The sequence below is a fragment of the Miniopterus schreibersii genome (assembly GCF_964146895.1).
Source record: "Miniopterus schreibersii genome assembly, chromosome: 16".
Taxonomy (NCBI): domain Eukaryota; kingdom Metazoa; phylum Chordata; class Mammalia; order Chiroptera; family Miniopteridae; genus Miniopterus; species Miniopterus schreibersii.
Genome location: NC_138116.1, coordinates 39,937,090 through 40,058,985, shown reverse-complemented (window position 1 = coordinate 40,058,985; position 121,896 = coordinate 39,937,090). Strand labels below are relative to the sequence as shown.

The 121,896-nt window shown below is 47.2% G+C and overlaps 1 protein-coding gene across 3 annotated transcripts; it reads right to left on the bottom strand.

The window, feature by feature from the left end:
• Nucleotides 1-1,086: 1,086 nt before the first annotated feature.
• Nucleotides 1,087-84,979, bottom strand: MYOCD (myocardin). Of its 3 annotated transcripts, XM_081161461.1 has the most exons (14): nucleotides 84,663-84,979; nucleotides 52,592-52,657; nucleotides 43,395-43,450; nucleotides 41,913-41,988; nucleotides 40,176-40,337; nucleotides 26,368-26,543; nucleotides 23,733-23,858; nucleotides 18,742-18,983; nucleotides 16,712-16,865; nucleotides 11,103-12,056; nucleotides 8,721-8,864; nucleotides 7,916-8,044; nucleotides 5,975-6,032; nucleotides 1,087-3,809 (listed from the first exon to the last, which is right to left on the bottom strand). In XM_081161461.1, the coding sequence occupies exons 1-14, from the start codon at nucleotides 84,715-84,717 to the stop codon at nucleotides 3,241-3,243; spliced, it is 2,967 nt and encodes a 988-aa protein (XP_081017587.1). In that variant the 5' UTR covers nucleotides 84,718-84,979; the 3' UTR covers nucleotides 1,087-3,240. The 3 variants fall into 3 exon arrangements, with proteins under 3 accessions (XP_081017587.1, XP_081017589.1, XP_081017588.1); XM_081161463.1 differs by lacking the exon at nucleotides 8,721-8,864; XM_081161462.1 differs by lacking the exons at nucleotides 52,592-52,657; nucleotides 84,663-84,979.
• Between the last annotated feature and the right edge of the window lie 36,917 nt (nucleotides 84,980-121,896).

The following is a 121,896-nucleotide window of genomic DNA, read 5'->3' as shown; positions in this document are numbered from 1 at the left end:
AATGAGCCTGGCTTAATGAAAGCATTTGCACAAATGAATTTTCTATGAACCTAAGGAACCACATCAGCATTCAAATGGCTGCAAATGTCCCCAGGTCTGTTTCCCCATGGGGTACCAAGAGTATTAAGAAAACCACAAGCTTTTCAGGCTCTAAGAGCATTAAGAAACATGAATGGGGCCATCTTTATAAGTCCCTGTACATGTTTTCATCAGGCCAAATTTGTCACCAAAACAGAAGACTCAACTAAGAGTTTAAAAGAACTTAATAAACACCCCAATAGGCGACAGGTGAATTAACATGAATTATCTGATCCTTGGGGAGAAGCCAACTTTCATCAATTTTCTCCCAATTATCCCTTGTTTTATCCCACAAATACCCCACCTGAGCTCTGAAGAGACAGAGTAAATAAATATGCTGTGTGGGGACTGCGGAAAGGTGTTGAAACCAATAACCAGGGGTCCGATCTGTGTTAAGTGCATTGGTTTTCAGTAGCAAATAGGGCCCAACTTTCATCAACTGTGGGAAGTGGTTATTAGTACAAGGTAATGTCCTAAAAGGATCCCTAAAGATGCAGAAACTTACGAAGTACAGAGGCCTCCCAACCAAGTCTATTCCTTTGGACAGAAATATGCAAAGGAAAAAAGAATTAACACTCAGACCACAGTCTCCAAGTAGGGATGCTATGAGTTTGTTTTCCAAAGGAAGTAAAAGGTGGGGAGGGGATAGCACACCCATCACACAACGTAACGTGAAAAATGCACTGACCAGCAAGCTTTGCTAAGATCCAAACAGAATTTCACCATCTGAGGGATAAACAAATGTGAGGAAAGTGTCAGTAAAGGGTCTCTTCCCCATGCTTCATCTTCAGAGAAAAGACTGGTCATTTTTCCTCTAAGGTTTTGGTTTTGACGATCGACATAAAAGCAAAATGAAAAATTTACCATGTGGATCTTTTAAAGCACAGTGCAGATCAAGGAATGTAAGACGGTTTTCATGTTCTTTTAATGCTCTCCTAGCAGGCCCGGTGTTGCCGTTCCCAGCTACTGATGGTGAAGCTATTCTGTCTTCTCACATCCGCAGTCATTGTCAAGATGAGCTCGTTCACGGTAAGCAAGTGGCTGTGAGTCATCGGGCTGGAGCCATTAGTCATACACAGAGAGGCAACGTGTAGTCTGGTTGGTTAATTAGAAACTCGTAGTGAGAAAGGCCAAGTACCATTTCACAGCAGATTGAGGCTTAAAGGTTTTTGGCATAGAGCTCTGTAACACTGCTTTTCAAGATACATACACATACACATATGTGCATGGATATATACTTATGTGTGTGTATATGTGTACATATACACACATGCACATACCTACACATATATATCCATACACATATGCACGTGTGTGTATGTATATGTATATACATAATCTCCATCCCTAATAAGATCCGGCAGCTGTCAGAGTAGCCGTCACCAAAAACACTCTGTTCACACAAGTTTACAAGTTAACAATTGGAATGACTTCTAAATCTTTGATTTATCAAAAAGAGAACTTCTAAAATCACAACATTTTTGGTTATTTTCTCCATAAGTGCACAGTGAACATTTTTTACAAAATAAGAAAACAGTGCCTTAGTGATTTAAATTAAAACAACAACAACAACAACAACAGCATTAGCTACTTTCTACAGCATGCAACACTATGAAAATGGTGAGCTGAAGGCACAGTGAGCCTCGGGAGGCTGTCCTGACAGCTGAGTTTTTCAACTCCCAGCACAAGCACGAGAGGTAATGAGGAATGCACACGAAACCATCGTCTTTTCTTCCCTCCATCGTTTTCAATGCACAATTGTGTTTTCTTTCAGAAATCCATACCTAAAATACTCTCTCCTTGAAGGTGTATCTCCTATTTATCTTTACAATATAATGCTTTCCAATTTCCCCGAGCAACCCAAATCAATGATTGCTGTAAATCAAATGAGGGTAGAATGAACTTGGTGACCGATGGGCTAAGCCATCAGCTTTTTCCTAAGGACATTCTTTCAGCTTCCTTTTGCAGAAAATTATGCATGTGGGGAATGAGTTTTCCAGGAAAACCTGGAGTTCTAGCTTTTGAAATATGGCTTTATTAGGTGTCTGGCAGATTGTTAGATCTAAGAAGTCCTCTTCTTCCAATGTTGGGGCAGAAAAATGAAGATATTCAAGAGAGAAGCAAGAAAGGATTGGTACCATGAAGGAAAAGTGGAATGGGAAAAAAACAAACTGAGGACCACGCCCATTCCAGAAAAAGAAGCTAGACCCCACACATGGTCCTGCTGCAGGAACCCATGGCACCTCTCCCGTGACACGTGGAACAGTGTTCGCTACTGCTGTCTTAATTATCCCTGATACGGCTTCCTGAGGCTCAAGGTCCTTTCATCTGCTTAGGTGGCCATCACTAGTCTTTGGAACTAAAGAGGGTTGCCTTGGAGAACCTTCCCTGACAGGAGTGTCTTGCCTGTTTCACAAAGCTTCTCGCCACAGAGAGAGCGGGAGGGACTGGCTAACTGGCTGGGGACAGGGGAGTTCTGAGTGGGGTTCTCTGCAGTAAATGCTGGTCGACTTTTACCAGCGACCACAGAGTCCTGGGTGGAAGACCAGAAGCCACTCCAGTGGGGCAGCTTTGTGGCCAATGGACACTGGGTGGATTTTTCTTCCCTGGGAATGAATTGGCTCTGTCCCTCTCCTCTGCCTCAAGGACTCCGTAACTGAAACTGGGCCTGATTTGTATTTTGAAAGACAGGCAATGGAGAGATGAACATCAGCTTCCATCACAGGTATGCCTCCCAGAACCTTTGATGGACTGGCTTCCTTGTACTCCCAAAAGAGTACATTTTCTTTCCACAGTATGTCTAATAAATTCACAAGAAAAGCTTATAAGGTGAGATTATGCCCCAAGAAAGCCTTAATTAAATTATGGGCTAGAGGAAATATTGGTGTTTGAAAAGGTAGTGAAAGGATTTCTTTTTGTTTTGGCATTCTTGATCTGAGAAAGCACATTTTTAAGTGCACTGCTTAAATCAATAACAGTCATTGGATGTTGGTAAATGCTACTATATATATATACGTAAAGGCTCCTATTGTTCTGTTGATTGTCACAGAAGTCTCCATTGCCTCTTTTTAATCTCCTCCTTCCCTCCTCCTTTTGGATAATACAAGGGTTTATGGTTGTAGAATTCCTGCTGGTCTTCCCTAGCACTTCTGCATCAGGCATCTACCAGTGCTGTAAGTGAAGGTCCATGGGGGAATTCAAATTAAGATCCGTGACATCTAGAAAATCAATGTTGAAGATGCTGGGGCCGCTGGTGGTGAGCGAGCTGAAGCTTGGTGTGGAGCTTGGTGGAGTGAGGTCCAGCCACTCCATGGTTTCCCAGGGAGATTCCGTGAAGCTTAACTGCAGCCCACCGCTGTCCGCGGAAGGTGAAAACTGAGGGTGCATCGGGGAGAGGGGACCCGGCAAGATCTCATGCACATTGAAGAGGTCTTCCGCAGCCTTCCCAGAGAATCCATCCATCATGCCATCGAAAGAAGGTTCCTCGCTCCCAATTTTTAGAAGGGAAACGTCGCTCACCTTCCCTAAGGGGCTCTGGGAATTTAATAAGACTTCCAGGTGCTCATCACTGTCTGTGCCGTAGTGGTCGAAGGAGAGCTGGCCTCCTGAAGACGTTTGTTCGAAGGAAGATGAAGGCTTGGGGAGGACGGCAGTAGGGCTTCGGGAAGACCTGGGCATCTTTGGGACTTTTTGAAGACATGAATGATCCTCTCTGGCATCAGCTGGCATTTCTGTTGTTAAAACACATGGGAATTGTCAAATTACTTCAAACAGAGCATACCATGCAACATGAGTCCTGAATGAATGAGTCACACTCATCCCGTCTCATCCCTGGACTGCTCTTTTCATCCCCAATCCTTTTTTTTTTTTTTTTAAATATATTTTATTGATTTCAGAGAGAGAAAAGGAGAGGAAGAGAGAGATAGAAACATCAATGATGAGAGAGAGTCACTGATCAGCTGCCCCCTGCACCCCCCCCGCTGGGGATCGAGCCCACAACCCGGGCCTGTGCCCTGACTGGGAATCGAACCGCCATCTCCTGGATCCTAGGTCCATGCTCAACCACTGAGCCATGCTGGCGGGCTTGTTCCCAATTCTTCTCCCCACCCCCAGGTCTCTCCCCAAATCCTTTCTTTCTGGAGATTTCATTCTGTGTTTTTCAAACTCTCAAAGCAGTTTCCTTTACCCACTCCTTCACTGACACCTGGCTGTCCCCTGTGGACACTGCATCGTCTGTTACACTCTCGGCGTGGGCTCATTTACTTCAGAGCCAGAAGGTGGTCTTCTTGGGGGCGACCCTGCTGCACTCTCTGACTGTCACTCCCCCACCACCTTATAGCTCCCGGTTGCTGTTCCCACCACCCCACCCCGCCCCAGGCTCTTGGCCACTCCTCCGCACCCGCTGAAAACTCTATTCCCCAGTTCATCGCCTTTCCCCCACATCAACTCTTGTCATTCTACGTAATTTCATCATGCTCAGAAGTGACCCAGCATCCAGCTGGTCTCTTCAGTGATTCCTTCATTCCCACTCTGTGGGACACACCTTGGACCTTGTCATTTCCAAATACTGCATCCCTCTGAAAGCTCAATTTCAAGCAAAATCTCCCGCTCTCAACCCAGCCCCTCCTTTCCCTCTAGCTTACCCAACAACAACAACTTCTCAGCCACGTGGAGTCACGCCGACCTACTGACTCCACCATTTCATCACCATCCATCGGCCCCTTCTGGGTTTCCTTTCTTTCCTTGTCTAGTCTATATTCTCAGGTCCATCACTGTAATTATTTTCTTATAAATACCCTCAAGGTCTTTGCTCTTTTCTCCTCCTACTGTTCTCCCTTGGAAAAACTCTGCACTTGGGTAACTCTTAGCATCTGTATTTTCTGAGCCTACCCTGGAACATCCGGACATTGCAAGAGAAAAATTACACAACGAAGCCAACCGGTTCCCTTTAAACTCACGATGTCGAGCCTACAATGGGCACTTAACATCGCCTAGCAAGCCTACTGTGTTTCTCCAGAAAACTCCATTTCTTCATGATTGTTTCATAACTTCTCTTCTGTCCTTGACTCTCCAGTGCTCCCCTCCTGGACGCTTGCTGTTTGCCGACCTTACCACATACTTTGTTTAAAATCTCAAGGTGTCTGATATGAATCTTCCCATCTGTCCATGATAAAACGTATAGAGATACACACACCCATGCCCATCCTTTCCTTCCCTCTTGTGACCGTGGAGGAGCTGCCGGTTCCCTTGCTTGCTGGTATCTCCCTCACCAGGCTGCAGGCCATAGGCTGTGCAAAGGCGGGGACTTGGTCCCGCGCAGCCTTGGGCCTACTGCCTGGACGCTTGCTCTAAAACGTTAAGCGTTGTTACTTAACGGCTCAGAGCTGAGGCTTTTCCCCCCCCCCTTTCTATCTACGCCTTTGGTTTCAAATTCTAAGCACATAATATGTCATTGAAAACCAGACAAATAAATAAATAAATGACTTAAAAGGGGGCAAAAAGAATATGTGGATCACTTTTATTGCTAGCTTGAATGACATTTAAGCATGAATGGGCCATCCAGTGGGAGATGACTAATTAAATTTCATTTCGAGTAGGTAGCACAAAACTTGTTTTATCTGCTCCATTCTTCTTACGGTTAAGACGATGGGGACATTGGGATTAGAACAGCAGAGAGAAATCGTGAAAATGTTCCTAGGACAAAGGGACAAGGGCAGACAGGACTCACCCACCGATGCCTTCCTTTACCTGCTCCAAAGTGGGCAGGAAGCTCAGGTGGAGAGACCGCTGCACCCATGGTGACCACTGGCCCCACCGACAGTGAGCATCTGGGTTTACTCCCCGGAGCACAAGCAGGCACAGAGGACACTGACGGGCAGGACACAAGCAGTCTTACCTCCGCTCTCAATGAGGACATCCAGGAGTTCGTCCATCTGCTGGCTGCGCGTCATTTGCTGTTACGAATTGGCCAAAGCAGGACAGAGGTCAGGAGGTGGCTCTCTTAGGAAATCGTTAGAAGCAGCACCACAGGCTTTTGAACTAGGCCTGGTTAGTTGTATTGTTAATCGTGGTAGAATACACAAAACATAAAATTTACCGTCTTAGCCCTTTCTAAGTGTACAGTTCGGTGGCATTAAGCACACTCACAGGGTTGTGCGGCAATCACCACCATCCGTCCACAGAACTTCTCACCTTGCAAAAGTGAAACTGCCCCCATTGATCAACAACTCCCCATTCCCTTCTCCTTCCAGCCCCTGGCAACCACCATTCTACTTTCTGTCCCTGTGAATTTGACTACCGTAGATAGCTTATATATGTGAATTCACATATAGCATTTTTCTTTTGGTGACTGGCTTATTTCACTTGGCATAATGCCTTCAAGGGCCATCCATGTCAGAACTTCCTTCCTCTTTAGGGCTGAATAACATTCATTGTACGTATACACCACATTTCGGTCATCCACTCATCCACCGATGGACATTGGCTTGCTTCCACCTTTTTGCTTTTGTGAATCACGCTGCTATAAACATGAGTGTACCTGGTTTCTGACCCTTTGTCTCGCTTTGAAGTGAACATGGCCCAGGAGTGTGGCTCATATCTCCCTAGTCCCTCATTGCAATAGTCTGCGGAACCTGTCAACACTTGCAGGGAATGGACCCCTCGCCTCCGGCTCATCAGCGTGAAGTAGGGTCTTATTTACAGGCGTCCACTTTGCTCGGCCCTTTCCTTTTCTTTTGAAACTGTGACGGATCAGTTGATGTTTGCGGACGCCAGGGGAAGGAAATGGGGAGAACTAAGATATGTATCGACCTCACTCCTCTTGGGGCCCAGCCCCAAAAACACAGGCGTCAATAATCAATATAGGTGGGAGCACTGCTCCCAGGATGAGTCCTTTGCCAGTGCAGAAGGCATTAGGGGCCTACAGGGTCCGGCAGGGAGTGCAAATTGTCCAAATGTAGAACAAGAGAGAAGGGTGGAGCGTAGAGCCTATCCTGTGGTTCAGGAGGCAGTGGATACCGTGTTTCAGGAGACTGTTTTCTGGCAGAAATGTGGCCTCAGTGTAGCTGGATCCCTTAATTTTTCAAAAACGAGTATGCCTACTTTTTGCATAACATATCCTAATATTTAAAGTGCTCTCTAAGCCAAGTGAAGCCTCGCTGCAGGCTGGTGTGAGCTGTGGGATTCCAGTATGCGGGAAGGGATGCAGGCCTTTTCTGGACTGAGCACATAAGAAGGGCTAGCTGATACTTTATCCAAACTGAAGCCATTTGGAACACAAGAGCATTAATTCATGTTTTTGTTTTTTTTTTTACCTTTTACTTTGAAAATTTTCAAACATAAATGAACCTCCTTTATCATCCAGCTCAATAACCATCAATATATTGCCAGGAACAGTGAATTCTGAAACTAGGAAGAACCTTGGAAAGTGTTCCCCTAACAATTTCTCTCATATATTTGAGTACCTATCCTGTGCCCGGACAAGGGGGTAAGTGCTACATTACCTAGAATCATTACAAAGGAGATAACGGCCCTATTTCATAGAAGAGAAGTTGAGTATTTGCCCAGCCTCAGTGGCAGCGGGAGCTGTCTGGTGGCCGAGGTGGCACTAAGGCCAGTCATCCGGGTGCCCAGACAAACCTCTTCTCTCCCTTGGCCTCACAGAGCCCATATGCCCATCAGCACCTTTCTACAGTTAGCATCTAGACACTGCGCCCATGCTGCTGGGAGGCACCAGGTGCACTCAGAACCACAATCCACACGCATGAAGCTGAATCCTGTCCAACACAGTCCAACTCAGCCAGTCTATTCGTCTATAAAGAGCATATCGCGCCGTTACCTGCTTTACTGCATCTTCATAGGACGGAGGCTGTGTTATCTCTGCCACTGTTGAAGTTGACTTAGAAAAGGTTGGGGATGGAACCGAAAACTTTGGCCCTGCCTTATCGGAAGAGTGCAAACCAGCCATCTGTGTGAGGAAAACGCAGAAGCAGGTGATCAATTCATGTGTCAGATACGGTACTACTTTTGGATTAGAAACTACAGGCCAAGTTTTGGAAAAATTGATTGAAGGGGAAAAAAGGAGCTAGGGCTTAGAAAACAAATCCCGTGGATTAACAATAGTATGCATCACTATGGACTTATTGCTGGAGGCATCTTAGGATGGGAACCTGACAGATTCATCTCTCTCCAAGGTGCACCCTCTCCTGTTAGGAGAAAGCAAGGCGAGAAAGGAAATCAAGTAAGAGAGTTCAGTCCAACATCTCTTCCTTCTGCAGAGACACTGCACTGTGACCCCAGCTTTCCGGATCCCTCCTGTCCTTTCCACGGATCCAGTACTTCCCTCTTTCTCCAGCATTATTTTTCCATTTCGATCTTCAACTTCACTGAAACGGATTTGTTTCACAAACATACCGAGGTCATTTGAGTCACCATGACTTCTGGAATGACTCCAGGAAATGACTCCTTGGAGTCCCTCCTAACTAATATCTGCTCATCCGTGTCAGGCCTTTCCAAGGGTACTTGTTTCTATCTAAAAGGTCATTTATGTCTGCCTTCAAACCTCATCAAATAGGGGACAAGGGCCACAGGAGAGAGAAGAAAAAAAGTCAACCCCAAATTTAAATCTTTTTCCGGGCGCCTACCTTTTGCTGTGCGCCTGGGCTTTTGGGACAAGGGTTGCCCCCAGCACCGTGACTGCTGTCTGCCTGGGTCCCAGAGAAAGGCGGGCGGAGGCTGGCAGGCGGGGGGGAGAAGCTTGCAGGACGGCCCTCGTGTGCCCCTGAGCTCTGTAGAAAGCAGGAGGCACCAAGTTAATGGCCACCAGCGGCGCACTGGAGAGTAGCCTTTGCTGAGCCGCTGGCCCGCGTGTCTTCCCACGAACGTCATTCCCGAAGTCTTCATTCTGGCTTTTATGTGTCACCTACTGCTCGGAAACGTTCCGTGGCTCCCACATATCCACAGCACAGGGTCTCCATTTCTCCCCAAGATCGGTGTTCAAGACTTTACACCCTCAAGTACTGGTTCCTTCTGCAAGTTCAAACTCTACCAGCCCCTCTGGAGCGTCCCTCAGCAGGCCCTGTGCATTCTACCTCCCTATCTTTTTGTCTCATTGAAGGGCTTTCCCAACTCTCCTGTTTTTAACTCTACACTTCTTTTTAATTCCAACTCCTTCCCTACGCTTTCCTGGACTTTCCCAGCCTTTCATGGTCAATCTGCCATCCTTACCCACCCCACGATGTCGAAGGCACAGGTCAGTGACGTTATCCTGCATTGCTCGATGTATTTTTATCAGTGCTTTTCGAGAGTGTCGATATCATTAGAATTGAATGTCCAGAGCTATGCAGAAGGAGCTATGTTTACCTTTGTGGCCTAGGACACTATGCATTCAATAAATGTTGTCAGTGATGCTGATAATGCATTAAAGCCCGAGCTCCTCCCAGGGTGCCAACTCAGGGGTGGGCACCATTCATCTGAATGCGTTGTTCCACTAGGTTTGTAAAAATGTGCTCTCACTATCTCTGGCCACATCGCACACTCCCAGGATAGAGAACGGTCAGTGTGAAAAGAGCATGTACTTTAGAAGCAGATAATCCCAGGTTCATATGATTCTGGCAACTGGCTTAACCTCCCTGAGTCATATTTTCCTCAGCGGCAAAAAAAAGAATAATGAATTGGACCTCCAAAGGTTGTTGTGGCAATTAACAAGATTACGCACATACATGCCTCACCTACACACACACGGTACGTGGCAGGAATGCATTAATTCGAGTTTTCTTCCCATTCCTTTTCTAATGATATAGAGCTCAGAATCTTTTCATGATGTAATTTTTTCTCAGATAGACTTAAATAGATGTTCCTAATAACTCATTGGCTTCATAGACAAAGTAAAGTCTTTGATGGTCACCTTGATCTGTCTTTGAAACAGTTACTCTTCTGAGCCATCTCCCACAATTCTGCTCTCATTCCACTCCAGCCACACTGGCTTTCTGCCTGATGCTTGAGCCTTCCATGCATGCTCCCACCTCGGGGCCTTTGCACTTGCTGTTCCACCTTTGCCTGAAATGCTTTCACCCCAAATATTCACAAGCCTTTCTCCTTTACTTCTTTCAAAGCTTTGGTCAAATATCCCTGGCCCTTTAGCTTAAGGTTGCAAACTTCCAAATTCCTCACTTCCCTTCTCTGCTTTCTCTCAAGATGGTTCATCTTCTAATACATTAGATAATTTACTTATTTTTAAAATATGTTTTTATTGATTTGAGAGAGAGAGAAACATTGATCAGCTGCCTCCTGCATGCCTCGTACTGGGGATCCGGCCCGCCACCCAGGCGTGAACCTTGACCAGGAATTGAACCAGCGACCTCTTGGTGCACGGGGTGATCCTCAACCTACTGAGCCACACCAGCCAGAGCTATTTTACTTATTTTTTTAAATTTACTGTCTGTCTTCCCATGAGAACAGGGATTTTTTTCTTTTGGCTAGTTCAGCACTAGTCCCCGAGACTAGAAGAGGGCCTGGCCTGGCACGCGGTAGGTGCTCAGTGTTTGCCCTCTGCAGACCACCACACAGAGAGACCAGTGCAGTCTGGTAACTTCCCCTTTGGCTCTTGTGATGAGTTGGTTTGGCCTATGGCGAGGCCTGATGCCAAGGAATCCTGAAAACAGGGGTTGGCAAACCTGTCTTTGTAAATAAAGCTGTACTGGAACACAGCCACGTGCATTTGTTTATAAATTGTCTGCGGCTGTTTTCATGATACAGGGTAGAGCTGAGTCGTCGTGACAGAGACCATAATGCTCACAAAGCCAAAAATATTTACTGCCTAGCTTTTGACAGAACAAGAGTGCCAATCCCTGCCTCAGAGGAGCGAGTTGGTCCACTCGGAAGGCCCGAGGGCCTCGGGGCCTGGGGTTGCAGCGGGGCTCTGGGCAAACCTGCCCACTGGAAGCTCCAGCAGCAGCTCTTCAGACTGCAAACCCGACCCGCTCCCGGGAGAGGGGTGCGCTGGGCTCGGCCGGGCCGGCGCTTACCTGTGCGGTGCACACCGGGGTGCTGGCGGGCGAGGGGAGCCCCTGCCCTTCTCTCTGGGCGCCGGAGGAGGAAGGTAGGAAGTAATGGTTGTTGGGCGATGGGGGCAAACTGATGTGCTGCGGGCTTTTCACCGCCCCAAGGGGCGAGTGCTGAGGGGAGCACTGCGGGCTGAGGAACGTGGAGGGGAGTGCGTGGCTCTGACCCGGGGGCTCCGCGCAGGGACCCCCCCGCGCCGGGAGGAGGTGCGCGGCCCCGCAAGCCTGCGCCCGGCCGTCGGGGCCGCCCGGCCCGCCCGCGGCCACCTGCTGGGCCGCGAACGGACAGCTGGACACGGCGTCCTCCTGCTTGACGGGGGCGCCCAGGAAGGGCGGCGGCTTCTGCTCGGCGCCCCTGCCCCTCTTCTGCCTCTGCAGCTGCAGGCGCAGCTCCTCCACGTGCCTCTGCTCCTGCTGCAGCTTCCAGGTGAGCTCGTTGATCACCTTCTGCTTCTCCACCAGCATCTTGTCCTTCTCGGCGTCCGGCCCGTCCGGCTCGCAGGGGACGGGGACGGGGACGGGGAGGGTGCCGCCGTGCAGGCCGCTCACCAGGCCCTCCTCGGCGCAGAGCGGGACGGGGGACGGGCGCAGGCCGAAGGGCGGGGACGCGTCGGCGAAGGCGTCGGGCAGGGACCCGGCCATGGACAGGTCGGACGAGGCGGGCGAGATCGGGGGGCTGGAGCTGGTGCTGCCGAAGTGGTAGAAGCCGTTGGACAGGGCGCTGGCCGACGGGGAGGACTGGTAGCTGGGCAGCGCGCCCGCGGGCGTCACGGGGAAGGTGACGGTCGTTATGTCACCAAAGTTGGGCACGGGGGTCCCGGGACAGTCCTGGAAGGGCCGCAGCCTGTCCATGAGGGCCGTCTTGGTGCCGGACACGGGCAGGCCTCGGAGGCGCAGCTGCTGCCTCAACTCGGAGACCTGGAGAAACCGGGGCACGGGACTGTGCTGTTGAATGGCGCCGGTTAAAAGTGCATTTATTATTACATTAACTTTCAAATCTCAGGAGCGAGCCCGGCCGGGCGTGGCTCAGCGGCTGAGCATCGACCTGGGATCCAGGCGATCGGGTTCGATTCCCGGTCGGGGCACATGCCCGGGTTGCGGGCTCGATCAGTGACTCTCTCCTCATTGATGTTTCTGTCTCTCTCTCTCTCCCCCTCCTTTCCTCTCTCTGAAATCAATAAAGATATATTAAAAATAAGTAAATAAAATAAAATCTCAGAAGCGGGATTTCACGGTGCCCGCTTCTCTTTTTGACGTCCTCCCCTTCACCTAGCGTAAATCAGTTTTGCACAATTTTAATAATATTCTTAAAATCTGCCCTATAGCATGTTGTCATGGTTCCCGAGTGAGTCACAGGCTTATATATCCTAGAGACGCGGAGCTGAATGAACCGAGAGGCACCTTGCGTGTTGCCCGCCAGCCCCATCCGGGGTCCTCGTCCCCATTTCACTCACGAGAAAACTGGCACCTGCTTGAGTTCAGACATCAGCTGGCACCCTGTCACCTGCAGCATGCTGGCACTCGCGGTGCTGCCTCCGACCCTCCGACAGGTCCTTTCTGTGGGCGGTTCTCAACCCGAGCAGGCACCAGGACCCCTGGCCTGGGGCTTGTTGCACAAGCAGCTGGGCCCTGCCCGAGTTTCTGATTCGGTGGGTCAGCCATGGGGGCCGAGAACGTGCGTTTCTGACCAGCGCCCAGGGGGCTTGATGCTGCTGGCCCCGGACCAGTGTTTGAGAACCACAGTTGTACACTAACGTCCTGTCCTAAGGTTAACAACTGGCCGGATAGCAGTGCTACATCAGAGAGAGGACGTGTGGCGACAAGGCCATCAGTCCCAGTGCTGGCCTGACATACTGGCTCGGCGATCACCCCGCGCCTCAGCTCCACTTCTGTGAAATGGGGATAATCAGACCCACCCTATCTATTTCTGTGAGGGTTAAAGTAGCTTAAAATGTGTAAAGCACTTGGAATAGCACCTTGCAGACGGTCAGTGCAGTGTAAGGGTTTGTTATGATTATTATGTTGACATACGTAGAATTACTTCATCCCTGCACTTTTTTATAATGTTCATAAATTTTAACCGTCAGCTATCTAAAAATATGGAAACTAAGTGATATAGTATATAGAAAGGTTGGATACTTTAGATCTATTAAAATCAATGCTATAGATATTTGTTCATATAAAATAATAAATGATTGTTTATGGTATATTATTGCATTAAAAAGTTTGAATTGCTAGATTCTGTTTTTCTAAGAATTAGATAAGTGTGTGTGTGTGTGTGTGTATTTTAAACCTGTGCTTGAAGATGAAAATCTCTGGATAAAAATGTGCCAAAATGTTAATGATGGTTCTCTTTATCTGTATTTCCTAAGTATTTCCCATAAGCATATTACTTTTATAATTAAAACAGGAACCATATTAAATACCTGAACGTCAATAACTCCATAAAACAGTTGGAATAATCTATAAGGAAATATTCTCCTAATATTCTGTAGGGAAAGATCTTTTGAGCAGAAAAACAAAGAAACTAATCATAAAAAGTTGACAACAAAATTTGAAAACCCCTATCAGTCACCAAAAAGAAGATGTAAATGCAAATAGAATTTTAAGAAAAAATAATGGCAGGGAAATAAAATATTTTTCTCAATGTGTAAAGTGTGTTTAACGACCCAAAAGAAAAAGATGAACACCCAGTACGAACACGGGTAACAGACAGCATCCAACTCTTCGCAAGACATAAGACGTTTAAATGGTAAAAATGTATGTGCGCCGTCATCAGTAGTCCAAGATATGCAAATTAACAATGTACATCTTTTTGCGTTCATCTAATTGACAGCGAAATTTGTAATAGCACTTTGTGTTACTTAAATAGCAGTAAAAATAAGTGAATAAAAAAATATTTTTAATTTGTTTGAGAGAGCGAGAGAAACATCGATCGCTTGCCTCCTGCACTCGCCCTGACTGGGGATCAATCTGGCAGCCGGGGTATGTGCCCTGATCAGAATCGAACCTGCCACCTTCTGGTGCACGGAAAGGCACGCCAACCAACTGACCCACACTGGCCAGGGCTAAATTTTTTTTTTTTTTTTAAAGCTCTTTAATACTTCATACCTGGCTATTCCAAGAATGGTCCTTGGACCAGCAGCACTGACAACATCAGGATCAGGGAGCATGTTAGAAATGCAGAATCTCAGGCCCCTCCCCCGAACACTGAATCCGAAGCTGCATTTTATTAAGCGCCCCCAGGTGACTGGTGTGCACAACCAGGTCTGAGAAATGCCGCTTTAACACACTGCTTCTGGGGACAGCTGGGCACAGATGTTTGGGACAGAAATTTGGCAATATATACCCAGAACTTCTAAAATTACTAATATGTTTTCATTCAGGGATTCCATTCCTATGTATTTAGCCTGGGGAGATAATTAGAGAAATTAATAAATGTACGTACAAATTATATTTTTAACAGCAAGTATTTGGAAGCCAGTTAAATGTCCAACTGAGGAATGTTAACTGGCAGTGAATTGATGATCTGCTGCTATTAAAAATTAAAATGTTACTGACTACTAAGAGTTACAAAAAATGTTTATATGTTAAATAAAAAAGTATGCCAGAAATTTATGCTCACATAATTATTTTAAAACGATTATTTTAAAACAAATATGTCCATATGCATTTCAAGTCTAGAAGGAAATGTAATCTGTAATGCTATTTGTAAGCCAACTGTCTTTTAAAATACTCTTTACTTCTCTGTACACTATTATATTACAATAGTGAATATATATTACTTTACACTCAGCTAAAAGTTATTTTAAAAGGATTACAACACCTTACACTGCCACAAGCAATAAATATGCTACTTATTGTGACTAACCAGCCAAGGATCCTGAGAATACGACCTCTGGGCCTCTGATAGCTGGTGGTCATATCCGGACTATGCTTTCTCTGAGGCCAAGGCATCCCCAGCCCTACCTGACCTAGGCTCCCATCCAGAGTTAGACTACTTTAAAAAGAAATTTTTTTATCGAGGTAAAAGACATCTAACATAAAACTTACCATTTAATCATTTTTCAGTGTACAGTTCAGTGGCATTAGTACCTCAACAATGTTGTGCAAATACCACCATCATCTCCAGAACCTTTTCATGATCTCAAACTGCACCTCTGCCCCCATTAAACACTAACTGCCCCCTCTCCTCCCCCCAGCCCCTGGGAACCACTAGTCTACTTTCTGTCCCTAAAAATTTTACTCTAGGTACCTCATGTAAGAGGGCTCATGCAATATTTGTCTCTTTGTGTCTGGCTTATTTCACTTAGCGTAATGTTTTCCAGGAGAGCGAGCTGCTTTTATCTCTGTGGCTTTATGATCTGGGTGTGGAACGCGGTAACCTACCGCTCTGGGAGCATTATCACACGCTTGGCTCCTCTCCTGGGTTTATGGGTGCCAAATTAAAACCTAAGCACTGTACTCCAAGGGGAAGGAATAGAGGAACCTTTGCTGTTAGGACCCAAGATACATTTTATTTACTGGTGTTGGCACTTGACAGCCATAGAACTTCCTTTAATTGGAAATAACCCCAAATCCTATCCCCCCCCCCCAAGAAAATAATGACCACGGACTGAGAATGGGAACGAGGGTGACACGTGAGGACTGAGAAAGGGCCATGACCTTGGCCCAGTGAAGACTATGGGGACTTTTGTGAATTTAGGTTTTTGGGGAAAATGCCAAGGCCCTTGGCTGGGGGAGAATAGTAGGTGAGATGGAAACACACCGGGCTCGAGCCAAAGCTCAGGAGCACTTCAGTGAACCGAGGCCATGTGGCCTGTGCCCGGGAGGGAACCGCTGGCACTTACCTGCCGTGTAACAAGTTGCTGCTACATTTCAGAAGGCCTCGGGTTGGGGGAGTTCACAGAATAGTCTATTGCTTTACATTATATAATGGACACAGAGTTACCAACATTTTATCTTGTTAAATAGGACTAATATCCCTATTTAATAAGATTCCTTTTAATAAAAAGAAACAAAACTTTCCCAGAAACATTCAGCCTTCATTACTATCATCATTTCCTACTGGAAAGTATCCTTCATCATTCAAAACATCCACAGAAAAGAAGTACTTTGAATAAAGACTAGTCAGATCTGTTGAACATACTTAGATTTATGAAAAGCCCTTTACATGGTTTTTATTTGTGTCATTTCACCAGAGGTTGGCAAATGGTCATCATGGAATTGAGCACTGGCTTAAAGCTCATGTCAGTCCCACACTACTCTCTGTGCTAAGCTTTACCATGCATCTCTGATTCCATTTGATTTTCATGATAAATCATTTATGCAAATGAGGGGCCTGAGACACAGGAAAATTAAGGAACTAGCCCAGGGTTGCACAGCTAGCAAAAGCGCTGAGCTGGGTAGTCAGCCACAGCAGTTAACGTCTGTCACCTCCTCGAGTCTCTCTCAGAGTCTTCTCCATCCCACCGTTCTATACAGGAAATCAGCTGATGAAAATGCTATTTAAAATGTACTGATGTATTCGTTTAAAAAAGAAAAAGAAAAGAAAATCATGCCAAATCTTATACCTTCAGGTCATCTAGGTTTGATGGGAGGGGGCCTGGTTTGAGAGGAGAGACACCAGTTGGTCCAGAAAAGCTGCTTTTGACAGGCGACAAAGGGGTGCTGCTCAGCGGTGTTGAAGAAGAGTTCTGATTTCTGACCATCTGCTCGTTTGGTTCCCTGAAAAACCAACCAAAATAGGGCACATAAAATACGGCCAAATCTATATATGTGGGTGTGATACTGTGATTTATAATAAATACATATTTGGTCTTCATATGGTTTCTGGCTCACAGCTCCTAAAACCCTTGGAATTTCCTAAGTGACAAAGGTGTCTTTTGTTATGTTAATGAGGCAACTTTTGGACTCTAAGGAAGGATGCTGGTTGCCAGGAGAATCTATCATGTGATTAGAGGGTTCAAACTTTAGGTCCCACCGCCTTCCCACCCCCTGACCTCTAGGTGGGGGTGAGGGACTGAAGATTGAATTCAGCGATGGCCAACGATCTGGTCAGTTGGGCCTTTGTAATGAAGCTCCCAGAAAAACCCAAAAGGTTGGGGATCAGAAAGTTTCTGGGTTGGTGAACACGTGGAGGTGCTGGGAGAGTGGTCAACTGGGAGAGGGCATGGAGCTCCACGCCCTTTCTCCACACCTTGCCCTGTGCATCTCTTCCGTCTGGCTGTTCCTCAGTTATATTCTTTCATAATAAACCAGTGATCTAGTGAGTAAAATGTTTCTCTGAGTTCTGTGAACTGATCTAACAAGTTAATCAAACCCAAGGGGAGGCTGTAGGAACCCCTGACCTATAGTTGGTTGACCAGAAGACCAGGCGATGACTTCTGGACTTGCAACTGGCATCTTAAGGGGGTGAGGGAGGCAGTTTTGTGAGACTGAGCCCTTAACCTGTGGAATCTGATGCTATTTCCAGGTAGCTAGTGTTAGAATTAAGTTGAATTGTTGGACACCCAGCTGGTGTTAGAGAATCACTTGGTGAGGTAGGGAATACCTCCCCTGAATAACGGAATTGGGTGATCAGAACCTTAGGGGGTGACTTCTATTTAAACCAGATCACAAGTTAATTGTCTACAAGGATCAGGGAAGTAATAAGTCAGCAGAAGGGCAGGGTGAGGAAAACCACAGCAAGTGGCCAGTGACACTCAGGCTGAGTTTGAGGGAGACAGGAGGGAGTGGTGGAGACTTTGACATATGGGTGGGGCATATCCACACATGATTTAGCAGATGCCACCCTGGGGAGGCTGAAGCATGTTGGGAACCTGGCTGTACTCAGCATAATGGCCAGCGTCACCCAAGGCTGAGCAGGGAGAGCACTGAAGCCACATCCCAACTTCACAGTTGAGGAGACTGGCCACTGAAGAGGTGACCTGGCAATGAGGTCACACTCCGGGGCTCACGGTCAATCTTTTCTTTCTCATTATAAAAGCAATACATGTTTATTTCAGAAAATTTGTGGAAGGAAGGAAAAGATTTTAAGTAGTAAAAAAAATTCATAATTTCACTGGCCAGAGATAACTAGTGTTAGTATTTTATGGCTATTCTTTGAGTTTGTATATTTTTAAATTAAATTGATTGGGGTAACATTGGTTAACAACATTATATAAATGCCAGGTGTACCACATTATAATACAAAAATAAGGGAGTCAGTCTTTGAGGTTGTCAATCGGTTAAGCAACCCTGCAGCTCCCTAAGATACAAGTGCTGAGCCAGCTGAAGGAAGGCAGCCTGTGTGAGGATCGCTCGCGATTCCAGCATGCACCCTTGCATGGTTTCCTCTCTGTCCCACAGTCCAGTCTCAAAGTGGTCACACTTCGCCTTTTCCCAGGAGGCCTCTTACCAGGGGCGTCGATTTCCTTGCTCCCTCCCGGCCTTGTGTTCCTGAAAAGGTGTGCGTGGCTCTAAACATACCAGGCGAGGACAGGATGCAACAGGGGACTCGCGGGCCTCGGGGTGCTGGGCCCCAGGGTGCAGGCCCAGGCGCCCAGACGGGAGAGGACCCATCCCGCCCCCTCCCCGCGCGCAGCCCGGCTCGGGGACTCACTTGAGCTGCGCGTGGCGCGCCCCGGGGTAGCTGAAGCGCTGCTGCTGCTGGCTGAGGATCTGCAGCTGCAGGAAGAGCTGCTGCTGCTGGAGCAGCCGCGCGTAGGCCGAGTCCATGGGCGGCGGCGACTTCTCCGCCTTCTGGTCCGGGGGTATGTACTGGTGGTATTTGAGCTTCTTCACCTTTGGCTTGGGGTCCTTGGGCTTTTTGTGGCGGTTCTTGCTGTCGCTCAGGGACTTGGACTGCAAGGCGATTAGGACATGCAAGCGCTTTAGGTGACGGACGGGAGCGGCCCGGGGCCGTGGGCACCTACGGGCAGGCTCTGTCTCATAGAGGCTCTCGAACCTCGGACACACGGACTGTGCATGCCCGGGGTGCGAGGAGGTCCCGGGGCACTGAGACAGTAAGGAGTAAACCCACTGCACTGTGTCGCACTGAAAGGACACCCGTAGGTGGGGAATCCTGAATCTCAGGAGTGGCTCCCGGGGTGTTTTTTTCCCAGAGTAGAGTGAGATGGAGTCTGTGTTTCAGCAAGAACGCCTTCCTCACCTCACACCAACCGGCGGCCTAAGGAAGGTACATTCTGATCTCTGATCTCGGGGCTGATTCACGGGAAAGCTAAAGCTCTTTCATGTGTAGACATGGAGTCACAGCTAGGGAAGCACTTAGTAAAACGACTTAGTAATGACATAAGCTTAGATGACATTAAGCTTGTCTTTGAGAATCCAGAATGTGAAGTCGTGTTGCTTCAGGCTGAAAGTAGGATAGGCTGTCTCTCCCCCCACCCCCAGTCCTGGTCCGGAATCAGGAAGGGGCGCCCTGGGAACTGATGACACTGTACTCACTGTGGGGAGGCTTAGCACGCCCTGGGGCCCTTCTGGAGGCGACCCTTTATGGAGCATGACTTGGACACACGGAAAGAAGTTAAGGGTACAGGCTAGGGAGTTAAGAGAAATTTCTGAGCGTGGTATAATTAAGTTACTACATTGTAGTTACCTCACCTGCAGGCTGGGGAAAGTATTATCTACTTCCTATCTCAGGATCAATATAAGGGCGATAAAAGACAGCACTGAAATAACAGCTGGTTTCAGAGGACAGAGTGACTGTATCTATAACCTGCTCCTAGAATCAAAAGCCCTCCATATGGTAGGAATTAACAGGCCCATACTGGGATCAGTTGAAAAATACAAATTTTCAAACCTTGACTTTATTCCAGCAGGTGGAAAAGAAGACCATGGATGTCATGACAGAAGAGTCTTGAGAATTTGAGGAACCGGTTTAGGGAGAGTGTGGTTCCAGCAGCGCCCAGAAGAGGGGGCTGCAGAATCGCTGGCCGGCATGTTCGGACCCGGCAGCTGCCCCATTTTAGCCACAACACACCCGTCTGAAGGTGACCTACTGGACCGAGCTGACCGCTTGCTTTCCCTGACTCAGCACATCCCACCACCGAAGCCTCTTCTGGGCTTTCTCGAGGCTTCTTCTCGGACACTAATGCACAAGGAGCCCAAGCCTTTGTCCCTGCCGGCGAATCGAATCGGTCAGCACTGTCCCCCTCCCTCGGGAGGCTTTCTTCAGGGCCCTGCAGCCGCCCTGCCCTGCTTCGCTCCAGCCCAGCTCCTGCTCCCACCTCATCCCAGGACTCGCCCTGTCTGGGGAGCTGCGGCCTGGGTCCAGCTAAGGAGCTTTCTCTCCACGTTGCCTCAGCGCAGGGACCGAGCCATCCAGAGGTCCCGAAATCAGACCATTTTCTCTGCACCGGGAGGGAGGGCAAAGGCTACTGAACACACGGGGCTCTGAATTCATGGAACCTGTGGCTCCACGCTCTCTCTGAGACCAGGCGCCACTAACATTGTGGATCTGTTTTCCTGTTTCCTACCCAGGACTCCATGGCCAACCATGAAGAACATTCATCTTTCCAAAGCAGAGGCGCCACAGTCCTGGGCCTCAGACCCAGGTGTGCATACGTAAAGCAGGTGAGGGGCATGTGACAGGGAGCAGGGTGGCCTGTGGCCTAAAGGCTTTCTCATCCTACCCTGCCTGCCCATAGTCGGTGCCCAGTGAGGTGATGTCCAAGCTCTAGTCTGCCCGCCCATAGTCGGTGCCCAGTGAGGTGATGTCCAAGCTCTAGTCTGCCGGCACATAGTCAGTGCCGCCCTGTGAATGAAGGCCAAGCTCTAGTCTGCCCGCCCATAGTCAGTGCCGCCCTGTGAGATGAATCCTAGTTCTAGTCTGCCCGCCCATAGCCGGTGCCCTGTGAGATGAATCCTAGCTCTAGTCTGCCCGCCCATAGTCGGTGCCCAGTGAGGTGATGTCCAAGCTCTAGTCTGCCCGCCCATAGTCGGTGCCCAGTGAGGTGATGTCCAAGCTCTAGTCTGCCGGCACATAGTCAGTGCCGCCCTGTGAATGAAGGCCAAGCTCCAGTCTGCCCGCCCATAGCCGGTGCCGCCCTGTGAGATGAAGCCCAAGCTCTAGTCTGCCAAAGGAGACCGTTCACCACACAGCCTAGACCTCCTCTCTCCAACAGCTCACCCCTCCTTCTCTTTTCCTGGCAACTTTCTGCTGTTTGCAACTCCCCCCCCCCCCCTTGCTATCTGACTCCGGCTCATCCTCTGAGTCCAGCTGAAGCCTCAGCTCACCTGGGAAGCTCTTGCTAACTCACAGTTATGTCTCTTATCTGCAGGTCTCATGTGGCATTTTGAGGCAGCCTGAAGGCGGTGGTCACACCCCTGCTGAGGGGAGAGGGGGACTGAAATCCAGACCTCATTGTGCTCCCAAGGCTGTTGGCCCTGAAAGGGCACGGTGGCTGCCTGGGGAAGGGGAACTTCTTTTTATATTGTGGTAAAATACAGGTAACACAGGATCACCATAGTAGTCATTTTAAAGAACACGATTCAGTGGCATTTAGTGCGATGCTGTGAGTGTCCTCACTATCTAGTTCCAGAACATTCTCATCGCTCCCGGAGGAAGCCCCCTGCCCCTGAGCAGCCCCTCCCCTCCCTCCTCCTGCAGTCCCGGAGCCGCCAGGTTCATTCTCGGTGTATCATGAATCAGCGCTTGGGCCTCTTTCTGGCTGAGTAATATTCCACTGTAGGGATAAGCCACGTGTTCCTCCATCCTTCAGCCGATGGGCATTTGGGTTAGTTTCAACTTTGGACTATTGTGCATAGTGTTGCTATGAATATTCATGTACGAGTTTTTGTTTGAACATCTGTTTTCAGCTCTCTTGGGCACGTACCTAGGAGTGGGATTACTGGGCCATGCGATCATGTTCCCTTAATTATTTCCGTAGTGGATGCACCATTTTCCATTTCCACAGGTGATGTACTAGAGGCCGCGTGAGTGTCCCAGGCTCCATGTCATCACCAGCACTTGCTATCTCCCTTTCTTTTCTTTTCTTTTTAAACTATAGCCATTCTGGTGGGTGTGATGTGGGATGTTGTTGTGGTTTTGGTTTGCGTTTTCCTGCTGACTAGTGACAGTGAGCGCCTTTTAATGTGACGACTGGCCGTTTCTTTGGAGAAATGTCTAGTCAAGTTCTTTGGGGCACATTTTCCTTCCTTGCTCAAAACACTCTAAGGGTCAGTGGTGGCTGCGATACCCACGTGGACTACAGGCTCCTGGAGGGCAGGCGCTGTGTCCTGTTCAGCTTTGACACACCCCTGGAGCCTGCGTGGAGAACACCTGTCCCTGTGTAAGTGACTTTACAGCCTCCGGGGCACTGCTGTGCATTCTCGCAGTGGCTCACATGAACCTCACGGAGCCCCCAGCTCAGTGGCCTCCATTTCTGAGAAGCCCTCTAGCACCCTCCGAATTTAGAGATGAGGAATATTTAAGGGCTGAGGAGTCACAGGCACTGGCCTATCGGAAGGAACGTCAGCTGCCGCAGAAAGCGCGGGTCCTGCGGGATCCGCGGCCTCAGCCCTGCTCTCTATTAAAACGGACCCGTCCTTCCTGAGGGCAACTCTCATTCTCTTAGTGCACTGAGGCCAAGGCTTTGCTAATTTCAATCAAGAAATTTAAAGTGCTTAGGTAGAAGTGTTAATAAGATGCCCTTGCACACAGCACCGGGAATATGTGAGTCATCTCCTTCCACTTGTGGTGGACAAACTTCAGGAGTCACACAGTCTCCAAGCTGCTGAGCTGAGTGGATTGTAAGGGAGGGTTAAGCTGTTGAGGTTTGGTGGGGCTGCTTTAGCGGGCGGCTGACATGCCTGCCACCCAGCTTTGCATATGCAGGGGAGGGGCTGTGGGACTGTTGCTTTAACATCTATTCTGACTCAATTTACAACCGCTAAAGAAATATTTCCTAAGAGGCATCTCAGCATTCATCACCTGGTGGTCCCAGAGGTGATAAGATATACTCCCAAGCCGGTGGGCAGCTATGAAGGGGGCTAACCGACAGGCTATCAGGCAGCTGGCTGGGGAGAGAGCACTCTGTGAACGATTAGATATAATTCTGAGACGCTGAAACCCAAAATGTGCTCTACTGCTAATAGTTACTTGCCCACTTCGAATAAAATCCCTCCCTTGGTCTCCATTCGGAGACCGCCTTGAGTGATGGTGGTCTTACTTGTGCAGGTCCTTCAGGTCTGCTTCCCTTGCATAAAATTCCCCTCCCCCTACTCATTTGATGGCACTTACAAATCTGTGTGTGTTACAACCAGCTGTGTCTTCCTCTAGGACGAGCTTAGGCAGCCTTTTGAGTCAGGAACACACCAGCTGAGCTGTGAGTCCAAAGCAATGCAAACACACAGGCCTCTCCTCTGCAGGGGAGACCTGTGCTGTGCTGCGTGGATAATAGGACCTTGGTCCGTATACCCTGGTGGCCCATTGCTCAACTCGCCACGCGATGTTCCCGGGGGACTGAACCTATACAGGAGTCTCAGTGACTCTCCTGTGCTGCCAGGCCCCACTGGAGCTCAGAAAGCGGTGCCCAGAGCCGGCTCTGTGAGCCAGAGCTCAGGCAGGCATGGGGAGGGGGCCCATCCTACCTTTACAGCAGCGTGCACAGGGTTGGGGGTGCTGAGGGGGCTGAGCCCCTGCTTCCCTGTGTCCGACTGGTTGCTGGGCTGTGAGGCCGGGTCATTCCTGTCATTTTCTGAGCCAGACGTTAGATCCTGAAATCCAAATTGTAGCATTATTAGGATATAAGAGTAAAAACTGTGAGACAAAGAGGTGTTAAAGTAGAGCCCCACCCCCCCACACACACACATAGCTCTGCTGTGTGTTTTTTCAGTCTTCACATGAGAATATGTTTTTATTGGTTTTGTGAGAGAGAGAGACACAAAGAGAGAGAGAAACATCTATGTGAGAGAAACATCAATTGACCAGGAATCAAACCCACAACCTAGGTATGTGCCCTGACCAGGAATCAAACCTGCAACCTTTTGGTATACAGATGACACCCCAACCAACTGAGCCACCGGCCAGGGCCAGCTCTGCTGTTTTAATCCTAGCTTCATATCCAAGTACACTTAGACTACTTCCTCCAGGAGAAGTTATATATATAATTTGTCAACCAATTGAGGACACTTTGAGGAGAGAAAGGGGTCAATATTAATAATTTCTCCACAAGACAGGTGTAGAGCTAGCCTAATCTTGGCAAACCGGGACATCTGGTCACTCTGAGTGAGGGTTCCTCATGTCTGTGACAAGGTCCACCTGTTGGACCTGACAATGGAATTGAAAAAGGGAGAGGGAGGAGTGGGTGTAGGAACTGTGGGAAAAGTGCACAACATGATAGATGATAGGGTGTTAGCAGATGGAAGAAAAGTGTGTGTATGGGTGTGTATGTGTATGTGTGTATACGTATTTCTTTGTATATGTGTGCATATATGTATGGGTTCTGTGCATAGCTGTGTGTCTCTCTGTGTGTGTGTGCACATATATATGTATGTGCATGTGTATATGTAGGTATAAGTGTGTGTTTGTATGTGTATCTATGGGCGGCTGTGTGTATGTGTCCTGTGTATGCATATGTGCATTTAATGTATATGTGTGTATGTGTCTGTGTGTATATGTATGTGTATCTGGTATGTGCATCTGTATATATGTATGTGTTTATGTGTATTTATGTACATGTGTGTATATGTACGTGTATTGCATGTATAAATGTAGGGGTGTGTGTGCGGGAGTGGACTTGGAAGGAAATGTAATGATGTCCTCTCCCTTTCCTTCACTCCCCTTCTGTGACCTTCACAAACAGGGCAGGGGCTGCTCAGGATCACCGCCTGGGGCTTCCCGGTCCTGCCCTGAGCCGGACACCCGTCCAGGTCTGTGGGGCCCATCCCCTCAGAGCCCGTGTCCTCAGCGGCTACATGGGGCTGCTGGGTGAGGTGACAGATGACCCTTGCACCCTGCCTGGGCTGCTCAGTGCCGGTCCCTCCTCCTCTCTCCTAGGGCGAAGCAGGAAAGTGCTGGTCCTGTCCTCAGACCGTTCTTGAAGCGGAAGCCGAGGAGCCTGCTGTGGGAATAACGGTGCGAGCGGCCTGGTGCCGTCGGAGGCGCCGCAGCAGTCTGGCTGCGGGACGCGGGGGGTTGCGCTATGAACGTGTGCCCAATATGAGTGTCTCGGCTCTGCTTCTTATGTCTCCCCTTTCTCCCCAAGTCCACATTGCTCCCCGGCAGCCTCAGCTTTGCTTCGATGGAGGGGAGGAGGGCCGACGGCTAGGAAGCAGCCCAATTTTGGGAAATAGGGCCCCAGATGATAATTACCAAACGATCCCTGATACACGTATGGTTCTTTACAGTGTAAAAAATATTTTCAAATGTAATGTCTAACTTCAGTCCATCGAATAACTCCTGTGAGGCCAAGAGGAGTGAACTCTGGCTAAAGGGCAGGGACGGAGGGTCTGGAGAGTTCTCCCCAAGTCTCCCATCTCACGGCCACACCAGTGGATCTCCTTCCCCTCCTGCGTGGGCGCCCCACACCCTGCTCTTAGGGCTCCGTGAGTACCCTGTGCTGGTGGAGGACGATCCCATTAGGCCTGGTGGCTCCACGGGCGGGGGGCGATCTGCCGCGTCCTGGAGACCTCACGGCTCCCAGCCTCAGAGCCTCAGCTCCTCCCCGTGGGAATCAGCATTGGTGGCCCCTGCGGGATTGGGGGGGGGGCTGAGCTCCCCAACAGACAGCGCTCAGGAAGTGGCTGGAGCGGCCCCAGCACAGTGAGCGCTCAGTGCCCCGCAGGGGCTATTGTTTATCATCATCGTTGTTCTTTATAAACGTGCTTTGAGCAACATTTGCAATATACACTCTTCACATTTTAAGAGTTGGTGGGTTTGTCCAGGAGGTGAGCGCTGCGCTGGGTTTGGGGCTGGAAAGGGGCCTTGCGGGGTTTGGTTTCCGCAGGTAGAATCCTGCCACCTTGGAACCAACGGGGCCTCCCTGTTTTGTAACCGCAGCGCCCTCTAGTGACTGCCGCGCGCGTGGAAGGACGGGGCTTTGAGAGCGGGCAGGGAGCTGGCAGGGAGCTGGCAGGTGCTCCGGAGGCTTCGCCACCACACAGAGAACCCTGGGCCCAAGGGGCGAGAAAAGGCACCAAGGTGAGATGCCGTCCAGAGCCGCCTCTGGATAGCGGAGCGAAACCGACTGTGAAAAGGTGACAGGCTGAGATGTGGTTTGTTTACCTGCATTGTCCCCGGAGGACCTGCCAAAGGGGTCTCCGTAGCTTTGGTGTCTGGGGGAGACCTCGCTGGGCCCTGGGGGTCTTCGCTTCGAGTGTGATCTGGAGAAAGCCCGTCGCTGCTGCTGTCCTCCTCGAAGGCAAAGGCATCTCCCGATTTGGAGAAACTGACCTGGTTCCCTGAGGGAGGGAAATCCACAGCTGGGTCAGTGGCGTGGGCACACCGAAGGCGTTCTGGACACGCTTCAGGGCGTCACCCCGTTAGGATCAGCTCCTTCATCTGTTTCCCGTTCACGGTCACAGTGAAGATACGTTTTAAATTATTTCGTTTCCCACCTACTTACTCATATGGGAACTTGCGTTTATAAAGGTGGCATGTTTAGCAGGAATGAGTTGCCTATGAGAACCCACAGAAAATGCTGACACCAAATCAGGGAAGATGAAGGAAAGAAAAGGGGCCACTGGACGCAGAAGGAAGCCACCGGAGGGAGCACTGGGGAAGGCCACCTCCCTCGGTTTCCCAGTGAGAGACGGAACTGAGACGACAGCATGTCATCTGTATCGACTTCGAATGTAAAACAGAACACATAACAGGACGAGCCGGGACAGCTCCTCAGTTTAAATTCCTAATGTCAGAATTAGCTAATGTCAGTCACCAGGGTGTCCCAGGGCTCCATTCAACTACTGCGTATCTGTTTATAGAAGCCAAAAATGTGTCTCGGAAACGTCAGGGTGAGCCTTGTTTGTTTATTGTTTGAATTTTCTTTTTACTCCTCCTATCCCTGTGCCTATTTTGGAAATTCTCACCAGCTTGCACCTGCAGAGATCCTTCCTCAGCAGCCTGCGTGTCTTTGGGGGACACAGGTACATTAATTAGTTTGGGGGGAGGGTTTAGCAGACCAGATGGGACTACAATGACATCCTTCCATGTCCCTTATGTTTCTTAATTGCTCGATTTCATCTGGTTTATTGTCCAACTGCACAGGACAAGATGTGCTGAGGCCACATCGCCCATCTGACCCGACTCCAGGCACAGCTCTTGGAAAGGAATTTGCGTTTTATCAGGAAGTTTCCAGCCGGTATTCTGCAATCACACTGACGAGAACTTTTGACTCCTGCTCCGAGCAGATAAGAGAGAGGAGCTCTCACCCTGCAGACTGTAAAGGGAACCAGGAGCTGGAAGTAATGGAACAAATGTGGTTTGGGGCTTGTCATCGCCACCACTGCTGGCATCTGTCACGGCCCCTCACTCAGACATCCAAGGGTCAAGTCAGGAAAGAGGCCAGACAAGGACAGAGCAGGTGGAAACTCCAACCACTGGCCATGAGCTGCCTGCTGACCTGGCGAGCCTTGGGCACCATATAGCTGCTCCAGGGAGTCAAGGATCCTTTATAAAAGTCATTATTGTTTTTCTATGATTATAAAAGTAATATGCACTTATAAAAATTCATACCATAGGAAATGCCCATAATGATCCCACTTCCCATGAATACTTTGTTTCCGCTTCTAGATTTATTAATTCTATACATATAGCAAAATATATACACACAAATTTAAAAAGCATGTCACCAAGAGAGGCCTGGGTGAAATATACTGGGACTTGCTCATCTACAACGTTTCCTGCAGATCTTGCCGTCAGCACCTAGAGATCTTCCTCAATTAAAAATTATTAATTTTTTGGTGGCAGCTGCACAGCATTCCATTGTATTAATGGGAACTTTTATTTTTCAACTTCTATTTTCTAAAGTGCACTTTATTTATTATTAAAAATTTGAAATAATAGGCAAGTGCAGAGAATAATATAAAACATCTGTTTATGTATCACCTGGAATAAATGCATACTATCGTTTTCCTATGTTTGCGCCAGAAACCTAGTCATTTTCTAATAGGGGCATTTCATCGGGAATTTGATAAATGTGATCTTTTTCTTTGAGCTCAGGGGTCACTCCCCCCACTTTAGTGCTCTGGTCTCAAATACCTCCTCTCTCTTTTAAGAGTCTATAATTAGCTTACAACCTTCCCTTCCCTTCTCTCATAGCAAACCCTAGGCTCCGCAAATAAAGCTGCATTTGTTATTTTCCCCCAATGTGGAAAAATGTTCACATATCCCTTTCTCAGGGGATCATTTGCCTGAGATGTCCCAGGAAGGCCCTTTCTCCCGCCTCCATGAATAGGCTCCCATGGCAGACTCAATCTACACACTTCTTCACTTTAGAAGTCATGTTTTCTTTGAAATTCCAAACCCTTACTTAGATTTGTGGAATTAAAAGACTTTGTCCCTGTTAAAAAGATTACATGTATCACTGAGGGCCAGGCGGGCATAGGAGCTGGAGGGGCAGGTGGGGGGGTCAAGCCCTCCCCCCTCAGAAATCACCGCATTTCCTTGGGATGTGCTTGGCACGTGGCCTGAGAAGCCTCAGGTGGCTGTGCTTGCCCCTTGAGGAGCTGGTCTTTTCTGCCCACCAGGCCCCCCAATTGAGAGCATGACTGTCTTCTGTCCCCTCTCCACTTCTTCAGTCTCAATGAGTATGGACCTCAGGTGACAGGCTCCTCCCACCGGGCCCCTGCCAGCTCCACCCACGCCCAGAGTATCACATCTCAAATGTGTACAAATTAGAGGGAATTAGTCAAATGGCAAACTTGTCCAAGCAGCGTAACGTGTGGCTAGAAACCTTTCAAGAAGGGTGGGGAGGGAGAGAGAGAGAACACGGTTTCTCTTAGCCCCAGCAACCCCACTTTTCCAGTAGGGGGAGAGCAAATGACAAGAGCAGAAGTTTGTACCAGGACCTCACTTACTAGTGCAGCAGTAACAAAAATGATCAGCACTGGTTAGGCCTCGTAACGGACCAGAGAGTCAGAGGAGGGGGCGCATTTTCTGTTTTGAGGACCGTCCAGTTGTTCAGAGCCTGGGCTGACTGGGCGTCCAGCCTCCGGACTCAGAGCCACCAGCAGAGGGGGTGGAAAATCACTTCCCTTCCTGGGGGCTGCAGGGGGCCTGTTTAGTGTTTAGGCAACACTGTAAAACCTGCTGCTTGGCTGCGGGGAGGGGGCACAGAAAACAGCCAGCACCTCTCCTTGCTCCGCACACACCTACTGAGGACACCCCATAGTCCACAGCATATATTACTTGAGTTTCTGTGATTTGAGGGCTGAATGTGACATCTTGAGTGTGAGAACAAAAAGGTGTGAGATTCTGGGAGGGCGATCGCGATGATTTCTCTGGGACTAGTCTCAGAAAAGGGTTGACGGGCTTGAGGGAACCCCGCTGTTGCTACCAGTGAATCTCCATGCCCTTCGCACGTTAACATTTGCCGTTTGGTGACCTCAGATTGAGACACTGGAATGACATAGAAAAGTCTAGAAGTCAAGTGCCTGGAATAAAGGAGTAAGTAACCTGTCCCATTCCCAAATCCCTCAATTATTTTACTCACGCCCAGCCTTCCCGCTTTCAGAGGAGCAGAGAGAGCAGAAGCGCACCCAGGTGCCGGCGGTGAGAGGTGGAGGGCCTCAGGGGGGGTTACTCCCGAGGGGGGGTTACTCCCGTGTTGCCACGGGGCACAGTGGGGCATTGTCAGGGACTAGCCTGGGGGGCGCTGCTGGTGCACAGAGGAGGGAGGGGGCCTGTGGGGTCGCCCAAAGACTCTGGAGGAGGCGGGGTTGAGCTGAGTCTGAAATGACTGTCAGCTCCCCACAGGCCCCAGAAGGGGGGTGTGCAGCAATCACGGGGAGATGGAAGGGAAGTGACAGAGTTGGGGTGGGAAGGGTGAGGGAGAATCTCCCCCAGCCAGGAGAGACATCTATTTTGGGAGCCAATCCCTACAGAGACACAGCTTCTGAGAGCCTACCTTACCAGGCGACATCCATCATTTAAAGAGGTTCCTCTGCTTAAATCAACGAAGAAACCATCAGTACAGGCAACCTTCAGGGTAGTTGTTTACACCTGAGTGAAAAAAACAGGGCAAAGGCCAAGGCCCCGAACATGACTTCTGTCTGGTGTCTAAAAGCATGGCGTGCCCGGTCAGAATGTGCCGACAGACACCGGAGGACCACTGTCCAGGCCCAAGACCCCACCGCGGGCCCCTGCCCCTCAGCGCTCCCTCAGCCTGGCAGGCGTCTGAGGCTGTGATGCCAGGGCAGAAGACGAGAGACAGGGCAGGGGGCCCCGCACAGCTACCCCCAGCTCGGGCTCTGCGGATGGACGGAGGCACCCCCACAGCGGAGGGCCCTGATGCTAAGGCCCTGGCTGCCTCTGGGCTGACGCACGCGGCGCTCGAGCGGGTAGTAAGGAGTCGGGGGCCGGAGCCCAACAGACTTGGTTTGTTCCTTGGTCCTACCACTTCAGTGGCAAAGTGACGGCTGGCAAGTTATTTGACCTCCTGGAGCCTCCGTTTCCCCATCTATAAAAGGGGAGTAAGGACAATAGCTACCTTCCAAGGTGTGGAGGGTGAAAATAACCTGACGTGTGCAACGCAGGCTGTGTTATTTACATAGTCCCTGGGGTGCAGTGTTCAATAGCTTCTAGCTGCTGTTATTGTCAGGGTTGTTTTTGTTAGGATCTCTGCTTGCCTCAAGTTTACTTATCAAAACAAAAAAGACCACCCAGGAGGCAGTTATCCTGTGGTCAGCTGGGCAAAGGTCAGTGTAGCTTCAGAGACAGAGCTGCTTGGTCCCGAGTGGAGTGGTTTGTTCTGGGAGAGCAGAGACGGACCTTTCCAGGAAGAGTGTGGAAGGAAAGGAGTGTCACTGTCACTGCTCCCTCTCCCCCCTGGTCCAGGCCAGACTCCGTGGTGCAGGACAAAGGTCCCTTATCTGGCTGCCTCTGGATCAACCTCGTCTATCAGCTTCGTGCTGTGAAGCCGGCCTCTGCTCCAATCTCCCCGCTGCCGGGCTCCCTGAGAGTGCTGGGCACTGGCTATTGTCCCTGTAGACACTTCGGGCCTGTGATGACAAGGACCTGCTCCGGGAGGCCCTGATATCATCCCCCAGCTATGCCCTCGGGCTGGCTCTGGGCGCTGGCCCCTGGGGATCTTGGCCTGGTGACGCTTAGTTTTCCCTCGCCCTCTTGGAAGTGATTAGATGAATGAGTCAGTTGTACTTTCCTCTGAATAAACATTTAAAATTCCAAGATTAGAGTGAGATCGTTGGAGTCCCAGCTACCTCTCTGCTAGGCCCGCACCGAGGGCCGGACCCACGCAGTGGGGTGGGAAAATGGACCTTGCCTCTTATCTCCTCGCAAGCTCCAGCCCTGCACGAGAGAGCTATTTTAATTCACCAACAGACCATCTCCTGACATCCTCCTGGAAGGAAGGGCCTGAAGCAAAATCCATTTCCGCAGGGAGAGGCCATTAAGTGAGGGTAGATAGTTTAAATGTGGCTCTTGCCTGAAGATATGTCAATACACTGAAGATACCATCTCTGCAGAAGATGCACTGCTTTGTCCAGCAAAGACAGAATCCTCTTGAAGGGGATGGGGTGCCTTTATTATGGAAATAGATGTCAGTGGGTGTTTGAAAGAATAAGGATTCCTTTTCCTCAGATCCCTGGCTAGAAATTTACCTTAAATCTCTAGATGTATCCTGATCCCAGGACTACATGAATTGGGACAGTTAACTTGCTTTTAAGCACTTGATTTAGCTCTCGGGACTAATTCTCTAGGGACCCAGATCGCCAGGAGTGTGAAGATAGCTGAGCACTGTCTCTTCTTCCCCTCCACAGGACCCCACCCTTTCACAGCTCCGCCTTGGGTTCCTATCATCCTTTCTCCATCTGCAAGCCCCACCTGGGCAAGTCCTGCACACTCTCAAGTGTGCCTGTGGTCATTTCAGTGGGCAGCAAAGGCCAACACCAGGACAACTCTTCCCTCAGCACCAGCTAACTGTCCTTCTTGCCACTCCCATCCCTCCCCGCAAAGCGACTGGCTCCCTAATTTTCTTTCCCACCCCTTTTTCCCAGAACTTTCGTCAGAAAAGTATTTTTCATGTGTGCCTCCTTGTGTTTCTTTGCCTCCAAATCATTTGCCCTTTGAAAATTATTTCTCATTATGGAATAAGATTTTGTTCAGGAGAAAGTTGTACTAAAGCAGCAAACCTTTTTATCCCAATGCAAACGACTCTACCATCTGGCTTACTGTCTATTTGCCTTAATAGTGAATGATAAGAGAGTGTCAAGACTCCCAGAGTCTCAAAGGACTGGATTCTTAGGAAAGAAGATTTTTTCGTTTTGGTTTATTATGAAGTCTGAGCCTCGGGGATACAGGTGAGCAAAGACTAGTGTGGGGTCTTTTAGAAATGTCCAGGACAATGCAAATGGGTGACTTCTGGACCAGCCCCTGTGGACTAGAAATGCTGCATCCTGTGTTAAAGGGTAATGGTGCTAAAAAGAACTCATCAATCTTTGATCCTGAGGGTGTATATTTTGAATCACAGGTTTGGTTTTTTAAGAAGTAGCTGAAAAGCTAATCAGGCATTCAGGTGGGAAGCCTGGCTCAACCCAAGGAAAAGGTGAGAACCCTTTGCACCCAGGTGCTTGTCTGTGGGAGCAGAACACCAAGACCCTTCCACTGTTAGAAGAGTTGGGGAAGCCAGCTGGGTGGGGTTCTGTTTTACTCAAGCAGAAACCAGGACTCTGGACAATAAACAGCTTCCTTGGTAGCTAAGGGATGCTTCTGTCACATGAAGAAAATACTCAGATGGCTGCAGAGAGAATTAACAAGCTCGGAGTAAGCCCCCAGGGCACTCAAGACTGAGGGATCACTGAGGAACAACGACCCACGCAAACGCTGAACAAGGCCACGCTAAACTCCAGCATATAGTCTCTGTTCTTGTAAACCATCACTCCTATGAGCATCGTATTTGTAGCATCAGTATTCAGTATTCTGGCCTGAGAGAGGGCGGCTGTTGGTGGTTTTCTATGACAGAAAAACAGAGACCAGGTGCATGCTCTGAGATGCAGCCCCCGCTCCTGTGGAAGTGAAATCGGAAAGCCCCCGGTGCCCCCACATCACACCACTCTCGTCATACAAGCCCAGTTTCCTCCAGCTGGAACCTGAACAATTCTAGCTGACTCAGAAAATACGCTTGCAGGCTGGAAGTGGGACTGATAGCTGGCTCCGGAGAGGAAAGTTTTTGGAAAAGACTCGCTGCCGTCATTCAGCTGCCGGCAAGAGGGGTTGACATCTGGACATGAGGAGAAAAACCCCAGAGGGAGACCTGGTTCACTCTCAAAAAGATCCTCCCCGGTGTTGGGAGAGGTTCTAGATGATTTTCTCTTAGGCTTGGAGGATAGCTGGCCTTTAATAAAGCCTGGAGGGAGCAAGACAGTGACCGAGCGTTCTGCTCAGAGCTTGGCAGGAGCCCAGCGACACAGCAGCGGAGGGAGCTGGAAAATGTAAGCACATCTGGACAGGCGCGTGGATGGAGGGCGGGGGAGCACACGCAGGCCGGGAGCTCACGCACAGTGCGCCCCAGCCCCGAGCCCCGCTTCATCAGGGGAGGCGCTCCGATCGGGAGAGACGGCCGCGGGCTGGGCCACCCTCGCCGCTGGAAGGCTGCTCAGAGGCCGCCCCACAGCTGGTCTCGGAGCAGCGCCTCTGCCCCGGCGACGTTTCTCCTGACGACAGCGCCTGGCCCGCAAGGACGCGTGCACGCCCGAAGATTGCACTGAAGAGGCTCTGCCTGGCCCATAGCAGGAGCTCAGCTCCCCGCTCCTGGCGCCCACTTCTGGGCTTTCCTCGGCTCAGGTCAACCCACGCCCCCCACCCCTTTCTTAGCCACCCCCTCTTTACTCTTCACAGAAGCCCTGCCTCATCCTAAATACCACGTGGGAACCGCATTTTAGCCGCCTTCTTTCTCATATCCACCACCCCCCCCCCCCCGGCCCCCCAACCACCCTCTAGTGGGCACGCCTGATTCTTTGTGCCTGAGCTTCTTCTCTTTTTCACAGCATTCATCACTTTTGTTATGATATATAATTATTTATTGTTTTTACATGTTGTCTAGGTCTCCCCTACTAGACTGTAAGCTGTTAGAGCAGAAACCTTTCCATGCTTTGCTCGCTGAGATACCCCGGAGTGCCTGACACATAGAAGATGCTCCATAAATATTAAGAAATAAATGAGTAAAAGGGCAGTCTTATCTCGTCCACCCGTTTAAATTGCCATATACACTAAGCTTCCCAAGTCCTTAGCTCTAGACCGGCACTTTCTTCTGAATCCTAGTGTGATAGCCCCCACTGCTTACTTAACCCCTGCCCCCTGGGTTCTCGGGAGCCTTTCAAATCCAAAACTTAAAACAAAAATTCATCATCCCTCCCCAAATCTGCTCTTCCACTCAGGGTCCCTGTCTCGATAAGTGGCTGTCATTTACCCCAATGCCCAAGAGAGAAACCTAGGTGTCAACTTTGACCCTTCCCTTTGTCCAAGCTGACGTACTCCGCTGACCATCTGACCGTGCAAAATCAGTGACCTCGCAGGCCTCCTTCCAGACCTGCAGCCGTGCGTGGTCCTTGCTCAGGCTCTCACCAGCTCTCATCAAACAAGCCCAACAGCCTCCTAACAGAGCTCTTCAGCTCCACGTCACTTCTCCCGAGTCCACTTCACGCTGCAGCCAGCGGGACCCTCCTCCGAGCAAATCCCCCTCGTTCACGCTCAGAGCACAGCTCCGATGCCCACCAGAGGCTCTCCAATGGCTCTCCGCTGCTTATCAGTATTAGTATTTTAAATTACGTTCCCCCTTGTTGGGGAATTAGGGATGCTTATATTTGTTCCCTTAAGTGATGAGAGAAGTTTGAACCTCTCTTCTGCTTTTAAGAAACAATTTAAAATGCCTTTGCAACCTGACCGGCGCTGCCTTCTGGTTCTTGTGGCTCATTTCTGCCCTCTCCTTTCTCGCTCGCCTAAGAAGTCACGTCTCCCAGGATGCCTGGGCCAGGCGCATGCACATGCATTCCCGCCGTGACTCTTAGCCATCCCCTTCAGAGCAGTGATCACAAGGATCGATAACTTTCTCCTTTGTGCCTCTTTTCTTGCCGAGTGGCAAGTCTTGGAGGCCTAGCTAATTCTTTACATGCATTGTAAACTGAATCCGCCTTGAAATAAAGCCCCATGAGGTAGCCATTATTATTGCTGGGGTTTCAGAGAGGAGAAACTGAGGCACAGTGAGATTAACTCAGCGGCTATGTGGCCAAAGTCACAGAGTCCGGCTTTGAACCCCGGCTCCTGCGTCCCTGCCTTCAGGCAGCTTCGGGCCCTGTTGGTGATGATGATGTTTTACACTAGTCCTCATGTTTGCTGCCTTCTGGCTGTTTCCATTGACCTTGACCGTGCTCCTGCTCCTGCTCCTGCTCTCCTGACTCCTGGCCTGAATGGTGCAGTTTTTAACAATCCTTCTGCCTCCATTCTCTCCCCCTGCACGCGAAGCCAGTGAATATTCCAGACGCCCAGCTCTCCTCGGGGAGATCCTCCTGCCCCACAACCTTGGCCTAAAGCAAAACTAAATGAATTCAAGGGAAGACAAGAAACCAACAATTTATGAACAAACCAACCAAATTTATGAACAAATTCATGAACCACATGCAACTGCTTCTATGTAATACTCATCGGTGAAGGGAAAGGCTTTCAGCAAGCGTAACGAGGAGGGAAGGGGGAAGGCGGGGCACCCAAATCAGCGTCTGCAATGGAAGACGAAACCTGGCCCGGTTCAGAGGAGCTCCGAACAACTGGAAGCCAGTTCTGGACACAACTGTGGGCTCATAACTTGGAAATTCAGGGGGACAGTGATAATGTTTGGAAAAGTTTAAACGGTACAAATTGCCTTAAGGAGAAGGTTTGAGCACACAAAGAACTATGAACAAAACTGAAGGAAAGCTGTGAAAGAGCTGCTCCTACGAAAAATACCGAGCCCCTGTGATCTTAATAGGCGATGCTTTCCAGCAACTGATCCTTGTGATCATATTTCAGTACTTCCCAAACATGGAAAAATATGCGAAGGTAGTGATAACATTTTGTGAAGCACGTATAGCTTTGACATTTAAACCTGAGAAATAGAAAACAACAATATAGACCAGTGTTAATTTTGAACATTAGCAGAGAGGACTAGCTGTTCATGAACATGCATGTTCCCCTTTGCACAGTACAGACCTATTGCTGGGAAATCTCTTTTCACCCAGGAGACAACTTGCCCAGCCCTGTGTACTATTTTCACAATGGGACGTGAATGAAAGCGACGGGTTCATCTCCAGGCTGAAGCTCTTTAAACAGTTGTGTGGGCCTTTCATTCCTTCTTTCCCCTTCACTTCAGAGGACTGTGGAGCTCTGGGGCACAGGTTGGTAAGTTATGGCCTGGGAGCCTGCTCTGTTTTCATAGATATAATTTTATTAAAACACAGCCATGCTCATGTTTTTACTTATTGCTATGGCTCCTTTCATGCTACAACAGCCGAGCTGAGTAGTTGTGACAGATAATTTAGGTAGCCTAGCTTATTTACTATCTGGTCCTTTAAGAAAAAGCTTGCCACCACGCTCTAGGGGTGGGGAGCCTTTTTCCTGCCAAGGGCCATTTGGATAGTTATAACTTCATTCACGGGCCACACAAAATTATCAATTTAAAAATTAGATATGAAAAAAATCCCTAGATTTATTGAATTTCGAGTCCCGCCTGCGGTTGCCTTGGCAGGGCCAGACCAAATGATTTCGAGGCTCCTTCCTTCTCACTGCTCCACCGTGGTGGAGCCCATTGTGCCTGAAAGACCTGCCACTCAGAAAAATTCTCTCTGGATTGTTTATAAATAAGACACACTTCTACAGTTAAGCTGCTGAGATTTTGTGGTTTGTTTGGCAGCTGCCATTATTCCAATCGATAATAAAGGAGATGCAAAGTCTCAAATAAAATTCTAGCAATTTCTAGAAAAAAAGAATCTATGTAAGGTTTTTTCCAGACGTGCAAGGTGATTAGGAAAGAGCAATAGTACATGACTGGGTCTAGGAAGAAAACCCACGTGAGCATCTTTTTATGCATGTTGAGAGCATCTTAAAAACAGCATCTGTCTTAGAAACTGCTCTTAGTGGAACAGGAGAGAGAAATACTTCCTAAGAATATCTGCCCATAGGAAAAGCTCATATAGATAGAGGTGAATGGCTAGAGAAATTCCCATTTCTGATAGAAACGAAACAACAATAAATGTTAAAATCAACAACAGAGTGAAAAGCATAACACTTAGTAACAGTGTGATACTACTTTTGAAGTCCCGGCAATGCAGCAATAATAATAATCTCCTACTATGTACTATATTAATCATTAAATTATATAGAACAATATTTTTGGCACAATAGAAAGTAATATAAATTATATGCGCTTTATATAATCATACATAGAGTTTACATATGATATGCATCTACATATGATGTAAATATTTTAGTCAATAAAATACATTTAACTTGATATGTATGATATAGTACACTATACTTTATAATTTGTAAAATTATAAATATAAATATCTAATTTATAAATAAAAATTATATATAATTTATGTTATAAATATTCTGCATATAATTTAAAAATTTATATTGTTCTATAAAATATTAATAAAACCATAATGTTGCTTTTCAAGTATCAACCAGTGCCTTACGGCAGGAAAAAACTGAAGCAGGAGGCAAATTTTTATCATCTACAACCAATCTGATTGTGTGCCTAGACAACCTAAAATAAACTGGCAAACCATCGAAACTATTCAGAAAACGTTCTCTCATAAACTAAATGTGCAAAATCAATAGGTTTCCCATACATCAGCAGTAACTGACTTTGCTTAAATAAAAGCATATTTAGGAAAATAAAAGAAAACTTGGATAGGTAAAGACTGTATTTTTGCCTCAGAATTAATATATTTTAAACACATGAATGCACCATAAATTAATCTATTAATTCACTGTAGTCCCAAAGAAAATTCTAACAAGACTGAAATTGGCATGCGATAAACTGATTTTAAATTTCACCCAGTATATACTTGTGAGAATAGCCAAGAAATATTAGAAAGATCAGACCAATGTGAAGAAACTTATGAAGACAGATACTAAAACAAACTGTAAAATATATCAGTAAAACTGGATAAAACTAAAGTTAGATCTTTCTCTTAAACAATGCATTTAAGAAATTTCATATGCATTAAGGATCAAAATATAAAATTAAAGTATATAAATGTTAGAAGACAGTACAGAAGAATAACTATACTCTTGAGCTAAAAATGTTTTCAATAAATATATTAAGGAACCATAAAGGAAAAGATTAATAGATTTAACTATATAGAAATTAAAAACTGCTATAGCTAAGGTATACTTTACACACACACACACACACACACACACACACACACAGGCCAAGGACAAACTGTTACCACGATGTGCCATATCTATGACAGACGGAGGATTAGCATTTTTCCCCTGTATAAATAGCTTTTACAAAGAAGTAAGGGAAGAAAATGCCCTTACTTCATGGAGTAGCCATGAGTTGCCACTGACACATTTTTCATGTGGAAAAATATAATCTCACCATAAACCAAAGAATGCAAATTAAAATGAGAGCTTTTCCTATCATATAAAAATTAATAAATTTACATGCATGGAATGGAACGTTCAAAGAAATGATAAGAGATGCCCAATGGAGATCTTTTCCCGTCCTAGACCTTATCGGGGTAACGACGGAGAGAGTGTGTGGTTGAGTGGGCGAGTCCGAGTCCAAAGGCGCAGGAGAGTTAGCATGAAGGGAGCAAGTGTGGGAGACGGTAAATCACAATGGCATGTTTAGGGCACTGACATGGTAGCATATTGCCTCTCCCAGAGTTGATATTTTCATATTTACAGGTTCCAAATACAAAAGGCATGTTGCCCTTGAATGGTTGGGTGAGAGCAAGATTTCAGAATGTAGACAACACACTTAATGATAAGCTTAATAATAAACTTAATGAAAATGAGGCTATCTTCATACATACTTTTGGATGATGTGTTGAAACATTTAAATGTATATTGCCTATTAAATATTTAATCCTTAGAGCTCTTTGTGGGCGTAATTAGGAGAAAATAAGTTTGCCAATGGGAATGCTAAGCTCTCTTTTCTTCCCTCTACCACAGTATTCCCAAGTTTCACCCAACACCTCTATGGATGGATTCAGTACGCTCAGGCTGTTTGGATTCAGTTGCTTCCAATGGTTCAAAAAGTCTACAAGATGATTTTATACAGTTTATAATAGAATTAATATTCGTGTCTCCTCCTTAAATATTTGTACTTCAATTTTTTTTAGCAAATATGAGGGTTGTCAAAGAGTTTTCACATGCTGATACACCCTGAACTTTGCTCCAGGGGCCTAGGAGTTGGGCAGGAACGGTGGTCTTCATCTGAGAGAGGTGAGGTGACCTGGGGAAACCTCACCACAGCAGGCGAGCTGGGCTGAGAGCTCAGGCCTTCCCATTCGGGCCCAGTGCCCTTTCTGCTCTGCCAGTCTCTTCCCTCTACAAGAGGAAGGCTAAAGACAGCCATGACCCCTAAGTGACGCAACCTTGTAGAGCAGATGCTTTGAGGATTACGTGAAGTCAGGTTCTCAGCCTGCTCAACAGGAACAAAATCCGTGTATGTTAACGTGGCCTCGGAGGGTGAGTGGATGGGATTCGTTCCCCACGCTCAGGACCTCCGGCCATGGGGAACATCCTTGGACAGCAACCCATGGCATGACCTGGCCCAGGAGAGGCCCTCACCCCGGGGCCCAGCGTGTCAGAGCATGGCTGCCCCCAGACCCCAGGCGCAGAGACAAGCATGCCGTTTGCTCTACCTTTCATGGCCTCCTTCACGGCAGAATTGACAGGGAGAATGTTCTTTTCCACCAGCTCCAGTGGCCCTGGCCGGAGAGCAATTTTTTCATTGAGATCATCTGCAAGTCGGGCTCTTTTCAGCTTCATCTGAGCAGTTGGAATGGACTTCTCTGCAGTGGAGGCTGAGGGGTTGAAAGTAAAAGGATCAGCTCTGGAATTCTATGTTATTTTTGTTGTTGTTGTTTTGCTTTTGTAACTAAAACATTGTGTCACATTGTGCTCTGCTTCCTAATATGTTTTCAGTGCAATCATCATCATTTCCCAAGGATTAGCAGCAAAGATTGGACACTTCCAAATACAGACAAATAGTGAGTCAGGTGCACAGAAAAGTTAGAGAAACTAGCTTTGTGAGGATTTCTGGGGAAAAAAAAAAAAAAGTGCAATATGGTGATTCTGTAAGGAAGCAGTCCATGGGGCTACATTGCTTGCTGACCTGAGCTACAACCTTTGGATGCACATTCTGTGTGTATGTTCCCTGGTACAGGGTGAGCCTGCAGTAAATATGACTTATTCTTATAATTAGTTGGAGCAGTGTGATTTCTTAAGGCTTTTATACTTGTCAATGTGATACTAACTGATTTAAATGTCCAGGTCAGTTGTAAGAGAAAATAAATTCCTTTGAAACAGTTATTTAATTAAACAGAGCTATTTTAAAAATTTAATTTATCCAACAAGCAGTTTGTGATCACTTGGAGGGTGAGAAAGGTCACTAGCTGAGCCCTAAACCACCCTATGTTTCCTGTCACTTAGGCCCTGTACTTCTGTAGATGAACTGGGTGGAGAAACTAGTCAGCCAGGTGCTGCTCTAATGCAGAGCTGTGGGGTAAGATCCCTTAAGAGTTTGCGGCTGTACTCTCAGCTCTGCAAATTCAGAAGGTGAGATATTTACAGACAAGCCTCTTAACTCCACTGTCCTGTTATTATTTTCATCCTACTAAGCCAGGCCTAGTGTCTCACCTAGAAATCTCCACACAGCAGATGTCTAGGGATGTCTAACTGTTGTAACAGGCAAACTTGTCTAGAAGCCCTACCTGCAAAGCACTTGCTGTGAAATGGAAGGATCTGGAAACTCCTCACTTCGGATCAGTTAATCAGTGGGTGGCTTTCTTAATCACTTATATTTATTGCGAGGATTCTCTTTTCCCAGCACAGAATCTGACTGTAAATGCAGTTCATGTGTATTTTTCTTGCCCCAATTTGATTACAGATAGTTTTTTGCTGTTGGTGGGTTTTTTCCCCACTAAACATCATCTTATAAGCGTTTTCTCACTCAATCATTATTCTTTTAAAGCCTTATTTGCGGTGACAGCTCACTTTATGGCGGTCCTTGCTTTATTGTGGTGGTCTGGAACCGACCCGAAATGTCTGAGGTGTGCCTGTAATAGAAATTTATCACTGGGTAAAGGGCAGACACATCTTAAAGCGATGTGATGTATGTTGGATATTCCTTGTGTGCTCAGACAGAGTTAGGAAGTGGCACAGCTTAGAGCCCAAGCCTGACCCCTTCCTAGGCGTCCTGTGGCTTCCCAATGTGATCGTCTAAATGGCCTAGAATGGATAGGTGACGGCTCAGAAGTACCAATGGATAGTGGCAGGGACACTTTCTCAGGGGACTCGGCAACTGCACGGAGACACAGCCCTGGCAGAAGGGCCCAGCACTGGGCGGGCACCTGGTGCGTGATTTCGGGCGGCCTTACCCTGGAGTATGTGCATATTAGCCGGGTCGGTGCGGTCGGCCCTGCTTCTGACCTTGCGAGGCGGGGCGTCTTCAGTCTGCAGGCACAAGCAGGAAAAACTGTTACCAACCACACAGGGTGAATCACCTAGTTTTAACTTGCAAAGAAATCTGGTTTTTCTCAAAGGGGAGAGTAGTCTTTTTATGACAAATGGAACATGCAAATACCCCTGGTCTACGTTTTGATGCAGAAACACTTACAAAAATCTCTTTAGTGACTTTAGGATGGAATTTTAAGGAGGTAGAAAGCTTGGGGTCCCAGCAGGGCTACAAAGTGGAAGGCCAGGCAGGCACCTGTCAATGCATATTAATGAGATGGTGACGATGCTGAGCTGCCTGTATTACATTTAAACCCATTCCACTGCCTCTAAAGGGCCACAACATGAATCAGGGGCAGAGATGACACATAACCTGAGTCATGTCACATGATGACAGGTGTGCTCCTCCTGTTAGGCACCTGACTTCTCCCTGAGGATGGGTGAAGATGTAAACCCTGCAGATTCAGACCCACCATGAGTTGGAAGGACACTTAGAAACAGATGATTTGCTGAGTCTCCTTGCCTCCTTGGTAATGGAGCTGATGTGGAGGTGATGTGGGCCGAGGCAGTGCCACACTGGGCCTCAGGTCCCTGGTTTCTAGCTCTGAGTTTTTAATCCCAATATATTGGATCCCCTATTTGGTCCCTGAGAGGGGTCTGGGGACAACTCCAGTTCTGATTTAAAACAAAAACAAAACTGGCTGTTCTCTGGGTAGCAGGAACCACAGCCTGTCACAAGCACCTTTGAAGAGTCACAGAGCTCTGTTCCTTTCTCACTCAGACTGGCTGCAAGGCTAGAACTGTTAGAGGAATCCTGGGAGGACAGCTCCGTGCATTTCCCTGTCATGTACAGTGCTGGTGCTTGCTAACTTCCATTTACATCACTCATAAGTTCAGGTGGTAGAGATTTGGTATGAAGGTGCAGAATGTTATGTCCCTTTCCCCCCACAATGCCTCAAAACCCAGAAACAGAAAGAGAAATAAAGTCAATGCCCTTTGCCTTAGGTAACCTCTAATAAGGTCCATATCCACAGGCCCCACCTCACACTGAGTTGCATTAAAAAAATCTGATTGTTTCCAAGAAAGGGCTGTAATGAGGCAGAGCAGCTGCAAACCAACTGAAGTCTCTGACTTCTACTGTAGCCTTGCTGTGACCCTCCCCCACACACATCAGAAAGATTGGGGACACTTTTTAAGCTAAACAATTATGTCTTTAAAGCTAATAGAGTTGATCCCATTTCCAGCTTTCAGTTCCTAGGAGTAAGATTCCATATGGCACAGGGGATAGGAAACTCAACCAATTGGCTGAGTTTCTTGCGGAAATCCTACCTGCTATAGCCAAAGCTCCGTATTCGGGGACCTACACCCTGGGGTCTAAGTTCAGAAGGCAGTTTGCAGAAAATTACCTTGTCACTATCCAAATGCTTTCTTTGCTCATGGAATACAGTTGGGCCTTTCAGTGCTGAAACAGAAAGACAGACGTGAGCAGAGGGGCTTGGGGGGCTTGAGCAGGGGCGCAGCCCTGGCTGGTGCGCTGGCTGGTGCGCTGGCTGGTGCCCTGGCTGGTGCGCTGGCTGGTGCCCTGACTGGTGCCCTGGCTGGTGCCCTGGCTGAGCTGTGCACAGTACGGACGTGGTCACCTTTATCAGGCCACAAGCAATCGAAGAGGAAAAGCCTGGAGGACACCAGCTTCCCTAAGGCCACAGAATACAGAAGAAGGTAGAATTTAGGCCTAACACAGGAGGAGCGGCAGAGGCAGATGCGACAGGAAGAGACAAGGCGGCGACAGGGCATTCCAGGTTCCTGAGAAAATACAGGGGCCTGTGGGAAACGGGGCAGAAGAAATGCTCTAGTTTGAGGGGGAGGGACAGGCTGGGGTAAGTAACACCCTCTCTGACTTTGCTCTGCCCTTGAGCTGTGGCCTGTGGGAAGGGGGTCCCATATTGTAAGAAGGGATGGGTGCCTTGGATGTGGTATGTGGCTGGTTGGTAGGAACATGCGACTAAGAGAGTTGAGTAAGAAGCATGGAATTAGACTTTGAGGGCTGGAAGGGACCTTGGAGATAATGAAACACAACCGCAACCCTGAGCAGGATGGGGACACTGAGGCCCACAGAAATTGGTTGACTTGCCCAGGGTCACACAGTTTGGGTTAGAGGCCTAGGTCTTCTGACAACCTGGCTTCGTTCAAGGTGTGTGTCCAAGATGTTAAGAACCAGTGGACACAGGCCCTGGTCAGTCATACCACACCGCAGCTCTTAACCTCGACCAAACGCCAGCCTTCATTCCTTCCACCCTTTCCTGTTTCTCACGGCCCCTCCTCACAGTGATGTACTCAACTTTCGTGACTTAGCACAGAAGTGGGCCATCATCCAGCAAAATTCTACAGTTTTTATTAGTTTTGCTGAACAATCTCAATCAGGAGCCACAATCACTCTTCATTATAAGTGACGAGGTTGATCAGAGATTACAGAACTGCGCTGAATATCTTCCTGTGTAAGTCTGAACAAGTGGACGAGCCACATGATCCAGTGCTAATATCCCTCCAACAGGTGTCCCCATGAAGCTGCAGGCAAGGAAATATTCTAAATTTTGGCTGGAATAAAAAACTTGGTTTCTGGCCAGGTTGACACTTGGGGCTGTGTGTGTGTGTGTGTGTGTGTGTGTGCGCACCTTGTTCAGTTCTTAAGATCATGCTAAATTTGAGCAGTTTTCACAAGGGTGTGCTGGACATTAAGCCAACTCCTTTGGAGTCCCGGCGGCTAGTGCTCTGGAAAGCACTAGCATGCTCTCTCTATGACTCCCTGCCTCACCCCAGCATTGACAGTGTTATCTAAAGGAACATGCTTCTTTGCAAGACCTGCCATCTCAAATGACCCCTCCTCTTCCCTCCTTTGTCCCCATTCAGTGGCTCTGAGAAATCTTGTGGAGAAATGCGCAGTTTTACCGCTACACTCACGCATTCTCTCTGATTTGGGTTTGGCCACCATCCTTAGTAAGGAGCCCCGCCTCTGCTTGCATTTGATCACAGCTGCGCTTTATATTGATGGGGTTCTGAGAGCAACTCCCATTTCCCTAGGCAACCGGATCCTACACATCTGCTTGGAGTCCAGTGGGCCCTGGTGGATCTATACAATCTGAACGGCCAGGTCTTCGCCTGTGTACTTCACGCTGGTGTTCATCTAGGTAGACACGGGTGTGGTTTAACCGCTTACAGTCCCGAAAAGGAACTGATCTCGGTGTGGCCTGGCTCAGTGGTTCGAAAGAATAACAGATCTGTTTCCTTACGGAGCAAGCCCTAAGGGAACAGTATGACTGTACCCCGAGACAGCACTTACATTTCAAACTCAATTGGCGGTAATTGAGCTTAAGACTTAGGAGGCGTTTATCTGGTTCCCTTGTCCCTGAGGCTCTTTACCTCTTTTTAGTGGAGTTTATTAATTGTTCTAAGAAACATGGTGTTTCCTGTATCTCCGCTTGTCAAGCTATAATTCATCACTTCTTGGTGTTAGCACCTCTCCTGTGAAATGATTCATACAGCCCAGTTCTCCCATGCCAGGAGCACAACGGTCTTCTGGAACCTTCTAACACAGGGTGGGAAAAGCTACGTCCGTTTAGCAAGGGGAGAAAGCCAAAGGGGCCACCGCCCTGCATCTTACTGCACGCTCTCCTCCTCGGGGCTCAAGGGAAGTTATGTGGGGCACTGGCTGGAGGTCACACCGTGGACAACTACCTGGCCATGGCCTTGCCACAGACACTTGCCTTTCCTGGGACTCCGGAGAGTGTGGGCTTGGCCTCCTCCCCTGAGGGCCAGCAGAAGCCACGACGCCCCCCGCAAGTTCACGTTTTGGGAAACACATAGAGGACCTCTTCTGCTGCCAACCCCGGGAGTATCAAATGGCAAGATTTTGTATCTCGGGGACCTTGACATTTAAGATTGAAAGGGAATTTGAATTTCCAAATTAAAAGAAAACAAGTCAGTGTGACTTATGGTTGTAAATTCACTCAGCCACACAGCTAGCTCCTTCCCCCGGGAGGGCGGTTAATCGCTTCTCACGGGGGAATCCACATTCTCACCTCAGAGTTAGCCACCGGCTCTCCCCTTTCTGTCCCCGCAGCCCCAGCTGACCTGGGCCAGCTGCCCAGGTGTATAAACAGACGCTTTCTTAGCGCTCAGGAAAGGATCCCAGGAAGAGAACAGGCCTCCTGCAGCCCTGCTCTGCGCTCTAACCTCGTGTCTTCATCAGGAGCCCAGAAAAGGGCCAAAGGAGATCATGGGCCACTTGAATCAGTTACGGAGAGGGGCCGGCGCAGAGCTGGGGCCGGTCCTGTGGCAGCTCTGAGCAGAGGCGGGCTGTGCCGCAGGACGGGCCTTCTCTCACGGGGCTGCTCACGCCAGCCTGGGGGGAGAGCCCAGCTTCTTCAGTATTTTCAATAACAACCAAGAGGCAGAATCAAAGGGCCAGTGTCCCGGGGCAGCAACTTGGGCCATGGTTTTCCAAGTGTGGCCGCCAGACCAGCATCTTCAGCATCACCCAGAAACTTGTCAAAAACGCCCATTATCGGGCCCCGCCCAGACCTACAGAATCCGAAATTCCCGAGGTGTGGGAGCCCGGAGCCTGTGCTTTCACAAGCCCTCCGGGTGATTCCGATGCGCACGTTTGAGAACGGCTGCTCAGGAGTTTATAAGGCCAGTGGGTCCTGATCTAGGGTCCCTGGGAGTTCAAAAGGGAGTCGTGATTTTTAGGGGTGGTTTTCAGTATTTCAGAAAGCTGAAGGAAAGGGGTGTGTTTTCCCAGAGGAAAAAGGCAAAAGGAACTGTCGCTTTTCACTGCTGCTGCCTACATTCACAGCTACTTGGCTTAGTAATGGTTGTCCTCATGAAAATCATTGGTTGGTAAATTTATATGCCAGTAATTAATCAAAGACAGACATATGGGTTCATGTATGTAGGGTTCTTTGGGAGGAAGACAAAACTAGTCTAGGCCCATGGTATAGGTATAACAGTGATAGGTATAATTAGAGAGGTCTTCGGTGACTAAAATTTTGGGAACCATCCATTTAGGCTCTGTCCTCACTTTGCCATCTATTTCTGGTATGGCCTTGAACAAGCTGATAGTCTTCCCGTGTTCTCAGTTTCCCGCTTAGAAAATGGGTTTAGCAGTGCTAGTTCTCTGCCTCTTTTAAAGACAAATTGGATCGTGAAAATTTTAATTCCAAGCAAATGGTTCAGCTGTGAGTTACCATCATGCCCTGTACAAGTGATAACACTTTGGAAATTATATTCTCTCTTTAGGCTGGCAACAAATTGCCAATTCAGTACCCAAATGATTGTCTTAGGGGTCTTCCCAATGTAGCTTTGTAATATGTAAGGCCTGGCTCGAGCACTTGGAGAAGTTGACGCAGCATAGGTGAAAATTTTGGAATTTCTCAGAAGGGTACAAAGACAAATTCAAAGTATGCTGGTAATTACCGGTTTACGAGCTTCTAAGGAACAGGAAACCAGAAAGTTGAAGGAAAGGGGAGTGGAGAGAAGGAATTCAGGATTGTTGACCCAAATGGGTTTGCCACAAAAATCCAGGGTGCCTTTTCCTACCCCTGAATTTGGGGATGTTAGAAAGAAGGGAAGAGGCAGACAGATCCAAACCCTTGTGCCGTGTCCCGCTCAAACAGCCAAGAGTGTGTGGTAGGTGCCGTAGGGATAAGCCAAGTCAAATGAATGCACCGAGGAAAGGAAGGAAGGCTGTGCCCAGCCAGCTTCTCAGAGCTATCAGGAAGCTGCGTGTGGTGTGGGTGCAGGAACTGCCTCTGTCATCCTTCTTGCTAGGCAGGGGTGTCACAGAACTCGGGGATTTACCCAGGCTTTGCGGTAAGTATGTGGCTGCTGTGGCTTGGATTAGTCTGCAAAACAAATAAAGGCAGCACCATTCATAGACAGCTCATGTATCATTAAATTCATTTACATTGCAGATCACGGAACCAAGCTGCCCAGACATCTCGTTCTGGCCAGTGGCATCCTGCTCGGGGTCTCTGTGAAGTCACAGCCTCTCTGGGGCCCAGTCCTCCACGATGCATTTCAGTTCTCTAATCTCGTTTTCTGTGTTTCAGGACAATAAACTAAATGTTCTCTCCTCTCCCCCCTGGATTCATGTAGATTAGCCCCACTTTTATAGCAGTGGGAGAGTGAGAAAAATAATAGATTTCCTTCAATCTTCCCAGATACCCACTCCCACGTAGGGCTATAACATTGTCCAATATTGTTAATGGGAAAATTAAGTAGGGGTGATTTGGGGCCCCTTCTAAATTTTAAGCACTTTGAAAGAGAATTTATGTCTGACTATTCTGTGCTTTTCAGGGCCTTCCTCACAGCAGGTGGTCAAAACAGTTACTGACTGGCTCTATGATCATTTATTGCATCTAATCCATATATCTGACCATCCGTCTGCACAACGGCTTCTGAAGTGGTTGGAATAAAACTGTGTCATTTAAGATTGTGCCTGGGAGAGCAATGCTCAAGAAAAAAAATTGTAGGTAGGACAATTTGCATGAGAAATGATGAACAGGTCCATGGGTCTAGAAGGGGAGGAGGCTGGCTCTGTCTTACAGCCAGGAGGAGAAAGTAGAGAAGTAAGAGCCTTGATGTCCTCTTGAGCCCTGAGCCTGAAAGGGAGGGGCAGGGAAACTGTTCCTTGTGAATCCTAGTTGATGGTGACCACGTAGGCAACTTGAAATCTCCATTTTGAGATTCAGAGATAAGATTCTGGAGATAAGTCCAAACAATAAATTCTTAAATATTTCTAAGTTAACTTCAAGAAGATTATTTCACTGAGATGTTATGACTATTTTGAAAGTGTGAATTCCACAATTGATATTAAATGTAAAAGCAATCTTAGGATCTGGCTTAGGTCCATGCTCCTGGCCTGAGAACCCTTTTCCCACTGTATGAAGTTATTCTAGGGGTTCAGTGCTGGCCTCAGAGTCCTGCCCTTCTTGACTAAAACTCAAGGAACAGTGCCCTTAAATTCAATCAAAGCACCTGAAGGGGAAAATCCTAACCCTACAATGCCCACAAGTAAGAAATAAGTAAATGCTTGATGAAGTGATTAAGGGGGATCTTACAAGAAAAGTTGTCCCTGGTTGATGTGGGCTCTTTGTTACTCATCGGCAAACTGAAAACCTACAGGATGCCCAAGGCCAAGGAAGAAATGGAATTAAATCCATTTGGACTGGTTTCACTAGTCAACTGAAAATTACACATTGTCTGGTTCGTTGGAGTCAGCGGGGGGAGAAACCTTACAATTTCACCATCAACTTGGCATGCAGTGGAGGTGAGACCTGCCATAGCTGAGGCAGCCTTGGTCCTGGTGAGGCATAGATTATGATGTAGACCCTGGAGCCATTTCAAATACCATCGGTTTGTTCTTGTCATTTATATATGTATGTATGTGTGTGTAAATATATTTTTTGCTCACAAAATGCTTTATGGTAGAAACTTAAGTGCTTTAAAAGTTCAAGTGATTCCTTTTGAATATTTGAAAACAAAGCCCCGTGCAGGATCAGCAGATACCGGGTCTGGCCTCAGCTCTGCCGCAGTGCACAACACGAGGGGATGCATTTTTGCAAAGGACAAGCCCCTGAGATGTAACTGAATTCAAAACTCAAGGCTCCTTCTGCCAAAGGACAGCAGGTGCTTCTGTCAAGAAGCTAAAACCAGCGGTGCTGCACAATAACCGCACAAGATCAATTCACAATTCACTCGGCCATCAGCTTTCACGTTAGGCAATTTATGACGTTTTAAAATTGGGGGGAAGATTGCGAATATTTCTAACTTGATGATAAAGTGAAAATCTTTATTAATAATTTTATTGTGCCTGCACTTCAATCCTCGCAATTCATATTTGCAGAACTTAGAACCACATGGGGACTGGGCTTGGGGACATGTGAAAATTTCCCGAGGCTTCCTCTACCTCAGTTTTACAAACGTTAAAGACAACGGGACATGGGCTCGGTCAGTGGTTTTCAAACTCAGCCCTGAAGAGAACCAGCTCTCCGGGGAGGATGCCAGGGGGCATCTAGAAGGGATGAAGCTGGCCGAGCAATGGGGCAGAGGCCCACCCTGCCGCAGCTGGCACGTTCACGCACAGAGTATCTTTAACAAGGTACAGAAGTTGAAAATCACAGAACTGGATGATTGCTAAGGATCATCAGCTTTTCTTCCCTCCATTCTACCCCCTTCCTTCCACCTCTTCTGTTCTGTTTCAAAAAATTCAAATAAAAGAACGAAGAAATAAAAAGCCCTCACTTGATTTATACTTATGTGTATTTTTCGTCGCTTCACCCTTTCTCCTGAAATCTCCAGCTTCCCCGAAAGGCTGCCTTGCTCACCGCTGGGCCTAGAGTGCCTGGCACAGCATCCTGCACATGCTCTGGTGTGAAATGTGTTGAATTTGTCTAGACTGAAAAGCCCCTGGGACTGTGGGGTCCTCTCTCCCTCTCCCCCATGGGGTGCTTTCGGGTGGCTGAGCAAGCTCACAGCTTTAGACTTCGGATTTAACCTCTGAACGGGCGGAAGAGGGGCCCCTCCTGCCCCCCCAGTCTCCGGGCAGCTGAAGGTGCCTGGGCCTGGGCCCAGCTTCCCAAGGCGGGTGGTGAAGTTTCCCCAGGCTGGGCCTGCGGGGTGCGCCTGCTGTGGCGTGGACGTTTCCCCGCGGAGACGCGACATCCTTGGAAAGCCCCGCTGGGAGGACGTGGCAGAAAACTGAGGAACACTGATGATGTTTACTTTACCTTTATCATTTTGCTGAATTAAAAAGAAAAAATCATTTTCTTACTCATGGGACTTTTCCTGGTAATTATCTTAATGATATGATGGACTATGGGTACAATATTTCTGTCCAGCAGAATTTCACTCATTTGTCCGCTATCTGATTCTGGAAACCCTGGAAGACAAAATACTCCATCCCCATTGGCCCCTACTACACAAATGGACATTTGATTTTCCCAATTTCATAGAGGCGTGATTGTAAAATGTAACAGGGTTAATTCCTTTCTTATTCGGTGTTTTTACAGCTTTCCAGAGATTTAATCCCATTAACCTCAAAAAAATTAAAGTTTGCTCTCATCCAAATGGCAGCTGCCAGGCCCAGGGTCAGGGAACTGAAGCACAGGGATGGAACTTTAAGTTACTGTGAAGAGCTGGAGCTGCCGTAAAGGCCCTGGGTCTACCCACTCCATTGGCCTTTTAGAATGAAGACAAAGAAACACCAGGGAGGGGAAAGGTTATTTTAACACCATTCAAATCGGTGGCTCATCATGGATTTAAGGGCACATGCAGCTCTAGACTGTGGTCCGCTGCATGGATCCTAGTGGCTCTGCACCTGTCCACAATCTTAGTGAGCACATCTTCGAGACAATGCTGAAGCAAATTCAATTCTGTATATTAGTGGCAGGGTTCCTGGAAAGAGCGGCGTGGTCAGCTGTGAGTGACGCTGAATTTAATGGATCTGACCTGAAGTCTGCCCACCTTTGGTCTCTCCTGGCTCGTGCAGCCCCCGGGCAGCCTGACGGAGACACACAGGCCACCTACAGGCATGCTCTTTTGGTTTCTCAACATCATTGCACATATTGTTTAAGCAGCTTTTAAATTGCAGGCTGGGCTGTCTCTTTTGTGTTCAGCAAACTTCTAATGAAGTTGGTCCACTAAAGCTCACCTGCTGCCTACTGTTGGGAGGGTTGAGCCCTGAACAAAGAGTGACTTTTGAAACGCAAAGGAAAAGGCCTGAAAAATTCTTAGCTCTGCCGTGGCTTTGAACCACAGTATTATACTGGAGTTTTCAAGCCTTAAATCACAGGGCTCTAATAATTCCTAATTGCAGGACACTTTATCAGGGATGAACTTCCACTCGTTTCACACTAAACTCTGAAGTACTAGTCATGACAGGGACCTGGATTTCAGCAAGAGTCATTAATTTTTAAATTTTGTTGGAGGGGAAGCTAGAAACTATAACCTAAAGAAGCTTAAGCTATGACTTCCTTCACCCACAGCGCCCTTTTCTATAGAAAATCAACATTAGCCTTAATTGCAAAATTGGTAGAAAATTTCAAATATATCTTCTAAGAGGTATGACAATCCTTCTTCTTTGACCCAAATTATGGCCAGCAATTGAATATTATACCATTTATGCTAAAATGGTATTGCTGCTCAGTAATCCAGAAAGGTAGAAGCCCTTGGCAATATTCAATTAATTGTGGACCCAAGTATCCCAAACGGAAGTGAGACTGAGGAGGCAAGGAAAAGACGATGCAATGAATGCTTCTGGAAAGAATAGTAATTATATCCAATTTTAAAAGTAAGTAAAGGGTGAGGGATGCCCATAGTGAATTGTGTTTACCCTTAAACCAAAACTACCACATTGAAATTTGGGGGAATCACCCACCTTGAGGGTGAGTAGCATTTTGGGCAAAGCATCCAAAGTCTGGGATTTCTGATGATACAGATTCTCTGAAGATCCTTGGGCTTAGACTAATGACCTCTGAGGTGCTTTCCAGCGCCCAAATCCCAGGGTCCCCTGTAACACGTCGGTAAACAGGAGAGGGCTACTCACGTGGTATGAGGCCTTGGTGAGCCAGCTGTTCCTGGGTCCTTCTCTGTTGAAGTCGCAACTGCAAAACTTAGAAAAGGAAGTGTTGGTGTGTGAGTTAGGCCAACGTGATCGCACTCACTTATATCGACATCACACTTTTTTGCACAGCTCCTCTCACTTTACTTCTAGAGCGGTTGTGAAAGTTTGTGTAAGGCACCCACTTCTCTCTGAGGCAGACACGGAAAAAGAAGGGTGAGAGACGCTGAGAGGGGCGCAGGATTTTTCGGTAAGTTGGTGACAGGCTAGGGCGAGAACACTTGTCCCCTCTCTGAAGTGAATGTTGTTTTCAGGGCACCGAGCTCCCTCTGTCCCTACTGTTCCGCTTGGGAGATAAATACCATCAAATTCTTCAGGGAATTTCCCGGTAGTTTCAAGGGGTGGGGGACAGTAAAGAAAGCAGAGGCTTTGGAGCCTCAGGTGGCTTAAATTCTACCGCCAGCCCCTCCATGGATGAGTAACTCTGGGTAGGGCCACCCTGACCTTTAGTTTCCTCATTTGCAAGTGGGGACAATGTCTACTTTGTGGTGTTGCTATAAAGTTTGAAAAAACAATGTATGCAGGTTGCTCCGCAGAGTGCTTGGAACAAAGTCAGTCATCGATAAATGGTAGTATTATGACACTCTGGAATCCACTGGTAAATTCAAACAAGGGCTGCTGGTGTCATGCTTCGCTTAGAGAAAATGAAACACTGTAAATTGTCCAAACTATACTCTATTTTATAAAATTTATGTTGCTCTCCAAAGCACAAATAGATTATATATCGTATACATGTATACATATAAGTAGTGTATATATGTGTGCATGTGTGTGTGAGTGTGTTGTTGGTGATTTTTCTTCTTCCTCTCACCCCTCTACCCCAAACACATTCTATCTTTCAACATCTATCTTCTCCCTTATTTATATTCCATTTTCTCAGGGACCTTCTGAGTTTGCCATCTTGGTTCCTGGATGTAAGTTATTCAGAATAAGCATAGAAAGAGCAGATGTTTGTCTACACTGGAAAAGAAGGGGATTCCTCAGTGGGTCAAAACTATAAATAATCTACGAGACGTGAAAGGAATAGGGGATTGGATTAGAAAACTATATCCCAACACATACATGGGTGAGTAATTGAAAGCTGTGCCAAGAAGCCTTTCTGCCCAGGAGTGGGGGAGGGGGGTGTCTAAGGCTCAGTCTCACAAGGTTGTTGGTTGGGGCACCAAAGCAAGAGGTCCACCTCTACCGGGTCCTCCCCACATTAGCCCAGGCACAGGCTCTGGGGTATGGGGCTGCCTATCTGCAGGTGGGAGCAGCAATATGGCATCTGGGAGGCACAGGATGAGCTTTCAGATTGTTGGCAATACCCAGGAGGGTTAAGAATCCTTCACTGTCTGAAACTAGCTAGCGGTCATCCTGTGCCTCTCTCCCAATCCCTGGAATCAGATCAAAACACGTGTCGGCCACCGGTCTCTCCCCTGCAGGCCGGGCGCACCTGTGCATCGCACGCTCTAACAGGTATCCACGAAGGCACATGTCGAGGGTGCCGCTGAGGATCACCCAACCTGGGGGGAATGTCAGCACCGCGAAAGAACTCAACCGAAGGGCACATACTCAAGGTTACAGGGTAAACAAATGCAACGGGTCTTTCTCAGAGACAGGCAAGAGAATGCTCATTAATTAAAAATAAACTAAGCCACTTAACATACATTAGGATGGCTACTATATATATGTACAAAAAATAACAGGTATTGGAGAGGCTGTGGAGAAACCGGAACCCATGCGCACTGTTAGTGGGGATGTAGAATGGGACAGCCACTGTGAAAAGCAGGAGGGCGCCCCTCCGTACATTAAAAATAGAACCACCTGTGACCCAGCACCCCCACTGCTGAGTACGTCCAAAGGAAGTGAAAGCAGAGACTCGGACATCCAAGTTCATTATTCACGATGACCGAAAGGTAGAAGTAACCCGAGTGTCCATCAACAGATGACTAAATAAACAAAATGTGGATACAGGGGTGGGCAAAAGTAGGTTTACAACAACTAATGAATTAATAATGAAAGAGTAAACTCTGTTTCATGTGCACACAACTGTAAACCTCCTTTTGCCCACCCCATACATGCAATAGAACATTAGCCTTAAAAAGTAAGGAAATTCTGGCACATGTTACAACATAGATGAAACTTGAAGTACATTATGCTAGGCGAAATAAAGCAGTCACAAAAGGACAAATGCTATATGAACCCACTTATATGGGGTACCCAGATTAGCCAAATTCATAGAGAACAGAAAGCAGAAAGGTGGTTGCCAAGGGGTGGGGGGCGGGGGCAATGAGGAATATTGTTTAATGAGTACTGAGTTCCAGTTTTGCAAGATGAAAAGAGATCTGAAGATGTAAATATATTTAATGCCGCTGAATTGCACACTTAAAAATGGTTACGATGGTAAATTTTACATTATGTGTTTCATGAAACCTTTTCAAATTGGAAAAAACAAAGATCAAAGTAAAGCTTAGTTCATTAAAATAAACAAATTCAAATGGATGGCTAATACCAGAATTAATATGAATTAGGAAGTCTGGAGATTGAGCTAAACTGCCCTCTTAGAATGCAACGCTGAGGAGTAAAGGGGCAGAGAGTGAAATAAATACCCAATCGATTGCAAAATATAGAAAAGCTTCCAGGCAGGGAATAAACACTCCCTGCTGACCTCGAGGGAACTATTATTACTATGGGGCTTATGATCTTGAGGCTCGAGGTCCTTCGTCCTGTATGTTTATATGGGATCATATCATAAGTTTTCCTTCATTACTGCTTCCTATTATTAGCTATACATCACGGATATAGTCCCGTGTGATTTAATGCCCTCCAAAACACACTATTTTGGTAGCTGCCTCGTATTTTATTTTTTTGGTTGTTCTGTAAAGTATTGAACCAAATGCCCATTATTGGATATTTAGTTTCCAATACTTTACCCTGAAAAACAGCAGTGGCCATGCCCTGTAGATAATGTTGGGCCACATTCTCAGCACTACTAGAGACACCCTTCTAGACGCGGGGTTGTCCCATTCGAAGCGTCAGATTGAAGTCTCGCGGTCAGAAGGCAAACAGCCCTCCCGAAGGTTGTTCCGATGCTCGCCTCACTATGAAGTGGCCGGCTGCCCACCACCCTTGGCCTTGCTGCTGTCCCGGCCCGACAGCTGCTGTCCCCGCCACTGAGGCCCGAGGCCTGAGGCCTGGCAGCCAGGGCAGTGGCCAGAGAGCTGGGGCCCGGGCATGTTAGCAGTGGGATTTGCCCCTTGGTGGCGTCTTCTGCAGGTTTGGCAAAGCTCGGGGGCAAGGGATGGAGTGTGAGTGACCAGGCCTCTTTCTGTGGCTGTTCCTCCCCGCGCCTGCGAGAGCCCCACGCCCGTGGAAGCTGTGCTTGGCGAGGCAGCCTTGCGCTCGGGCAGGGCATGGCCTCCTCCCGCACTGTCCTTTGTGCTTTGCTGAGGGGCATCCCTCGGCCTGCGCTCAGCTTGCCATGGCCATTTGGGTCCCCAGCCCCGCCTGCTGGCAGACCTTCACCGACCCCCGTGGCTGAGAACACTGAGCAGAGGGCTGCTGTCGGGCCCAGGCCTCCCCAGCCCCAGGTCTAAGCACCTGCCAAGTGTAGGGGTTCGTGGATTCTCGCTCCCCCTCTGGGTGGGAAGGGGAGCGAGTCCTGGTGCCTTTTCCACGTCACCCTGTTGTGCCCTTCTTGGTTCTGACATTTGGGTGTCCATCTTTGTTAGCTTCCAGAATCCAAGTTGTTGGTTTTTTTAAAAATCTGTTTTTGCATTCTTTGGTCAGAATTTTAAGTCACATGTTTGTGCTTGCGTTGCCTCTTTCCTCAGAAGCTCTGGGCTCTATTCTGATTTCTCGTCTGCCTGCTACACTTGTTCAGAACTACATTATTTCAATTATTCTAGATGCACGATAGATTTTCATGGTAGAGAGAAACTTACTTACATTAGCCTTTTTAATAGATGCTTCTTGACTCCTCTAGCCTGCCACCATCCACCCCTGCCTGCCACCATCCACCCCTGCCCGCCACCACCCACCCCTGCCAGCCACCACCCACCCCCTGCCCCCCAAATGAACTCAGGACCAAGGTAGCACGTTCTACCACCATCCCATGCACCACCTCCCCAAAAGAAGAGGGAATTTGTTCCTTTACTATTTTATAACCATAAGTGCAAATCCCATTAAGTCAGAGAAACAGCCTCCTGCTTAATGATTTTTAAAGAATATATAGAAACTTCTGGATCAACTATGGTGAAGGATCGGGAACAGGTTCCCTGTATGCAGCTGGGGCTGGGGCTGGGTGCCCAACTCAAGAATGGGGGTTAGGGTATGTCCACACACCGCTGGGCTGCGACCAGGATGTGTCACTTGCCGGTGCCTAGGAGAGGAAGCAGGAGAAAGAGAACCAAGTGCAGCTGTGCGGGTCTCTCGAGAGACTCAGGTTGAGGAGGGGGAGATGTCAGGATTGATGGACACGGTCACATTTCTCTTCTCACACCTACAGCCACCTCTGCCACATGCCCAGGCCGGTGGGGAGGGCTTTCTTGATGCAGAAGGGAGGCGGCTCGACGGAGCAAGGGTGTTGGGGATGGACACCTAGACCCAACTGTGACTCCCCCAAGCTGTGTGACCTTAGGCAAGTCCCCATATGTATCTAGGAGTCCCAGCCTTCTCATCTGTATAGAGCAACAGCATTAATATGAACCATAAATCGCGATAATTCCACAGGATCACTGGGACGGAGTTGGCGGGTTAACCACTTTCTAAACTATACAAGGCGATCAGACACCTTCCTGTCTCGTGTCGCGAATGGCGGCCCCGGGACTGGCTGTAGATCTGAGGAAGGAGGGGGAGTGGGAGGTGCGGTGGGCGCAGCGCTGCGGGACTTAGAAAGTCAGTGCTGCCTTAACGCCAGCCGTGCCCGGGGCGTCCTGTGCCTGGGGGTGCCAGGGGGAAAGAGGACTTGTCGGAGTCCTGCAGGAAGGGGCACCGAGGACACGGGAGACGTGGCCTGTAGAGGGAGGCGGGGAGGCAGAAGGCAGAAAAGGAGCGAGAGGAAGCTGGTGGCTCGCTCGCCAAGACCGCTCCTTTCGCCTTTCCTGTTCAAGTCTTTTATTGTCTCCGTCTCCGCGGCGGTGGCAGCCCCTGGGTTAGAAGTGTTTACACAAATCATCTCGCTGAAACCTCTCGCAGATCCCGCAAACAGTATGAGTTACTGTTGGCGTTGCAGCGCCTAAGGCCCAGAGGGCGTGAACAGCTCATCCACAGCCTGGAGTTAGAGCGCGGGGAGCGAGTTTCCTTGTTGCTGCTGATAACCCTCCCCCACGATGTGTTTTCCGTTGCTTTTCAGAGAGAGTGGAAGGGAGGGGGGAGGAGAAGAGAGAGAAACATCAATGAGAGAGAGAGAGACACATCGACTGGGTGCCTCCCACACCCGTCCCAACCCGGGGTGGGAGGGAACCTGCAACCCAGGTATGTGCCCTTGACCGGGAATCGAACCCCCGACCCTTCCGTGTGCGGGCCGATGCTCTAACCACTGAGCTACACCAGCCAGGGCAGGAGAATTGAATTTTAAACCCATGACTCTGGACTCTAAAGTTTTGCCTTTCCCGGTCGGGCATGGCTCAGCGGTTGAGCGTCACCTAGGATCCAGGCGATCGGGGTTCGATTCCTGGTCAGGGCACATGACTGGGTTGCAGGCTGCAGCCGATCAATGACTCTCTCATCACTCATGTTTCTCTCTCTCTCCCTCTCCTCTCCTCTCTCTGAAATCAATAAAGATATATTAAAAATAAATAAATAAATAAAAATAAAATTTTGCCTCATGGGTGCAAATTCCAAATGGAACTATTTGGATGATAAAAGAGTAACTCTTTCCATGTCATACCCTGTGTTTGGAAAACCCACCTGGGAGGGGGGTTCCTTTCATGAAGATTCAGGAGCCACTAGGACATGAGGAGCATTTCATGTACCTCCCTCATAGGTAACTCAACATATAGGACTCTCAGCTCAGCATCACTGCCCACAGTGTCTCCATAGCGACAGCCATGCAGGGTACCAGTCTCTTTCTGGCGGCTGGGTTACTTAGTAACTGCCATAGGTTACAGGCCCAGTCGAGTATCGGGTAGGAGGAGGCTCCTGAAGGCTCCCAGGCTCTGACGGTATCGCACAGAGTTGTTGCCATGGTTTTGGTGAGAAGTATTGCTTTTCTGAGGATTGCAAAACACTTTATGTTCCAAACCCATGCTCTCTCATTCCTGACAGAGTGGAAAATGTGTCTCCTTGGCTGAAATGTTCCTCTTGAGTCCAGCCCAAAGATGACATTTTTAGGAAAGTTTGAGAAGAATCCTGTGCTGTTACTGAGTCACGATAGAGTGGAAATGGATCTTTTCTATTTAAAGAGTTTTGTGCTACTGTTTGAAAATGTCACATTGCTAGGGAACCAGTGGAAATGGAAAACTTTCCATTTGCCATCAGCAAAGAAAGATCATTACTGAACGTGAAACAATGGAGTTGAAGAGCAGCTCTGGTACCTGTCTGAGTAACAGGCGGGTGGGAATTTAGTGTAAGATGACGGGTCTGAATTAGCTCCGTTCTCTAAATAGGGGCGGCTCCTCCAGGATAGAGCATGTGTCATTCTAGACCCGACTCTGCTACTACACAGCTGTTCCTTCAGACAGGTCCCAGAAGCTCCCTAGGTCCCAGTTTCAATATAAACCCAAAGAAGAGATTAGGTTAGATTTGACTGAATCAGTATTTCCCAATTTACCTGAGAGTCATCTGGGTTCTGAAAGCAACAACAACCACCATTTCTTTGGTTCCTTTCCTGGAGACTACAGTCCAGTAGGTCTAGGGTACAGTATATTGAAAATATGCTTTAACAAACATTCTAGGAAATTCTGAGGAAAATGTAGATTTCAGAAATAGAAATAAGCAAGGATATTATGTGCAAAAATGAGACCACAATTTTTTGTTTCTGGTAACTCTCGTCTGAGGATACCTTTTTCCACTGATTTTTAGAGAGAATGGAAGGGAGGGAGGGAAAGAGAGAGAAACCTCCATGTGAGAGACAAATTGATTGGTTGCCTCCCGAACTTGCACCAATGAGGGCCGGGGATCGAACCTGCAACCCAGGTACGTGCCTTTGACTGGAATCGAACCTGAGACCCTGGGGCTGACGGGCGGACGCTCTAACCACTGAACCACACTGGCAAGGGCGAGACCACATTTTAATAGTGTTTTGTGCCTTGCTTTTTTATTGGCAATATATTATTACTTTTTGTGTGGCTGTGTATAGACAGACTCTTGTTTTTAATGGCTACCAAATATGTCATCATGTTCTAATATCTTTTTAACTAATCCCCTTTCACTGAACATTTAATGTCTTCCCTCCAGAAACGATGCACCATTCTGTGCTCCGACTAGGGCTGTGCCATTTCACTAAACCCTGTTAACAACCGATGGAGCTGCCAAAGAAAAGAAAAGCTTTGCTAGTGTAAAAAGTGACAGTGACATCTCAACGTATGAATCAAACGTGTTTTCGTGGGTTTATTGACTACCCTCCCTTTTCTTTCATGAACTGCCTGAGAACATTTTTTGCAAACTTTTCCACTGAATCTTTTAAATTATAGATTTGAGAGAGCTATTTATATTTGAAGCACATTAAACACAGTCATCTATGTTGTGAATTTCTCCTGATTTTTAGTTTGCCATTCAATCTTGTTTGTGAGAAGTTTTGGCATTTTAACATTTTTATATGCAATCTTTAAAAAAAAATCTTTTATGATTTCTACCTTTGGTGTGTATTTAGAAAGATTTCCATATCCAGATTATATATTCATTTAAAGAAACATTATATTTTTATGTTTTTAGTTTTTGCATTTGACCTTGCAATGCATCTGGAATTAATTTTATAGATAGTATTAGAAAAGACTTTAATTACTTTTTCAAATTCTTAACTAATTATTCTAACAATTTCTATATCAAATAGATTTCAGGTATTGTGTATGTCCTAAATATATACTTTTAATACTTTGAATTTTACTTTTTCTTTATATTCTGACAATATTTATTTTGTTTAATGACAGGCTGGGTTAATACTTGACTTAAATATTGTAGGATGTGGGAGTCTAATCTAGTTTAGATTCCCCAAACCAAGCCTTTAGGATGACTTCCAAATAATTCCAAAGTTTCAAGGGACCAAAAAGTAGAAAGTAGCTTCTGCCCAACAGAGGAAACATATCAAATTAAGAGAGCATTTTGCCCTGGTTGGTGTGGCTCAATTGGTTGGAACATTTACCTGTACACCAAAAGGTTGTGGGTTCAGTCCCCGGTCAGGGCCCATACCTAGGCTTTGGGTTCAATCCCCAGTCGGGGCGTGTAAAGGAGGCAAACAATCGACGTTCATCTCACATCAATGTCTCTCTCTCTCTCTCTCCCTCCCTCCCCCTTCCTCTCTCTCTAAAATCAATAAACTTATCCTCAGGTGAAGATTTAATAAAAAAGAGAGAGAAAGCAAGGATGAGGGGAGGTGGAAAGAGTAAGTAAAGAGAATGAAGCTAGAAAAATGGTTTGATTTCTTTATTGTGAGCGAGTGTGTGAATATCCACCCCAGCGATGACCATTAATTCATGTGTGCTTAACAGAAAAGAAAAGATGCATGAACCCAGGGACACACCTGGTCCTGCCCCGGAGGGAAACCGGAAATAGGCCAAGTGTCCCGGCAAAACTCTGGATTAATAAGGCTGCCCTGTCGCCCACATCATGAGCTGTCTCCCTGGGCCCAACATGCAGGTGATTCTAATTCTAAAAAAAGAGAGAAAGAAAGAAAAGAGGGAAGGAAAACAAGAAAAGAAACCTGCTTGCACGTGAAAGATTTGCTCTGAGATTTCAGGATGCATCCGGCTATTTGGCGAACTGTTTAGATCATTTGGAAGCAGCAATTTGGGCAGAGGGGTGCGGTGGCAGGACTACCCTCCTGCTCTAAGGAGCCCGGTTGCTGCCACCGCGCCTCGGTTTGCTCTGTGTGACAAGCTGGCGGGTCCGACTACAGCCCGGGACTCACCTGTTGCTGCTCAAGGTGGGGCAGAGCTGCCACCCGCCCCTCCTGTCGGAGGCTTTCCAATGCGCCCAGCAGTATTACTGCCCCCAAACAATGACACTAGATATCTTAGTGGCCCCAATTCTTTGGTAATTGTTAGTTTTTGTTTATTTTTTCCAATCTAGACTACTACATGGGCCCACAAAGTTTTCTCATCCAAAGAATCTCGTAGACGTTACCGAGATCTGTGCGTTAAGCTTCTATTTGTTTCTTCCAAATAAATCATCATTGCTAAGAGCATCATCCTTACCCACTATTTCTCCCATGTTGCTGAAATACACCGCCTTCCTAAGACCATATTACTCATATTTCGTTAGTTTTCTATTCTACCCTCCTTCCACTCAACTGTTGTTGTTTTTTCTACCGAAGCCTTCACTTTTATTAAGCAAATTTCCCGTAGCTTCGCTTGGCCTGTAGTCTGTGCGACCTACTTGCTACAACCTCTATAGACTCTGAGAATGGTCATATTTTCTAAAGGAAACCAGAGCGCATGGTCTAAAGAGAGAGCTTTTTCAGAATTACTAATTAATGTGTATTTAAGCTTTACTAAATATGTAGATAAATCATATTTGGGGGAAGAAATAAATGTAAAGTTCTAGAAAAACAGTCACTGATAAAGACAATAAATGATGAATCCTCAAAGGAAGTAACCATATATCCATCACCCACAGAGTCACCCTCCTCTCTCTCCTCTAATGTTCCACGAAGTCTAGTCCCCCTGGGGACGGCTCTGCCTCGACCATGTGGGGAGGTGAAGATAACTCCCCACGTTCTCCCGAGGGAGCCTAAATGTCATCTTCCAATAACACTTCAAAATAATAATACAAGGAATTCATCTTTCTGGGCTCCATCCCCCCTGACCCACGAAGGAAAGGACTAAGTTAGAATTAGGAGTTTTAAAATTTTTTTATAAAAGCACTGGAAACATTTTCTTAGCTGAAATATTACATGGAAGGAAAAAGCAATAGCAAAGGGGTGAGCGATAAAAGCAGAACCTCTTATAAAATTTCAAGCTCTCAGGGGCAGAGCTTGGAAATCATGAGATCGGGTGACCTCTAAATCCCTTCCAACATAAGTATATTATTTCTATGATTTAGATGTAAAAACTCTCAAACCTCCTAAAAGATACTACATATAAACAGACGGGGTGATTTTATCCAGGAGCAAGGGCTGGGGGTGCATTTAGGTGCCAGTGCGCAGTCATGGCCCCGTTCTCCCAACTCATCTTGATCCTTTGAACTTTCCTTGTGGGAGAGCGAAGCCCTAAGAGCACAGGGCAGTTTCCGATTCCAGCAAAGGACCAAGCCCAGGTCCCTCAGCAGGAGGAAGCCTCCTTTAACATCAGCAGGTGGTGGTGGGCTGTCACCGCTTCCGCAGCTCCTTCTTACAAGGGACTTTCGGCCACAGCTGGAACCTTCTACACTCTGCTTAGCAGCCAGCAGCCCTTGGTAACTACAAGAGCAGTCGTCCCATCAGACCCATAATGTGACTTGTACTCTCATTGCCTTTGCTTTTTCCATGTTCTGCGCATACAATACACCCTATGTCTAAATGTAAATTTTAAATAATTTAAATATTTGATGATAAGATGCTAACTTCCAGAACTTCATAGAAGATCAAAGTGAATTATATTTTAAAAATAACCTGCACCCGTCTTCAATTTCTGATTTGCACATAGGCAAAATATTTATGAGTAGGGATTAGGAGGTCTCTCAAAGTCCTGTCTGACACACTATGTCAACAGGATGTCCCTTGAAAGTCACGCAAGGTTCAGAAGACCAGGCCTTGCTTCTCTCACTAAATAGCTAAGTGACCTTGGTCCAGACGGTTCACTTCTTCAGGCTTCAGCTTTCTCCTTCATAAAACAAGACCGATGAACTAATGATCTCGCAGCTCCTTGGAGTGCTAACATATCACGACACTTGGCTTCATTTTTGACCAGGGTCTTTTTTGTATGTCTCAAATTCAGGCTTCTGATATTTCTTTTAACCTATTTTCCCCGTGGGAATTACAGTATTTCTTGTAATAGTTCTTAGCATTATGTTCAGAACGCTACAGGAAAGGGCTATAAGATTGCATAGTGGCCCACCAAGGGTTCTTAAAAGTCAGTGGTAAAATGTAACATCCAAAAGTGACCCTCTGGAAGAAAATGTGAACCAGACTTTCACCTGTATGAATGCCTCAGAAAACTTTAGACTATTTAATCACCAGGCCAGTCGGTGATCATGTGTTGATCTACCAGTTCAGCCTCTCAAAAAGCACGTAGCCGTTCCCTGTGCCTTGCTGAGGCATCTCTAGATAGTGAGGAGGATGCAAAATAACTGAAGGCATGAATAATCTAGTGGGGACAGAGGACACGCACATTAGAGTTAGATAAAATGCTAGCAATACACGATTAAAGAATGCAGATAAAAAAAAGGAGAACTGGATCTTTAACTGACTAGAAGAGCTGTACGGTTACATTTTCAAGTGAGAATCACATGGCTGATAAAGGGCATTCTTGACCAAAGGAAGAACTTGCATAAAAACTTGAATATGAATAAACATGATCTGACCCATGCTCAGAAGGGCCCTGCGCTTAGTTGAACCCTGTGCTGTCACCATCTGAAATTTTAATCATTTTTGAACAAGGGGCCTGCATTGCCGTTTTGCATTAGTCCCCACAAAATATGTAATGTCCCCCAGAATATTGCCTTGGTCGAAGAAAGGGATTCTCTTGTGGAGTGGTAAGAGGTGATACTGGAAAAGTTGGTGGGGATCCAGGGGCAGGAGGCCTGGAAAGCTATGCTGAAGTGTTTGGGACTTTATCCTGCAGAAAGGGGGCAGTCCTGGCCTTTTCTGAGCAGCAGAGTAATATGGTGCCATTGAGACTTTAGGGCGGTTAATCTTGTGCTAACACAAATGGGAAAGACACTGCTGGTTTGAAGATCCTTGAGTAAGACAAGAAGGTCCACTTGGACATACTGGGAATGAAGAGGAGAGGGGAGATTTGAGAAACAAGTGGGGAAAAATTACTAAGTCTTGATAATAAATTAGGGGGAGGGGAATGAGAGAGAGAGAGAGGTGAGGGGGGTGGGTAGAGAAAGAAAGGAACAGGTGAATCAAACTGACATGACAGTTTTTTAAATCAGGCTTCCACAGAAAGTGAAAGAAGAAACGAAAGCATCGTGACTACGGTTATCGGTAGCTACGTTGGTGGGGCTGCTGGGCGCCTTTAAGGTAATGCTTTTACCTGGGCGCTGGACCGTGGGGCGAACATACGCCCACCATTCACTCATTCAGTTAATATTTTCTGATCACCTCCTACACTTCCAGGCACCATACTAGTCATGAAAGGCCAGCTGTGAAGAAAGCTGCCTGGGGCTCTGCCTGTGTACATTTTGGAGCCTAGGGAGAGAGAAAGATGCCAAGCAATTACAACCGTGGGACGGTCGTGCAAGGAGAGGCGCGAGGTTTGGGAGTGACGGAAGGCTTTTCTGATCCTTTCTCCCAGGAAGCTTAAGTAAGGAAATGATGTGAAGCCCACACCCCTTCCTTTGTTTCCTTCTGGTTCCACTCAACAGCAGCTCGTGCGTGCCGTGTGCCGTGTACATGCATAGGAGTCACTTTTGTTTGCTGAGGACGTGGCGTGCCCCAGGGGAGAGGGAGACCTGACGGCAAAGCTACTGGCGCAGTGAGGGCTTCAAGGCAAGGGGAGAAGCTAGTGAAACCTGCCCTTTGTTCTCTGCTGAACGGTTTTCCATTGGGTTTACAGGAAATGCCTATAGATATATTTTTTCATCCACCATGGATGTGGTTTTCGGGTGGCTAAGATGTTCCCGCAGGGTTGCCTCTCTCCCTGATCAGTCTTTGTGTCAGCGGTGGGCATGGCACCCACCTGGCACACTGGGCTTTTCCCAGGAGCCCTGAAAGTGGGACGGGGAGAGAGCTAACTCGGTAGCCGTGGGGTGGTCATTTTCGACCATGCGCGCTGGGGGAGCGGTGCGGCTGTCGAGAGAGAGGGCAAAGGACCAGCACGATGGGAGCCAAGGGAGAGGTCTGATGGGGCTCAAGGCCCGGGTCCCAGCTTATTTTCCTCCAAGTCCCGGCCACACTCCCGCCGCGGAGTTCCGTGCACACCTGTATCTTTATAGCAAGTGCTCGTTTTCGCTGAGGCGTGTTAGAGATTTCTATTACTCGATTCTCTGCTGTTTGCAAACACACAGGCTCCCTGCTGACTGGTGCTGGTCAGGGCCATCCAGGGGTGGTGGAAAGCTATTAGCACAACCAAGCAAAGCTTTGACATCTACCTTTAAATCCAGTTCTCCCAAAGACTCCTGGGGTGTGGGCTTAGAGTCCGTGAAGGTGGCCGAAACCCACACAGCAGACGAAGACATCGGCAGACCCAGGGGCCGGGTGAGGCAGGCCGTGGAAAGCATCCTGCGTGGCCGCGTGGGGCATCCTCTCTACAGGTGCCAGGTAAACGCTTCTAGCTCTGGGCACAGCAGAGCCTCGGCCGGCAGAAGGCTCTTCCCTCTGGAAAGCCAGGAGTACCTGTGCCTAATTTAGCCCCTGAGCTTCTCTTTGTTGAATCCTACCCTGGGCTTAGCGGGATCGACCTTCACCCACAAACCCTGACACCGACAATACTGCCTGATTCAAAGACACGGTCAGACACAGGCCGTTAAGAAGCGCTTGGCCAGCGGGCGATCCCCTGGAGAGTAGCAGGCGGGCTGCGACTGGAGGTTGAGGTCCCTTCCGGAGCTGAGAGCTGACGTGGTGGACACGTATCTACAGCTCTCACCCTTCTCCCCTTGCCCAAAGGGTGGCCCACCCACAACACTCTTTCCTGTACCTGGCGTTGCCTGGCTCTGGGAGAAAGCCACCCTTCCTATGAGTAGCCTGAGTCACCCGCAGGTCTGACATGTTCTTCCTTGGGGTTCACAGGCATCACTGGTGAGAGGGGACAGGGCCACCGCCGATCTAAAGCTGGGAGAAGATGGCCTGATAGGCTCATTGCCTATACTGTTTTTGCCCCAGACCTGGCCACGTTTCCCAAACAAGGCTGAGAACCAGGGATTATTTTTGTGTGTGGCGCTGTTGCCCGACAACACGCTGCTCCTTGCCTTCCGAGTCCAGGTACCAATAATAACCGTTCCCTCGCCAACCACTGCCCTGTGTGCTGATGCACAGCCAAGGGGTTGCTGTGACCAAGAGTGGCACAGGCCCCGCCGTCTACCCATCTGTTGCTGGGAACATCCAGAGAAGGGACACAAATGATGACCAGGTCACTGAAGAAGCCCTCTGAGGCCTGGAGGAAGGAAGAGCCTGAGGGGAGCTGGCCTGCCCTCCTGGCCCCCGCAGATGAGCAGGCAGGCATGGAAGAGGGGGAGCGGGGAGGCGGAGGGAAACATCGATGTGAGAGAGACACCTCGACTGGCTGCCTCCGGCATGTGCCCTGCCGGGGCCGGGATCGAACCTGCAACCGAGGTACGGGCCCTTTGGTGTGCAGGCCGACACTCTAACCACTGAGCCATACTGGCCGGGGCCACACTGTTCTTTCTTGGCCCTAAGAGAGATTCCAACTCCGTTCCCTTTAAGAAGATGGAGAAACATTAATTCAGGCCAGCTTCTCGCACTGGGCATTTGGAGGGTAAGAAACGGAAAATATTCAAATCCAAAAAGCCCTCACTGAGAAGAGCCGTCACGCAGTTACTTCGACGACCAGGCTTCACGCTCGGTCTGAAGTTGTTTTAGGAAGATGTCTGTTCACACAAACACTGTGAAGCTATTCTTTCCCTAAGCACCACGCTCTCAGTTTGTCAAAACATTTGAAGAAGACTAATTCATGCCTCAAAAGGAATTCTCTCTCACTCACGTCGCTGCCAGGTTTGGGAGCTTCGGGCTTTTCTACTGCAGGATCTCGGGACAGCGGGGGAGAGGATGTGGGCCCGGGGGAATGCCTCGGGCTGTCCAGGTCGCCCCGGGCAGGTCGCACTCGCCCTGCCCTCCCTGAGGACGGAACAGGGTGGTCAGACGGCCGGTTCAGGGGCTGCGAGAAGCAGTGCAGGCCGGTGGTTGAAAACATGGGCTCTGAAGCCAGGGACTCATGAGTTCAAGTCCCACCTTTTCTGTTTATTAATCGTGACATTTCCTCAGTGGCTGGGTGCTTTGGTTTCTTCATCTAGGAAGGGGGGAGGACCACAGGACCTCCCTTCAGGACTGCTGTGAGGATTAAACTAGGTACGTGCTTAGAGCGTGCCCCGTGCCAAGCCATCCTCGGGGTGCTCCGCGGGGGCTGTGGGGGACCTCCCAACCTCTGCCCGTGTCAGGACAGGCCAGCGGCAGCCACCCTGTCATCAGAAGAGCCCCAGGAGGATCGCCGTTCAGCACAGAGACCTTTCCTCCCATCACAAACAGGTCCCCGGAGTGCAGAGCAGAAACTCGGCAACTGACATAAACAATTTCAAACACTAATCTCAGAAGACAGATCGCTCCATTTGGGCATCAAGAATCCTCTCCGAGGCTTCCCCGCTTGTTTACTGTTCCATGGCGAAGAGCCACGAGTGAATTAAGCAGACGGCGAGCTCGCCCCCAGATGGCGGGAGGGGGGCCTGTGGGGAAAGAACCTGCCACCCGACCTGCTTCCCTTGAAAGTTATGGCTGGGGGAGGGCCTTGAGGAAAGGGACTCTGATTTATCCTCCTGTGGCCAGCTGTTCATTGAGAGGTCAGCGGACCTGGGGCCAGGAGGCCCAGGCTCCAGCCCGGCTCTGCCGTCGTTCTGTGCGCCGCGGAGTTCAGCAGGTCACTAGCCCTCTCGGAGGCTCATGTTTCCACCCCTGTAAGGACGGTGTCATTGTAAGGCACCGTTACACCCAAGCGGGTAACTGCAGAGGTCAAACTGAGACGCCTTTAGCAGCGACAAATTGCTGCACCAATATTAACAAAGTTAACGCAGGTGCCCGGTGAATAACTGGAGGAGAGTTAGAAACAAAGGGGAGCGAGAACTTGGAGCAAAGGGTGTATGGCACGAGGGCAGGAAAAGGAGTGATCCCCAAATTAAGAGGCAATCTCCTTCCACATTGCTGCAGCCCTCGAATGCGGACGAAGCTCTTTCGCGATTCTGAGTTAAGCCTGGGGTGCAGGGTGCTAGCAGTTACAGCCCACGTTGCCTTTCTGATTATAAAGCAAATGAACGGTCATTGCACAGATTTGGAAAAATGGGCAGAAGTTTCAGGATGGAAAGTGAAATTAATGGTAATTCAAGCCTGTAGCACCGACACCTGCTAATGCTTTGCTTTCTTTCTTTCAGCTCACTAATACCTACATGTACATAAAAAGATCTACTCTACAACTTCCCACGAATTTGGAATGTATTACATATGCAATTTTGAAGACTCCTTTTTGCATTGTAAACATACTTCCACCTCAGTAGGTGTTCTTTGAAAGTACCACTTAACATGCATGTTATATTCCATTTTCAATGTATTCATTTTCTTTTTGTCAAACATTTTAAGTTTTCCCTTCAACTTTTCTATAGTATATATAAGGCTGCAAAGAACATATTTCATATGATATATATGGTATAGATAGATAGACAGATGATAGATGATAGGTAGATAGATAGATAGATAGATAGATAGATGATAGATGATAGATAGATAGATAGATAGATAGATAGATAGATAGATAGATACAGGAGACATATATATGTGTATGTGTTATAGATTGTACACTCACACTATATATACTACAATATATACTACTATTGTATTACCATTAATATATACTACTACTGTATATATAAGTATATTGATATATAATATGTGAGTATATATAGATGAAAATATATACCTTTCATTAATATACTTGCACTGTACCTTTAAATTTTGAGAAAATAATTGAAGTATATATATTAAAAATTTTTTTTGAAATGTTAGAAAATAATCTTGGCTCTACTGTTTTTCACAAGGCTTCGAAGCAACCAAACATAACATCTAGAAATAGTCTCTGTTCCTGGGATGGTTGTGGTGCCAGGCCCTGACCTACGTGCCAGGACCAGAGCCTCTGCAGAGGTTGGCATTCCATTGAGCAAGGGCTGCTTTGCAAGCTCGAGGCCCCTTTCTGTCCTCTCCCAGCCACTGCTGTGTGAACTGGATGGGTTCCCACCTCTCCTTCCAATCTAGGACCTTCTGTCTTGAAGCCGGTGCAGATGGCTACTATGTGCAAAGAAAGCTTTAGGCAGAAGGACTGTTCTGTGAGAGAGCCACTGGCTTCAAAGCTGAGCATGTGCCTGCTTTTGCACCAGTTGCGATCACCCCAGATACAGATTCCTCAGAGGGATGTGTAGTAAATTTGGTTCTGGGAGCCCAGAGCCCAGAGTCCTGGTATTAAATCTACTGAGTGACCTTGGACATCTTATTTAATGTCCCCGACCCTCAGTCTCCTCATTGGTATGACCAGCTTTGCCATCTCCCAGAGTTGGTGTGAAAATAAAAGCACATTAATGGATGTGAGTTATTTATTTATTTTTTTGATGGGGAGAGTTTAATACACCATAAAAATAAAATGTGTTAAATGTGCCAGGGACATAAGGGGAGGAACTAAATAGTCTGTCATCAGGATGAGGCTGGCAGAAGCCTCCCCCTCAGAGCCAGCAGACAGGCACCATATCTGAATCTCCATCACCCTGGCTCACACTATTCCTCTCGCTCTGGTGATTCCCTCAAACCTGACCCCACCCAACTTACGGGTCCAGCCAAGCCATTTCCAGTGGCTTTTCCATACAAATGACCTGTCTTGGTTCATGCTACAGACTTTCCTAAAATCTCTCAAACAAGCAGCATCTGGCCTCAGAGTGCCCCGTACCTCTTGCTAAATGGCCCCAGCCCTGGCACCCATGGCAGTCAGCCTTGGTTCGAAGCTTGGCCTCTTCTGGGCACCTCCAAGCCCAGCACAAGTTTGCAGCTCATGCCAGGTGGCCCCAAGCACAGGTGACAGCTGACCTTGACCTCCACGTCTGGGAAGGCCTCAGAGCCACCTCACCTGGTGGACAGCTTTAGACTACACTGAAGTACCCACTCAACCACCTCCACAACTGACACCCTCAAGGGGCAAACAAAACAGGTGCTAGAGTCCCACTGAAGACAGTCCTGCTCCAGGGGGTTGGCCCAGGCACAGCAGATCCTCCACAGTGGTCTCGATCAGTCCTTGCTGCCAATAGGCCTGAGGGTAAATTCTTTCCAATGAGGTGCCAACAGCAATCAAGGCTCAACTACAACAGGAGGGTACACCCCTCCCCACACATGTGGGGGGCACACCTGGAGCATCCAGATCGGGTGACTGAGGAGGCTGTGCCCCTGAGCTCCACAGGACACCGACTATATCAGGCCACTCTATGAAGCTGGGGAGACATAGCAGCTCTACCTAATACACAGAAACAAACACAGGGAAGCAGCCAAGATGAAGAGACAAAGGAATATGTCCCAAGTGAAAGAACAGAAGAAAATTCCAGAAAAAAACTAAATATAATGGAGATAAGCAATCTACCAGATGCAAAGTTCAAAATACAGTTATAAGGATACTCTATGAACCTAGGGAAATAGTAGATGAACTTACTGAGAATTTCAACAAAGAAACAGGAAACATAAAAATGGAAATAAAACACGTAAAAAGAACCAGTCAGAAATGAATACAATAACTGAAATGAAGAATACATGATAAGGAATCAACCATGGAGTAAACGAAGCAGAAGACTAAATGAGGGATTTTGAAGCTAAGAAAGCAGAATACGTTCAATTAGAACAGTAAAAGGAGAAAAGAATCCAAAGAAATGAGGAGACTCTGGGACAACTTTAAGCCGACCAACATTCGCATCATGTGGGTGCCGACAGGAGAATAGAAACAGCAGGGCACTGAAAACCTATGTGAAAAACATAATGACAAAAAACTTATTTAACCTGGTGGGAAAATAGGCCTATAAGTCCAGGAGACGCAGAGAGTCCCAAGCAAGACGAACCCAGTGAGGCCCACACCGAGACACATCGTAATTACAATGCCAAAGGTTAAAGACAGAGAGAATCTTAGAAGCAGCAAGAGAAGTATATTTTCTACTACTGTTATAATGTCGATTTCTCTTTGTTTTTTAGACATATTTTTAAAATTCCATAGATGCCTATACATTCTTATTTTAAAAGATTGAAATAGCCTCTGCCAGTGTGGTGCAGTTGGTTGGAGCATTACCCCTTGCACGGAAAGGTCTAGGGTTCAATTCCTGGTCAGGGCACATACCCAGGTTGCGGGTTCGATCCCCAGTCGGGGCGTGTGCAGGAGGCAACCGACCGGTATTTCATTTTCCCTTGTATGTTCCTCTCTCTCTCCCGCTCCCTTTCCCTTCCTCCCTCTCTAAAATCAATAAAAGCATGTCCTGGAGTGAGGATTCAAAACAAAAGGTTCAAATAGTAAAGAAAAGGTAGGGTCCTGCCCTCCTCCTACTCTGAACGCCATTGTGTAGAACTGGACTCATATTTTCGAAGCTTTTTCTCTGTGTAATTATGCCTAAATGATTTTTTTAAAACATAAATGCAACTGTGTTGCCTGATTGTTTCATAATCTGCTTTTAAAAAATTGATCGTATGTCATGGAGATCTTTGCATATGAGTTCATATAATATTTTATCATTTCTGTTTTGCTTTGAATGATATTTTACAGTATGAATGTAGCATAATTTAACCAACCACACCCTACTGATGGAGTTTATGTTGCTTCCCATCTTTTATTTTTTTTGCATTATCAACTAGGATGTAATGAAAATCCCTGTACATACAAGTGCTTCTTTAGATTAGATAGTTTGAAGTTTCTTGGAGGCTGGTGGGGCTCATTTAAAATTCACTAGAGACTGTCAGGTTGTATCTTTTAAGCTTTACAGATGCTCTGGAAAACAGGATATACATGTCTGTTTCTCCACACTTGGCCAATACTTGATGTTATCAATATTTTAAATTTTTGGTAATCTGATGGTTGAAAAAAATAGTATCGTGCTCTTTTGATTTGCATTCTCTTGAATGCTAATGAATTGAATATATTTCATGGGTCTATGGACTATTTCCCCCCCTTGAATTATATTTCTCTTAGGTTGTGTGCTTTTAAACTTATTATTCATAGAATTCCTTTTAATAACATTGCGTTGCATTTCAAATATTTTCTTTCAATCTACTGTTTTTCTTTTAAAATTTTTGATGATTTTCCCTCCCATGTAACATTTTAAACTTTTTAAGTGGCCAAATATGACAATTTTTATTTCTATTCTGACCTTGGTCACATGTTTGGGAAGTTTGCCCCACTCTAAGGTTAGAAAACTATTCTCTGGTTTCTTCTAATATTTTATAGATTTCCTTAGCTCTTTAATCCACATGGAATTTATTTTAAGATATATTATAAACTAGCTAAATTCATTTATTTCCAAATGGATAGTAAATTTTCCCAGCAAACTTTCATCACATATTTTACTACTGATTTGAACAGATACCATTATTGTTGAAGATTAATAATTAATTAGAGCTTAGATTCCTACATATACATATAAATCTATGTATATAAATACACATACAATTCTGCCCCACTGCTAATATTTGTCTGTTTTACTCCTAATACTAAGTACCAGATATTTCTTTTATTTTTCAGCTTTATTGAGGCATGATTAACAAATAAAATTGTAATATATTTAAAGTGTACAGTATGATGATTAGGTTTACATATATAAATATATATTTACATTAAATATATAAAATATATATAAAATATAAAATATATAAATATATATATATATAAAATAAAGTTGTACCCTTTACCAATGTCTCCCTACTTCTCCCACCCTCCAGGCTTTGGCAACCACTGTTCTACACTTTGTTAATAGATACAGGGGTGGGACATAAGTAGGTTTACAGTTGTTTGAATGGAAAATAATAGAATAATTAATAAACAATAATACAAGAATAAGTTGTATTTCACGTACTCACAGCTATAAACCTACTTTGGCCCACCCTGTATTTCTTGAACAGCTGTGTTTAGTGTCTCAGGGCAAGTCTATTCTTACTGTTGTTAGTGTTCAAAGATTTCTTGAATTTTTTTTCTCAAGTAAACTGAGACTGAAACAGTCACGTTTCATGAAAAGCCGTAGGATTTGGGGTGGGGGATGAATGTATAATTTCTCGGCTAATTTGTACTAGAGCAAGTGCCTAGGTAAATCGCTCTTTAGGAAGTCACGCCCGATAACGGCGGCTGAGTGTGTGCCCCGAGCTGCAGCCCCGGAGGAGGTATGCCAAGGGCGGCGGGCCAGGCGGGCGTCTGTGCGGGGGGGCTTTAGGCGGTAAGAGAGATGGTCATGGCACAGAGAGCCAGGGGGCTCAGACCTGGCCTCTGCCACTTATCGGTTATGTTACTCAGACCAAGTCGTTTAACATCTAACATCTTTGAGCCTCAGCTTCTTCATCTGTGAAATGGGTATAATCGTATCTGTCTCATGACACTTTCGAAAGGGTTAAATGAGAGAATAAAGGTGCCACAGACAGTAGGTTCTCAGTAACTCCTAGCCTTCTTCCCGCCTTCTTTGGTAACAGATGGTCCCCAAAGAGCAGATCACACAGAAGCTCTCAGAGTTACCGGGTAACTGTGGCTCCTTTTTCTTTTATTCTTGACTGGAAAGGTTCACACCTTTGAACCTCAGTTACCATTGGATGAGCCCCCAAGGCGACTCCGGGCTAGTCCCGTGATGGGGCAACTGTTCATCGCCGCTCGGAAACAAGAGTTATGGGTGAGCTTTGCGCACCGAGTGCTCCAGAAACACTAGCTACCCAGCGGGTCATAAAGATTCACACTCATTCCCCTCCCACGTGGACGCTTATTCTAAACAGTGAGTATCCTGTAAAAACAATGCAGTGGAAGAGAAGGGCTGTGCGCATAAGGATTTTCGTACCAGTGTTATTTATAGCATAAAAATTATAATGGGCTGGATTTTCCCATACAAGTGGGAAAGGTTTAGTAAACTACTATACACACACTTGGTGGACTTTAATACAGTCTCTAAAACAAGAATTATGCTGCTACGTAGCCGCTTGAAAAACTACTTTTGATTTTGTGCTGACTGATCAAAAGGCTGCATGTAATTTTATGCCTACACGCGGATATAACTTTGTAATAATCTTTATGCATCTGGACAAATATCTCTACAAAATAGAAGAGATATTGACAGTATTGAGGAGATTATTGTTCAATTGATGTTAAGTAGCATTTTCTGGATTTGGCCTGTTTTGGAGCCTTATACTGCTCGGTCTGGAGCTTGAGTACCAAAAAGTTGGAGTTTACTTCAGGCTGAGAAACCAGCCCGACCAGTGGCAAGTTGAATGACCTCCTGGAGGGACAATGTTTCTTGAAACAGGAAAGTCAGAACAGCTTATGGGGTATTTTCCAGACATTTCACCCTGGGGCCATTTCACTATATTTTATGAGAAAAACAAACTGATGAATTTTTGTACCCAGGGGTAAGAGGCCGAGGGGAAGGAAATGCAGATTGAGGGGTGGAAACCTTACAGGGTAGTTCAAATTGGGGAGCCAGACAAGAGGTGCTAAGCAGGATATACTAAGTATTTGAGAGGCTGTGTACTCACTCCTATTGCTCCACGCGAGGTGATTGATGGCCGAGTTCCTATACATGAGGGAACCCAATAAACACATTTCACAATGTTACACTGAGTTTCTACTGCTAGAATCTATTGTTTTTCTAATGAGCTAAAGTGGCTGAATACAGTCAACATCACCTGGGGTGAGTGGAATGATGAGAGAAGTACCCCCCTAGTGTCTGTAAGGAAATGAAAGGATTCATCTTCCCTCAGCCAACAGGAGAAAAGAAATGTGTTTTCAATGGTTTGAAAGGCAACTTGCTGGGCCCTGTAAAAATAAAAGTCAGGAATCACCTTTATTTAGTCTCAGTTTCAGAGAAAAAACAATACCTTGTATTTTAACAGAATTTGGGGACCCTGGTATTTTATCCAAGAATAATGGTCTAAGTCTGGTTAAGTAATGCTGGACTAACTAGCTATTCTGGATGATCTCAGAATAGAAGTCAGTGCAAATGACCGACTTAAAATGCTTAATAAAGTTGAAAACTGATGTACTACAATTGCAAGGCCGCAAACTATTATTCGGCTAATGGTTTTGGTTTGTTTTCTTAAATTCTATTTATGTCCATCCAAACCTTTTAACTGCTCCATGCTTCTCTCTTGCACAACTCACACGCCACCTGATCAAGTAATCCCTTCCCAAGTGGGCAACAGCGACTTCTTTCTGTAAAAGGAACCCTCACTAGCTCCACGAAGGTCTTGCCCTCGCCAATGGCAGGAACCCCTTTAGCAGTAGGGAACAAAGGCCCGCGAGCTGAGCTGACTTTCGCAAGGTCGAGGAGTCAGAGTGGGAGTGATGGGCCTCACTGTTGTCTGCCTGCAGGTCAGGAATGAGACCCAGGAGGCAGGTACCTGCTCCTCCTTCCTGATCTGGACAGAGGTGCGACATAAACCGCTGGTCACCATCTGCTAGATGACAGGGAAGATCTTGCGAGAAGGTGGAAATAAGGGAGATGAGCGAGCACTTGAGACTCTAGCAGCCCCTGTTTGGGTTTGGCTTTTTTGAAGTATGTAAAATTCTAATCCTGGGCTCCAGCACTTCTGTTATCATTTCCCAGTTTAATCCTACTAGATTAAAATCCATTCAATTTGGCTTAATCCAATTTGACAAAACCTTACTGACTTTGTCTGTCATATACTGTAGCAGATAAAAGATGAGCTCCACTCTTTCTGGTCTTAAAAACAACTTTTTTAAGTACCCCAGGTGCACAAAAATTAGATAAACCATTATTCTTGGTCCCTGTTGCACTGTCACGCTATCATCACTGGTCCACGAATGGACACTGCAATTAATCTGCCTAAGAATTAGCCACTGCGCGGCCCGCAAGCACCAAGAACCTTTTCTTACCGTGGGCCCGGCCCTGTCTCTCACTTGACCTTCCCGCTGGAGAGGCAACTACTCTCCTGAACTTTGTAATTATGTTCACTCATCTCCTTTTTCGTTATGGTTTTAATGCCTAAACATGTATAAAAACATGTTATTTATTTTTGTTGTTTTTGAATATTCGTTGGGAGCAGAATAAAATGTATCAGTTCAACACGGATCAAGCGGTTCATTCTCTCCGCCGAGCACTGTTCCAGGAGCTGGGAAGTAAAGCAACAGAAACAACAAACAGAAACCCCTACCCTCACGACGAGTAACCGAATAACAAGGAAAGTGTCTAGTGTGCCCAACAGTGATAAGAGCTCAGGATGAAAACAAGACAGGGACAGTGGGGGGGAGGTTGGGGCTCTTGCAGAATAACTAAGATGGTGAGGGAAGGCCAGCTGGCACACGAGGAAATCTAACGCATTTGGACCCGACATGACAGCCATGACCTCAAGCAGGGGCCCTGAGTCACACCCTGAAGGCTCCTTTGGCTTTTAAAAACAAGATTTTACATTTCCATTTAGGACTTAAAATACACTCACCTTTTTTAAATTTTATTTTTAACCCTCACTTAAGGAGTGAGGATTTTTTTTCCATTTATTTTTAGAGAGTGGAAGGGGGGGAGACAGAGAGAGAGAGAGAGAGAAAGAGAGAAACATAGATGTGAGAGAGTCACATCGCTCGGTTGCCTCTCACACACACTCCATCCCCGGGCCAGGATAGAGCCTATAACCCAGGATAGAGCCCTTGATCGGGACTCAAACTGGTGACCCTCCAGTGTGCAGGCCAACAGTCTAACCACTGAGCCACGCCGAGCAGGGCAAAGCACACTCATCTTTTAAGGCCCAGCTACCTGTGTCCTGGTGTGGCCTTCTGAAGGCACAGTGTGCAGGAGCATACACAGGGCATTAGAGAGTCAGCTCTACTATTCCAGCTGAGGACATAGAGTGTGTCTTTTCTGCCCCCCAATTGTATCCCCAGCTCCAAGCACAGTTTCCGTTACAAGGGAACCATGAGAGAAATATTTGTTGAATGAATGAATGAATAAATATATGACTCTCACATAGCACTTTTCAGATGGCCCGTGAGCTCCTCGAGGACAAGGAGTAGGCTCCTATGACGGATATCCTCGGGGTTGGTATTGGTCCCAACACCAATAAATACTAGGCTTGAGGAGTGAAGGGTGAGCCAGATATAAACAAGCAGCCAGGAAGGAAACCCATCAGAGTTCTTACCTGGGTGCCTGGGGAGAGCTTGCCAGAGACATTCATATAGAGATTAACCCAATTAAATAGACCTCTGTTGGGAATTGAGGGCCTCCTTGCTTGGAGCAGGATTTTCCACAGTGTGTTTGTTCAGCTAAACTTGCCCTGTGAGCTGCCATATGAATAGATTGCAACATGTTTAGGAATCCCTGCCTTGTAAAAGTTCATAGTATATATGAGAACTACTAAAGCTTTAGGGAAATTCTGAAGTGAAAAAACAATTTAAAATTTCAGTATGATCTGCCTCCCTCTTTTAAAAAATTTCCTACTAAAGAACTACTACCATCCTGTGGAATTAGTCTTCTATGGATCCCCCTCGAGAAAGCACTGGGACTGTGGCCGGATAACCCATATTGTGAGAAAAGTTCTGCAGAACAGAGGCCGTGTGGAGGTTTGGAAGCTGGGAGTGCCACACTGGCAGCTGCTGGCATAGGTAAAATAATGCCCCACCCCCACTGCAAAGAGACCTGTGTCTTAATCCCTGGAACCCAGGGATATGTTACCTTACATGGTCCTATGGACTGAATTGTGCCCCTCCCCAAATTGTGTTGAAACCCTGACCCCCAACGTGATGGTATTTGGAGATGAGACTTTGAGAGGTGATTAGTTTATAGGAGGTCTTGAGGGTGGGGCCCTGGTGATGGGATTAGTTGTCTCCTGAGAAGAGATGCCAGACATTATGCCCCTCTCTACCTCTCTCTAAGCCCTGTGAGGGCACAGCAAGAAGGTGGCCAGCAAGTAGAAAGAGGGCTTTCACCAGAAAGTGGCCCTGCTGGCACCCTGATCTTGGACTTCCAGCCTCCAGAACTGGGAGGAAATAAATTTCTGTTGTTTTACCACCAGGCTGTGGTATTTTGTTAGAGCAGCTGGTGCTGACTAAGACACGTGGCATAGGGGATTAGAGCTGCAGATGGAGTTAAGGTCGCTAATGAGCTGACCTTAAAAAGGGAGATGACCCTGGAGGAGCCCAGTGGAATCACAAGAGTCCTTAAATGTGGAAGACAGAAGCAGGAGAGTCTAAGTCAGGGAGACATTTGAAGATGCTGCACCGCTGCCTTAGAAGATGAGGAAGGGGCCACAAGCCAAAGGACGTGGCAGACTCCACGCCTAGAAAGGAGGGGAGGCAGATTTTCCTTTGGAGTCCCCAGAAGGAACGCAGCCTTGCCAACACTGCGACCGGTGAGACCCTTTTCAGACTCTTGGCCTCCATTTGTGCTGTTTTTAGCCACTAAGTTTGTAGTAATTTGCTCCAGCAGAAATAGAAAACTGATGTCATTACTGAAAAGGGAATTAGTGGTTGTCAAAAAAAGAGGGAAGGAGAAGTTCAGCTATGAACACATTGTACAGAAGCCCACAGTGACGATTTGCCCTTAGTTTCCTCTGATTCTGATTACATCTAATAGAAATTCCTGAAAGATTTTGATGGAACAAGTTTTCCCAAACTTTAGAAATATTTTACTGGCCATTTCTTTCATCTTCTTTTAAATATGTTTTTATTGATTTTTTTTAGAGAGAGAGGAAGGGAGAGGGAGAGAGAAATAGAAACAGGGATGAGAGAGAAACACCCCTCTGCTGCCTTCTGCATGCCCCTGACTGGGGATGGAGCCCACAACCTGGGCATGTGCCCCGACGGGGAATCAAACTGGTGACCTTTCAGTGCATGGGTCGATGCTCAACCAACTGAGCACACTGGCCAGGCTCTACTGATTATTTCAATAACAAGATGGAATTGGGGACTCATTAAGATATTTGTGCTTCAGTAGGATTCACCCCCAAAAGCTGTCAATGAAATTTTGAAAGGAAGACTGAGCCTATGATGCCATTGAAACAATTTTCTTGAATACTACTGTGTTAATTATGAAAATAGTAGGCGTGCATTATTCATTCATGCATTTTAGAAATATATGGCAGGGTCCCTGAGAGTACAACAGCAGAAACATCACAATAATGCATTTATAAAGTTTACAGTCTTCAAAACTTTACAAAAAAACTTAGGGCCATTCACTTGGAAAAATACCAAACGTTGGGGGAAGTGACTTCAGATATGAACCAGTCAAAATCCTCTATTTTGTAGATGACAAAAGCGAGGGCTAAATAAGTCGATTAAATCAGGTAAAGAAAAAAATGTCTATGTAAAGATCTATGCCTATATCTTCATATAGTTTTATAGCCTAGGATGAATAATTTAACAGAAAAGAGTGCCTTTTCCATAATACATAAGACACTAGGTTAAAATACTTGTCCTAGGTTATAAAATGAATTAATGAGGAAGGTAGGGCCAGAGCCTGAACTTCTCTTGAGATCATGGTGGAAATTTCCTCAATAGTGTTCATTTGGTAAAAAACCGCTGGACCAACCCGGATACAAGAAAACAGAACAGGCTTCAATTACTTCTTTGGACCACAGCACTGCAGATATGTCTCACACCAATACTGCCCCAGTCTGGACTGGTAATGATGGACCACAAGGAAAGGCGATGTCCCTAGATCCCCCCTCCCCCGTCCGCCTTAGGGCAGAGAAACTGGAAATGGTAAATACTTTAAATTTCCATTTTTATTCCACAAAACAACAGCAAGGAAGGAATCTTGCTCCTGGCGAGGATACAGGGCTGGAGCCATTCGTTTCTTGAAGAGTTATTTATATGCTGCTAAATGAATGGCACTTTGGATTTAAATTACCTTACTCGCACTTGGGTTGGGCAGTTCATGCTGTTCACTAGCACAAAACAGAAACAAAACCTCTCGTCACTAAAAAGAAATTCAGCCTCAGAGATGTTAAGCATCTAGCTTAAAGTAGAAATCAGCAGTCCTTTTAGGTGACCTGAAGGATGGGGGACAGAGCAAACACAGAGAGGATGACCTGTGGAGCCCTGAGGTGTCCCTTGCCGTCTCTGGAAGGACAAACAGCAACTGCGGACTCTGGCGGCCGGCCCCTGGACGGGAAAGAGTGGGTGCTGGTGTGCCCGCGGCCCAGCTCTGCTTTGCGTGTCCCTTGGTCTTCCAGCGACTGCGCGAGTCCTGGAGCCCCGGCACCTGAGCAGCCTGTCTGCCGGGCTCCCCCTCCCCAGAAAGCCCAAAGGGAAGGTCCCATATTCCTCCTAGTCCGCGTGCAGGCTCCGCCCCAGGAGACCCAAAGTTCATGCTCACTGCGCCCCCCCCCCCCATTCTGAGTCTCTGCTTTTATGCCTAAAATGCAAGGTTTGCATTTGGGACAGTCTTTGGGCACCAGAATCTTGAGAGCTTGATAGGATATTGGATGGGGCAGCATAGAATGTTGGTCAAAGACAGCTCGGATGGTAGGAAGGGTTCCCAGATAAAATCCAGAGTGCCTCGTTCAATTTGGAGTTCCGATAAAATTGTGCCCTCAATATTACAGTATCCTAAAATGACCATCGTTCAACTGAAATTCAAATTTAACTGGGCCTCCTGTATTCTTATCTGCTACATTTAACAACCCCAAATTTCTGGGGGATAGCAGGTAGCAGAGCCCGCCTTTGTGTGAGCTGTTTGAGTGGGAGAAGAAGAAACAGAGAAAGAAAGAAATGAAACACAATAGTTCTGAGAAGCAAAATCCATTCATCGCCCCCTCTCTCCCCCTTAGATCTTTGTGCGTGGTGCGTGTGCGGGTGTATGTACAAGTACATGTAAGGCCTTGTGTTTTGTTGACACAAGGATCACGGTGTTGAGGAAAATTGTTGACAGTGATACTGATTACAGGCATTGGCAAAACAAGAGTGAAATTAAAAACAGTAAAAATGTAGTTAGTTTAAAAGTAACACTATTTGTTTCAGGGCAGCCTACCATATAAACCCAGCTGCCACACAGCCCAATCCCAATTTTGCCTGTTCCAAGTCTTTCCGTGTTTTAAGAGAACCATAAAATGTTACTAAAGGGTCTGAGAAATCATCTAGTCCAACCTTGACATTTACAGATTAAATAACCAAGACTCAGAGAGAAAGTCACCAATATAGAATCCGGCTGCCTAACACTATTAATAAGAGAACCATAATTTTTAAAGGCTTACTAAGTGCCAGGCATTTTCCTTAGCGGTCTACTTGTATAATCACATTTAATCATCACAACAACCCCACAATCATTCTCACTATTCAAATGAGGCAAACTGAGGCAGAGAGGATTCCGTAGTTTATCTAAGGTTCAAGGTTACGTCGCTAGTGAGTAGGCGGCCGCTAAAATCCCAGCTAGTTTGGTTCTAGACCCATACGCTCAACCACGAAACTGCGGCCTCTCCAGTAAGATGAGTTTATATCATTAAGCATGTTCAGACATGTAGATTTTCACAGCTTACTGCTCCTGTAGCATGATCTTGTACATAATAACAAGGTCACCCGAACGCAGCTCACAGGAAGCCGGCCGGACGCTCGCACTGCCCCGCTCAGCGGCCTCCGCGTCAAAGCAGTTATCTGCTCACTGGTGAACAAGCCCCGTAATACGGGGAGTCTTCTAGGACCAGAGAGCAATTGCGCTTCACTTCGTTTTTGAAACATTTTTAATGAAATACGTAACACCAGGGTCTACTATCAAAGCAAACATTCGCAGTCAGATAGGATTTTATGAGTTTACATTTTGAGTAGCTCATGAAAGAAAAGAAGAAGAAAAGAGAAGGGTGGGGGGGAGGGAGAGAGAGAAATGAAAACAGAGAAGGCTCCCTGATCGACTGTTAGTCACAAAAGAGACCAAGTTCTCTTAGGTAGAGGCAGGCCCTTTGTGAGCATGCGGCGGTGCAGCTATAGCTTTAATTATATACAGAAAGAATAATCGCCATGCTCAATGTTACATTTATCTCCTTTTACAATATGCTTGCTTTCTTCTCTGTCTTTCGAGCTATCAACCCCTAGCATCTCAGATGATCAATCCATCCGTCGGTTTCGTCGGTTTCCAGACCCCAGGGCCTGTTTATCGCAGGCAGAGGATTAAGCTCGCCTGGGTCTGCTTTGAAGCCCTGTTTCCCCGAGCTACCCTTCCTGGGACTCAAAAGCCTGTCCGAGCTTTAAGAGAAAAACGAGGCAGCAATTGGCGTTCTCGGGAGCTCCAGGCTCCACCTGGGAGACACCAGGACTCCACCAGTCCAAGACGAGAGCCAGGAGCAGTGCAAACACTGTCTCCCCTCTGCCCCGCAGGGAAGGAAGGAAGGGTTCGTCTGATAGGCCTGTTTCTGCAGCCCTAGGCAGGACCTCGCCAAACCCTCTGAGAGACAGAGGAACCAGGCCCTCCCCGGTCCCCCCCAGGAACCCCTCAAGGGTGCATTGGAAATGAAGGGAGTTTTTTGCAAAACAAACCCGCATGCTCTTTTCCTCAGAAAGGTGGCAGTGTTGCCTTGCGGTTTTGACCAAATTGCAGAGCAGTGGCAATGTCTCTAGTGGATTAACACACCAGCCACCTCACCTCACCAGGGAAGGAGAGGGAGGGTGTAAGCACTGCTGAACCCAACCGCTGGCAGGCTCGCCCCAGAGCTCCAGGGCACCGAGCATTATTGCGGCTGAGCTCGGCGTTTCCATCTTGCTTCAACAGCACAGAGACTAAGAAAATCTCCAGTGGACCCCCGGAGACTTCTAAAAGCCAGGAGCACCTAAGGAAGCCACAGAGAACCCATGTTTTCCAGCATCCACTCTTCTCGTTGTTGAAATATCCACGCACTGAGTGGTGAAACACTGAGTGGTCCTTTGCAGAGGGCCAAGGAAAACTTAGCGAACTAGGCCAGCAACCTTCTAACACCTGCCCTACGGAATGTCCACAGCAGAGTTCTCATAAAATAATTCACCTTCTAAGTAAAAGTTCAGCCATCCACTGAGTGGCTTCTTACTGCTTTTATAGAACTGATATTATACAGTTATGAAGAAAGAACCCAAGAAGGCAGAGTCTCTGTGTCTAAATGTGGAACCCCACACAGTCAAGCCGTCCATGGGCGCCTATACCAACCCTTCCTGAGCAGCGCTCAGAGTTCCCATCGCTCCCACTCACCTTCACTCAGTGCCCTTTGAGAAGTTTCTCTATGCGCTACTGACACAGAAATTTGGGGGAAAATTCTCCATTTATAAATATCAGATGGTTTGGGAAAAAATATTTGTGGCACTGGACTTTTTTTTTCTCTCCCTACAGTGATGTCATTTTAAATACTTGTTGTGCTCCAAATTGGCTATTTTTACTTCCCCCAAGTGACTTTTTTGGGAAATACATTTGTTTGGATTAGCTGCATTTTAAGTGACCCCTGTAATCTAATACACAGCACCAGGTTCATCTTCTCAGCAAGTATAACTAATATTATGCCGCTCACAAACTTGAAACCCCCTAATTTGTTCGTTGTCAAACTTGTTCCTTTTGGGTGTACCCCCAAATTTTCTATTCACAGATACAGAGAGAAAAAACTAAAATGAAAGGATCGGCCTTTTCACAAACAAAAAGCGCGCTCGGCGACTCAAAGTACTTAAAACGGAAGACATTAAAGGCCCCCAAGGTCAAATACAATGTTCACTCCCACAGTGCGCTTTTCCGGAGCGAGGTTGAAAGCCTCGGCGGCTCTGGGACGCGCACGGGAAAGCCGTCCAGAGCTGAGAGGTGCAGAAGAGGAGAGTTTAGGAAGGAATGCCGGGCGCCTCAGCCCTACCTGATCTGAACTTGCTCCTAATCAGCAAAGAATGCTCAGCCCCCAGGAGGGTCATGTTGAGTCTCAGCGAGCCGCTGGTCCCTTGGCCAGACGCCCCCCGCTTTCCACCGGGAACGGGCTCCCGGGAGCCCGGCTGAGCGCAGCGCACAGCGCAGAAGTCATCCAGCTCTCCGGGAGCTCCCCTGGGTAGGAGTCCAGCGGCCCGCGGGACCGGGGCCGGCGTCCCCGGGCGCCCGTGGCTCCCCCTCGCTGCGCGGGCGGGTTAACGCCTCGCCGGCGGGACCCTCCTCCGCCTCGCGCGCCCGGCCGGCCGCGGCATCCCGGGCGTTCTTGGCTGATGTCATAGGCCGCCCGCGCGCCCAGAGTCTCCGCCACCCCTTATGAAGGTCCCAAGTTTGCCATCTGATACTTTTTTACTACTGACAGGAGCTCAGCCAATCAGGAGCGGGAGCGGGGCCCCGGGCCTGGCGCAGCCCGCGGCGGCCGCGGAGCCGGCTCTTAACTCTGCGGAGGCCGAGCGGCCGCGGGGGCGCCGGGACCCGCGCGGGCAGAGCGCAGGAGCCCGGGGCGGACAGGGGGGCTGCGGGGCGCCGGGGCTCGCCCACGGGGCGCGGAGAGGGCCTGGGCGGTGGGTGGGAGCGCGGGGCGTCCCCGCAGCCGGCTGCCGCCTGGGAGGCGGGCGCGCGGGAATCTCCTACCCGGCGCGGGACGCGCGCCTGCGGGACTCGGGGCTCGCCGCGCCCCGCGCTTTTCAGATAAGCGGGGCCACTTGCGGATGAGCAGAGCTCCCCGCAGACCGAAGTGCCCACGTTCTCTCCCCGCTAGAGGGTCGCAGGCACAGACTTCATACAGCTCGCAGCTCAAGCCCACGCGTCTGCGCCGTCCGGACAAGCCTGACTCCGCGTGTCCGCACGTCCAGCGGGACACAGCGCTCCCCCCTCCCTCCCGGGACGCCCTTTTGTGTACCCGGGAGGGTGCGATTCCAGGAGGGAGGGGTGTCCGGAGCAGGGGCCGGCCAGAGCTGGGCCAGGCTCAGCGCGGGAAGGCTCCAGGGCTTTTCCCTGGAGTGCCTCCCTCCTCAGGGCAAAGTCCATTCCAACTCGAAGACCGAATTATTCGTGTCCAGAATGTTCCCGGTGGTGTAGACTCATCAATAAATGAAACAAAGACTCTGCTTTCAAGAAGACTCTTAATAGTTGGCGGCATAGAAAATAAAACAGGCATAGACGTCGGTAAAGTCCGGTTGAATTTGTTTGCAATCTTAATGCATGAGGGTCTCCAGGTATCATCTGTCACACAGGCCTGCCTATGTCTCAGGGGACCCCTAACACCTCAAAACATCAGTAGGCAGCAGATAAAGACCTGACATGACCGTAACTCATGGTACACTTTTTAATGCCCTGAGTTTGGGCCTCTGCTGGAATTCTCTGATTCTTGAGTCCACTCTTTGGATCTGACCAGTCGTTTGTGTAAATAAGGTCTCTGGGATGGACCACGAATCCCTGATGTGTCGGAAGGGGGGGAGGCAGAGCAGCCCACCCGTCTGATCTGGGAGCAGTGGCCTGGCCACGGAGCCTGTGTGGAAGCAACATCCCCACACAGAGCGTATGGCTCTCAGCTGCCACAAGCTGAGTGGCTTGAAACAGCGCAGGTTTATTCTGCAGTTTGGAGGTCCGTCTGAAATGCTCCCAGTGGGCTGGAACCAAGGTGTTTGCAGGGCTGTTCCTTTCTGGAGGATCTAGAAGAAAGTCGCTTTCTCACCCTTTCCAGCTTCTGGAGTCAGCCCCTGTCTCCTGGCTTGTGGCCCCTCCTCCATCTTCAAAGCCAGCCAGTGGGGGGTCAAGTTCCTACCCTGTGGTACGGCTCTGCCCTCTCCCCTCTACCCCCCTCCGCACTGAAGGACCCTGTGGTTACACTGGGCCCACCTAGTGACTATCAACCTTAGTCCTTCCCATCTGTTACCTTGTTCCCCTTTGCCACCGATTCCTGGGGTTAAGATGTAAACGTGGGAAGAGGGGTTTTATCCCGCCTGCGAAGCAACCTGACCCCTCTTTCCAGCAGCCTGTTCTTGTCTTCAGCCGAACCCCAGACTCCTGGTCTTGGATGGAAACAGGTCAAGCAGAGGGAGGGAGGTTTACAGGGATGCACAGGAGCCTGCAGGGATCCTGGCAAGCTCGGGGATGCCCGTGGCAGGGGAGCACTCTGTGGGAAGAGATTGGTGGGGAAAGGAACATTGCTAATTTATCGGAGTAGAGAAAAAACTATTCTGAACAGCTTTAAAAACAAAAGAAAGCCAAGCAGATTTTTATCCTGAGGACTGTGGAGCTGAGAAAAAGGCGACTTGGCAGGAAAGTCAAGGTTTTTTTTTTAGTGAAAGTTGTGATAAAAACAGCTGAAGCCGGCATGAACGTAAGGGTCTGCATGACCTGGAAGAGCTGGACAGGAGTAAATCGTTTTCCTCTGTAGGCGTGTGTGTGTGTGTGTGGGGGGGGGGGGTGCATGTGTGTGTGTGGGGTGTGCATGTGTGCATGTGTATATGTGTGCGTGCAAGCGTGTGCGTGTGTGTAGTCATGTGCCTGTGTGTGGTGCGTGTGTGTATGTGTACGTGCAGTTGTGTGCCTGCGTGTGGTGTGTGTGGGTGTAGGGAAAAATAGTTTCTTTTTTGAGTGCGTTTGGGAAATGCTGGTAACCATAGCCCTCCTCAGTTTTCCCATTACTGTGGAGATGCCCGCTGGGACTTACACCCCCTATGGCGTGGACCTATGGATATAAATACGCTCATATAGAAGCTCATCCTTCTGCCTCTCTATGCAAGCAATTTTTGTGGGGAAAAAAAATAGTGGAATTTGACGAGGATGTTCCTAGGGGAGCAGCATTGCCTGCCGTGCTCTGGGAGCAGCAGGCTAATGCAACAGCCGGCCAGCAGGCTCCGTCCTACACTGTGATCACCCCTGTAATCGCCTCGGCAGCACTTCCTGCCTGGCTGCCCCGTGACTTTCTCTCCTGAGGCGTAGAGTGAGCCCAGGGTGTGATGGAGAGGAGACACGGGAGCTTCTAGCATCCGGAAGCTGCCTCTGTGACCTGGAGTGAGTTATTAAGTCCTGGGAGACACTCAGCATCTTCATGGAGTTAGACCTGCCTCCAGAAGAGTGGGAGGGTTTACGTGAAATAATGCATGTGGAGTGCCCAGAACACCTTACTCTTCTTGGCGTGTTTTAAGCTCCCCTCTGCACCCTCTCTTCACCTCCAACTATTCTTGCTGATTCCAAGCAATCCTGACACCTCTTTTGTTATGACTTACCTTTGCCATCAGTTATCTTTGGCTGCCTAACGAACTACCAGCTTAAAGCAGCACACACATTCATTATCTCGCAGTTTCCATGGGTCAGGATTCTGGGCCTGACTTAGCTGGTCCTTAGCTCAGGACCTCACAAGACCGCAGTCAAGGCATTGGCCGGGCCAGTGGTTGCATCAGAGGCTTAGTGTCGTCTTCCAAGCTCACTAGTTGGTAGGATTCAGGTCCTTGCAGCTCTAGAACTGACCAAGGCTCTCTCTTCAAGGCCAGTCAGAGGACCTCTCTCAGAGAATTCTGTTTTAAAGGGCTCATCTGATTAGTCGGACCCGCCCAGGACTAGCTCCCTTTTGATTAATTCAAAATCATACTAATTAGAAACCCTAATGACACCTGCAAAATCTCTTCGGCCACAGACTGCAGCCTAATCGCGACAGTGTCAGTCCCACTCACCAGCCTTTGCCAGGCTGAAGGGTGGTCCCAGGGTGCAGCCCGTCAGGGCTACCTTAGAACTCGGCCTTCCACAGCCGCGATCCTTCCTCGACCCTCCACAAACTGGGAGCGATTGTGTCTGTAGGCTGTCTGCGGCGCAGCTCAGGGGTGCCAGCTTGAACGCTGACCCCCTATGGGCTTCCTCACGGTCAGCATGAGCTCTGCTACCAGGTCACAGGGCCAGGGATGGTGAGCAGACAAACCCACAGCTCCCCTCTGCTGGCCTCAGCGCCTCCAGCTCTCCCCTTCTCAGCACAGGCCCCTCACCCCACCCAAGGCCATCGCGGTCTTCTTGGGCCTCATGGTCTTCTTGGCCTCAGTGCCTGTTCCTGGAATCGCCTCTTGTCTGTTTTCTCTTTTTCCTTTCACGTGTTGAGGGGCGCACTCGGCCCTCTTTCATCCATGCATTGGAAATGTACTCGGGGAGCTTTGCAGATCACTTTGGTGGGTGCCCTGGCAGACACACAGTAAGCAGACAGTTTTGCAAACCCAATGATAGGCCCAGCAAGCTCGGCAGCAGGTGGCCTGTCCAAATGGGGCCGCCACGACCCAGCTCTGGTCGACTGTAGCCACTAGGGAGAGACCACAGGCAGTTGTGGCCATTTCCTCCAGGTGTTCAAAAGAACTGGAAATCCGTAATTTTAAAACACAGTGTGAGTCAACCAGGGTTAGATCTCGGCTGTGGGACCTGAGCCTTATACAATTTGGGGGACTTTTATTTATTTATTTAATTTTTATTTGTTTGTTTATTTATTTCTTTAATTCTTACCCAAGGATATTTTTTCCATTGATTTTTAGAGAGATTTATAGGGAAGGAGAGTGGGGGTGAGAGAGAGAGGGAGAGAGAAATATCGGTGCTAGAGAGACACATTGATCCTTTGCCTTCCACATGTGCCTCAGCCAGGGCTGGGAATGAACCTGCAACTCAGGTACGTGCCCTTGGCTGGAATCAAACCCACGACCCTTCAGTGTGTGGGCCGACACTCCACCCACTGGGCCACACCGGCCAGGGCAACTTGGGGGCCTTTTAAAAAACAAGTGTAAAGTTAGAAATGTGATGTTAGTGTAAGTGTGACTATTGACTTAGACTGATAAATGGAGCTATGACGAACAGGAGCATGGACGATTCATTTCTTTTCTCATGAGATCCTTCGGTCAACTGACCAGATATGGTGACCAGAAATACTTCCCAATTGCTCTCTGGCTTCCCCTTCCCACCTGGAACTTGCCAGAGCTCCCAGCAACCACAGTGCTAGGCGAGTGGGGGGCCCCGACGCTTAAGCTTCATTAACTTCCCCGTATTAAACCATCTCTGGGCCAAGGAAACAGGCGTGCGAGCGGAGGGAGACTCCTCGGCACTGTTTTGCGACCTCTGCTGTGAAACCTGTGCTCTGATCTCCAAGAACTTTCATCCAGACCCCGGCAGGGAGGGTAGATATGTCCTCCCAGGTTACCTGTTTAAGGAATTGCCTATTTAAGAAGTTCAGCCTCAGCCTATAACCTGTTTCAGTTACAGAAATATTTGTTAACCACAGAATCTGTTCTAGCACAAAGGTAAAGAAGATAAGACCCTGGGCCCCCAGGGGCTAAGAATATAGCGATAGAGCATCAGACTCCCAGAAAAACAGAAACCCAACGTCATTATAACACCAGCAATGCCACGAATCCCACGCAGAACTCACGTGAGCCACCCTAGTATAGCCTGGTCCTTTTTTGAATGAAAGTGAATATAAAAGGACTTTTGCCTCATTTAAACAAAGACTTAAGTCAAATAAATGTAAAGAAAGTCATTTCAGTTGAAAGTATCTGCCGCGCCCCTTCTTCCCTTGCTGGCCAGCAGCGCCTCTCACCCTTCCCTCCTCTCCTTGCACTTCCCGGTTCTCACTCCTGTGCAAGAAAAGGGAATACAGTTTGAGAATTCTGGTTTATTTATTTATTTTTGTTTGTTTATTTAATTAATTTTTTCCATCACTTTTCAGAGAGAGTGGGAGAGAGAGAGAGAAACATCGATGTGAAAGAGACACATCAATTGGTTGCCTCCTGCAAGTGCTCTGACCAGACCGAGCCTGCAACCAAGGTACATGCTCTTGGCCGGAACCAAACCCGGGACCCTTCAGTCTGTAGGCCGATGCTCTAACCACTGAGTCAAACTGGCCAGGGCGATAGTTCTGGTTTAAAGCCACCGGGTTGGGCCTCACTGGGCAGAGGACACGGCCACTGTGGTAAAAAGTCCTGCATCCATGTATTACCTCTTCAGGGTCTCCGTCCTTGCTGCTCTGACAGGGTGGGGAGCGGCATTGATCAGAAACAAAAAGGTGCATTCTGACATGTTTAAATCAGTCACACCAGTTGTCCCAGCTCCATTCCTGCCTCTCTCTGTCTAGAGACTTCCTACTTATACTTCAAAACCCAACTCAGATTAGCCTTAATCAGAAAACCTTCCTAGAAAGCCCCAGGCAGAGTTCATCACACTCCCTGGCTTTCCTGCCCTCATATCTCGCAGGCACTCCTGGTCTTGCCTTTGTCAAGGGGTGTCATCGATGACTTTTTAACATGAAAACCCTTCCCCTAGTTTACAGGCTACCAGGAGACAGACATTGTTTTCATCTCTGTCTATAACTTGTTGTCTGTTTTTCCTTTAATTCTAGTTTGCTAATTTTTTGGATTTCTCATCACATAGTCAGCTGCCCGTTGACATGTGTTCGAATCATTACATATCAAGCGGCATTTCTTGTTTTGGATCTTTCCTTCTGCAAATAGATTATAAGCTTCCTGAGGACTTTGACTCTGTCTTCCATTCTTTGTATCCACCCAGGCATCTTAGACGCAGCTTCCGAGGATGAACAGCGGCTGCTGGACAGTGCCTGGGGCGTGGGGACTGGTGTTTTCAGATTCATTCCATCCAGGGCCTGACACAACATTGCGCACTTTCCAGAGGTGGTGATGAAACCACTTCTGGTTCATGAAGTGTGAGCTGCTCTGGGAGTTTGCTTTCTCTTCCAAACAGTGTGTGTGTGCGTGTGTGTGCAATTGGTCACATTCTGTCTCTTAACTCTCCTTTCGCTCAGCACGCCTGGCATCTCCCCCACTCCCCAGGAAACAGAATGGGGGCCCATAAATCCCTGACCTGCCTCAGGTGACCTTACAAATCACGCATGCCTCGTCTCATTAACCCGGCCGCCTATTATGGCTAAGGAATGGCGAAGTGCTGCCCAGCATGCAGCGGGGGCAGGGACAGCCACCCAGGCCACTTAGGGGACCACAATTGCTCAAGAGCTTCCCAAACTTCCTCTTTGCCTCGCCCCACATTTCCAGGGGCAGAGGAGAGCTTTCAGTTTCAGAGGACACTGTCTGGGAAGAGCATCTCCCTCTCTCCGAAAGCAACATGGCCCACTCAGGGAACTGGAGCAGCTCCTCTAAAACTGACACCGACTATTAAAATCAGTACATTCCCAGTGAGAACGTCTGAAAAGAGAGAATTCCAAGCGCTACTAAAATCAGCTATGATAACAGAAAAGAAAATTCATGGTGGGAGGCTTGCTAACCAACAATACTTTCAGCTGTCTCTGGAACTCAGTGTTCAGCAAAAGGTGACTTCAAAAAATCATTCAGTGTAGCAAACGGCCAAGGGCCTGTCAGACCCACTGAGTGCTTCTGCAGCAAAATTCCTTTTCGTGACTAGCATTTGAGCTCCAGCTTTACAGAAACTGACCCAGCACCTCTCAGGCTTTAACCTACATGACGCTGAGGCAGGGGTTGCAACCTTTGTTATGCCTCTTCTCATAAGATTTATTTCTATTAAAATTTTTTTAGACCAGTCTTAGGTTCACAGCAACATTGAGGAGGCACAGAGAGGTCCCAGCCCCACACGTGCACAGCTTCCCCACGATCAGCATCTCACCGCAGAGGTGCATCATGACACCTGACGGGCCTACACTGACACGTCATAATCACCCGAATCCACAGATCACCTTAGGGCTCGCCTTGTATTGGACAGGTTTTGGATACGTGTATAAGTGACATGCATCCATTATTATAGTATCGTATGGATTAGTTTCGCTGCCTAAAAGTCCTTCGTGCTCCACTTACTCACCTCCGACCCCGACAAGGTTTTCTTGTTTTACAATTGCCCGGTTTTTACGCTTCTTTTCTCCGCTGGCACATGTCCTCTGAACTTTTGAAGCCCGGTTGTGCATATTTTCTTTGCGATCCTCACATCAATGCTGTGAGGTATTTGAGATGCTTTCTGACGGCCGAAGTACCTGATGTAGGGGAGAGGACCACTGACTCACTGGAACTTGTCCCTCTGGGGAGAGGGAAGACCAGGTCTTGGGGCTCAAGGCTTCCATCTGACTCTTCTTTTCATGAGCTCGTGCAGCCTCTCGTTTGACAGGTGACTCCGAGGCCTGCTCAGGTTTCCCGCTCTGGGTACACACTGCCTCCCACAGGTGGTTTTTTTTTTTTTTTTTTTTTTTTAATTCTCCTGGGTGGTCAGTATTCATGTCAGGGAGAATATAAACATCTCTACGTTGCTTCCTGGCTCATGCAGTATTTTCTTACAGTACATTGCCAATTTCTGTTTTTCTTCTGGAAAATTCTTTACTATGAACTGACCTTGGTACTGACCCATGCCGTAAAAACAAAACAAAACAAAAAACCACAAGAACCAGGATTTTGTTACATTATTATTTAAAACTAAAGAATGGTAACTGTGTGTCTAAAGCTTTCAAGACATGAAACTGGGGTAACTTCCAGTATGTTTGAGAGAAAATTTATTAAAAATGACTGAAGGAGAACCCTAGAAGATCCAATGACATTTACACGGGGGCCGATGGGCTGGGTGTGGGAGGAAGGTGACTGAGACATGGCGCTGTTGGTGGTGTGCCCTTCCTCTCGGGTACGGGGCAGTGGTGGCATGGTGGCTGCCTGCGGCAAAGGACGGGGGCTCTGGGGCCAGGTACCTGAGTGTAACTCCTTGGCCCCACCTTTTATTACCTGTGTGACCCTGGGCATGCTTTTTTTTTTTTTTTTTTTTAATATATCTTTATTGATTTCAGAGAGAGGAAAGGAGAGGAAGAGAGAGAGAAACATCACTGAGGAGAGATTCATTGATCAGTTGCCTCCTGCACGCCCCCAACTGGGGATCGAGCCCGCAACCCGGGCATGTGCCCTGACCGGGAATCGAACCCCGATCGCCTGGATCCTAGGCCAACGCTCGGTTGCTGAGCCAGGCCTGGCCGGGTGGGCATGCTTCTTAACTGCTCTGTTCTTTGTGCCTCTGTTTCCTCCACTGTAAGGTGAGGATAGTTCATAAAGCTCTAGAGAGGACTCAGTGAGTAAACAAATATGTGTGAAGCACTCAGGACACAGCCTGGCTCCTGGGAAGTTCCCGTCGAAGGAGATCCATGAAGATGGCTGTCACGGTGGTGGCGACGGCAACAGTGATGACCGCATGTCCCTCGACCAAGGCTGTTACAGGCGAAGCTAAGGCTTCCATCTCTGAGTGGATGCCGCCTTCAACCTTGCGGAGAAGCACCTTGTGTATTTTAACGTCCTCCACAAACGCCACATGTGATAGTCTTTTGGGAAATGATTGTTTTCTGTGGTGGAAACAGCCTGGGCAATTCAAAAGCAGTTTTGAAAAAGCCAGCATCTTTTAAACCGCCCGCCCCCCGTTGCAGGAGACCTGGCTGTTGGCGCGTGAAATCGGCGCCTGGGGGCTGGAGGTGGCACTGCGGCCGCTGGGACAATGCCGGGCGCCGCAGGCCTGGGCTGGCCGGCACCTGAGTCTTTCCTAAGGGTTCCACTGGAAATAGAAACGGGGAATGGCCCATGCTGAAGTTAGCCATAATAAGGGAGACCGAGATAGTTGGTTTTGAGGCATTTCGACTTTGGAAGTTTGGGTTTTGCCCTATTTGAAAAGAAACCCCCCCTAAAGTAATATCTCCTTGGGTAGGATGTTTGTGAAGTTCGAACTAATAATTGTGGAGGTTCTGTGTCCTCCTTTGTTTTTTGGGTTTTGTGTTTGTTTGCTTTTGCTACGTTGAGTTTGATGATCGGCGATTTTGTGGACAGGAAATAGAGCCGAGTGCTGAATGCTGTTAAACGTCTCTGTCACCAAAGGATGTCCTGCGCCGGGGCTGCAGAATCCATTCTCACGGGCGCGTTTGTACATACTTTCGTGCATGCCCAGCATTAGCCGCTGTTGAGTAAACGCCGACCCTAGGGTAAAGAGCCCAGTGGTTTCTCGTCTCATTTAATACTCATAATAGCCTTAGGAAGTGGTACAATTTTATTCCAATCTTACAGAGAGGGAACTGAGGCTTAGAGACAGTGCCATCCTTAGGCCAGGGGCTCTACCCCGGACGCCACATCTCAGGGGCCTCCTGTGCTTTGGAGTGCTCCCCCTGACATTTTCTAAGTCTTCCTGGGGTGCCTGGGAGCTGCGGAGGCCAGCCGTGCCACCTGGGCCAGGCACCCTGAGCCCAAGTCAGAGAGGGTGGGACCCCCTTCTTGATCTCCGCTTCTTCCCTTTGGGTTGTCCTCTAACCCTCCAGCCTGTGGTGGGGTCAACCAGGTGCCCAAAGGAGCTCCCAGAACTGGACCCTAATGGGTTGTCCTGGAGCCTCATGAGCAGCGCGGGCTCCAGAGGGCAGCCTGGTGAGCGGATGGCTTCCCCTGACAGGTGTGTAATTGGGCTGCCAGGACGGTGCTGGCACGCTGATCTGACTTACGCACATTATTCATATAGACAGGGGTCCTGCAAAAAACATTTTCCCAAAGCCCCTGCTGTAAGCAGCCCTGTTTAGAGAGGTGAAGAGATTGATCAAGATCATCCAGCTGGTAAGTGGCAGGACCGTTACCTGTCCTCAGGGCTGTGTGAAGTGCTCACATATTAGTTCTTTATTTTTAAAGATATTAGGAGTTGTTATCCTTATATATACATTCTGCAAAATAATTCCCTCAACAATATTTATTAAGTCACTTTTGTGCAGAATGATTAAACAAGTCTTCAGCAATTTTGTTTGGTCTGTGGCCACCTTCCAGGCTAGGCCTACCTCAGGTAAGAATGTGAATTTAATAGTCTTCCCAGGTTCCTTATGGGACATTGGAACTTCCCAGGATTAGAGTATCGGGTAGAGATTGGTGGTGTGACACCAGCTGTTAAGCCAGTCATCAATGGTGTAGCCTGATCCTTGAGACATTGGTGGGTTTTTAGAAAAAGCCTTCAGCTTGTTGGAAATGATACCACACCTGGGAACACAACCAAAGCATTTCTGATGTCTGACAAAAGCATCGCCAAAGGGGGAGAAAGAGAGAGAAAAAAACAATAACAATCTACAAACATTCATGACTGTGGAATTTAGAAATTACTGACGTTATTTGTTTATTAAAGATTATAACTCACTTCAACGTCACAAAGAATGAAACCCCGTTGACCAGATGACAAGCACAGCCTGTTCTTTATGATAATGCCAACAATAAAACTAGAAGACTTTACAGTTTGTTATTTATCGAGTTGACTGGACAAATCACTTTTCTACATTCAAGGCTTGAAAACCCTTTATTTTCTCTTTCCTGCCCATAAATAAAAACAGCATGGATGGTACATTCATCTCAATGCACTCCGCGCTGCGAGAGCAACAGCAGCTGGCTCTGGTGCACAGAAGTGCCAGAGTTTGCAGCATTGACACTCTTGCTTTCCACTACTTTGTAGAAGGGATTTTTGGGCTCATGGTAATGATAGAACTTAAATTTTTCCCTCCAATGAATATCTTACATTTATGTATTTTTCTGTATCTCCAGCCACCGTGCTGGACCACAGCAACATGCATTTCTCATTAGCTGGTGTAATAACCTAAATATTCTCCACACTTTCACTCCTGCCCCTCCAAAGTCGATTCTCTACACAGCAGCCAGATTGACCCTTTAACGTAAATTAGCCTAAAGTGCTCCCTTGCTCAGTGCTCTCCAGTGGCTTGCCAATGCCCTCAGAGCGAAACCAGACATCTTCCCGTGGCTGCTCTGGATAGCTTCTGATAGCTCCTTTTTTCTCCCCCTCTTTCCTCCGTCTACCCTTCACTTGGGGGGGTGGCGTGGGAGGGGAGGGGAGTTGACCAGTATGGCCAGCACTAGCAGGCTCCTTTGCCCTCTGACTTTTGGGTGTATTCAGCCAATGGGGAGCTCTGCGTGGATTGGGGGGGTGGGAGAGTGAGGCCAGGGCATTTGCTTCCCAAGGTCCCCTGGCGGCAGCCGCACCCCCTGTGAAGGCCCCAGCTCTCACCAGGCGGCCTTCCACAGTCAGCTGCCTCCCGTGGGTCCTGGTGACCACCCCTCCTCCTCCTTCAGCACTAGGACCATCAGGGTGTCCCACTGTTTCTGGCCCCGGGGTATTGTGCGGTGCTTTGTGGTCTTCTTACCCCCCCATCTTTGTAAATATTACTCTTAGTAAAATTTCAATTTGCCCAATTTTGTGTGCCATCTACTCCTTGCTCAGCTTAAAGATCCCCAAGTCTGGCACCTGCCTAAGCCAGGCTCTCCTCGTTTACTGTCCTTGTCACACTGATCTCCTCTCCATCTGCCCCCCCCCCCCCCAGCTCATTCGCTGTCCTCCTGCTGGAATATCCTTCCCCCAGACCTTTACACGCCGGACTCCATTCGCATGAGTATCAGCCTCACAGAAAAGCCTTCTCTGAGGTTCTTAGCTCGGGCAGCCCACTCCTCCCAGACACTTTTGATCAGTTTCTATGCTTTATTTTCTTAAAGTCCCTTATCATTAACAGAATTTATCTCATTTATCTATCTACTTGTCTTTTTTTGGTCTCCATGACTAAAATGTGAGCTAGGATCTTGCCTCTTCTGTGTTCTTTAACCCCAGAGCTTAGAACTGTGTCTTGAACATAGTAGGAGCTCAATAAGTAGTTGCTAAGCATTTGACCATCTCATTTTACAGAAAAGGAAGTTGAGATCTATGGGAATGGACCTTGTCCAGGTGCTCACATAGGGACTTGAACCAAGGGCTCTGTGACCCATGGCTCTTTTTCCATTTTCAAGTTTCTGTCTCTTTTCTCTTTCGTTCACATATCTTACCTCCCATGCGTTCTTGTAGCTATGAACCATGGACTAAGGTGTAATGTTTAGATAGTGACTTGGAAAACACCATGCTGGTGTTGGAGAGCACTTGGGAAAATCAAGACCTGTGAGATCTTTGAGGGAGCCAGGGCATCTGTACTACAAATAGTAAAAATATAATTCAGCAAAATCGTAATTAGGTTACTTAATTGACGAGCATTCACTCTGGACCAAACACCAGGTTATGAGGTACTTTACGCGCAATTCATATGAATGCTTGTATATTCCTCATGGCAGCCCTGTGATCTATACCCTCCTCTAATTTAGGGGAAGGAGCTGAACTTCAGGGAGCCTTGGAGACTGCAAGGCTACGGGAGAGGTGGCTCAGATTCCGACCCGGGCCTCACTCACCTACCCTGGCACGCTACCTCCTCCAAACTAGTGAGGCTCCTGGTAAGTCGTGGCGGGGAGCTGCTGGTTACTCAGCTTCCAAAGTGAGAGTGAGACAGATGTCAGGCCCCGATTGGGAGGTCAGTCAGTTTGGAAAATTGGATATGGGTGAAGGAATTAAATACGTTCCTTTGGCGTGCTTCTTTGATGTTTGTGTTTGGAGCTGGGGAGCTGGAACAGAGAGCACAAAGGGCCGATGTAAAGCTGAGTGCAGGCATTAGATCGTGAGCACCGAAGTCAGAGACTGAGGTCAGGCTCATGGCAAAGATGCCACTTCCTGCCCTTTGATGTTCCGGCATCTTCGCTGTGCCTTTAAGAGTGTTCTTTGGAAACAACATGGAAAAAACACCTGATATTCAAGGAGAGTCTTTCTCTCTGACTCAGTGATAAGGGAGATACTGGCTGGACCCTTCAGAGGGCAGAGATAAGTTGTGCCTGAAAGGTAGAGACCAGCACTGAGGCCTCATAAAGCAGCAACACAGGAAGGACAGAGTCAGGGGAGAGTGTTCAGAAGTTCAGAGCATCTGGTAGAAACAGAGGCGGCCAAGCTGAGGGCTTGGTGATCTTTGATTGACAGGAGACTTCAGACCATCGCATGTCAATTCTTACTTGTGGCCCAAGTTTTAGTATTAAATTTATTTCCTTGATGGAAGCCACCTGCAAATGCCCACTCTTTGCCCCAGAAGAGTTTCTCTCCATTTCAGAAAAGGAATTAATGGCCAAAAAGGATGGTTAGGCTGGTCTATCCAGGGGACCAAAGGCAGGTAGAGGCAGTGTGTAGCTATCAAATATTAATCTCTATTCTTCAAGCATCCCAAAGAAATTTATTAATTTGTTACCATACAGGGACTGTTGTGCAATTGACACTAAGAAAAAATACTTCTGCACTTTACTAAGTCTACATTTGAGCCGCCCAATGTTTTCATCATAATATTTACTTCTGGGTAAATAGGCTAAATTCTCCGATTCTGATACGAAACAGAAAGATCAGAGAATGAAAATAAATAGATGACATGGCTGTTTAAAGATCATGCAAAATGTTTTCTGGCAGCGTAAATATTTGATTGTAAAACTTTCAATATGTTGTGTCTATTAACTAGTAATGTACAATATTTAAATAATTCAGCCAGCAGAAGTGGGCCAAGGTCATAGGGGAGTACAGAGTGAAGGCCCAGCCTGGCTAGATGCCAACTTGCAGTCATAACACAACCCTGAGGCTGGCCCCAGACACTGTTCATTCCATCTGGAGCTCTCTGGTCAGGACCAAGCCTCAGACAAGAGCAGAGGGTTACATGGAACATGCAGGGGCATTTAAAATTTCCCTGTCATTTTCCACGGCTAATTTGCTTTGCACAGAAGCTTTTATGTATCTTTTATATTTGGACCTTTAGATGCTCAATGCAGTCAGTAGTCTTTGGCATGCTTCTTTGATTTTTGTGTTTGGAGTTGGGGAAGTGGAATGATGTTTCTGGAATACCATCCAGGACTTATGTGGAATTACTCTGAAATTCCATCCAGCCTATTAATAATCCTGACTCTATATGTATAATCTGCAAAAAGCATTGGATTTATAGTCAAGAGGACTGAATTTGGGAGATCTTCCTAGCCATCTGAATGGGGGAAGTTCTCTGAATCTCTCTGGGCCTCACTTTTGTCGTCTGTAAAATAGGACCAATATGTTTCCTGGTTATTGTCCTGGGTGGTTGTGAGGATCAAAATGGAAACAAGATAGAAGAACTAAAAGTATGAAAGTCCTATAAAAGACTGTTCTAACTGAAGAGAGCATTGCATTCACTTCAGAGTGCACCCCCTTTGTATATGCTTCAACATCTCACATGGAGCCTGGCTCCTTGTAAATCTCTTTACAAGCCTGTTGATTGAATGAATGAGCACCCTTGGTGCCTGAGTGTTCCTCTCTTCTCAGTTCTCCAAGGAGTCAAAGACGATGAACTCAGAGTGAGGAGCCCCCACTAATCAAGACCACAAAGGGCCCTTGGCATTCTCAAGGGATACATCCTGCAACCCCAAGTCCTCAGCTTCCTGAATAAAGCTGAAGAGGAGAAGGGCAGAGCTGCCCTGAGAAACAGAGATTCAGTGTGGCAGACAGGCTCACTCCTGGCCCCGCCACTCTCTTTTGCCCGGCAACATCCCAAGCGGTGGAATTCTTAGGAAAAAGGCAAATTTCTAGACATCGTGGATCCCAGGGTGCCTCATAAACAGTAAAACCCAGAAATCTTAGATCTGCAGATTTGTCATTTTAAATGATTGGGAAGAAAGTAATTTTGTAAAGCCGCGTGGATAATGCATTAATTACAATCCTTTGCGTTCATTTGTTTCATGGGGAGAATACTTGAGACTGCTCTCGGCCACCCCGCGTAACAGGATGGCTCCCTCCCACACTTTTTGAACGTTTCCCGATGGTTTATGGGGCAGTGCAAAGGCATTCACATGGAGAGGCTGATACCTAACTAGTTTTAACAGACTGCATTCTTTTGTGTCTGAATTTAGAACTGACTTTATTACACTATGTGCACCTTTTTTCACTTACCCCTCACTCGCTGAGTGCTTACTATGTGCAAAATCGGAAAAATGCTACCTGCTATGGGAGGTAAAGTATGGGACATTAATTTGTACCTTTAAAGACCTTACCATCCGTTTGGTGGGGGCTGGGGGTGGTAAAAGGCATGTGGCAACAGAGTGTCAACTAGAATGCAGTGGCCTGTCAGTGCTGGTATTGTTTGGAGATACTGACTGTACATTGCTGAGAGCATTTGGTAGGCAATAAGGAAACATGTGTTGAACGAATAAATGAATGTATTAAAGACCTACTGTATTTTATGGATGGTAAGATGGACATTTTTCCATCTTTTATCTTATAATCAACACTCAAATTTGGTGGAATATGATAAATAGTAACACAAGGGGGGATTTATTTAACTATTAGAATACAGCACCTAATTCCTTGGACATCAGGAGAGGAAGGTTCTTTTTTGTTTTGTTTGTTTTGTTTTTTGTGGACCTAGCTAGACTATAGAGAGGAGAAAGGAAGATATTTTTGTGACGGAGCTTGGGAGTGGAAGGTCAACAGTCAACATGGAAATAGGTGGAAGGGGGTTCAAGGGTGAACATGGAGAGAGAGAGACAGAAGTGATTAAAACATATTTCGGGGCTATTGAAAAGGCAGATATTCCTGGAATGAAAAGTTCATATTGAGAATAGTGCAGCATAAGCCTGTACATAAAGGTAGGATCATGGCAGATTGTAGAGGCTTTGAAAAAAAGCTGGGAAGTTTGGATTTCATCTTGTATATGCATTTTGAGCCAAAGAGTAACATACTAAAAATAGTGTTCTAAGAGGATTAATCCGGGCAGAGTGGATTGAAGTGTGTAAAACTGAAGACAGGGAGAACAGTTAGGGGATTATCTTTGTAATCCAGCAGAAATGTAATGAGATACCGTAGTAGGACTGTAGAAATGAGAATGGAGAGCAAGGGTGGGATATGAGAGAACTGTGATGAGTTGGGAAATGATGTCTCTTAAGTTTTATATAACTATCATTTATTTTACTCTTTCTATGTGCCAGGCAGCATTGTGCTAAGTACCTTTAAGAATCATCTCACTTCAAATTCAAACAGGGCTCATTCTTATTATTTTTTATTATTTTCTCATTTTCTCTTATTATTTTCTTCATTTTATAGCTGAGGAAACAGTAACAGGTACATAAGCTTGTATTACTAAACACGTTTTGTCTTAAATTCTTTTTTGTTTAATGCTAGTATTACTATTCCTGTATTTTTTGTTTGCTTCTGCAAGTCACATCTTTGTACATCATTTTATTTTAATTTTTTATGTCATTTTGTTTTAAGTATTTATTTAATTTAAAAAACCCCCACACAATTTGGATTTTAGATCTGATTCAATTCTAGTGTTCAAATGGGAGAGATTTAACCCATTAACATTTATTGTGGTACATTATTTGGTTAGTATTACTTCTCTTGTTTTGTTTTCTGCTTTTCTATGTTCCATAGTTCTTAATTTTCTCTTTCTATTTTTCTTGCCTATAGTGATTTTCAAATTCTATATGTTAGTTTTGGTCTTTTAATGTTACCATATCTCTTTTAAAACAAGTTGAACATATATTTTTCTATTAATGCTGTGATCTTTCATTTATGCATTCCCTGTGTTAGGAGCAATATTCCCCTTTCTCATCGCCTAGACATTCTCCAGGACTTAGTTGGTTGGCACTTCTGGGAACCCTTCTCTGATTCTTGCAAACTGGAGTATAATTTAATCTTTCTACTCTCCCTCTTTAGTTTTTGTTGAAACAATCAAGAATATTAAATCCAGAAGATTTAATAATCAGACTTAAATGATTTATTTTTTCATTATACAGTACTTTTGACAAGAATAGTTCTTACATTTGCATTCAGTTTAAAAATATGAAACTTAACTCTAGTAAAAGTATTACTGTTCTTATTACTCATGATCATTCATTTACACTCTGCCTTCTTTAATCTTTCATTCTCTGTTTTGTTTTCTTGCATTATGTCTTTCAATTTTATTTACTTATTTTTGTCAAATCACTTTCTCTGATCTATTTTGCAGGAAGAGGTACACTGGTGTAACTTTAAAGTCTGCATGTTGAAGAATATTTTTGTTTGTCACAATATTTTCTCATCCAAAATCTGTTTTTCTGGTTTTTAGTGTTGTAAAGGGGAAATTTGATGTAGAATTGACTTTTTAATTTTGTGGATAATTAAAAAAAAATCTTTGGATGCTTAAGGGATTTAACCCCTAATACTCGAATTTAAAAATGCAAACAAGATACATCTTGATGTGTGTCTCAATTCATTTAGTTAATGTGATGCATGGTGTAAAACTCATGACATTTTTTTAGTTCAGAAATGATTTTACTTTAATACAGAACTTTTATTATTAAATCTTTGAATATTCTGATCTCTTTTTCTGGAATTCTTATTCTATAAAAATACTAGACCTTCTGCATCATTCCTCCTGAGCTCATCTTTTTAATACTTCATCGTTTTCATCTCTTATACTCCAAGTAATGGGGAAATTTCTTGAACTTTTACTGTAATTAAATTATTTAGTTGTTTTGCAGAATCCTTTTTGCTACTTATTGCATTTAAAAATGTATCTATCATTTTTTAAATCACTAATAAATAGTTTCAGATGTCAGATTGCTTTTTTTCAGGACTAGCTTCATAAATGTAAAATCGTCCTAAAGAACATTAAAAATACATACTAGAGACCAAGTCACCTATGATTATTTCAATAAACGTTATTCAAATGGTAGCACCTACTTTGATTTATTAGATCAGTTCCTTTTGTGAAGATTGTTGACTATTTTCATATTTCCACTGCTTTCCCCCAGGATCACTCTTACATATGTTTTGCCCAATACACAGATTTGAGATGGTTTTATCTAGAATTTTGTGTATTCGTACTAAAATATTTCAGGTCCAGGTGAAGGGAAAAGGAAAGTGTTTAGATTTTCAGATCTTTAGTCTGCCAGATTAGAAACCCAGTGCCTTGTTGGGAATAAGTAGGAACTTCAAACCAGAGGCAACTATGGCAAGAAGGAACCTGGCTGGGATGACACAGCATCACTGCGCCTCCCCACTGTGTGCTGGAGCCAGCTCACACCGGCTTGTGAGGTTTGATTGTTTGAGTCTCTTCTCAACTCCATGTTCAGTGCTAACTTGAAATTGATGGTGGAAATATTTACACCACAGAAATTGGCAAACACTATAAAGCATGACTTCCTGCTTCCTTGACAGGTGGTTGTTAAGCATTTATCAGTATACAAGTAACATATGTAGTAAACATATGTAGTTTTTCATTTTCCTGGCCCCAATGTCTAAATCTTCCTTGAGAAAATTTGTGAAGATAAAAGCTGATTTTGGTGCTTTTACACATTCCTCCTGTTATAGGCTGAATTGTATCATCCCAAAATTCATATATTGAAGCTCTTATCCTCAGTACTTCAGAATGTGATTGTCTTTGGAGACAGTGTCTTTAAAGAGGTGATTAAATTAAAAGGAGGCCACTATAGTGGGCCCTAATTCAATCTGACTGATGTCCTGATAAGGACAGGAGATTAGGACACACAGGAGATATCGGGGATAACAGAGGAAAGGCCAAGTGAAGACACAGGGAGAAGACAGTTATCTACAAGCCAAGGAGAGAGTTGTCAGAAAAAAAACAACCCTGTAGACATTTTGATCTTGGACTTGCAGCCTCCAGAACTGTGAGAAATAAATATCTGTTGTTTAAACCCCTAGTCTGTGGTATTTTGTTATAGCAGCCCTAGCAAACTAATACACTCCAAAGTAATATGAGATTACATACCATCTCATATTCCACCTTTTCCTTTGTCCCACTAGAATGGTGACCAGGCCCTTCTCTAATTCCTTAGGGAACAGAATAGAATTCTGGAATGAAGCTGCTTCCTATTTGTTAGTTTATATGTTTAGTTGGTGGGGTTAAAAATTCCAGTTCCAGCCCTAGTTGGTTTGGCTCCATGGTTAGAGCATGGGCCTGAGGACTGAAGGGTATTAGGTTTAATTTGGGTCAGGGACATGTACCTCAGTTGCAGGCTCGATCCCTGGCCCAGTTGGGGCGCATATGGGAGGCAGCTAATCGATGTGTCTCTCTCGCATCAATGTTTCTCTTTCTCTCTCTCTCTTTCTCCCTTCTACTCTCTCTGAAAAGCAGTGGAAAAATACCCTCAGATGAGGATTAAAAGTAAAAGATTCCAGTTCCAAGGATCCCTCAGGCCAGTCTTCCTTTTTAATGCAAAACTGCTCCCTTCCCTTTAACTTCCTACACTCGATGGGCCCTAGAGTTTTTGTGCATGGAGAGCCAGGCAAGGCAGTGGGTGGACCGTGCGAAGCATCATGCATAAGTGAGAATGCAAGTGGAAAGTCAAGGGCAATGGGGTCAAGGTGGTGGGGAGATACAATTATTTTAATGTAAGAAACAAAGGAATTTTTTTGTCTGAAAGGAACTTCCTTACTAAGAGGACTGTGAAATGGGCTTAGAGCTTCTCACTGATGAAATTCTGGAATTGGTATCTTTAATTCCAAAGACATGCTCCTTGTCTCAGCTTCTTATCTATTCCCACCTAATTATGTCAAACTTATGTCACTAAGCCCAAAAGATCACTGGGTGATGCTACCTCAACATGAAGGCCTGGCCGGGATGGGGGGAGGGGAGGCAATGGGGGAGAAAAGGGGACATCTGCAATACTTTCAACAGTAAAGATACATTTTTAAAAAAATGATAATTCAGTCTTATTGATTATATTTAGAAGGTGGAAAAGCAGTTGATTTTTTAAAAAAATTTATTTATTGGTTTTAGAGAGAGAGCAAAGGAAGGGGGTGGGATTTGTTGTTCCACTTATTTATGCATTCATTGGTTGATTCTTGTATGTGCCTTGACCATGGATTGAACAGGAAACCTTGATATGTTGGGGTGATGCTCTAACCAACTGAGCTAGCCAGCCAGGGCAGCACTTGATTTTTAAATGATTGATGAATTGTGATTTTGCAAAAACATTTGTCCTAAAAGATTTTTTAACATGGCTAAATAAATATTTGTCCCATTGACTTATACCTGGTTCAGTTTCTGATCTCGGAGACTTTCTGAAGTCACGTGCTGTTTGGGATGAGAAGACATTATGATTCATAGTCCTGGACTTCTTAAAGTACATGCATGTGGCACAATATATAGGAAATTTATTCCTTCAACAAATGCTTACTGAAGAAGCCCTACTGTCTGCCAGGCACTGGAGACACAAGCAGGTGCAAGGCATAGAAGCAATTCCTTACAACGCAACAGGTTCCAACAGCATGCTACGTATGCTTGAAGGGGACATTTAACTGTCTCCCATCTGTAAAATGGGCTTATTAAATTCCACCTGATCATTCCTGAGTCACCATTCCTGAGTATCAACTAAGAGCAAGTAAGGGAGAGTGAAGGGCCACGTTAATGGTAAACCACCTCTCAGGCCTTCTCCGGTGTCATCATAAAGACAAACACATGGGTACCCATTGGTTTGGCTCTTCCAGCCAGAATGTTCCTCCTGTTTGCACTGGACAATTCTGGCCAACCTTGGTCTGCTGGAGCCTGTGTACTCAGAAGAGGACGGTCTGTGGTTGCTTCGCTCCCCGCTCTCCCCCTCCCACGGCCCTGCCCAGCTGGGCCACAGCATCTGCCATCTTCAATTCATGTGGGAAAGAAGAACACGGGTGTGAGTCTGAGGGGCCGGGAAGATAGATCTTGTCTTTCTTTGCGTGGCAATTTAGTGATTTCTCTTCCATCTGTTGCGGACACTCGGAAGAAAGAAACGAGACCCTCCAGTAAATCACCAAGTCAATACATTTAACAATAAATCATTCAACAGAAGTCAGATTTACGCAGAAGGACTAGACCAGGAGGGTCTTCAACCTCAAAAAGACCACGCATTTGCATTAATTAAATCTATTCTATATGCCAGGTGTTTCTGTGAGTTCCGACAGTAATTTAATTTTTCAGTTAAGGAAAAGCCAAGAGAGAGTAAGCCCCATATCACACGGGTCTGCCTGACCCGAAGCTTCAGCTCCGTCTACTCTCCTCAAAGTGCCTCACTAGTATCTCCAAGTTCCTCATTAGTTTTCAGAAGTAGGGTCTTCATGGAATCCCACTTTTGGGGCCTAGAACACAGCACTGTCCCTCGTTTTTTGGATCCACACTTTGAATCACATGCCAACATCCTTTTATCTCCATTCTTGGCTATTCCTGAATCTACGACAGTCCAACATTAGGATTAGGGGGGAGTTAATATTGAAAAGAGCTGAAGCTAATGGCTCTCGATTCCAAATGCCAATTCTCTGTGAACTTGCCTCGTGACCTTGGCTAAGACACAAGGGATCATAGTTTCCTAAAACTGTGTTTGTGAAATGAGGAGGGTTGAGTTGGGTTTCATGTGCAAGAGTGGTGGAGATGCAGCAGAGACCAGGTGTCCCACCTCCACCAGGGTCGTTTCGCTGACAGCTCTGTGGACTCCATATAGTCCTGTTGGTGGGCTGGAGGGAGGTCGGGTTGGCACACTTCTTCATTACCTTTTGCTCATTAGTTGGCAAGTCCTCAGAGAATAAAAACGCCTTTTCGTGTAATTCTAATCAAAACACACTTTGAAAGGGGTGTCTGTTGCCAAAAATTTATATTTATCCCAAGAAAAATTAGAAACTATTTTTGGATTATCTGCACATGACTGGCCTGCCTTACTGAGATAAACAGAAATTATTCGCAGGCAAACCCCTGTGCTGCCCAGAACATGCCTTACCCTCCCTCCCACGATTCTGCCTGCGGAAACACAGGTTCTGTGCAGTGCTCCTCCCTGGCAGATTAAGGGTGTGGATGCATGGCGATCTAGGCCTGAAATCTGGCTCTGCTACTTCCCAGCTCTGTAGCTTTGGACAAGTTGTTTAACCTCTCTGAGCCTCATTTTGCTCATCTGTAAGATGGGGATAGGTAACACCTACTTTCAAGGTGCTTGCAGGGAGCAAATGGAATAAAGCCTTGTTATATCGTAAGCACTTGATAACTGCTCTGTCCCTTATCTTCCCAGATCTGCTTTTGGCTCTGAAAGAAAAGGTCCTAATCTGCATTTAAGGGGGGTGGCTGTGAAACTGGGTCACACACACACATTTACCTCAATCCTCATGCGCTCTGGCCGGGACCATCTCACTCCTGAGATGGAAGCAGCTGTGGACAGGTGGCTGCGGAGCAGAAGACAAGCTGCAGTGGCCTCAGGGCCAGGGGTGTGCGCAGAGGAGAGCAGACAGGGAGCAGTGGGGAGTGCGCTCGGTGGGGAGGGTGCACACAGCCACAGGCATGCGGGTTTTAAAATGTCAAGCCCCAAGCCAGCCCAGCACATGTGTGCACGGCGGACAGTGGCCCTTGGAGCTCCCGTTTGTCCCTTCTACTCCAGAGGAACCTGCTTTTCATTCCTTCAGACGCCGTTTCACAAAAACCAGCCCACGGGACACCAGTTCTTTCTATTTACTCACGGTCCTGGCCTTTCCTAGCACAGCCATTGTTTCCAAGCATTTGTTAAGCACCTATTTTGCACAAAACATTGTGGAAGAGGCAGAAATAAAAAAAGATACAAGAGTGGTCGCAGCCATACCAATTTAAAGCAAAGCACCTGGAAATCAGAACAGCATTTCAACGATGGAAACTGAGGGTAAAGAGGTCAGGTCTGGCTGGGCTGGTGGAGGCGGCTGGCGCAGGAGGCAGGGATGCCTAACGGGGGAGGTGTCGCATGAGCCCTGATGGCTTTGCCAGGCCGCACACGGGGAGCTGGGCTCAGCCCACCAGAAGTCCGGCTCTGGGTTTGCGGGTCTCGCAAGTGTAGGTTTGTTCTCTTTCCTACGGGAATGTTGGAAGCCTCCTGGAGGAGAGGACTGTGTCCTGTGTTTGATTTCCCTCGTTTCCTTGACATCCCATGATACCTATCTCAGTTCTTGCTATTTAAGGATCTTGCTCTGGTCATTGAGAAAATGAGACGCCAGATTCCCCTATCGGAGAAAAGCTAACAGCCCGCGGGGCTCGGGGATCACAGATAAAACGAGTGGGACTGGAGCTGGGGCTGAACGAGCCTGCGGACTCCCGGGACTGCGGGTGACAGATGCCCTCTCCTCCTGATAGTGGCACATTGGGACTCCCTCCTCAGCGGAGAGGAGAGAGCGGTAGGCTCCCTGTCCCCAACTGTCCCTAATCTGGGATGTTTAGAGACAGCCCAGAAGGAAGGCCCCACACAGGACAGCTTTCAGCAGGAAGCCGTGGTCAGGTTATCAGCAGCCGCCAGATAAAGGCTGTTGATTCTGCGGCGGGAGGACCCGCCCAGGCCGACCCGACGAGGCAAACCCACGAAACAGGGTCTTGTCCCTTTTCTCGAGGCTTCGGGTATTGTAGTGACAGGACATGGTGCTCATTCCAGCCCGTTGAAGGGCTCAAGGAAACGGGGGAGGAAACAGAGGGCGGAGGAGGAAAACACCTCCTGCGGGCCTGTCGCGTGCCGGGCACCAGGCTGAGCTTTCCTAGGGCGGCTCCCAGGAGCCCGGGGCCGGGAGCGGGGACCGAGGGACAGGCCTTGCTGCTCTGGGCGCACGCGGGAGGACAGGTGAGTGGCCGAGGCGCAGGCTGGGCCGGGACGCACCTGCTGGCAGTTACGGGGCTGTTTCGTCTCAGGTGTGCCACCTGCAAGCTTCCTGCGTTACCAAGCTGTGTCCCTGTCCCAGGTCGGGATCCGCAGGAAACAGGCTCTGACAGTCTCAGGTTTGGGAACAGGAGGCTGCCTGGGAATGGCCTGGGAATAATTGCCACGAGGGAGTGAGACGGTCGGCAGGGCTGAGGGGGGGGAGAAGCTAAGCTAGGTTTAAAAATATATTGCATCGCCCTGCTGGGCGTGGCTCAGCGGTTGAGCGTGGACCAGGGATCCAGGCGATCAGGGTTCGATTCCCTGTCAGGGCACATGCCCGGGTTGCGGGCTCGATCAATGACTCTCTCATCATTGATGTTTCTGTCTCTCTCTCTCCCTCTCCTTTCCTCTCTCTGAAATCAATAAAGATATATTAAAAAATAAATAAATAAAATAAAAATATATTGCATTAAACTTTTCTGTCTTAATTAGGCTGTGACTGCGAGGGAGCCTCAGCAGCCTGTCAGCCGGGACAGGGTAGGACAGTCTTGCCTTGGGACAAAATGTAAGGGGGGCCAGAAAACCCAGTAATCAAAATACATAACTTCAATGCAACATTTAACATTTTTTAAAACTAATATAAAAAACGCATGATGAACAAAATATCAAAAATTTAAATAAAGACGAAATCCAACCCTGCACCTGCATGACTCACTTTGCTTCCCTCACCCTGCTTACCTTGAAAACAAGGTCTCTCTTTATTGAAAACTTTGACTGTTTTGCATTATTAAAAAATACATATTGCATTAAACTTTTCTCTGTCTTAATTACTGAGATTTTTGGTGCCCTCTTAAATTTTGTACCTGGGTAGGGCAAGAGCCTCACTCTCCTCACCCTGCTTCTGGCCCTGAGTCCCAGGAGCTCTGAGGTAGGGATAGGCCTTCAGAGTTGTCCTGCCCTGAGGTAACGAGGCTGGGCCTTGATATCCACCATCCTGGGACCAGTCCCTGGGTCGATCTGCCCCCAGGGAGATCACATAACCCTCGTAATTCTCTCTGGGTGAGAACAAATCTCCTGACGTGATTCAGCTGAGAGCCAGCAGTCCCCAATACTCCCCGCAGCTGGGGCTCTGTGGGCGTAACTCCCCAATGCGACTTACCTCAAATCCCTGGCTGTCCCCACTGTGTCCTCTGATCTGAAACTCTCAGGGAAGGACATTTATTTAAAGTTGTATTATCTACAAAACAAAATTTGTTATTATAGAATGATTTTGTCAAGTTAGGTGTTAAGGTTGGAAATATTCAGACATCTATTGAAGAAGATATTTTGTGTTGCTGTGTCCATCTGCAAAGGTCACCACTGTAAGGCTAGAAGAACTGTCCCACAGTTTACTGGCTCAGTTTACTGGCTCTTCTGGTTTTCAACAGTGATGCGATCAGAAGTGTCTGAATCCATTCAGCATCCATTTCCACCTGCACCATGCGCACCCCACTGATAACTAACTCGGTTCCACTGTTTTCTCCATGTGCTCTCAGAGTAGGTTTCTGTTGAACCCCGGGCACTGAGATCCAAGTTCAGATGTGCTCACCTTGCTATGTCCTGCCTGGGACTCGGTCAGAACCAAACAGTAGAGATGAACTGATCAGAAACAGGAATGAATCTCAGCAGCAGGGGTGGTCAGCGGAATGAGAAGTCCTGAGCTGGACTATTGGAACTTGCCTCTTCAGGAGCGCCAGGTCCCATGGGGACAGGACACAGGGTCACATAGGTTAGAAGGTTTAGGCAGGGGCCCTACCTGGGTGAAGCATGATTGGCTGAGCTGGACATTCAGAAATGCTTTCTTGAGAGCCCATGAGTGAGAGCAGAGAGGTGGGAAATACAGAGCAGGGATGTGGGTGGCTGAACTCTGAATGGGATTTGTGACAGGCAGGCGGCAATGTCTTCATCCAGTGGGGCTGCAGTGATAGAATACCACAGGCTGGCAGCTTATAAACAACAGGAATTTGTTTCTTACACTTCTGGGGGCTGCGAAGCCCAAGGTCAAGGCACCCAAAGATTTGGTGTTTGGTGAAGACCGACTTCCTGGTCATAGTTCCTGTCTCTGGCTGTGTCCTCACAGGTGGATGGGGTGAGCGAGATCTCTGGGGTCTCTTTCATAAGGACGCTGGTTGCATTCACGAGGCTCACGGCCTAACCACTTCTAAACAAAGGCCCCTGTTTCTAATACCGTCACACTGGGGGTTACGTTTTTAACAGATGAATTTTGAGGGGATATAAGTAGTCAGCCTATAGCATGTGGTTAGAAGAGCTCAGATTTCCCAGTCCCTCAGTCATACCCGCCACCCCATTGTCAGCCCTGGAGCCTGGCTGCTGGGCTTCAAATTCCATTTCCTCGACCCACTAGCTGTGCTGACTTTAGGCAAGTTCCTTAACCTCTCTGTGCTCCACTTCTTCAGAGAGGGTGATAACATGGGCCTTGTGAACTGTTACAATGATTAAAGCAATTCATATGTTTGAGCACAATGTAAGTGCTGGGCATTTCCCTGGCATCTGCTCTCGCCCCTTCCCCCTGCTCTTCTCTGTTTACCGCCTTCCTTTGCCTCCTTTCCCGTCTTCTCTTTCTCTTTCCCTTGGCTGCTTCTTGTGGGATGCTGACATAGAAGTTTTGATTTATTATCTAGAACGTGGTGTCCTTCGTGCTTAATTGAAAATCAGGTAAGGGAAAGGTCCTATATTCTCTTTCAATAGTTTCTCTTTGGTAGTTGACAGTCCTTACGTGAGACTTTCCCATGGCTGGATGGCTCCAAATAGAAAACCTGTCTCCCCCTTGACCTCTGTTCTCATTACATCATCATCAAGCCTCCATTAGTTTCGTCTGGACCCTAAAGTTGCCTAGATTAGCCCTAATGTGGCACGGCCGAGCACATGGGGATCCCTTTGGGCCATCATAAAGGTTTCTCCATTTCATGAGAAATCTTGAATTCACTTTGAGATGACTTCAAGAGGGTACAGAGATGTTCTTTTTTTAAAAAAGTTATTTTTGCCTGTGGAACACACCATTTCCACAAATAATGAGCCTCATCCAAAAGGCCGGTCTAGGCCGGCAAACTCACAGCTCGCGAGACAGTAACCCTTTCCTCCCCCAGTCCTTCCATCCCTGAGGGCTGCCTGGCCGGAACAGGGGGCTTGTCTCTCGGGAGTAAGCTTAGAGATGCGCACATTTAAAACAGGCAAGTCAGCATTGGGAAGTAAAAATTAGTAAAACCCCAGGAAGACCAAACAGTTTTTAAAATCTAGTTACTGTTGAGGGTGGGGCTCTGCAACTGACAGAGAGCCACATAAATAGCAAAACCGATTCGTGAAAAGAGGCGCTAGATTCAGATGAGCCTGAGACTGGAAGCTTTCTTTCTACAGTTAGGTTGATGCATAAAACAAGCCCCCATCAAAGAGACACTATTTGCTACTCAAGAGCCAAGTGGGGCCCATTTACAGAATATAGTTGCAGCTCCAGAATGTGTCCAGAGAAAACTGAAATAGATGGATTCAAGTTCAACTGGTCAGGATTATTTATTTTGAAGCCTAACTCTCAGCAGTTTCAGACATTGTAATTAATATTAGCCCGGAGTTAAAGAAATGACTAATCTTAAAGGGAAGGGAAGCGGATCTGTAGATAATGCAAAATTGGCCATGCAAGGAGTGGCTCCACCTGCATATCCGCTCGTCTGTCCATCCGCTGGGAACTCACTGGAGTGTGCCGGCTGCTAGTAGGTGATGCGCAGGTGAAAAGCCTGTCTGAGCCTCAGAGAATTCATGGACAAGTAGAAAAACCATGCAAACGACTACAGTCTGATATGATGAAATAAGGCGCAGGTGGCACAACCTGGGCAAAGACAGCCCGCATCGGCTCAGGGGAGTCGTGTTGCGGAGAAGGCAGGCTTTGTCCTGGAAAACGGTGCCTGAAGAAGAAAAGTCAGGGCTGCAGGTGTTTTTTTCTTTAAGTTGAGATTTACTATTTCTTCTCATATTCTTTTTATTTTTCTTTTCTTTTTTTAAATTGATTTTTAGAGAGAGGGAGGGAGAGAGAGCAAGAGAGAGAAACATTGATTGGTTGCCTCCCACATGTGCCCCCACCAGGGATCGAACCTGCAACCTGGGTATGTGCCCTGACCAGGAACTGAACCAGTGACCCTTTGGTGCACGGGACGAAGCTCCAATCAGCTGAGCCACAGCGGCCAGGGCAGGGCTGCAGGTTTAAGGGCAGGATGCTTTCTAGGAATCTGATGAACATCCTGCCCCTGCTGCAAGTGCACACAACTTGACATGGAATTTCAGGGGGTGCCTGACCCAACTTGTGGACATCAGGGTGTGTGCCTCTAGGCTTAGGAATGATAAAGGGCCAGGATGGGGACACTTTCCTGATAATGACATCAATCCTCTGACGACTGAAGAGAGTATGAAATATGTGGACTCTAAAAAAGTAAAATCAGACTCAAGCAGGGAGGAGAACATTGGTTGCCAGGGGCTGGGGGTGGGAAACAGGGAGAGTTTGGTAAAAGTTACAAATTTTCAGTTATAAGATGAAAAGGTCTGAGGATCTAATAATGTATAGCATGGTGACTGTAGTTGACAACACTATCATATAATTAAAGTTTGCTAAGAGAGTAGAACTTAAATGTTCTCACCACAAAAGAAGAAAAGAGAAAAAAAGAAACGATAAATGTGAGGTGTTGGACGTGTTCATGAGCCCAAGGGGCGGAATCCTTTCACAGTGTGTAGAGATATCAAATCACCATGCTGTGCACTTTAAAGGTCTTCCAGTTGTATTTGCCACTCATACCTTGATCAAGCTGAAAAAAAATTTATAAACCTACCAGGGCCTTATTACCGAAGATTGTGGTCATGGTTTCAGTCAACGGCTTTGTGACCAGGATGTATTTTCTTCCGTAGCATATAAAAAACAGACACCGTTACTCTCAAATAGCTCCTTTATTTTCAGCATTGTATGTTTTGGTGTGAAAGAACCCCTTTAGGTATCATCTATTAAAATGAAAGAAATCCTTAAAGCTGAAAGACCCACTTAACATGTTTGGCCAAGACCTCAGGCGTATGGAATGGTGTCGGAATAAAGCCCGGCCCTGTTGGGGGCACCTGCTCTGTAAACATCTGCACGGGAAGATTAAAAAAGTTTCCCACGCAGGGCTGCCTCAGGGGGCAGAGCCACCCTACCACGGGAGGGGGATTACTAACCTTGAAATGGGCAGATTTTGGACAAATCGTGGACATCATGCTTCTATGGAAATGGCCCTTCAAGACAAGTCTTTCCACCTCCGCTTCCCCCTTCACTTCTGCCCTTCCAGCCGGACTGGCGCCGCCTAAGCCACTCTGAGGACAGCGACAGAGCTTGTGGGGTTTCCCAGGTGAACGCTGCGCGGGCGGGAGGTTTTCTAGAAGCCAATGTTTTCCTCATCTTGCCTCACAGATGAACTCAGGGCACCACACCATTACGGGACGGTAACATGGGCTTTCTTTTCTTATTTTTTTCCAGGAAAGGCACCAGGGATACTCTTGCCTACCGTTTTAAGGATTAGACACTCATATTTACTATAGTTCTAGGAAAAGGCCACTCTTTTAAAACTTCCAGATTATTTTTTATGTCCAATGGTGAGCAAACATGCCTAAAGGCCTTTGCAGTCTAAAAGGCTGAGTTTAGGCACGCTGGGCCTCTGGAGTATGAAAGGCTCATGCAGGCTCTGTGAAAGGGACGGCCGGGGCCCTTCTAAACCAGCAGCTCTCATCCCCCTCTGCGTCTAGGAACTGCCGTGTCACCACGCTCTGGCCAACGAGGCACCATGCAGTGTTGTACGAGACTCCTGGGACATCTAGAGGAGAGGACAGGAGCCCGACCCTGGCCCGTTTGGCTCAGTGGTTGGAGCGTCGGCCGTCAGGCTGAAGGGTCCTGGGTTCGATTCTAGCCAAGGGCGTGTGCCTTGGTTCCAGGCTCGATCCCCGGGATCCCTGGCCCCGGTCAGCGTGAGAGTGGGAGGAAACCAATCGGTGTATCTCTCTCACATCAGTGTTTCTCTCCCTCTCTCTCTCTCTCCCCCTCTCTCTCACATCAGTGTTCTCTCCACCCCGCCCCCCCCCCCTTCTGCTCTCTCTGAGAAGCAATGGAAAGAATATCCTCGGGTGAAGATTAAAAATAACAAACAAAGGAGAGGAGCCCACGCTCCCCCTCCTTCCTCTCCCCTTCTCCTTGGAAGGCGGTCATGATGGGCAGCAGCCTGGCGGCCGCCCAGCACCAAAAGGTAAACTGCAGAAGGAAAGCGACGTGCTGAAGGTGGCAGAGGAGACAGTAAAGAGCCTAGGTCCCCGATGACACTGTGGCCCATCATACCAACACTGAGCCTTCCCCTGGCCTTTTTTTTTTATGACAAGGCCACTGAATGAGGGATTTTTAGTGTTAGCAGCAAAACCTAACTCTCACCCAGACGCCACTGGCCTCCCCGCCAGCGGAGACCTGTGTCCACACCCAGGCGGGCGGTGTCGGCTGAAGGAATCATCCACAGCGAATCTTCCTGACGGGCCGCGGTCCGAGCATCGGCGCCCGTCGGGCTGTGGCATCAGAAGATCGTGGGTCATCAGCCTGATGCAAAGGCCCAGTTGGCCTAGTTTAAGAAAGTCTCTGACGTGCTCCTGCGAGATCTAAGAGAATCTCCAAAGCTCTGCCTTTCATCTCCATTTGTCAAAACCTCCAGGCCTATTGAATAATGGATCTAGATAGACTGGCTCCTCCCTCTGGGATAAATATTCTAGATATGACAAGCACAACCCATTTTTCTCTCAATTATTATCTGACTCTTACGGCTATTTGACTTTTCTATGTCAAAAAACAAACAGAGAACATTAGGACAAAGCTAAGTCTGTCTGCCACAAACGCAAAAAAATAAAAATAAATTTTTTTCTCTTACCCTGAATGTTTTTCTAGTGACTCCTTTTGGAATGTTATTTTGAACTCACAAAGGTTCTTTAAAAAAAACTTTGTATATTTCTTTTAAGCATCCCTTGAGAAAGTCAGATTTAAACTTAGCCAATGCGTTGGCTTTTTAAAAGCACTTTCTTAAAATAGTTGATGTAAATCTTGGTGGGAAATCTTTAGGTGCCCCAAATAGACGGAAATAGACATGTTAATGGAAATGCCATTTGTGAAGACAGTGGTGACGGCTCCATTCAGATGGACCCAATCAGAAAAGACGGAACTTGCAGACTAGTCCAGTGTGAGTCTGACTTTAGGAGCCCCAGGAGGGGGGAAAGAGGGAGCCGGTGGGAGAAAGTAGGAAAGCAGGAGATTATAAAATTGTTTGGACAGGAGAGACTCCTAAGCATGCACGCTAACACATTACTGAAGTCATGGTTATTTTCTAACTCTTTTTTATGGGGCAACCTCATCTTTCAACGATTACAAATATTATTAAATGAATCACTCTGGTCGGTCCGCAATGGCCCGGCATGACGTCAGCCGTTTTGCAGTAGGTCAGTAGGAGAGAGAAGTCACGGAGGCCCCGGCTAGATGCAAGTCCAGTGGCAATGGCCTCTGTGCCTGGCTTTACAGAGGAAGACTTGAGGTTCTAACATCTGTAAATCTTGGCTGTGCCAACACGGAGGTGTGGCTTGGTGATGGTGCTGTGGGGCGGGTCCATCCATGTACTCCAGACATCCCCCAAATTCCTCCAAATAAAAGATAACTACCTAATTTTCTATGGCAGTTGAGACTTTCTTAATCTTATTTTTAAGAGTGTTTAAAAGTGTCCATGGAAATGCTGTTTCGAAACATGTCTCCTCCTCCCCTCACTTTCTCCGCACTTCACCTCTCTCTTCAAACCTGAGGACTCCCATTAAGCCACGACCCCCCCATCAGGTGTTCCACATCCACCAGGGTGCCCAGTCGAGGGTCTTAAATGGCGGCGCATTGTTGTCTATCTCGCTAGAATCTTTGAAGACCCTCTGTCTTTAATGGCACCAGGCAGATAGTTAGCCCATTAATAAATGTTATTTAGAATCAGAGACCCCTCCATAAGGTGGGCCATTCTTACTAATGGTGCACTCTAGTTAGGGACCACAGCTGCCTACCGGCCCTGTCCCCTTTCACTTGTAAAATTGCTCATGTTTGCATGATGGGTCATATGAATCCCTTTTTGCAGGGGACAAGGCCACCTGGTTTGAGGTCCCGACTCAGCTCAGAGCTGGAGTGCAGCTTGGGGGCACCTGCCCCAGGTCAGCTGGCATTGGCCGCGGGCGCTGGCTCCGTCACTAAGGCACCTCTTAGAGAGACAGAGCACTGAGGACAAGCTCTCTCTGGATGGAGATGTTCCCTCTGCGACGCTGCCGATGTGGCCCCCAGGCTCGGGGCATTCTTAGGGGAGGTCAGAGGATGGAAGATCCTATTGCTCCCCACCTCTGGGTTTTCCCCGAGGGCAGAGAGGAGGTGTGGCTCTGAGCTCTCCTCGTGCCGGGAGGTCTAGTGGTCAGCGCTGGTGCTAAATGATCAATGAGGGCACAGGGCTGAGCCCAGCGCTAGATCGGCCCCACCTCTCCAACCTCAGGTGGACTCCTCTGCTGGTTAAAGGGTCTCGAACCTACAAAGGCAGGTGCTATCGCAGCACAGTCCCTTGTGTCCCTGGACTTAAAAGCTTCAAGGCCCCTTGCTGTACTTCAAAGTAGCTGTGCACACTGCCTGGGACCTCCTCCTTCCCCTCCCTCCTCCACGCCTGCGGGGTCACATTTTCTGACACCCCGAGCTTCCCCTCGAGGCACATGCTTCCTGTTTTCTGCATTTCTTCGCCTGTCCTGTACTTTGGGCAATGACTTCTTACATAACGTTGGCCCTTCAGTATTCAACAAATATTTTTTGAGGCTTTGGGGCTGGTGAGCGAGACAGGCACATGCTCACCCTCGTGGGGCTGTAACTCGGGAGGGATTGGGGTCAAGCCCGAGCAAACCATCTCTGGGTCCGTGTCCATCGAGGCTAACAGAGCTGAAAGATGGGGCAGCACTAATCTTAAATAAAATATTACAAGCTCTTTTGCTTTACAACTTTCCCCTAAACTTTATTGAGATATGACTGCCATGTAACATTGTCTGAGTCTAAGGTGTATAATGTATTGATTTGATACAGTTACACATTAGAAAATGATTACCACCATAGCATTCATTGGCTAACACCTCCGTCATGTCACATAATTACCATTTCCTTTTTGTGGTGAGAACATTTGAGATCTACTCTCTTAACTTTCAAGTGGACAGTACAGTATTGTTATCTAGAATCACCATTCTGGACATTAGATGGCCAGAACTCATTCATCTTATTACTGAAAGTTTGTACCTTTTGTCCAATATCTCCTCATTTCTCCGGACCCCCAACCTCTGGGAACCACCACATTACCCTCTCTTTCTGTGAGCTCAGCTGTTTTAGGTTCCACGTATAAGTGAGGTCACACAGTATTTGTCTTTCTCTGATATTTCACTTAACACAATGCCCCCAAGGCCCACCCATGTTGCAAATGGCAGGATTTCCTTCTTTTTCGTAGCTGAGTAGTATTTACAGGAGTGGGCAAAAGCAGTTTTGAGCTGTTTGTATGAAAATAATACAATAATTCAATAAACATGGGGGTACAGATATCTCTTTGAGATAATGATTTCATCTTCTTCGGATAACACCCAGAAGTGGAGATAATTGTGCTAAGTGAAGTGAGCAAGTCAGAGAAAGACAAATACTGTATGATCTCACTTCTATGTGGAACCTAATGAGCAAAGTAAACTGACAAACAAAGTAGAAGCAGAGGCCTGGATGCGTGGGACAGGCTGACAGCCGTCGAAGGGGAGGGGGGAGGGGACTGGGTGGAAGAAGGGGATGAGAGTGGCCAAGGCACACACATGCATAGCCCACGGACACAGACAACGGTGTGGTGAGGGCCAGAGGAAGGGGGCTGGGGCTGGGGCTGGGTGGAGGTGGGTCAAGGGGGAGAAAGTGGGGAAATCTGCCGTAGTGTCAACAATAAAGATAAAGTTAAAAAAAGTGCTTATGGCAGCTCCATTTTTAATTCTTTGAGGAACCTCCACACTGTTTTCCGTAGTGGCTGCACCCATCTGCATTCCCACCAACGGTGCACGAGGGCTCCCCTTCCCCACATGCTCGCCTGTACTTGTTATTTCTTGGCTTTTTTATGACAGCCTTTCTAATACGCGTGAGGCGATACCTCATTGTGGTTCAGATTTGCATTTCCCTGGCGGTTAGTGATGCTGAGCATCTTTTTATAGTTTTACAACTTTTAATTAACACCAGTTCTCAAAGACAATTGTGATAAAAGAAAAAAAAAGCTCTTAACCAATCACCTTAACAAAATCTACTTCTGTTATGTTAAATGCTTCGATCTTCCTTCTTCATTTCCTCAAAATTGGACACGCACCAAGGCATTTGTGGGCATGGAGGGCCTTCCATGTGCATGAAGTTGGTATAATTTGTTCCCGACTCCTCTCCTTTGCCCTGTGTGCTCCCAGCCCGGGAGCTCAGGGCCCCCTTGAGAGGCCTTCAGCTCTTGGTCATCTGGTTCCTCTAGACTTTTAGTCCCTGGCTGAGATTACTCAGCAGCTTGCGCACCTCTGTCTAACTCGCCTAAGAAAAAGCGAAGATAAGGAAAGCTTGAGCCCATTTGCTCAGAGTCTCTGAGTGGACTCTGGACAGCACTGTTTGGGAACCTACTTCTGATATCGCTGTCAGAGGTGTCAGCTGTCCAGAAAGCTGCCAAGAGAAAATAACACTGAGATTAGCTGGCTGCAGATGGCCACCCTGAACCCTTCTCAGGGGCGAGGCGGGGTGAGAGCCAGCAGCACCCCTGCCAGGTGTCATCCAGAAAGCGTGTTCTTGTCATTTCTCTTTAGTGGTGCCCGGCACAAGGCCGCCGGAAGGCACCGGGCTCGTCCTGAGGCCAGACGCAGAGCCTTAAACTTCTTTTACTTATTTCTCGTAACGGAGACGAAGCTCGTGTTTTGTTGTTATGAACAACAGAAAGTAGAAGCAATGCGTATTTTAGGAATTTTGTGTCCCAAATACCAAACAGATATTGCACCGTGATGGCATCCTTAGAACAAGTAGTTGGACTCCCAGGGTCACAACTTGAAAGGTTCTGCATGTGTTTGGGTGTTTACTATCCCAGTTCCAGGGCCTCTGCAGCTTTTATTTCTCTTTCCCTGGAATGCTGTTCCCTCACATCTTGGCAGACTCTCTCTCTCATTCCATTCGTGTCTCTGCCCAGAGTGTCATCCTCACAAGGTCTTCCTGACTCCTTTATCTGAAACGGGCTCCCCCTCCGCCCTGTAACTTCTGCACTTTGCCATTGGACGTGCTAACCACTAGCCATGTGTGGCTATTGAGCACTTGATATGTGACTAGTGCCACTGAATTTTTAATTGGTTTTAACTTTAATTTAAATTTAAAAGTCAAAGGCATGGGAAAGATTTTCCTGTTGAACAACTTTAATGTTTGATGGGACTGCATTTCACTTTAACTACTGAAAAGTTGCTATTGAAATGAAATATGCTCTAAGTATGAAATACACTTGGGTTTCAAAATTTTTTAATGGATTTTGAAGATTTAGTGTGAAACATAATGTGAAATATCTCAGTGTTTATATCCGTTACATATTGACCGTTTTTGTATATCTTTGGTTTTATAAAATGTATTTTTCAAATTAATTGCACCATTTACTTTTTAAGTGTGACTACTAGAAATTAAAAGCAGCTACTGGACAGCATGACTCTAGTCCTATCTCTCTTTGCTTCCTGACATTATGCATTTTAATAAATTCTATATCATACACTATAAATATTAGGTGTCACTTAATGTTTGTTTCCTCGGCCAGAAAGCCTGCTAAGGTCTTATACTTTCTTAAGACCAGTATTGAAATGCCTTCCCGGGACTAAGGTAGGAGAAACACACTGGATTTGGCCCCAAGTCCTGAACAAATACTGGTGGTAGCTGGGCATGAGTGAAGGTGAGCAATGGAGATGGGAAGTTTAGAATAAACCAGGAGATTCCTTGAATTTTTTTGCCCAGACCTTTCATTTTATCTTGGGGGCCTGAGGTTACCTACTTGCCTTTCTTCAGGACCCAGGCTTCTTGTTCAAGTTAGAAAGATAGATGTGTGATGAGATTTTTCGGTGGACTGTAATGAAAAAGCCTGCTACTAAGTAAGGGAAAAAGGCCTGGGCAGTAACCCAAAGCCAGGGCAGCTCTGTGTGCTCACTTGCCCACGCGTTTCATCGAAAGATAGCGTTCGAATCTGGTTTTACCTCTAGATTCATGCATATCGCATAAAAACGTTTTGGAGTAGTAGCTTAGCTAAAAGTGAGAAAGAAGATGTAATGACGTGTTGGTGGAGGCCATCCTGAAGGCTGGCTGGAGAGAGGCTGGAGGGAGGCGATGGAGATCTACTTGCTCAGTGCTCACAACGACACACTGCACGCCGGGAGATGCCACAGGGGCTGGCCTGAGCATAGAGTTACGGGGCTTACAAAATCGATTCCACGATTGCGTCCCATCCATTCATTCAGCAGATCTACTTGGAGCACCTTCCATGCGTAAGGCATTGTTTTATCTGCTGGGACTACTTCAGTGCAAAAGCGAGGCCCCGTTCCCAGGGAAAGCGTGGAAAGTGACCGTCTCCGGAG

Excerpts from the sequence above, each read along its gene's own strand:
- MYOCD (XM_081161461.1), bottom strand. The coding sequence starts at position 84,717 with ATGACCCTCCTGGGGGCTGAGCATTCTTTGCTGATTAGGAGCAAGTTC. Across the intron at positions 52,658-84,662 it reads TAGGAGCAAGTTCAGATCAG|TTTTGCAGTTGCGACTTCAA; the intron begins GTAGGGCTGAGG and ends TCCTTTTCTAAG. Across the intron at positions 40,338-41,912 it reads TAATATGCACATACTCCAGG|CCTCCACTGCAGAGAAGTCC; the intron begins GTAAGGCCGCCC and ends TCAACCCCTCAG.